Genomic DNA, 133,751 nt, shown 5'->3' on the forward strand with positions numbered 1-133,751 from the left:
AAGACAGAGGAAACATGTCTGGTTAATATCGTTTCCCACGGAATAATACAACGGCTGTGGGTGCCTTTCCGGATGAGGGTGCATTGGGTCCACTGCGCTCCCTTGAAAATGCAGTCGGATTTTGGCACATGCTACATTACCAGGTATAGACATGTAGGGATACAATGCAAAATGGAGCAATGTGAAACGCCGTATTGTTAACACTTTGAGCCTGTACCCAGAGTGTAGAGGCTCAGTAGAGGGGTCGAATATGGCTGCCCATCAGTGGAGACAGACAACCCTGTGGCACTGCAAAGGCATGCTGGGTAAAATCCTGTGCAGTCACTTTGATAGCCAGCCACTGTCAGGTTCAAAAGCAACGGCCACTCCTACAGTAGCTTTCATACATTCCACCGCATTAAAAACACTTATGGGGAACATAAATAGCCTTGTAAAGGAAGCCAGACAAAAACTCTAAAACATCAAGAAGGACAGTGAGAAAAAACATCAAATCAAAATGCACAAGACAATAAAGTCTCAGTCAAAAATGTGGGATAAATCCCTTCGTTCATACAGGCGATATTCTCAAGTGCTATAAGATGTCGCCTCCCCCACCTCAGCCCCAGCCCACTCTCCCTACCTCAGTCTTGTTAATTCTATAAGATACAGCATATTGCCACTTATCGGCTGGCAGCGTTGTAAAAGCACTGAGGTCACTGCATTACGGAGCTGCTGGGCTCAATACTTCCATTAGAGGGAGTGTTCAGGCTGCACTGGGCTTCACTCAATCAAATACAGCCTCCATACTGCTGTTCCAAGTGCAGGGGAGGGGTCACGCTCACAAATGGAAACTCCCTCACTGGTCTAGAACTAAGCACACATAAATCTAGTTATATACCCCCACTCACCCTCTACATTTTTATTTCTCTCTCTCTCTTTCTCTCCCTTTTTCTCTCATCTCCCTCTGTCACGCGCACACGCACACACACGCACACACACGCACACACACGCACACGCAAACACAAACACAAACACACACACTTCAATAGGGCTCCTATTCCAAATTCTAACTTAAACTTGAAGCCCTTAGTGGAAGTATGTCTATTTTCATCGTAAGAGTGTGAATACGAATGAAAATAAATGTAGTTCTTGAATTTGAATGTTTAATATAAATGACATTTTCCCCATAGAAGACATTTAACATGTAACTACATCTGTTTAATCCTGACATCCACTGAACTAAGAGCAAATGAGTTGCAGCTCCACAGAGCCTTAAGAATGAGAAGAGAAAACAGAAAGCAGAGAGGAGACTGCAGCTGCTCCATATGACACTCCACCAATGGAAAACCAACACTGAGTGTACAAAACATTAGGAACACCTGCTCTTTGCATGACATAGACTGACCAGGTGAATCCAGATGAAAGCTATGATCCCTTATTGATGTCACTTGTTAAATCCACTTCAGTCAGGGTAGATGAAGGGGAGGAGACAGGTTAAGGAAGGATTTTTAAGCCTTGAGACAATTGAGACATGGATTGTGTATGTGTGCCATTCAGAGGGTGAATGGGCAAGACAAAATATTTATGTGCCTTTGAACGGTGGATGGTAGTAGGTGCCAGGCGCACTGGTTTGAGTGTGTCAAGAACTGTAACGCTGCTGGTTGTGTATCAAGAATGGTCTACCACCCAAAGAACATCCGGTCAACTTGACACAACTGTGGGAAGCATTGGAGTCAAAATGGGCCGGCATCTCTATGGAACGCTATCGACACCTTGTAGAGTCCATGGCCGACGAATTGAGGCTGTTCTGATGGGAAAAGGGGTTGCAAATCAATATTAGGATTGAGGTTGTGAAGGTTTTGAACATTCAGAGTAATGAGGAAAACACCAATGTTTTTCCCTCCATATTTCTGATTGCGTAAAAAATGTAAAGTCACGTTTTTAATTCAGTATTGTGCATGAGATAAATAAATCAATGTTGGGAAAGAAAATAATGCTTTTATTATATCACAATAAAATGCAACAATTTCATGACGTTCAGATCATTGAGGCTACTGCAGGAGTTGAGGTTAACTCATGTCACTGCCTTTTCAAAAAGGAGGGGGAAAGAAAGCGATAAGAAAAGATGTTGGGGTGCATGGCTAGGGAATGAAGAGTTCAACACGTGCTTTAGCTGTGTGGCGGTGGTGTAAAGGAAACAGAATGAGTTGAAATGCATTCATTCCCACTCGTACATTTGCTGTTGATGGAGTAGCTTTGCATCTGATCTCACTTCCCTCCTCTCCCTTCCCTCCCAGTCTCTCTCCCTTCCCTCCAGTCTCTCTCTTTTCCCTCCCAGTCTCTCTCCCTTCCCTCCCAGTCTCTCTCCTTTCCCTCCCAGTCTCTCTCCTTTCCCTCCCAGTCTCTCTCCCTTCCCTCCCAGTCTCTCTCCCTTCTCTCCCAGTCTCTCTCCTTTCCCTCCCAGTCTCTCTCCTTTCCCTCCCAGTCTCTCTCCTTTCCCTCCCAGTCTCTCTCCCTTCCCTCCCAGTCTCTCTCTTCCCTCCCAGTCTCTCTCCTTTCCCTCCCAGTCTCTCTCCCTTCCCTCCCAGTCTCTCTCCTTTCCTGGCCAGTCTCTCTCCCTTCTCTTCCAGTCTCTCTCCCTTCCCTCCCAGTCTCTCTCCCTCTCTCCTTTCAGTCACTCTCCCCTCCAGACTCTACTCTACTATGAAATGTTGGTGCACCATTGTTTCCCCACATACCCGTGTCTCTGTTGACATGCCGTGGACACAGAGTATAGACAGAGGCGGACTCCTCAGCAATGTGTGGGGCTCTGCCCTGCCTACTGCATTAAGACGGGGCTAATTTTAAACAGCCATGTATTTTCCAAGGGGGATGGTCGGTGCGTCGGACAGACTTTGCATGAGAAAAGCCAGGGTCCTGTGAACCTTCTGCTCCCTGCGTCCACATTCAATAGCTTCATGGTTAGCATGACAAACTGCGCCTCCAAGTTCTCAGACTTTCCTGAACACACCCCCATCCCCCACTTCACACTCCTCGAGCCCCTCTTGTCCTTCTCCTGCACCCCACTTGCACCTCCTTGCACATCCTTGCAGCCTCTGGGCTGAGCTTGTTCTTTTCATTAGTTGTCTGGGCCACCAAGTCCATAGAGTTAGGGAGGTGACCCCTGAACTCAGAGCAGTCCCATAGATACAGTAGCTAGTACACAGAATTACCCCCCATGAAAATAGAAATAACAGCACAGGAAATGAAATGTATTCAGTACAACTTCACAATATAAGATTTGGGATTGTAAGAATTTAAACGTTTTCAAAATCATGAGCGATAAAATGTATTCAGTAGATTAACTTGTACTATAAAAACATGAAGGAAGGAAGGAACAGAATTGATTTAGATGGAAAGCTGTGTCCTGGTCTGGAAACAAAATAGACAGATTTTCTTGCAAATGACCACAAATTGATATCAGTGCAATTTACCCTGAAGCTGGCAGTGAGTTGCGCACCTTACCTCTATGGCCCTGTACAGTAGCACTGAGAACATTACTGACCCTACAAAACATTATGAACCCCGGCACTTTCCATTAAAGACTGACTAGGTGAATCCAGGTGAAAGCTATTATCCTTTTTGATATCACTTGTTAAATCCACTTCAAACAGTGTAGATAAAGGGGAGGTTAAAGAAGGATTTTTACGCCTTGAGACAATTGAGACATGGATTGTGTATGTGTGCCATTCAGAGGGTGAATGGGCAAGTGTTACGTTCCCCAGTTTCTGTGTTGTTGTGGGTTTGTATGTGTGTGCGTATTTCAGGAAATGGAATTCTGGATTCCTCAAGCAGCTGATTGGTCGGTCCCATCGATGATTGGAGCTCTGAACCCTCCCTCTCGTCAGGGGAAACAGCTGTCTTCAATTACCAACTCCTTCTACAGCTGGATAAAAGCCAGTGTTCCTTTGTCAGGAGGAGGGAGCGTCTTTGATATCCTGTGTTAGTTATTGGTCAGTGAAAGTTTTGTTGAAAGTATTTTGTAAGTGCTGTTTCTGAGGTATGTGTGTGCCAAAAGGACTTAGTGTTTTTGATTATTGAAATTGTAATTTTTTTTATTTTTGATGTATTTGTTCTGGGGGGGGAGTGTTTAGGCAAGAGGCCTGCGGCATACATAACCCGTAGTATTTACTCTGTCTATGCACACTAGGTAAGACCTGGGCGGACCACCCCATGTATTTTGGTTAGTGCACCAGGAGGTGGTAAAAGATTAGGGAATGAGTTGGTATGCAGGTAAATCTTTTACTTTTTTTGCTTTGGTTCCATCCAGCCCCTTTTCCCAACCTTACCGTGTTAAGGAATAATACATTCCCTGTAAACTGTATTTTTCTCTGTCCCTTGTCCTTTCCTCTGACCACGTACCTTTTTCACTCCATGGGGAGTTGAGTTGTAGCAGGGTGTTGCGTTCCCTCCGCCAAGAGACAAGACAAATGTAAGTGCTTTTGAACGGGGTATGGTAGTAGATGCCAGGCACACCGGTGTGTGTCAAGAACTACAACCCTGCTGGGATTTTCATGCTCAACAGTTTCCTGTGTGTATCAAGAATGGTCCACCAGCCAACTTGACACAACTGTGGGAGAAATTAGAGTGAAAATGGGCCAGCATCCCTGTGGAAGGATTTTGACAACTGTGGAGTCCATGCCCTGACGAATTGAGCCTGTTCTGAGGGCAAAATAGAGGGTGCAACTAAATATTAGGAAGGTATATGCAACTCAATATGTTTAGTATACACGGTAAATATATACAATTACTGTGCGAGGCACTTCATTTTGATCCATAATGAGTCCATTGTGTGGTGTTTTTTTTTAAATAGCCATTTTGATAAAGACTACAAAGGTTTGTACAGATGCCAGTCTGTTTGTCGTAAACATGGGACATTTTGCAGGGAAGGAAATCACTTTTCTGTGAGCACGTATTCACATGAGCATGTATCCTGCACTCAAAAGTTGCCATCTAGAACCAAAAAGGGTTCCTTGGCTGTCCACATAGAACCATTTGAAGAACACTTCTGGGTTCTGTGTAGAACCCTTTCTATAGATGGTTTTACATGGAACCCAAAGGGTTCTTCTACCTGGAACCAAAAATGGTTCTCCTATTGGGAAGGCCAAAAAACTATTTTGATTCTATCAGTGCACTAAACTAAACACATAAATAAAAATTCCCTGGCTGGGCAGAATGGGACAACGTCCCCTCTCCTCTAGTCTGTAATTATAAACATAACCGTGTCATTTTATCTGTGAAACCACAATACACTGTGGCTATTATGCCAATATCTCATGGCTTAAACAGCTACATGGTTGTATAATGTGTCAATTCAACTTGAAAATGATACAACACACAACACAATAGAATATTTATCAGTCAAAATTAAAGAAATGTTCTGTACCTGAGCATTTAACCTCCTTTTCCCTCCTTCAATAGTCTGAATATAGCATACATTATTCCTTTTAATACTCTGAATATAGCATACATTATTCCTTTTAATACTCTGAATATAGCATACATTATTCCTTTTACTACTCTGAATATAGCATACATTATTCCTTTTACTACTCTGAATATAGCATACATTATTCCTTTTAATACTCTGAACATAGCATACATTATTCCTTTTAATACTCTGAATATAGCATACATTATTCCAATAAAAAAAGAGGAATTGCCGTTCATGTTGAATAATATTTAATCTAATCATTGATAGGATCTTCTAAAAAAGAATTATGGAAATTGTTAAATAAAATTCCCTGTGTTATTCTTTTGACTCTTATATTTGCTGGAACTGGTAATGAATGACATAGGCATGCATTGTATACTGCTCTGTCATTGTAAAGGTCCTTTGTGTCAGTAATGTTTGGGGTTGTTAGGCACCACACTTTGCCTACAAACAAACTGCCACTACTAACTGACCAACAGTGCCTCAATTAAAGGACAATGGCCGACGTCTATCCCTTTGATTAGAGTCTATAGGACTCTACTTTTACTTTCCTACAGGGAGGAACTGATTTGCTGCCATAGAATGTCATTCTTGTGTCACTAGTGGCTATAGGATCAGTGCATATGATACACCATAGTAAATGGGGATATTAATTCAAATAGAATACAACATTTGGTTGAGGAGATTTCGCTCACAGGAGTTGTCTGGTCGCACATATTGCGGTCCAGGTAGTTGAAATTCATAGAAAAAATAGAGAATTATGGAATTTAGATTTGAGATTTTTCCACATTAGGTAGATATGACTCACAATAAATGTAAAAACAACTCAAACATACAGCAATTGTAATCCAGGGACAGACATCAACGTTGGGTCTTTGTGGTGTAAGTAATTTGCAGACTTTGCATGGCAAAAACCTCTGGAGTGTTTAGTGTAACTGTGGCATCACTGAAATGTACCGTTCATCTGAATATAACTGAACATATGAAATACATTTAAGCCATTTGCTGGTCGAACGCTCTTAACTGCTAGGCAACCTGCCATCCCTTACAATAAACAAATAGGCCTATAGGTATTCTAGAACCATAGTCAAAATATCTTGAATATACTTCAATAAAATAGCCGATTCCCCTTAAAGTTTGCCAACATCAACTTTATCACTAGATGGGAAATAAAACCTGTTGCCAAGAGACCTCAGAACTGTAGTGGATAGTGTTGACCTAGGGTTGAGTTTTAATTCCCTCACCATGTGACGCGATGCAGCAAATGCCAAAACAGTGCATTCGGAAAGTATTCAGAACCTTTGACTATTTCCACATTTTGTTACGTTACAGCCTTATTCTAAAATTGATTAAATAGTATTAGGTGCAGAGCCCCTACACACAATACCCCATAATGACAAAGCAAAAACTGTTTTTTATAAAACGGTATTCAGACCCTTTCCTCAGTACTTTGTTGACGCATCTTTGGCAGCGATTACAGCCTTGAATCTTCTTGGGTATGGCACTACAAAATTGGCACACCTGTATTTGGGGAGTTTCTCCCATTCTTCTCTGCAGATCCTCTCAAGCTCTGTCAGGTTGGATAAGGATCGTCGATGCACAGACATTTTCAGGTCTCTCCAGAGATGTTAGATCAGGTTCAAGTCTGGGCTCTGGCTGAGCCACTCAAAGACATTCAGAGACTTGTCCCAAAGGCACTCCTGTGTTGTCTTGCTTAGGGTTGATGTCCTGTTGGAAGGTGAACATTTGCCCAGTCTGAGGTCCTGAGCGTTCTGGAGCAAGTTTTCATCAAGGATCTCTCTGTACTTTGCTCCATTCATCTTTCCCTCAATCATGACTAGTCTCCCAGTCCCTGCCGCTGAAAAACATCCCCACAGCATGATGCTGCCACCACCATGCTTCACCGTAAGGATTGTGCCAGGTTGTGCCTAAACGATATCATAACCACCATAGATAAAAGACAGTACTGTGCAGCCATCTTCATCGACCTGGCCAAGGCTTTTGACTCTGTCAATCACCGTATTCTTATCGGCAGACTCAGCAGCCTTGGTTTCTCTAATGACTGCCTTGCCTGGTTCACTAACTACTTCTAAGATAGAGTTCAGTGTGTCAACTCAGAGGGCCTGTTGTCTGGACCACTGGCAATCTCGGGCCGACTCTTTTCTGTATATATCAATGATGTCGCTCTTGCTGCGGGTGATTCCTTGATCCATCTCTACGCAGACGACACTTTTCTGTATACATCTGGCCCTTCTCTGGACACTGTTTTAACAAACCTTCAAACGAGCTTCAACACCATACAACACTCCTTCCGTGGCCTCCAACTGCTCTTAAGTGCTAGTTAAACGAAATGCATGCTCTTCAACCTCTTTCAAAACAAAGCATCCTTCACTCATGCTGCCAAACATACCCTCGTAAAATGGATTATCCTACCGATCCTTGACTTGGGCAATGTCATTTACAAAATAGCCTCCAACACTCTACTCAGCAAATTGAATTCAGTCTATCACAGTGCCATCTCATTTTGTCACCAAAGCCCCATATACTACGCACCACTGCGACCTGTATGCTCTCGTTGGCTGGTCCTCGCTACATATTCGTCGCCAAACCCACTGGCTCCAGGTCATCTATAAGTCTTTGCTAGGTAAAGCTCTGCCTTATCTCAGCTCACTGGTCACCATAGCAACACCCACCCGTAGCACGTGCTCCAGAAGGTATATTTCACCGGTCATCCCCAAAGCCAACACCTCCTTTGGCCCCCTTTCCTTCCAGTTCTCTGCTGCCAATGACTGGAACCAATTGCAAAAATCACTGAAGTTGGACACATATCTCCCTCACTAACTTTAAGCGTCAGCTGTCAGAGCAGCTCAGTCAGATAGCTGCAGCTGTACACAGCCCATCTGTAAATAGCCCATCCAACCAACTACCTACCTCATCCCCATATTTGTTTTTATTTTTCTGCATAACAGTATTTCTACTTGCACATCCTCATCTGCACACATATCACTCCAGTGTTAATTTCTAAATTGTAATTACTTCACCACTATTGGCCTATTTATTGCCTTACCTCCTTACTTCATTTGCACACACTGTATACAGATTTTTCTATTGTGTTATTGACTGTACAGTACGTTTGTTTATCCCATTGGTAACTGTGTTGTTTTTGTCGCACTGCTTTGCTTTATCTTGGCCAGGTCGCAGTTGTAAATGAGAACTTGTTCTCAGCTGGCCTCCCTGGTTAAATAAAGGTGAAATAAAAAATAAAAAAGGTTTCCGCCAGATGTGACGCTTGGCATCCAGAGAATCTTGTTTCTCCTGGTCTGAGAGTCCTTTTGGTGCCTTTTGGCAAACTCCAAGCGTGCTGTTATGTGCCTTTTACTGAGGAGTGACTTCCGTCTGGCCACTCTAACATAAAGTCTAATTGGTGGAGTGCTGCAGAGATGGTTGTCCCTCTGGAAGGTTCTCCCATCTCCACAGATGAACTCTGGAGCTCTGTCAGAGTGGCCGTCAGTTCTTGGTCACCTTCCTGACCATGGCCCTTCTCCCCCGATTGCTCAGTTTTGCTGGGCAGCCAGCTCTAAGAAGAGTCTTTATGGTTCCAAACGTCTTCCATTTAAGAATGATGGAGGCCCCTGTGTTCTTGGGGACCTTCAGACATTTTTTTGGTACCCTTCCCCAGATCTGTGCCTCCACACAATTCTGTCTCAGAGCTCTATGGACAATTCCTTTGACCTGACAGCTTGGTTTTTGCTCTGACATGCACTGTCAACTGTGGGACCTTATATAGACAAGTGTGTGCCTTTCCAAATCATGTCAAATCAATTGAATTTACCAAGTTGTAGAAACAAGGATGATCAATGGAAACAGGATGGACCTGAGCTCAATTTCCAGTCTCATTTCAAAGGGTCTGAATTCTTGTGTAAATAAGGTATTTCTGCTTTTTCGTTTTTATACATTTGCAAAACATTCTAAAAACCTGTTTTCGCTTTGCCATTAATTATGGGGTATTGTGGGTAGATTGACGAGAAAAACATTAATTTGACCTATTTTAGAATAAGGCTGTAACGTAAAACAATTTGGAAAAAGGCAAGAGGTCTAAATACTTTCCTAGTGTTTTTCACATGTTTGGCCTGATGACCCCTTTTTGGCTCTCAGGACAGCGACATTGAGAAGCCTGGCCAAACTCCCAATGGTAGTCTGGACAGAGGATAGGGTGAGGTCTGCCCAGTTTGTGTGTGTTTCCACCCAGGGAGGGGGTCACTCCTATAATCTCCAGAGCAGTGTTTAAGAAATTGTCTTGTACGGTTGGGTTTATCCCTGGTGAGAGTGAGGGAATCTGTCCAGCTCAATAAGCATGTATATCAGGCCATCTCACAGCTCACTGGACTCTCCCTGGGTGGGCCCTGGTCAATACCACCACTGCTGACTGGCCGGGCAGAATGGGATAATCTCCTCCTTTCTTTCAGGCCAGGGCCCAGGGCCTCCCCTCCTGGCTTGGCCCTAATTTCAGGTCATTACCAGTCAGAGCGAGGCAGGGGCTAGGCGGGCAGCCCAGTGCAGGGAACAGAGAGCCCATTTCAGCCAGAGCACTGAAGCGCACTGGGGGTTTTGGGGCATCGCATGAACCGGCTGTTGTGGGAAAACAATAGGAGGCGTGATCACCAAAAAACAAGGCCTGTGTGTGGCTCCTTCTTCCGCTCCAGCAGCTTCCTTCCACACCCCCTTTGCTCTCATACACAGGGACCTAATTGGCACCAAAGACGTAGGCCACTTGGTTTAACTTTCTCCTTTCTGGTCCTTCAGGATAACTCTGAGATGATCTGAATAGCTGTTGCAAATGTTGGACCTCCTGTGTGAAATTACCCATGTTCATATTGTATACAGATGTAGGATCTTAATTTGATCACTCTTTTGTTGATGAGAATTTTCCTGCCCTGCTTCTAAAGTTTGTAGTTTCCACTTTGATTTGACCTAACATTACACGTATCAACCCCTACAAAAATGTTGTGTTCAATTATAATCCACATAATAATTTCCTGTTGCTGCAGCATTATTTTCTTGCTGTAGCAAACTGTCTCAAATTAAAATCCTACATCGGTACCTACAATATGCAGTGTATGGTCAATTTCATTTGATTAATTTAAATGGAAAAAATAAAATAAAACTACTGAGGCAGCTTTTCTTTTTTCAATTACGTTCACTTTATTTGTATTTTTTACCACAAGACACTGAAAACATGCAGCAGTCTTTAATTTTTTACATAAAAAATAGTTATTACGATCAATGATATGAAAATTGTAGGTAAGAGAATGAAGCTGCAGTGCAAACACATACAAAGACTTGAGCAAATCAAGGATTTTACATTTAAAAGCTTTACTCTGAAATAGAAACGGGCAAAGGATCCCTTGGGATCTCAACCAATATCCCCCTAAAATTGGTTTCAAAATCTTTCATTAAGACCTAATGAAACTATTCAAAAAAATGTATTACTTTTCAACCACCACTTATAAATGTACCTTTCCCTTGTTAAGACTCCTACTTACCTGACCACACAAACACTTGGTGATAATCAGTAGATTGGAGAACTGAATCCTCTTGACTGTGGTGGGGTATTTGTATTGACCTTTATTTCAGCGAACGGCTTTACATCTCTGTGTGTCTGGTTTGGTCTGCACGGGACATGATGCTTGATGCTTCCACTGCACCTCCATTGTAACCTCAGCATCTGAGAAGACACAAGACAACAGAAAAGGCTGATTAGGACAATGAAAGGATCTACAAGGTCTGACAGGTTAAAGATGAGGAAGCACTATCTGACCTTAGATCATGTACACGCGTGCAGTGTCAGCCTAGCCCTAGATGGCGCTGTCTTGTGTGGTGTATCTCTGTCTCCTTCCCTCCCCAGCCACGCTGTGTTGTTGTTTACTACCGGTTGGGGGGGATGTGTGCCTGTGTGTTTATTTGCCGTCTGTATCAGCGTTGAGGGTGACCCCTGAGCTTGCAGACAGTCAGGGGTCAGAGTAGGGCCTGTCTGGGCACACCGGCTGACCCCCAGCGCCTGCAGCCTATAGGGGGAGGGCCACCCCAACCCCCACCCCCCCCAGACCAATATTACCTCTGGGAATAGGATCCAGACACAAACACAAACACAATGACCCAAATCTCTGCTCCCAAACACACACACACTCGTCTTAGACATTGGTCCCTGCATGGTCATAACCTGATGTCACGATAGCTTACGCTGCATAGGAGGATGGAGGGAGGATGCTGAGTCTGGGACAGTCATCTAATTATCATTCTGCTCTATGACGAGACTGCATGTGGGGGTTCTATTTGGGCTCTTAACCTTTGGTATAAATTATCTGATGTAACGCTGATGTAACACCATTGAAACATACTGCCAGATATCTAGTTTCAGTATGAAAATAGTTTTTCAGCATAATGACAACAAGAGACCAGAGGACCAAACAGATACAGGACATCATATCACAAACTCACCAGACCCTGTCGGAGCATCTTTATAAAATAACCAAATAACCAATACGTTACCCGTAACGCGTAAAAGGTCAAGGCACTTACACGGAACTGAGCTGAGCTCAACCCAAAATAGTCCGATGGTGTTAATACCACAAAACCTCCTTTTATTAGCAGAACATCTGTGGGGGTCTGGAGAGGAGAAGAGGCTCTGCCGGTGATTAAAGCCCAACCAGGAGATCCTAGATCCCAGACAGACGTCAACAATAACCTAGCTGGTCTGGTCTGGTGGAGCAGAAGGCCTGGCTGATTTATCAGGGTATTATACAGTGGAGGCTATAGAGGAGACACTGGGGGTGGGGAGGAAGGGGAGATAGGGGGCAGGGGTGACATGGGAGGAAATATGTGGCAGGGGAGGCAGGGGTGTGGGGGTAGGGGAGAGAGGGAGAAGGAAGAGACAGGGGGGCAGGGGAGGGAGGAGAGGCAGTGTGGGGGTGTTGGAGGGACCAGCTTGGGAGACAGCCGGTGTGGCGCACCCCAACCTGCTGACTGCACGGAGACACCAGCCTAATTTATGCATAGTTTGGCTGAGGGGTGGAGGGTGTCTAGGACCCCCTCAATAGCCCTGGGTGGTGGCTGAGGCTGAGGGTGCATCTATGGAGCTAGAGGGGGTTGGGGTGGAGGTGTATTTTGGGGGGAGATGGGAGAGGGAGAAGGGGGGGGGGGCTTGCTCGGCTCTATGCTCAATGCAGCCTGTCTATCTGATGTCCCATTAAGGTTTGGGACAGGCCAGGGCTGAAGAGCTGGATGGGGGGGGGTTGCTGGGCTCCATGCTCAGTGCAGCCTGTCTGTCTGATGTCCCATTAAGGTTTGGGACAGGCCGGGGTTGAGGGGCTGGAGGGGGGAACGTATTGTTCAACCCCCCCGTTAGACTGCTGCTCTGCTCTGCCCCATTAGAACAGAAGGCCTGTCTGCTCTGTTGCATACTAATTCTGCATCCCCACAACAGCCATGAATACAAGCTAGTTGCGAGGCTCGCGTGAGAAGAAGGGTGCATTGAGAAAAAGGCAGCCGGCTCAGTGAAAAAGGCTCTGCAGATGGAGAGAGTGGCATATGCTGGATGTGTGTGAGTGCAGCTGGGCTGTTGGCCTTGGGCCTGTGGTGTGAGCCTGGTTGTTGCAGTGTGGACGAGGGCTAGATGATGGTTGAGTGTGGTGATGTGGTCAGACAGTTTAATGACTGTTCTCAGCCATGGACATGCCACACAGATAGGACTGACATATTGCTCCAGATGTACACACAGCATATGACATGTGAAATGTCCACCTAAGTGTGATACATGGTTGGATGCCTCTGAAAGAGAATGCATGGTCCTACAACAACAAAAAAACAAAACTGAAAATGAGACTGGAAAATACTCTGATATACTCTACAGTACACCAATACTATATACACTATATATGCAAAAGTATGTGGACACCCCTTCAAATGAGTGGATTCTGATATTTCAGACATACCAATTGCTGACAAGTGTATAAGATTTTCAACATGGCACCGTCATAGGATGCCACATTTCCAACAAGTCAGTTGGTCAAATTTCTGCCCTGCTATAGCTGTCCCGAGCCAACTGTAAGTGCTGTTATTGTGAAGTGGAAACGTCTAGGAGCAACAACGGCTCAGCCGCAAAGTGGTAGGTCACACAAGCTCACAGAACGGCACGGCCGAGTGCTGAAGCGTGTAATGTGTAAAAATCGTTGCAATCAGTTGCAACACTCACTACCAAGTTCCAAACTGCCTATGGAAGCAACGTCAGCACAATAACTGTTCATCGGGAGCATCATGAAATGGGTTTCCATGGACGAGCAGTCACACACAAGCCTTCGATCACCATGCGCAATGCCAAGCATCGGCTGGAGTGGTGTAAAGTTAGCCGCCATTGGACTCTGGAGCAGTGGAAATGTGTTCTCTGGAGAGATGAATCACGCTTCAGCACCTGGCAGTCCGACGGCTACCTGCCCGAATGCATAGTGCCAAGTGTAAAGTTTGGTGGATGAGAACTAATGGCCTGGGGCTGTTTTTCATGGTTCAGGTTGGTTCCAGTGAAGGGAAATCTTAACGCTACAGCAAACAATGACATTCTAGACGATTCTATGCTTCCAAATTTGTGGCAGCAGTTTGGGTAAGGCCCTTTCCTGTTTCAGCATGACAATGCCCGCGTTCACAAAGCGAGTTCCATACAGAAATGTTTGTCGAGATCGGTGTGGAAGAACTTGACTGGCCTGCACAGAGCCCTGACCTGAACCCTATCGAACACCTTTGGGATGAATTGGAACACCGACTGCGAGCCAGGCCTAATCCCCCAACATCAGTGCCAATCTCACTAAGGCTCTTGTGACTGAATGGAAGAAAGTCCCAGCAGAAATGTTCCAACATCTAGTGAAAAGCCTTTCCAGAAGAGTGGAGGCTGTTATAGCAGCAAAGGGGGGACAAACTCCATATTAATGACCATGACTTTGGAATGAGATGTTCGACGAGCAGGTGTCCACATACTTTTAGTCATGTAGTTTAAGTTGTCTCATTTCAAAATGTTGATTGGTAAATGTATTCAATCCCTCAAGTATCAAAATTCAATTTAGATCAAATCTTACTTTTTTTTCATGCATATCAATATTTTCATTGTTAAAACTGTTGTAGCAGCAGAAAGGGCTGTTGTCTGATGACATCATCATGGTAACTACCAGCAGTGGGTTTAGAGGAGCAACATAAAGCCTTTCACTGAGGCTATTCTGAGGCTGCTCCTGGGCTGTGGGAGCTTTGTCTCTGGCCCGGGTAGGCCACAGAGGGCCTGAGAGGAGAGAGGAAATATAGAGAGAGTGAACAAGAGAGTGAAGCAAGACGGGTAGAGAGAGTTTGGGCAGGCCTGACTGACAGAAACCTGGTGAAACCTGGAGTAGTGTGTCCGTCCAGTCCATCCCAACAAAGACGTAAGCCCTCATTAAAAATACATGTCATTGGATCACACTTCGCATGAATCGTGTGATTTTCCCTCCGCCATAAGGGACCATGACTGAGTGGTGAATGGGGGCCAGGGAGAGCTGGGCCAATAGAGCACCATGCTGAGTCCCCATGGGAACCAGCCCCTCACCGAGGGGGGCTCATTTAACCATTGTTCCTCTCTTTAACACAGCTTTTTAAAATGCCTCTTTATGGACTCAGCAAAGCAAACTTCAGCCCATGTCCCCGCAGCCATAGGGAGAAAGTGTCAGAAGGAGAGTGAGGGGGGGGGGGGACAGAGGAAAGAGGCAAAAGAGGAGCGTGAAAAAAGAAAGTAAAGTTGAAAGTTAGAAAGAAAGTATAAAATATGTTAAGATTATTCTCTTAACCACGATCAAAAACAAACTACTCTCAGTGGACTGCCTCATAGTACAACTTTAGGATTTCCGTTTTTCCCACATTCCTATTGAACATAATACAAATCATTTCAAATCGCCCAGCAGCCACATCGTATAGTACTGGTTCTTAGGTCACGTGGTTGTTTTTATTTAATATATTTGTAATTTTCATTTTTAATATATTGTATGCAGGGCTCCCTTGTGAATAGAGACATTGGTCTCAATGGGACTCCCTGTGAAAATAAAGGTAACCAAAATATATACAACAATGATCCTCTGATTACCGTGGGGATGAGGTTTACAGTATCTGTGATATCAAACCCAAGACATTCGCCAAGCAGCAGTCACGGTGACTGTCTGTGATACAGTCAGCACTGGCTCATGTCCTCTCAGGACTGTGGAACTCCTACAGTACAGCAGACATTATAGGAACACCAGCGTCAACCTGAGGTATGTCATCCTTCAGTGGAAACAACAGACCTGTCTCCTATACAATACGGCTGCTGAACGGAGTCTTAGTCAGTCTCACAGGGCAGCCAGGATAACAGTGAAATGAATAACAATGAACTGGCTCACAGTGAAGTTCACAACGGTAGAGATGATGGGGAGAACAGCAAGCATAGCAGAAAGGGAAAGTGTATGTGTACTGTATGTGAGATGTGTTGATGTACTCAGGAATATCTCAATATGAATACCAAACTGCACTCTAGAGAGGAGCCCCCACAAACATGTAAATGCTCACGCCTCCCTCCTCTCCCTCTCCCCGTCTCCCTACGCTCGCCGAGTGAGGACCCCCTGATTTTATCTGTAGCTGTCTGCTGTGTGCCTGATGAAAAAGCAAAGTGACACAGGGTTGCTACGCCAAAGGCCCATTTGCAAATCACAGTCCAATATAAACATAGTGTTTAACAGGGGTTTCTATGCCTTTTTGGCAGGGGTCCACCTCATAGCCGCTAGCATTAACAGCAATCTAACACAAGCCCAGCCAGCTTTACCCTAGTGTGGAAACACCTTCCTCCCAGCCTCAGCCTGGTCCATGCAGCCAGCCGAGCTGATGGTCTTTGGGCAACACATTAAGCTGAATACATTTACATAGAGATTGTGCTACGTTGGCAGAGGCTGGCCACTGCTGAGAATGCAGCATCCAAGTCCTCGTGCAAAAAATCACAATGATTGAAATAGAAAAAAAAGGTGAGGTGAGGTGAGGATGCAGGCTTTATATTGCAGTGAGGAAGAGGAGGCAGTTGCTGGGGATTGTCAAATAAGCCGGGCTCCCAATGTGCCCATGTTCCCTCTTCGCTAATGACATCAGTGGCAGATGGGGGAGACTGGGGCACAGGCAAACACAGCTCAGACACACGATAGCACAGAGACACAGACTGAACAAAGACACTTTTACTGCCTGCGAGGCTGACACCAGCTGGGCACTCTGCAGCAAGATATACTGAGGGACAACACTGGACAAGGAACACGCATCAATATGAACACACATGTACCCACAGACACAATCAGACCTTCATCAGCATACAGCATAAGCCCTAAAGAACTCACACACTATCCATCACCTAAAAGTTATATATATATATACACTGCTCAAAAAAATAAAGGGAACACTAAAATAACACATCCTAGATCTGAATGAATGAAATATTCTTATTAAATACTTTTTTCTTTACATAGTTGAATGTGCTGACAACAAAATCACACAAAAATTATCAATAGAAATCAAATTGATCAACTCATGGAGGTCTGGATTTGGAGTCACACTCAAAATTAAAGTGGAAAACCACACTACAGGCTGATCCAACTTTGATGTGATGTCCTTAAAACAAGTCAAAATGAAGTCAAAAGTCAAAATCAGTAGTGTTCGTGGCCTCCACATGCCTGTATGACCTCCCTACAACGCCTGGGCATGCTCCTGATGAGGTGGCGGATGGTCTCCTGAGGGATCTCCTCCCAGACCTGGACTAAAGCATCCGCCAACTCCTGGACAGTCTGTGGTGCAACGTGGCGATGGTGGATGGAGCGAGACATGATGTCCCAGATGTGTTCATTTGGATTCAGGCATGGGGAATGGGCGGGCCAGTCCATAGCATCAATGCCTTCCTCTTGCAGGAACATCTGACACACTCCAGCCACATGAGGTCTAGCATTGTCTTGCATTAGGAAGAACCCAGGGCCAACCGCACCAGCATATGGTCTCACAAGGGGTCTGAGGATCTCATCTCGGTACCTAATGGCAGTCAGGCTACCTCTGGCGAGCACATGGAGGGCTGTGCGGTCCCCCAAAGGAATGCCACACCACACCATGACTGACCCACCGCCAAACCGGTCATGCTGGAGGATGTTGTAGGCAGCAGAACGTTCTCCACGGTGTCTCCAGACTCTGTCACGTCTGTCACATGTGAATTTGCCAATCTTGGTGTTCTCTGGCAAATGCCAAACGTCCTGCACGGTGTTGGGCTGTAAGCACAACCCCCACCTGTGGACGTCAGGCCCTCATACCACCCTCGTGGAGTCTGTTTCTGACCGTTTGAGCAGACACATGCACATTTGTGGCCTGCTGGAGGTCATTTTGCAGGGCTCTGGCAGTGCTCCTCCTGCTCCTCCTTGCACAAAGGCGGAGGTAGCGGTCCTGCTGCTGGGTTGTTGCCCTCCTACGGCCTCCTCCACGTCTCCTGATGTACTGTCCTGTCTCCTGGTAGCGCCTCCATGCTCTGGACACTACACTGACAGACACAGCAAACCTTCTTGCCACAGCTCGCATTGATGTGCCATCATGGATGAGCTGCACTACCTGAGCCACTTGTGTGGATTGTAGACTCCGTCTCATGCTACCACTAGAGTGAAAGCACCGCCAGCATTCAAAAGTGACCAAAACATCAGCCAGGAAGCATAGGAACTGAGAAGTGGTCTGTGGTCACCACCTGCAGAACCACTCCTTTATTGGGGGTGTCTTGCTAATTGCCTATAATTTCCACCTGTTGTCTATTCCTTTTGCACAACAGCATGTGAAATGTATTGTCAATCAGTGTTGCTTCCTAAGTGGACAGTTTGATTTCACAGAAGTGTGATTGACTTGGAATTACATTGTGTTGTTTAAGTGTTCCCTTTATTTTTTTGAGCAGTGTATATATATATATATATATATATATATATATATATATATATACACACACACATCTGACGAGACACAACTGCTTTATCTCTCGCATCGTTGATAAATAAATATAGGCAGCCATCTAGCTTTGCCAGCCCAAAATGGCTGCTACCTCAAGAATAACAACAAGAAGCAACTTCATGTTAGCTGATATGACTGAATATACATCTTTGTGAACCAATGCCAATACAAGAGGGGCCTATAGGAGTAAATCAGTGGAGGTTGGTGGGAGTAGCTATAGGAGGACAGGCTCATTGTAATGGCTGGAATGGAATAAATGGAACGGAGTCCAACGTGGTTTCCATGCCATTCCATAGAGTCCATTCCAGCTATTACAATGAGCCCGTCCTCCAATAGCTCCTCCCACCAGCCTCCACTGGAGTAAACGGAAAAAACTAGTAGCATATTACCAACGTATCATGACGTCAAACAACCATTTCTTGTGATGTAGTAATCTTATGTTCAAATCTACTTCATTCCAAGTTATACATATTTTCCCCAGCAATTAAAAGGGTAAGTATGTTTCTAGAATGGATTAAATATACTTGGCAAGGAAAATAAGTCTCTATTAGAATCAGCAAATTGGACACTGAACTTTACCCAACTCACGTCAGAACATCAACGTAAAGCAATATTATTCACTAATAGTTCTGCTAAGCATTTACCATACAAGAAAACATGCAAACAACAAACGGGTTGCATCTTCGGTTTTGATATACAGCACAACTTGCCATGCTGGATAAGAAGGACTTGAGAGAGAGAGAGGGGGAACGAGGAGAGAGTGGGGAGAGGAAGGGTTCAACAGAGACGAAGCTCAATGTGTGAGACTGTGTGTGTGTCAACCCCAGCTGAGCAGACATTTTGTTGACATGCTGATAGGGATTTAAGCAGTGGGAGGGTGGGTGGGGGAGGGGTGTGGGGCGGGGGAGGGTGGGTGGCAGACCAAGGTGAGAGAATGACGGGAGAAAGGGAGCTTTGCATGGTGGGGGGGGGGGGGGGGGGGGGGCGAGAGAGAGGGGCTGACAAACGTGCCGTTACTAAGCTTGATTTCAGCGTGAGTTGAGACGATTAGGGCCGGGGAGAGGAGGAAAGGATAGGGGAGGAGAGGAGGGGGGGAGAGGATAGGGGAGGAGAGGAGGGGGTACGGTTCCTCCAGAGGAAAGAACAGGGGGACAGGTCTATTGATGAAGTGATGGGTGAGAAGTGGCTCTCTTTCAGTCCGGCTAATAAAGCAGAAACCTATGTGAATAATGGTATCTACCACAGGGTGGCTAGGCGCTCGTGTCTTCAGTTCCCCGTCAACCACTTTCTCTGACAAACATCTCATGAGATAAAGTCCCTCCTCTTAAAGGGATATAATTGTATATACTGCTGCAGGGTAGTGATACTATACTGTGTGTATGCACGGTGCTGCACACCTCGTGCACCATTATGCAAGGATAGGGTATCTGAACATTTCTAATAAATTTGTTTTTTATTTATTTATTTAACCCTTTCTCAGTGATTTACTGCTTCAAATGTCATTTCTCAAATTTCAAAGTGACATTAAAAGCAGATTGATTGTCTTACCAACATGGCATAATACAGTAAGTATGTGGTCATTAAGGATCATTACAAAAAAAGAAAAGGTCCCCAAAATAGATGCATACAACTGAATCAAAATTATTTTCACAATACCACCTATTTTCAGATTCAATTATCATATGCTAACCGATATCAGTGTGTGTCTGCTAATGCAGTGATACCGACTAAAACAGCCGCATCTTAATCTGTAGACAACCTCAGTTTGATTGTGGACCAGCCACGTACACCGAGACGGCAAGCCAAAAGGGACATGCTCTGTCTCTACCAGACTGGTGTAGGTGGAGATCTGGGGGAGGGGTTCCCCGGGAGACAATAAGTAGCAGCTTATAAAATAAGCAAACACATTTGATGCAGCCCCCAAACAGGCCAGTCTGCACAGCAGACGACATCCCTCCTCTGACCTTGACCCTTAGGGTCTTTCTTCACCTGCTCCTGAATGGAAGTCAGTGCAGCTGGGCAGTCTAGCCATTTGCCTGACTGGATTTACCATCCCCATTTTCACCCCGTTCCCACGCTTGGTTACCATCCCCCCTTTTTGGGGTTGCTCCGAGCCTAAATGGTCAAATATAATATTGATGTGGCGCATCGTGACTGGCCGTCAGTAGGCTGAGTGTCTTGGTGACCACCATCTCTGCTGCCTCCGAGAGTTTGGAGGTGTGGTGGCTCTATACGTTTCAGCGAAATCATCAAACAGGTTCTTTCTATTTACCAGCAAAAATAAAATCCTTTCTTTCACACTCTTCCCCTTGGCTTTAGGTTTCACCCTCCCAACACACCACCAGAAGTACCAGAAGTACCAGTTATTTCAGCTCATTCTCTTTCTCCACAACGCACTCCTCTCAACGTCCCCCTTATAGAGTATAGAGAGGGAAGTCTGTGGATACTGTTTGTTGAGTTGAGCTTTGTGTGTTCTACGGATGCTGGCTAGTGTTTCGAGGTGGCCTTTCCTGCAGTCAAATGACCTAGTGGCCTCATGGGTGGAATGTTATTCATATTTTTCATAATTTCATCATTAATAAACATTGTTTCAAAAAACCTGCCAAAAATCCATTGTTTCTATGTCAAACGGTTTTGTTATACTTCAGTCTTCTGTAATGTATATAAAGTGTAATATTGGGATGAAAGCTCAACATTGAACACATTTCAACTCTATATCTGACATTGTACAGGTGTCTTCTTTCTTTTAAGAACGTAACCATGTGTGTGAGGTGTATACTTTTGTTTCAAAGCAGATTGGTTTAAGACTACCGAGAAACACTCTGTATGACACTGATTTAGCCCACAGCAGTAAAAGGTTAAGCAACGGGTTGGGCTGTAAGGTGTGTTTGGTGCTGATCTGCGTGTGTTAAGCTGTGGTGTGTGTATGTTTGGTGCTGATCGGCGTGTGTTAAGCTGTGGTGTGTGTATGTTTGGTGCTGATCTGCGTGTGTTAAGCTGTGGTGTGTGTATGTTTGGTGCTGATCGGCGTGTGTTAAGCTGTGGTGTGTGTATGTTTGGTGCTGATCGGCGTGTGTTAAGCTGTGGTGTGTGTATGTTTGGTGCTGATCTGCGTGTGTTAAGCTGTGGTGTGTGTATGTTTGGTGCTGATCAGTGTGTGTTGTGTTGCGGGGTTTAGAACACCGCCTCAGCCCCTCACATTTTCATTATGGTCCAAATCGCAGGCCTGTACTTGAGCTTGGCCTCTGCCAGCCAAGCCACCAGTTTAATCACACATAGAGCACTCCATTTTAATTTCCCTCTCATACCCCCCCCCCACACACACATTCCACTCCCCACTGCTTCATAATTCTGCCCTCAGAGCTGTCTGTGTGGCTGAGTGTTTGGGCCCTTTGAAATGACATAATCAGTGACTTGGATAAATGCCTGTTTTCCCTGTGCTCCCTGTAATCAGAAGCCAGCCAGCTCTCCGTACCGGAGTGTTGAAGCAGTGCTGTGTTACTAAAGCAACTCTTGGAAGTTGTTCACTAGTTTCTCTGATGCCTGAGGAGTGATGTCTACAATGATACTGATTAAGAGACTGTTCTCACGGAAGTGCTCCTAGTCCTTCACTAATGGCTGAGGACTGGTCTCCACAATTACAAATGCGGGCCGTTTTGTTTGAGGTTAATAAATGTGCCAGCTCAATGATACAATAACTCCCTCAGGTACATAATCACAAAACACTCCAAAATATCAGATTATTATCATGAGGATACAGGCTAAGAATAAACATACACTAGAAGTAGAATTGTCAATTATATAGTAATAAAAATTAAGATATTCAGTAGGTCTCAAAAGGGGAAAATAAATCGCAAGTAAATCCTACATTTCATGGCAGCTTCTTAATAATATAATAATAATGATAATAAAATAAATGAAAATAACCTTGATAACTTGCTTTTATTTCTGCTTTAAAATTATAATTTTTTAAACAATCGCAAATCAGCACAGTTGTGTCTTTCCAAATGCCTGGGATGAAAGCATGAAAAAAAAACTCCTATTTATCCCATTTCGTCATTGATGTTTGAAAAGAACTATACACAGAATGTATGCAAATGAATTATTTTTCATTTGAATTCGAAAGTAGGGCAATGTACAAAAAAAAAAAAAAATGCTAAGCAGGTCTAGGAGAATTGAACAACGGCTATAAATGCTTTCAGCAACTATTACTTCTGTGGGTGGAAAACATTCAATCAATATCCAAGCAAATAAAAGCAGTGGGTACTCACAGTGAGGGAAGCTTCATGAGACGAGGCTGCATTGACACAAATGAATATGTGCCCACTAACACCACCACCACTAGCCCTACCAGTGAAATGGCCTACAGTTCAAATCCTACACAATAACTAAAACTAGGAATACCATTCTAGAAGCATAGAAAGAGAATGACTCTGGTTCTGTGGCTAGAACGGTTTGTCCTATAGATATTGTATATGGTTTATGTTTGAAGTGACAGTATGCTTCAATCAGCTAAATGTCTTCATACTTCTTCTGCTTGATATGCTGATTGAAATGAATACATCCAATCACCACTATTTCTAGCTATTAAAAAATAAATACATTTTTTACAAATGTATGGGTAGACATTTCTGTATTTAATGTATGCTTATTCTGGGAATTAGCAGCACCAAGATACAAAACTAGTATTATACCACCTCACTCAATTCATACCTTGATTAAATAAAACGTCTACAGCTGCCAGTCTCCTTTTGGGTTAGAATTACCATGTCATGCCTTGGTAATGGAAGAGGACAAAGCCAAATAAGAAGTGAAAGAGAGTGTGTGTGTGTGTGTGTGTGTGTGTGTGTGTGTGTGTGTGTGTGTGTGTGTGTGTGTGTGTGTGTGTGTGTGTGTGTGTGTGTGTGTGTGTGTGTGTGTGTGTGTGTGTGTGTGTGGTCTGCCCTCCTATCTGTAAGGATGGTAAGGAATGGAGGGGGTTAATGTCTGTATGTGTAATGATAGAGGTGTGTGCTCCTTCAACTTTGCCAACTAACGGTCTGCACACACACACACTGCATTGTTGAGAAGGAACCTGCAAGTAAGCATTTCGTTGGACGGTGTATACCATGTGTATCCCGTTCATACACCTAATACAACTTTAACCCCACCCCCCACCCACACAAACTGTATCCTCCCTCCCTCCTGTCTGTACCAGCTCACCAGCTCTAGCAGGATGTACTGTACCCAGCCTCCCTTCCTCCTTGTACTGCCTGCACCAGCTCCAGCTCTAGCAAGATGTACTGTACCCAGCCTCCGTCCCTCCTCTCTTTGTGCTGAATTATGCATAATTGCAGTGGTGTACTTACACACATGGCTATGGGCATCATTACCATAAAAGCTTTCTCTTTTGGGGGGCAGAGCTAGGGGGTACGGGTGTTTTTGTGTTTTCAAGTAAGAGCGTGAATGTCCAGATGCAATCCCAAATGGCAGTTGATTTGTGTGTGTGTGTGTTGAGAGGGGGTCTATGCCTTGGGGTTTGGTGGGCTTGCGTGTATGTCTGAATGTCATTTTTGTCTGGCGCTGCTGAAAACATATGGGCTCCCCAGCTGTTCTCAATATGCAAATGAGGGACCAGCACACACCCACTGACCCAGACACACTATTCTCTCTCTTACTCCCCTCTTTAAGGACCTACTGTCCCCCAATCCTGACACCACCCACCCCAAACAAATCCTACCCCCTCCTGTCAGACCCCCACCCCCATAGCCTGCCGTCTCAGCTGCACAGAACACCATTAACCTGGCTGCCATTTTACCCACAAAGGAGATGGGATACAGTAGCCTGGGTGTCGGGCTAGCGTTTGAGCTTTCTAACTAGCCTGGTCAAAGCTAAGTTAACCACTAAGCGCTCTCCTCCCCACAGAGTCTGAGCTGATTAGACAGGCAGCTTGATTAAACCGACCTGATAAAGAGGGAGATAGAGGGATGAGACTGCTTTGAATAAGTAAACGTGCATATAGCCTAGCGAGGCTAGCTTCTTATCCCTATGGTGTCACCCATATTTAATACACTGCCAGTGCAAGTCACTCTCCCTAGATGGGTACTACGTCCTTTATTAACTGTAATATGACAACTAGGCGACAAACCCTCAAAACACGTCAGAGGAAAACAACACAATACATTTTCAAGGTGCTGCCACAATGACATGGGAAATGTTAATGAACATGAATTTTCTGGGATTTCACACAATGAATTGCATCATCCATCTTGCTTGCCTTAGTTATACAGTATAGTAGTGTACAGTATCTAGTGTTATTCTATATGATTATGTACAACAATGGATCCTCTCTGCCCTCACTCTGGATTGTCAAACATATTTCACTCTCATACACTGCATTGTGGTCTGATCGTGAAATGGTCGTGAAATGGCCGAATGCTAACCAGTGTTTTCTGGAGTGATTCAATTGCTGTGAGTTATGAGAGCGAGAGTAAAAATGATTTGATTACTTTGGCTTCAGTTCCGTGTCGTGGTTCCCCCATGGAGACGAGCCTGTGTGTGTGTGTGTGTGTGTGCATGGTGGGGCTGCTGGTGTGTACTATGTTCCCCCCTCTGCTCAGCACACACACACACACACACACACACACACACACACACACACACAGAAACACATCAAAGGGCTTTAGAGCAGATGATAGCATATTTCCAGGACACAGATCATTCACAGAGGACTCAGTGCAGTAATTAGCTTTGACAGGTGAAAATGTCTGTGAAAGGCTGAGATTGTAACAGTGCAACCGTCCAGCGTAAAACACCAGGGCAACAGTACATCCATCCCGACTAACACCACATTAAGACCAAAAAGCACAAATATATTGCCTCATCCACGTTTAGCGTGCCGCCCGCTGTTTCCCTCCTGATACCCCTGATCCCCAGTGCTTTGACAAGGCATAATAAAAGGAGTATGAAGCGGCAGCATTGTGCGGGGGAACACAGTGCTGCATGCTGAGCGCTGTGTGAAGGGCGTACACTGCTGGGTCCCACGGTGCAGCAGCGCACCAGGCCCTATAGCGGGGAGTGCTGTGCATGCTAATGAGGCCATTATGTGGTGGAGATGGGCCGGCCGGGCGTGTACTCCCCTCCTCTTATTGCCTTTACAGTGGGGATTTAACAGTATGTTAGGAGGCTACCTAACGGCAGCCAGTCACCAATGTCACATATGGCACAATGTGCAGACCGACAGACAGACAGACAGACACCGACTGCCACCCCATATTTCACTCACACCAAAACCAGCCACAGTAACGTTATCAAGGCCTTGCATAAAGAAAGATGGGGTGAAAGAGAAACAAAGAGAGGAAGCTCAACCAACCAGCGACATTTGTTTTGTAATTCTCCTGAGCACCTTCATTAACGCAGCGGCTTGCGTTGTTTCTCTGAACACTCTGTGTTAGTTATTTAGGAGAACAAGTCAGAGGGGGTTAAGACTCAAGCGTATGCAAATGCAATTAGGGCCATTTGCATACCCGTTAAGCAGATGGCGGGCGTTAAAAGCAGTCCGCAGTCGCCATCTTGGCTGAGCAGACAGCTGGCAGACAACGGCAGCCATTTTGTAGGTGCGCGGCACGGCGTTGCCAGGCTGAGACACAGCGTGGCGCCTGTCTCTCTGTGCCAGCAGATTGACGCGGGATTCTTAATACTAATCTGTAAGCCACGCAACTACTCCACAATTCAATTACAGCATTATCACACCCTAGGGCATTATGTTTGCTGAAGGTAAGCAGCAAAAATAAAAGAGAATTGTCTGTGCTACATTGCTGTGTATACTGTATATTACTCAATAGCGATTATACAACGGGTGGTTTGGAATTCCCATTGCTAGAGCCTATCCTGCCCATGATATACTCGACAACATACACATGGCCAGTGCATTCATAAAAAGTTCCAACATTTATGTTGTTACCTAGCAACAAACTACTACTCCGACTACTACTTTTACCAATCCACTGTCTCATCTGCCCAGCCATGCAATTTATAAAACTTGATCTCCACTGTAAAAAGCATCTAGACATTATCTCAGGATTTGCAACATTGTTGTAATATTTAAAATTAGATATCTACTCTGTCCCATAGTATCCATTTCATGGATATATACAAAGAAATGTCAATACAAAAACAGGTCAAACTAAATGAAATGCAGCTAGTTTTCGGTCTTTCCAGCATCAGTCTGAAGTGATTGTGTTAGCTGTGTGGTTGGCTAGCTAGCAAGGGTGGAAGACAGACCCTCCATAGCAACCATTTTTGTATGCTACAATGTTCAACCAACACTTGGGTACAGGGCAGTCAATACTTTACAGGGCTCCCGAGTGGCGCAGCGGTCTAAGGCACTGCACCTCGGTGCTAGAGGCGTCACTACAGACACCCTGGGTGGATTCCTGGCTGAACCACAACCGGCTGTGATTGGGAGTCCCATAGGGTGGCGCACAATTGTCCGGGGTAGGCCTCTCATGTATTATTGCTTAACTGTAGCCTGTCTTTGACGGTTTTATTTTGTTTAAGACGATGAATAGTCCTCACACATTTCACACACCATTTTAATATACACCCAGCAATTGTCACATGACTTTGTCACGTCTGTGTAAAAGGCTCAAACAACAGAACAGCGAAGCTGGAGGCCTGCTTACCAAGTGAAGTCTGCAACATTGTGTTGTTTGTAGATCTCTCTGTGTAAAGGTGTTCCTGTTTCAGGTCCAAACTATCTCTGTCCCCTTTGTCCTCTCCAGCCCAGAAGTTTTCAATCCCTTTCTTCTCCAACGAAAAAAAAAAGCACTTAAAGTCATTCTTATTTAATCAAATGTTTCCTATTTCTATGTATCTAAAGATAGGGCTTCTTGTATAGACGGCCTTTTCAAAGCTCCTTGTGGGGAGAGAATTGTTCAAATATGGAGGAGAAAAGTCACATGAAATAGTGGATACTGTTCAGGCCACTGATCAGGCCCACTGTTCAGGCCACTGTTCAGGCAATATATGCTCACCGTCCTTTTCATCTCTCACTCAGGACTCGTTCACTCCTGAATATTGTTCCGCTGTACAGTGAATGGGTTATCAGACACTACTATATAACCATCAGACAGTGAACTGTACTGTATCAAAACCAGCACCTCTTCCATCTCCATACAGATCAATAACCTCTGCCACCTCCTCTGATAGTAACCTGAGGGGTGAGGAAGAAAACTGGAGGCGAAAAAAGATTTTCTCTGAATCTGCAGACGAGAGAAAAAAGTTCAAATTGTCCTTTTATCCTGGTTCATCAGATGTGGAGAGCATGGTGACTGTACAGTACATGCTTGGAGGGGGACTGACGAGAGAGCCCTGTTCAATTCAATATAAGAACTCTCGCTCAAACAGTCAGGTGGAATGAGTAAGAATGAGTAATCAGCGAAAAAATAAAATATGTTTAAAAAATGTTTTTTATTCTCTCTCTTTCTCGCTGGCAAAGTTTTATCAAATGGTCTTGGACCAGAAAAGCCCCTACGGCGGAACCACACATACAGACATGCTTACACACACACAGATAGAGAGAAAGCGGGTGGTTGAGGGTTAGGATCTGACTGATGTGCTCCATACAGTGGCTGGTTCTGGTCCTGCTACTAGAGGAGGAGGAGAGTGAGAGCTGGCAGCGCTGGGTCCCTGGGCTCTAGGGCCGGGGGCAGTGATGGGCGAACTCTGCTAGCCTCTCTCCTCCATATTGATTTGCTGCTCCGCTTTTCTGAGGAGCATCTTGCTAGCGGGGATGAGAGCCTGCCTCGCCTCCCCTTGCCTCGGCTCGCCTGCCCACTCTGCCGCTGCCTGGCTGGCCCCAGCCGGCTCCCTGAGAACCCGGCACGGAGCAGAGGGCCACGGGAAGAGAGGAGCCAGAGAGCCCATGGCCATCGACAGCTGGGTTCACCTGCTCCCTGGTTCATCATTCACTGCTTCCAAACAGGCATCAATCCTATCCTCTCGTTCTCTTCCTATTTTTCTCTCTGTTTCTCCTCCTCCTCCTGCAAACAACAAGAGACAGGGAGAAAGAGAAAGAGTTGAGCTTAACTTGCAGCATTTTGCCCACAGTATACAGATGTCAATCCTGTGCTTTGATCAGGGAGGTCGGGGGGGGGTTTGGCATCCTCTCAGTTTGTGATGTGAACTTCATCACCCCCTGAGTAAAGAAAAGCTGAAATGGGAGAATGTTGAGTTAAGTGTGTCAGGCAGGAAGAAACTGCCTGCCAAGTGTACTCTGAGCTATTACTCTGACGATTTCCCATTTCCCTCCACACAGTAGCCAGTGACAGCATTTGGCTGATGATGCCTCTCCACACAAGCAGCCAGTGACAGCATTTGGCTGATGATTCCCCTCCACACAGTAGCCAGTGACAGCATTTGGCTGATGATGCCTCTCCACACAGCAGCCAGTGACAGCATTTGGCTGATGATGCCCCTCCACACAGCAGCCAGTGACAGCATTTGGCTGATGATGCCCCTCCACACAGTAGCCAGTGACAGCATTTGGCTGATGATGCCCCTCCACACAGCAGCCAGTGACAGCATTTGGCTGATGATGCCTCTCCACACAGTAGCCAGTGACAGCATTTGGCTGATGATGCCCCTCCACACAGCAGCCAGTGACAGCATTTGGCTGATGATGCCCCTCCACACAGCAGCCAGTGACAGCATTTGGCTGATGATGCCTCTCCACACAGTAGCTAGTGACAGCATTTGGCTGATGATGCCCCTCCACTCAGTAGCCAGTGACAGCATTTGGCTGATGATGCCCCTCCACACAGCAGCCAGTGACAGCATTTGGCTGATGATGCCCCTCCACAGCAGCCAGACAGCATTTGGGCCTATTATAAAAATCACCATAGCACTGGTGGAATTCATAAAAATGATCCTCAACAAAATACAGTCTTTACCAATAACAACCTACAGTATATCCCCAACCACAAAGGTCCACCAAGTTTGGGGTATTTTGGTATTGCCCCCCCAAATAACAAAAACTGTGCAATAGAGACAGGAAAACTCTGCTTCACGGCCTTAGCTATTTGGCACATATTGAATATGGAAGAATGTGAGGGTGTTTGCCAGTGTCATTCTAAACTTTGTTAAAAAAACACGTGCTTTTTGTATTGTCTAAAATTATTCAAATGGTTTCAGCGCCCTCTTATTATGTTAATGGCAGTAGGGAACATTTCTTTATGGACTCTCGGCTCCATTGTGTCCTTCAACTGTGAAAGACCATGGTCAAACCGAACCCCCTCCACCCCATACCTCCATCACACCACTACCACGACACAACCTACAGGCCTCCTCTCTCCTCCTCACCCCACCTCTACTGTGACAAAAAATATATATTTTTAAAGTCCACAGGCTTAATTCCACACTGAGAAAATAAAGAAATACACTTTTGGAGACTCGCTGGGCGTTTGGAAGTTGGGAGTTGGCCGTTGAGGGGAGAGAAAGGGGGACATAGAGGGGACTGAGCTGTTGGGACAAGAAGGGGGGGGGGGTGTTAGGGATACGAATAGGGGGAGACCGGGGGAGAGGTGCATGTCTCAGACACAATAATACTATTCATTGGGCTCAGACATGGGTGTTAACTCCCCTCTGCCAGGACACAATGGGGCTCCCCGACATTCAGACAGCCTTGGTGATATTGTTAGTTCAGGGCTGCATTCCCCCGGCCGCGGGATGAAGCGGACGCATTGTGCCGGGCCGGCAGGATGGATGGAGGGAGGCTTGAGAGGCAAAGAAAGAAAGAACAGGGCGTTTGTCTATCTGTCAGCTCTGAAGGAGAGGGCAGAGGCAGAGGGGAGGGGTACATGGGGAATGGGGTGGTACGGGGGAGCTTTCGCCCCATGGCATTGGACTTGTGTTTAGAAATCATGCTATAAATATTATTGAAGCAGCCAAGTGCAGAACTAAAGACCCGTGGAAAGAAGGGGATGGGGAAACAGAAGGAACATAGCGATGAAGGCATGACGCTTTTTCCTAAGAAAGGGGGCTTTGACATGTGGTTTGCATATCGCTATAGTGTTGAGACACATTTTTGTTACCGCCTTGCCTTGGTAGAGGGAGACCGAATGAGAGAGAGGGAGTGAGACTAAGAAGGGGGTAGAGAGAGAGGGAGTGAGAGAAAGAAGGGGGTAGAGAGAGAGGGAGTGAGAGAGAGAAAGAAGGGGATAGAGAGAGAGGGAGTGAGAGAGAGAAAGAAGGGGATAGAGAGAGAGGGAGTGAGAGAGAGAAAGAAGGGGATAGAGAGAGAGGGAGTGAGAGAGAGAAAGAAGGGGATAGAGAGAGAGAGACGTGAAATGTAGCTGCAGCGGTTGCCGCGTGTTTTGACACAGGGCTGAAGTGACGATGTCCAACGTCCAACTACCGCGAGACATACTTTCCTCCAGCTCGGTAGATACCCAATGTTTCCTCCCCAATCCACGGCTACTATAGGAACCCAGAACTGAGACAATACCAAGAGAGTGGAGAGGAGTGATAGTGACAGGTGATAGTGACAGGAGGGACAGTGACAGGAGTGACAGTGACAGGTGTGTATGAGAGTGTGATAGCAGCACAGTGGGCATGGCAGAGAGAGCCCTGTGACTAGGAGATCCCGTTTAAAGAAACATGGAACAGATACACACTTTGCTAGCCTCGCTATGATAACACACACACACACACACACACAGAGAATATGAGAGTGAAAGCAGAAGAGGCTCAGGAGTGAATGATGAGATATGTCATGTGCATATGACACATCTTTCTGTCAATGCTCATGTTTTTTGAAGATACCATTGTGTTTGAGTAACCAAATCACTGAGGATTCAAATAGCAGGTAGGGAAACAATGACAATGCATTTATATGAGGTCAATCGGAAAGATCAAAAATCAACCTTTGATTCAAAACCTCAGAATTCCAAGAGACGGAATCACGAAGGATGGCAGTGTGTGAATGCGTGGTAGAAGTGATGTCACTATAAAAAGGGACATGGATCGTAATGCGCATGCGGACACACACACTGGATATCTGCACACTATATATATCCAGCTTTTATGAACAGTACTTTGTTTGTTTCCCCTCTGGTAAACTCTGACCAGTGGTTCCCATGGCAACCTTGCCTCCTCTCTCCCTGAGTGTGTGTGTGTGTGTGTGTGTGTGTGTGTGTGTGTGTGTGTGTGTGTGTGTGTGTGTGTGTGTGTGTGTGTGTGTGTGTGTGTGTGTGTGTGTGTGTGTGTGTGTGTGAGAGAGAGAGAGAGAGGGAGAGAGATGAACAGGGGATCGTGGAAGGCTAGCAGGGAGTGGAGGCTGTTCTGCAAGAGCTTAAGAGCTAAGTATCTCAGATGAACTGTGTAAATGTACATGTGTGTGTATTTACACACCTATGCACAGCCTACATCAAAATGAAGGTGAACATGTATAAATGTTTCTTCCTCATTACTACAGAACTGCTATTAATAATACTACTTGTGATCCAAGCTCACATGATTAGTAGATTATTTTAATAATATTTTTTTTATGTTGATATTTCAAACATGAATATATGCTTGAGCCTAAAGGATAATCCCTGGAAAGCTCCTTATTCCACCATCACTAGTGCCTGGAACTTACATCCAAACGCAGCCACACAATGTACAATGCCACCTCCATGGGTATCTCAGTCAGTGAGTATATAAACAGGCCTTTGATGAAACAGAGACCACTCTTAGGGTGTTATTTGTGGCTGGGGATCTCAAATAGAGCACTACTTTTGACCAGAGTCTAAACCCAGGCCTGGTCTGGGGGCCAGGGGGTTTGATGAGGAGGTGTTGGGCCAGGCCAGGCCAGGCCAGGCATTGCAGGGTTGGGCTCTTGTTAGGGGGGCCAATGCCCTTCAGTGGTGAAGGGGGACCAGGTCTTTGTCCCGGTGGAGGGGATTACACCGGCGGGACAGCCCAGACAATGTCTCCCCTCCTGGGAGGGCTGGGTCAACCCGCTCCCCACCAATGACGGGGGCAGTCAACTGCTCACTGACTCAATTAAACAGAGAGAGAGAGAGAGAGAGAGAGAGAGAGAGAGAGAGAGAGAGAGAGAGAGAGAGAGAGAGAGAGAGAGAGAGAGAGAGCGAGAGGAGGAAAGGGAAAGAAGGAGGATAAGAACGGAGGAGAGAGAATGAGAGAGAGGGATGAGCAGCATGGGGTGATACTTAACGAGGGGTAGAGGGTAACAGAGAGGGGAGAGGGGAGGAGAGGATGGAGGGGTTTTAGTCTGAGATTAGGGAGGAGTAGATGAAAGGATCAGGTGTGAGGGACAGCAGGAGGGAAAGGAGGAGCGAAGGGTGAGAGAGACCAGTGGCTCAAAGAACAAGAGGACAAATAAAGGAGTGGAGAGAGAAAAGAGGAGAATGGTGAGCTAGGTGAGGATGACCCTGAAGGTACTGGAGGTAAAGTGTGTGAGACGAAGGCCTTTTTTCATGCACTTCAAAATCAAAGTCCTCTCATTATGCCAACGCACACCCGCCCATTCAAATCCAATGACAAATGCACCAGATAATTCCATTAGGGGGTACTTTTATAGAGGATATTTAGGGGACAGTTAAGGAATCCAGGTAACATAGCACAACAAGGGCACAGACAGATATGGCTCTGCAACACTTAACAGGGATTTGGCAGCCCAGTTGATTGAACATGCCAAATCCCATTTGTCAGAGGGGTGCACGCGTTTGTATCGACACGCTGTAACCTTGTGGCTCCACAGAAAGAGACCTCAGGTGTGTGTGCTGCTAGCAGGCACACAGACAGGCAGGAGAGGATGGGTGGGTGTGGGTTCCTTCTCTCTCTCCTACCCTCTTTTTCTCTGCCGGCTGCAGTGGAGGGAGCCCCCCCTCCTCCCTCCATCCCCAGTGGTAGGGCTGCCAGACAGGAGTGCTCAGCAGCTCTCCGACCGTTATTGATCCTGAGAGCGAGCGGACCGGGGAGCTCCTCTCTCGCTCTCCACAACTTTTCCCTGCTCTCCCCTCACTTCATTTATCAAAGTTAAGGAACTCTTCTAAAAAAAGGAAGAGGTGGTCGCCAGGATCTTATCTGACTTCATGAAAGAAATCACCCCTGGGCACTCCAGAAAAAGAGGAGGATGCTCTTATCGGTAGAGAGTAGATACCCTCCATACAAGCACCATGCAATCACAGCCAGACAGCCAACCCACCAATCAGCTGACCAACCCACTCAGAGGCAGTAGAAATAGAAATAGCAGGTCCAGGAGCACCACATGAAGTGATGGAGTGACGGGGGGGAGAAGAATCATAGAACATGTATTACTGTACCTGTTCCTGCCAGTCCAAATCTGCAGTGAAATAACACTGTAGGGAAAATGAATGACCAGGATATCAGATGCGTGAGTTACCACAGGAAACCTTATTCACAGCCCCATGCTTTTAGGCTTCAGTTCGACATGCATTTCAACCAATAAGAGGCTAGAATGCGGTGTCCCTTCTCTGAAAGGACTGGAAGTGGTTCTACAGTGGAGTACATCTCTGGCTCCATTGTTGCTGCTTCTCTCTGCACATAAAAGGCCGGGGGAGCCCAGGCAACAGGAAACTGCACTCCTGGCTGAGTCCTGCCGCCTCTCGCCAAATGAACAGGCTAAACGTTCCTGCCTCTTTGTGCTGGGTAATTGCCACAATGCATTTTCTCGTCCTGCTAATTAAGTGAGTCCCTCCTATGTCTTGTTCCTCTCCAGCACCATTTGAGTGAGAGGATAGAGAGCTGGGAGAGGGTCGTCAGGACTGGTGTCTGTGTCCCTCTGGTTGTTTACAGGGACAATAGCAGCCTATTGTCTCAGCAATCAGGGGACATGTGGAAGAAAAAAAGAGGGTAAACAGGACAGGGTGGAGGGGGGAGCGGATTGACTGACACTAGGGAGTCTACTGGCACACTGCTACTAAAGGGACAATAAGGCAAAACAACATAGCTGTGGTCATTGTTTAATGTTGGAGGACTGAGATTTTAGAGAATGATAGGAGTCAGTATATACCTTGAAAACAGTCAAATCAGACCACTTTACAATCAGATCTGCGCAATATTGATTTTCATACCATTCAATTACAGCTTTTTGTTTAACTAGTCTAGTCAAGAAACTGACTTCACTAAATGTGCTCTTAACACAATACAGGCCTTTATTACAACACAGTTGCTCACACGATTCAATATCCTTGCTTGGTGATCAGTGAGTCTGTGAGTAACACAACTAGCCTAGGTTATTGGGGACATAGATCAGCAGTCTAATTTAAATTCCACTTTCTAGGAGAGTTGCTATGTGTGTTTCCCCATCGCCCCCTCTCTTTCCATTGTCTAAAGGGCTGCAGCAGTCTTTCACCCCTTAGACCAGGGCTGGACTGGCTGTCTGAGTCTCTACTCCACTCCAGGGCTAGCCGCTAGACACATGCACCCCTCGACCCCCCAGCCTCCCTAGGCCCCCAGCCCAATCTGAGCCCTTTTCCTTCCCACAGTCAAGTTCCTGCCAAGGCCTTGACAGACAGGGTGACATCACAACCGAGAGGCAGGCAGGGGGTCGCCTCAGCACCCTGGACAACACAATACAGGGCATCTGGCGGGGGGGGGGGGGGGGGGGGGCATTTACATCCCCCAGAATATGATTATAGTTTATATGGAGGTTAAGACATAAATGTGAGAGCTAAAGAAATAGGAGCAAAACAGATTAGGAATCAGAGAATGATTCAGTGGTGGTAACTGTAGGGGTATAGGAGAGGATGCCAGTCTGTCAAGACTACAGAGGATAAGCAAGGTTTTCAGTTTTGGTGAGGTTTAGTACTGATGCAAAATCAACAGAAAAATAACAACAGATGATTCTTATCAAAAGTTATGAAGAAACTGAGCAAATGTGTCTTCATTTTTTTGTTTCATATCCGATACGAATTGCATCTCTCACTTCTAACGTATTGACCAATTGATGGTCATCGGACGATGAGGAGAGCAGGTGTCTTGGTGTGTCCTATTTCAGGGCTGTATGCGTCTGTGTGTCTACTCACAGACAGCTTGTTAATTTGGAGAATCTAAGACTGTTGGTCTAGAACTAGACAATGGCTCCAATGTGATAGAAATTAGTGTCAGGGTGCACTCTGTACCCCCCTTCTCTGTCTGCTGGTGTCTGTGTGTGTGCGTACGAGTGTGTATCTGCTCTGTGTGCACACATAAACTAAATGAGCTGTGTGTATGCATTGTATAAGTACACAGGCCCAGTGTATATATTAGCAATGTGACTTGACCCTGGCTGCCTGAGCCAATGTTTTGCGATGCACTGGGCGTGGGAAAAAGGGGAGACCTCTTTTCACAGATGCTCTGGCCGTTGCATTGAACCAATGGAGGCCTGGACACCCTGCACCCCCCCCCCCCCCCCGCCCACCCCCCGCCCACCCACCCCTTTCCTATTCAGTCCGCAGCCTGCTGCCTTTTCAGAGAATAGGCAGCAGGCTCCCCCTCTTCCTAAACCCCCCTTAATAAATGCACCTCACCATTCAGCCCCACGGTTTGTATAGAAATGCTGCCAGAGGCCTACTCGGCTTGTAGAGCATGCCGTTTTCCAGCTGAGAGATAGAGAAAAAACAATCTTCTACATCTCCCTCAGCCACTGGGAAAGCTAGAGCTCCTTGACCCTGCCCAGCTCTTCACATCCACACCCACCGCCAGCCACTCAGTTTTGATACTTCTCCTTACTGTCATTAGCCATCATTTTCTTTGAAGAGAACAGAACTCTCTCTCTCTCCCATTCTCCCTCACTCTCTCCCTCCCTCAGCAGCAGCCAACCCTGCTGCAGATAGACTTTAATTTATGTTAACATACGCCACTACTCCCCATATAGTCGCCTGCTACCCCGCCCTCGCTTCACTCCATTCACTGAATTCATTTGAAGAGATTTATTTCCTATCAAGCCGTATAATGTGGAGGGTATAATTTAAATCAACTTTTAAGAACAGCCCAGCAGAGCAGTTTATGCAACAAATATGTAAAGCTTGGGAACATCTTCTGCAAACAGCGGGCTTTCAAGCGGATGTTAACTTTGAGAACCATGGGTATTTGAGATTAGCTGCTATTGCTAAAACTCAGCTCAATCTCCTTCTACCCATAACACATGCAATATTTGTTTTGGATACCATCATGAATGTACTTCTGAATAACAGTAACAAAATAGGACAAACTACTTTATCTTAAATAGTGTAATTGTGGCATTCCAGGTTAACAACATGTGAGTACTATTTCAGGTTGCAGTTAGAGATTGCCGGTGGGCATATCAGACTGTCTCTATACCTGCTGATGGTCTAACCGTGTTGAGGAAGTAAAATAAGTGCTCTGAGTGAGAAGGGCTTGTTCCACAGAACCAGAAAGGACTCCATCTCCTCTGTCCAACATGCCATGACGTTGTAGAGCATGGCTGAATTGGGTTGGAGGTGGAGGGATGGAGAGGAGGAGAGGGGGGCTGAAAGAGGAGATATGGTTCACTGGATCTGAGGCACTGTAAATGAGAGGATTACCGCTTCCCTCCTGGAGCTTATCCATAAACATAAGAGAGAGTGGTTGGGTGTGGAAACGCTGCTATGTGTAAAATCACAAATCCTTGGCCTACTCCTCTTCCTACGTACAATTGTAACAAAGACACATATGGAGACATGTGCCGTAAAGGCTATATAAGGCAAGTAGAGTGATGTGCACGTGTACTTGCACGGCTGTACCCTAGCTAGCTAATTGTAGCTATATCAATGCACATTGTCTCTACTTCAAATGTACTGAAGTTTTGCCTACGCTTTTAGCCCCCGAGCATCTTTTAAACCAAAGCAGGTCTTCATCGATCTATCTATTTTGCAAATATGATATTGACTCCATATGCTATGACACGGGCAGTTCCATTGAGTTGCGGAAGCGGAGCGAGGTTGAGAGGTGGTCGGATAGTATGGGTGATAGCCCACAGGCTCTGAAAACGTTCCTCTGATCTTCTGTGTCTGATTCTAAAATGCAAGTCTTCCTATGGGCAATGCTGATATAGAACCCAGACCCATGTCATAGAATGTGGCTAAGGGCCTGGAGGAAAAATGCATTTCTCTTTCCTCTGATGAAGAACTTCACTTCTCTATGGACGAGCTCCATCTCTCCTGCCTCTGTCTACTCTGTTCTCTCCAGGAGGGTTAGCTGTGCTCAGTGGCTCCCTGCCATTTACTGACCTGTTAGCTGTTAGCATGCTGTGGCAAATCTCAGGGCTATCACTCAAAACTAGGAAGTGAACAGGGGAAAGGTATATAGAGTGACTCACATAAGTAGCTGGTCCTATTTCTATCTATCCACTGGTGCATGGAGCGTAGTATAAAATATAATCTTTGTAGTACATTTCAAGGGCAAAGGTCAACATATTTTCCTCTAACAAAATGTGCCTCAAAAGGACTATCACTTCAAGTCAAGATATTAGCAATTATAAGTGTATATGACAGCTGAGCAGCCATGTCTCTAGGTAAAGTGTAAAATAATTAAGTGTTGTCTAATATGATACTGAATATTCAATACCACCACACAAAAGCCTCACAGAGGTCTGCTGAGGGAATTCATTACTTTCGTTTTCACCAATGAAACATCTCATGACTTTTACAATCACAGTGGAAAAACATACACACTACTCCATCCCATCCTGGAGCGACTCCAACGCTACTCACAGAGGCTGAGCCCAGCGTGGGAGAGACAGAGGCAGCCACAGAATTTGAAGACATGTGCTGAAAAAAGTACTCATTTCTTTTTCAATCTGTGTTTCACAATGCATGTGTGTCTGGAGAATTGCTGCTAAAGTTCACATGGGGAGGGAGGTGACTGAACCCCCGTCTTGCAAAAAAAACTCGCCAGAGTAAAAACAGAGAGAGAGAGAGGAGAGAAAGAAAAGAAAGAAGGAATAAAATAAGTGCCATTGAACTCTGACTTGAGATTGTGCTGTTAGGGACAGAGAGAGGGAGAGGGGGTGTGTGTTTGGGAGGGGGGGGGCAGAAGTGGGTTAGGGAGAGGGTTTTACGGGGAGGCATGGCTTGGGCTGAGGGGAGGAGGGAGGAGGGGGCAGTGGGGGAATTAGAGGGGTGAGGGACTTAGCCACACTCGCAGCCTTTTCCACATGAGCACACCTTGCACACACACTCTGCCAAGGTCCCCCAAGTATCTTAAAGGGATAAGGAGCATGGACAAAGGAATTAAAATATAGATTACACAACCAGGCCACCCTACGCCTCATCTGCCAAAACTCAAGAATCAAACAAATTGGATGAGACATTTTAAAGAAGGGGTAAAAGTGAGAGAGGGTGGAGGAATGAGAGTGTAAAAACCACACTCACAAGGTTGCCAGGGCTAAATGGATGAGGGCCTGGCATACAGTGCTTTCAGAAAGTATTCACACCATTTGACTTGTTCCACATTTTGTCATGTTACAGCCTGAATTCAAAAATGTCACTTTTTTTGTCACTGGCCTACACACACTACCCCAAGTAGAATTCTATTTTAGAAATGTTAATAAATGAATAACAAATGAAAAAATGAAATGTCTTGAGTCAATAAGTATTCAACACCTTAGCAAGCCTAAATATGTTCAGGAGTAAAAAAAAAGTGCTTAACAAGTCAGAAAATAAGTTGCATAGACTAACTATTTGTGCAATAATAGTGTTTAACATGATTTTTGAATGACTAATTCATCTCTGTACCCCACATATACAATTTTCTGTAAGGTCCCACAGTCAAGAAGTGAATTTCAAACACAGATTCAACCACAAAGACCAAGGAGATTTTCCAATGCCTCACAAAGAAGGGCACCTACTGGTAGATGGGTAAAAAAACAAAACAGACATCCATTATCCCTTTTAGCATGTTGAAGTTATTAATGACACTTTGGATGGTGTATCAATACATCCAGTCATTACAGAGATACAGGCGTCCTTCCTAACTCAGTTGCCGGAGAGGAAGGAAACCACTCAGGGATTTCACCATGAGGTCAATGGTAACTTTAAAACAGTTATAGTTTAGTGGCTGTGACAGGAGAAAACTGAGGATGGATCAACAACATTGTAGTTACTCCACAATATTAACCTAACTGACAGAGTGAAAAGAAAGAAGCCTGTACATAATAAAAAATATTCCAAAACATGCATCCTGTTAGTAACAAGGCACTAAAGTAATACTAGGAGATGATTTCACCTTTCAGCAGGTCAATAAACTAAAACACAAGATCAAATCTACACTGGAGTTGCTTACCGAGAAGACAGTGAATGTTCCTGAGCGGCCGAGTTGCAGTTTTGACTTAAATCTGCTTGAAAATATATGGCAAGACCTGAAAATGGTTGTTTAGCAATGATCAACAAACAATTTGACAGAGTTTGAAGAATTGTGAAAAGGACAATGGGCAAATGTTGCACAATCCAGGTGTGGAAAGCTCTTAAAGTCTTACCCAGAAAGACTCACTGCTGTAAACACTGTCAAAGGTGATTCTAACATGTATTGACTCAGGGAGTTGAATACTCATCTAATCAAGATAGAGTGTTTTATATTTCATTAATGTTTTACAAATATTATAATTTTTCTTCCACTTTGACATTACACAGTATTTTGTGTAGATCGTTGACTATTTTTATTAACAATTAAAGGGGTGTGAATATTTTCTGAAGGCAGTGTAAATATGGTTAATATGACTCAAATCATGGGAAATTGATGATGGCCAAACAAAAGTTATCCAAGACTAAATTAATCTGTAATCAGAAAACAAAAATCAAGATTTCTCTTTTATTGTGAAGTTCCCGAGCCGAGATCGACCTCAGACTCTGGCCTAACTTAAACAGTTGAATTTACGTCAGGAGTTAGCTGTTGGTCTACAGTCTTCAACATCTTCTGCCTCACTGGGTCTAATGAGCATAAGGTCTGGTGTGTTTCAACTCTGCTGGCATTACAATTTGGTAATTTTCCAAATCCTACATACTATTTTTTTTATGTGTCCATACAGTATTTGTTAAGACTAGCAAGTAAAAATGTTGTTATTGTTTCTAAGAGACATTTTCTGACACAGTGTGAAATGTTCCCACATGAATGAGAAGTACAGGGCCTCTTCAGAATATAAACTGTTCACCCCCCTCCCCCTCAAAAAAAAAAAAAACTCATTATGCATGCTAAGATAGCATTGTCGCTACTATTAGGACTCTCACCTGTTCTCCTTGTCCAGGCCCACACAGCTACTGATCTCTCTCACTCAAATGATTTCTCTGCGGGTTTTTTTTCGGGCTTCAGAAGATGGTATATCTGTCCAAGGTCCTGCATCCTGCAAACACAGAAAATTCCGTTGAGATGGTGACGCATGTAGTCAAATTTCTGCAGTAGTTGTTTTTGTATGACACAGCAGGCATATTTTCAGGTCTTGAGGTGTCTGAATAAGGGGTATATTGTTTAGCAGTACTGGAGAGAGACCTTAGGGATTACACACGTATAATAGAATGCCTCTGATGCCACACACACACACACTACAAAACAATAAATTGCTTAATGACACTGAGCCTTCAGTCATCAGATGACCTAGCTCTTGAACATGGACTCCATGAGTAGCTATAGAAGACATCTTGAATAAATCATGTTTAATTACAGATGTTTCCATGTCAATATAGCCTCAATTGTACATACAGGACCAGTAATTATCTCCACTGGGTTGGTATATAATGCAGCCTAGTTATTATCAAATGTGATATACTATTTGTTAATGTAATAATAATAATAATAATGTACATTATTCTCAGAACAAAATAATAAAACCTATTGAACGTTTAGAGAACAAGTCGCCTACTGAGATGTATGTGAAATTATAAATCAAATCAAATGTATTTATATAGCCCTTCGTACATCAGCTGATATTTCAAAGTGCTGTACAGAAACCCAGCCTAAAACCCCAAACAGCAAGCAATGCAGGTGTAGAAGCACACAAGATTGTCTTCCACTACAGACCAAGACACAATTATTCACTTGTTGGACCCTTTACACTTACAGGCCTCTGAAATATTAGACCAAATCAAATGTAGGCTACATCAAGTAACCAAATGCATATGCTATGGTTAGGTAACAACGAAAGTATCCGTTCGATGTAGTCCTACATTTCAGGGAAACAATGGTAACTTAGGCGATTTGTCGCAAAAATATCTACCTATCCTATATGCACATCGACTTTTCAAGTTAAAACATTACAATCGAACCATAATGTAGGCTACCGCAATATTGTAGTGGAGGAAACAAGAAATGCCACATCTTCGACAGAGATGGAAATAGCGTTGAAAGTATAACAAGCAAAAAAAGATTTAATGAGAATAATGCTGAAATATTGGCTATTTGCTTGAGTGAATTATAAACAATTTTCTCAGAACAACAGAATATTTGGGGAAATTTTAAAAGTAATCCACAACATTTGAACACGAAGCAACATCAAACGTAAACGGTATCAGGCATATTCAGTGTGTTCTTTATCATATAATGGATACCAGGATACTTCTCAATAGCCAATAGAAAAAGTATTCCCTTCAAACTAGCCATGATCAATTAAACTCTGAGAACTGATGCAACATAACGAGGAGTTTGTTCTGGTTTAAAATTGAAAATTGAATTCAAGCTGACTCGCGTGTTTCAAACTTTAGGCTACTTCAACCCCATCACAGTCACACGTTTAATTATGTCGAGAGCACGCTCGCTCACACTGTGCAACACACAACACATTCAATTTCGATGGGCATACTAAAATGGATGCTTACATTTACAGGTTCTTGTTTAATCAGAAAGATGCATGTTATAGTCTTCTATTGTTGTATGCTATTGCAGGTCAGGTGTTCTACACGTTTTCGTGATAACCCAGGCCTAAAATTGGCCGAAGTGACATCAATTGTTCCATACTAGTAAAAATATTCTAATAACCTTTTCGATTTTATACAGTAAAATAAAATGTAGTAACAGGTCTATGTAATGTGTGAAACATGGTTTAAGGGCCTCATGACAATTTGCATTTGAGTTGAGGCACTAGGCTTTCAAGTTGGCCCTGTCATAGATATTTAAAAAATGGTAATCTTCAACCTTTCCATTGGACACAAGGTCCGCACACAAGCTATGCACAGAGACACACACTGTTAGTTCCTATTGTTAATCCAACATAAAATGCTGAAAGATAACAATGCATCCAGCTTTCAAAAAATGTGGCACCATCCTTAGCATTGCCAGTGGAACAGCATATCAGCCTTTCATTTTTTCCATTTTGTTGCATGGGTCAGAGGCTGTTGCTAAGCTACCAAGCTCTGAATTCATAAGTTCATAGAGAAAAGTAATAGGTCATTTGCTTGCTTCTTGAGGTGAAAAGAAAAACAAACATCGACTTTGTAAATTCATGATGGCACCAATGTGAACCTGTGGCTGATGTCAATCAACAATGCAGACAATTAAAAAGGGGTATAATAATGATAATAATTAATAATAAAATAAAAAATAAAATAACTTCCTATGAGTAAACTTACAGTACAAGGGTTTGAGGATAAACAAAATATAATGGACTCATTTCAGGGAATTCAGTTATTAGACAATTTTACCGAGTTTTTGCTTACATTCATCCTCTGACAGCTCATCAGGGAGTTGGTGATTACAGACAATAGGTAGCGTTTAAAAACAATTCAACTATTGGTATATTGAATATGCACATTGGATCCTTTTTGTACACCATGGGGAGAGAATAAACCAGAACAATATAGGATTTATTTGCTACACAGAACTATGATCCGGACATTGTTATGCAAACAATTAGGCACTATGGGTACATCCACCAACCCTTGATCATCCACCATCCACCCACCCTCACCAGCTAAAGAGTCCAGTATAGTATCATGTATGATGACACTATAGGCCTACTGATAGTATCTACTGTATAGGTCTGTTTTTTCAAGATGGCGACATGGCTTTACATCCTAATGTAAACCTAAAACAATTGTCCCACACTGGAAATATGATATCTACCTTGTTCAAACACGCCAAACAATAAGAAAATAAAAGCTGGCGGAGCATACAATGTATTGAGCATACATTCAGACAGTCATCATATCTGCAAAAGGTAAACACACAGCAAGATACTGGACGTGGCCCCACCAAATGCATTGTGTTATCAGTGTCCTGTAAGGCTGCATACCAAACGTAGGCTAATAGACAAATTCCTCATCTACAACAGAGGTTAGAAACACACCTCATGTATACACAACCATCTTCCCCCTCCTTTCTGATTGGTCTCCAGCTATGTGTCTGGAACCCTCTCATCTACTCTCATATCTCTTTGTTTCTCCAGTGTAATCAAATGCAGCATGGATTTAGGGGAGAACAAATGTATTTTCATCTAGATTTCATCTCGGCTGCTTATGCCAGGTGCCGAGACAGAGACAAGCCTCCATCTGCTGGGGGCCCTGGTGGCAGCCACTCAGACATACAAGACCATACAGACACATATTCATGTGGGAAAACTTCTAGCCATGCTCTCAGGCACACCACACACTGCATTTCAATCTCAAAGGAGCCCTGCCTAGATCCCTCATTTATTAGGCCTCAGCACTACATGAATTTCACTATGATTTGTCTGTGGGTGGTGCGGTGTGGGTTGTTTAGGCCTTAAATCACAGACTACTAAGGTGTCTGGGCTGGAACCAGGAAGTAAGCCGCATTAAACTGATAAGATGTAAATATGGTATTAAATGTAGAGGTGATTCAACGTACATGAGTTGGGTTGCGTCCAGAGAGGTATGCCGCTGAATGATTTATCATAAACGTATAGACACTGGAATAGATGGTTTATCTTAGTACCATTGGTAATGTGTAAATAGTGACCTATTTTCAAATGTGTAATATTACAGGCAAAGAATAACTGAATTTTAACCGCCCAAATTGGCATGATGTCCCATCAGTCTGCAATTTCAAAAAATAGACCATTGCCTATATTTTGGGTGACTTTGCTCATACCTGAAACAGTGCACAACGAACATACCAAAGCAGAAAAATCCATAAATCAGTATCCTAGAGCTAAACATAGTGAACACAAGAGTAACCTGTATCACACAGCCACATGTCAGAGTTAAACTTGAAGAGTTCCATGTAGAAAATATCATTCAAATCTGGGCCTACATCCTCAATGAACAACCCACAGCCTAATAAACAAAGGCCTGTAAAAGAGCCTGGAGTATCCTAGGTTACTCCCCAGCTATAACCACTGGGCCAAGCCCTGGGTTTACTGCAGCAGGATGGGTCAGGCAGGTAGGCCTAGCTATAACCCTCTATTGTGGTGCAGTCTCCCCTCCTCTCCTCTCCACCCCTGTACATGGCGACTAGGAGTGAATGAACGGCAGCCAAGGTAGCTAGCTTGTTTCAAATTCAACGGGCCAATGTAAATCCCATCTCACGACCAGGGAGTGCATGGGACTGGACTGGAGCATCAGTGAGATCGATGACGGACACTTGTCCATCCAAAAGAGGTTGACATAAATACGCCCTGCAATCGGGTCATCTCTCACCACCCAGCCAACCCTGGCCCTGGCGGCATTATCTGGCATTCACAATCACCTCCGATTCACTCAGCGGTCAACGTTGGGAGTCCGGAGAGCACTCACAGCCTACCTGTCAATTATACACATTCCTCTGTGTATTTACTGCCATGCAAGCCTCACTGTTATGGCCATCCTTAATCAAATCAACAGCTGTCAGTGACAGTAACCAGCCTGTAAACAGTATATTGCCAAAGCAAAAGACACACAACTCAAAGTACAGTGAGTTACCCAATGATAAAGGTTGCTTTACCTTTATACGGTCATATTAACACATGTTTATGTGCCTCCCTTCCTCACCACACTTCCTAGAACATTCGGATTGGACCGCCCTGCATCTTGGTTTTAGTAGACCTACTTATGGGTCAGCATCATCATAATGTGTATTGTGTGTAGAAGAATGCATGTTTCCTTGTCTGTACCCATCTGTAGGCTACATGGAGGGCTAGATGTTATCTCTGGAAGCAGGGCACACAGAAAACTGACATTTTGTTTTCTCCTCTGAGGGTCTGAGAGCCTTTTCTAATGAGAGCATCATACACAAGGCCACGGTTATGATGGTACAAACATCTTCACATTGTTCCTTCAGCCCAAATGAACATAGGCCTACCAGTTATTAGACTATACAGAATAATGCTGGTGATGACAATGTTTGGCAAGATGCAAACCAGCAGCAACACTGCCTCAGTGACCTCATTCCTGTGGGTTGAAATTAGAAGCAACTCTTTAATATGTCTAGGCATTCCACTGTGGCCCCTTATCATCAACTTTAAGACAGAAAATAAAAAGGGCATGCAGTCAGATTGCTCTCTGATCTGAGAGGCACAGCTGCTTGCCAACATACTGTAGCTACAGGCCAGCCATATGTGCATTAGGTCCGATTGTTATATTCCGATTGTTATAGTCTACTGCTCAGCAGGGCACGTGACTCACTAGACAGGACCAATCGGTTGAAACTGTTCTCTTTTACCGTTTCTTCTCACCCCCGGGTCATACACCGAACCCCAATTACATAATTAATGAAGTACACATCATGCAAAATCACTTCAATTAATCATCATTAGGCAACAGTATCCGCATATATAGATTCCGGGTACCACTGTCGCGACCACCCCTCATCTCCGATACGATTATGCGATTCTGTCCAATGTCTCCCCATACATTTCCTGGGAATGCCATTCCAGGCTATTAATCCGATTTGAGGCAACATTTATTACATCTTTACCCCCCCTGGAACAGCGGCGTTTTCCGGTGCTTTCAGCGGGCACAGCCTGCTTTTAGTTCCAGGGCTCGGTGCCTTTCTCCGACATCCCCCGGTCCAGATTCGCTTCGCTCCATTGGTGGTTCCTGAAGTCTGCAGAATTAGTTTATACATTCGGTTCTCTAGCTTTATGATATCACATAAACTCATACAGCTAGATAACCAAAGAGAGAAACTAACCCACGTCTCTTAAAGGGACCGCCGCGTGCCCGATGCTGCTTCAGTGCTTCTGTTGTGGTCACATGGAGCCATTACATTCGCTTGTATGCAGACGCGAGCTCTCGCTATCAAACACGCTCTGTCGGACGCACGCACGCACACACACACACACACACACTTGCAATAATAGGTTACGCTATAAGGCCCGGTTTCAAGAGCTTGCTTATGTATACCCGAATTTATTATTTATGACTGTAATATTACAATGTTTTGAATAGGCTGAAATGAGCGTGGTGGACAGTGTACACAATATCATCATGCGTAAACTAGCAGTCATCAGAGAAAAAGCCATGCTTCCCTACATGCACATGCTCCCAAAACTACCATCCCAAATTCAATTAGTTGTTCTTAATCATCTAGGCCTAGTACAGTATAGCCCAGCCTACAAGTCCTTCACACAGCAAAGGCTTAACTTTGAACTCACAAATGCCAAGCCATATCAACACCGACCATTTCAACAGTACCAAGTCTGCAACAGAAACGTCATGGATAGGTAAGGCCAGAAAGGCTTCTACATTATCCCTTAAATATCACAATGCAAACCCAAACAACCACAGTCATTTTAAATGCCAGCTCCAATCGACCAGTTCATACCATAGACTAGCTTCGATGTTGAGTAAATGACTAGAGAAAAGGGTCTAACATGACAAACGATAAAAGCATGAGCTGCAGCTTGCTGTAAGGACTACAAGCAAATGTCAACAACATACTTGACAGAGAGCAGCTTCAGTTCACCTTTAAATGAACTGCATTAAAAGCACATGCTGTTGACAATTTGATCTTGAATGGATATTGAACGAAATGGAAAAGAGGACATGAATAATAGGCTATATTCAGGCATTGGCCCTGGATTCAATCAAATTAAAATAAATAAATGGAAACGTCTTGATAATATCTGAAAGTATCCACCGACTAATAGAAATACTTTGTTCTATATGATGAAAGAGAAAAAGTCTATTGATTTCTACACATAGCATCCCACTAGTCTTTATACTGTACAGACTGTCCTTCATTTCCAACACTGTTTTGCTGATGATTCGTTTAAGAACACAAGGCCACTTCTGACACCACAACAATATAGGCTAATAAACAAGGCATATGCATTATTAAAAAAAATGTAATACTCACATTCAAATAATGATACAACCCTCTGTTCTAGGGATTCATCTTTAGTAATCAAATGGCACACTAAAGGCTATAGGCCTGCATAAACATTCCATGATGGCTCACATTGGCAAACAAGCGAATTCTGAATTCCCATTCAACTCCTGATGCGAAGCCATTCTGTCAGTAGAGTGAGAGCCACGGATCCACAAATGCTCAAAAGATGTTCCATACATTTCCGGTACATTCATCAAACAAAGCTTGTACGCACACCGTCTCCGGGAGCACTATGGAAGTACACCGGTCATAACATGTTATCGAGAAATTCACCACAAAACCAGGAGAGGAGAAAGAGACGCAACTGTCATGGTCAGAGGCACCGGGAGCTTGGCTGGGGCAGGGAGAAACTCTCACAGGCCACGGGGGTCACACGGCCAATAGAAATGTGATGTCACCAGCATTAGGTATGCTTATTGACACACATGGTTGAGAAACCCTGGGACACTGTGGTGAACACGGCCGTGACCAAGCGCTCTGCAATAGCCTCAGATTCCAAAATAGCATAACACCAGAGCCTCCCTCTCTGGTTCACAGTGCATAGACATCAGTGAAAAAAGAACTACTCTCTCTTTTGATGTATTGCAGCTCACTGAATAAAGCCGGCTTAAAATCCATTCCACTATCAAAAGAACATTGGATATCATAATGCACAAAACTTAATTCCCCTCAACAACAACCCAAAAAATATTAATCTTATAAACTAGGCCAGTATGTAGCTCATTTTGTCATATAAAATGCCAATGCCATTATTGTACAATGCAGGGAGAGAATACTTAGGCCTATCTGATCGAGGTCAACACGCAATCTTACTTTCATCTGATTATTCGAGGTAGGAACAGGCCAGTCACTCCAATCTCAGATTATCATGAAAAGCCATTGACAACGAGTTGCCATTCAATAACATTATAGGCCTATATGACACTTTCCACTCTGGAGGTCACCATACTTCTTTGCCACACCCATTCTTGTTGAATATGAATACGAAATCAGTAGCATATATATATATATGTTGCTGGAGTTAGGCTATGCTCACCAGAAAGCATGTAATGTGCATTGTATTGCATCATGTTACAGAGTTGAAGACATATACCAGATAAAACAATGGATTAATAAGTGTAATAAAGATTGGAAAGATTAATCATTTCTTAATCATTCATCATCATTATTTGATCATGTGAAACATAATTTTACCAACTTTGGAGTATTTGGTGCCAAATTAACATAAATTCTCTTTTTGAATAATAACCTAATCACTAGTCCAGTTACTGCTCTTTTAGCCTAATGATTATGTGCTTTATATAAATCCTCAAATACAGTTTGCTCTTAAATCAGTTAAAAGAAATAGCTGTATTCATACTATCATTCCTATCATTGCAGTCAAAATGGTAGGCTAGTTATATGAAATAGTGTTTTTATCTGAATTCCTCAACTCATCAATTTAAGGACATGGCTAAGAATAAACTAAACCAATTAGACCTGGATACATTTTGAGAAGTCTGTCATTTCGTTTGTGAGGGATCATTTCATAGTAGGCCTAACTGAGCGTCTACATAACTAGATGTTAATATCTACAACACACAAATGACAGTCTCCACACACACACACAGACACAGACACAGACACACACACACACACACACACACACACACACACACACACACACACCTTAAAGTTATGAAATAAATATTGGTGTATCAATGACGTGAAAGTGCAATACTAAAACAGTAGGCTACAGGCAACCAATGGACGATGTTTGATTCTGCTGAGACATCCCCTATTCTTCATGAGAAAATGGAATCTCCCACATGCGAAATGTAAAACCGAGGCCAGACAATGGAATGAACCATTTCGCTGAATCAAAATTACAAAGCATTATAACGAGTCTCTCATACATGGCACATGTCTGACTCTACTGTAGGCCTACAACCATGTTTCATTCATGTGAATAATAGCGCGTATTTAAAAAGTATCAATCGGTTTTCATATTTTCAGGCTACCCATCATCCTATAGGCCAAATACCCACTATTGATATTAGGCTTACACATTATATTGAATTTCAAACCTCGAATCCGTTTCATGCATGACCGTAATGAAAACACAGACCGTACCTAGTTATGTATAGCCTAAAACTACAGTACAGTATGACAATGTGAATGTTGTGTGAAATTTCATCACGTACAGTTCGTTACAAAGCTTTATGCATTACTCTTAAACAAACCAAAATTCGATTCGTTGTTCACGCATTCGAAAAGGTATATGATCTATAATGTATCCTTCTTGGCTACTCCTTCAATAACACCCAAACTTGAATTATATTTTATACAAGGGTGAGAATGATTCATATGCTGTTACGAATATATAGGCTTTGAAGCTACTTTGTAGTTCAAATGAACTGTTTTCAGAAAGCTATCATTTCAATATTATAGGGGCACCAACAATGGAAGAAATGACTTGGTTTGCCAATATTATGATTATTATAATATAAACTTATTAGGCTAGTTGATTTTTACAGAAACAGACCAAACCAGTCTATGACAAAGTTATAACAATGTTTTCTTTCAAGGGATATAACCACTGTCATCAATCCATACTTAATCATTTATCTTCGTTTCATAATTGGAAGGTTAAAAGATCATTAGAGTCAACCTATCATATAGGCATTTCAAGTAATAGCCTTTAACATGATTTAGGGTAAAATTCTTGGATTTTTCACAAGGATTTGTTATTAGCCAAAGTATTTTCTCATAGGTCAAAATATAGCATATTTCTCCAGTCGTCATAATAGGCCCTACTGTTTTTTGATAGCCATTGGAAACAGTTAGCAATCTAGGCTACTATGGAGAACTTCAAGATAACAGTTAATAATTTAAATATTCACAAAAACATCAATAAATATATAAAAGACCTTTACATGTACTGCATGGTGTGAAATTAACTGAAGTTACTGCATTATTACCTATAAAAAACACCACACACAAGGTTAATAATTTACAGTAGAAATTGGTACTGAGATTTCTGTCAAACAAAAAAATATTGTATTTTGTGCATGGTCATTACGGGCTACAGTAGCATATAAACCCTTATCACTAGTTTATCAGAAGACCAATTCCCCGTTAACAGGAGCTGGGCTCAGCCCGCCCTAGACTTTACCGCGTCTCCTCATACAAAGCGAATATTCACGACATCTATTTATTCTGTTAATCTACCACCGCACAGATTAAAATGACTGACAGGTGCTGAGCTAGCCAATGAGAGCTCGCGCTCTTGGCCTATGATTATTTAGCGGTCTGGTTAAATTGGATTTGTGTAGGGGTAGATGTGTTGCTGTTCTGGGACTGCAATCAATATATGTACAATATTAACCAAAGAAACAAGGCAACCCAGCTATAGATGAGATCGTTGAAGACTTTGATTTTGTTGAAGACATAAGCAAGTAGATCGAAGCATGTTCAGCAGTGATGACAGGCCTATAAATTACTTTTCTACAACAACAATCATATTTAATTTGAGTAACATGTAAACCTCAATACCTGACATTATAGGTGAACTTATGGCCAATGGGAGACTACATTTACATAATTTAGCAGATGAAGAGCAAATAGGGTTAAGTGCCTTGCTCAAGGGCACACCGGAAGATTTTTCACCTAGTCGTCTCCGGGATTCGGTAGACCATAGCTGAGAAATTGACAAATGTATTTTCTTGAAATGTTTTGAGACGGTCATTTATGCATGGGGCCTGATTTAGGCATTCTAAACCAGTATAAAGCAACATTTGCACCTGTAAATGTCAGATATAGTATAAATTAGCATTATGACAATAGATTCATATTTCATCTTTGTTTTTGTCTTACCTTCCTAACATTGTACAGGTGACGGTCTGTAGGCCTATATCTGGTGCACAGTTAACAGTATATTTTTTTTAAGTACTGTTTTTGAATACTTCCAGGCCCTCCTCTTTCCTTGGTGCAAAACCACCTCATAATTCAGCCTTAGGTGAATTCATTATGGACCATCAAAGGACCAGGCACGCCCCCTTCCTGCGTCATGTCCTGTTTTATAGGCTTCCATGATAGGTGCACTGTCCACATGGCATAGCCTATACTGTATGGCTGGATGCAGGTTTCTGGTAGCCTGTACATTTATAGAGGAAAATATTTTCGTCAGTGCCTTACCTTTGAACTATTATTTGACTAATGTGTAATGTCTCCACATAGTAAGCCTAAATAATAGAAGTAGCCTAGGCTAAGTTGATAAAGGTTGCATACATTTTACAATGATTAATAGTACACCATATTGTTAAATCAATAATGTTATGATAACATCTATAAATGTACAATGTAAATAGTTATAATATTGTGTACTATTCATATTTCTCATTGGTCATGGCAAAGTATCCCATTTCCGATGTCTTTTTACCATCGAATAACCGGCTACTCCTAACAATAATTAAAATGTAGTTATAAAATAATAATATGGCTTTGATGGGCTAACTATAGAAACTATCAAATCAGCCGTTAGAATGAAAGCGTCTATAGGCCCTCAAACGAATCAGCCTCTGTTACTTGTAGGCTGCTGTTGCTGATAGCTGCTTTGACTTGAATGTACGAATAGTCCACTATCGTATAAATCCACCCCATACATCGTTGTAATTTATACAATGATAACACAGGTCTAGAGATAGATTGGGACTTTGCAAAGTTGTATATACCAATACTCGCATTGCTTCACAAGGATTTGTAGCCTAACATGAACTGAATAGGCTACCAAAAGGTATGGCCTACAACTGACTTTATGCCATACGGTAGCCTATATTGAGAACAAAATAACAATTTACTTAACATTATTCACACCCTTTAACTTTCACCCCACATCGATAAAATAACATAAGTATAGCTATGGCTAATGCCAATATTGCCATTTACCATAGGTGCAGAAAATCCAACATGACTTATGTTTCTTCTATTCTTCTGAAATGAATGAACGCTACAGATCACAGCTAAAGCAATGTTAGCCTACTAGTTTAAAACGGACACATTTACCGCAAAGAAATTGCATAGAAATAATTTACCTTGCTTGTATGAGTCTTTCTCAGATTTCAGCACCTGTTGCCTGTTGAATATATGCATAAAATATAATGTCAACTATATATATATAAATACCTCCCTAACTTTCCTATATATATATATAAAGTTGATGTTACACATAAACAGGTGTACTTATGCAAGAAAACATTGTTAATATCAGAACTAAATCTATTCAGATGGTGCACAGTCCAAAATGCACCGAAGATGACATATAGGTAGGCCTATTTCAGCAGCTGATTTTAAACGACAAGAGCACAACTATTTTGTGATGGAAAATTGGCAGCATTGTACATGCTTAGTCTACTTATAAATATTTTCGGGCTTTGGATATGAAAATGACAGTAACATGCATCCCTTTACCCAGTGGGTGAAGGGAGAGAGAGGGGAGAGGAGAGAGTACACACACACGCAAAACCTGCTACCACTCAATTGCAAAAACCTTTGCACATTTATAACGCAATTAAGCTTTTTGATACACCAATAAAGTTCAGAAAAAAAACAAGTCCAGGCAGCTAGACTAAGATAAATAATATAGGCCTACCATCACTTAACAAAAAATGTAAGCTGAACTCTATTTCAACTGGTCACAATGTCATAAAAAAAATATAAACCGAGAATATCTATAGATAGTATTTTTCTCGGTTCTCTTGAGGCGTGGAAAAATAAAGTTTATCTAAAATAATACAAGTATTTTGTGTGTTGCCAAGATTCTCTTGGCTCTATTGTTGTCCGCTGCAAAGGCTGATTAATTAATTTCACACTGTAGCTCCAGAGAAGATTTTCCCACAAACAAGTGACCGAGAAAAATGTAGCCCCAAAGAAAGTCAACATCAAGTTCAACAACGTGCTGGCGCTCATTAGCATGACAATGGTGTCTGGGAGCACAGAAGTCTTCTTAACAAGAGGGTCTGGCGTCAAGACACTCCACCTCCCAGACCCCAGAACATTTTCCCAGGCTCTCCTAACAATCGCACAACTGTTTGCTTTAAACGCCAGCGCTGGGGCCACTCGGTTCACCCCATCATTACTCCGCGGACTGCACAATGGACGATTCCGTTAAGACATGACATATTAACGCCGACATACTGCTAATGTTTTCTTACTTTTCAATGGAAGTAAAAATGTGTAGGCTATATCATTTCAAACCACTTCAATAAATAATTTTAAAAAACTAACAATAAATGCAAGTGGATTATAATGCTGTTATTCCGCTATTAGGACAAATATTATTATTATAGACTACTTTTGTAATAAGTAAAACAATAAAACAATAAACAATAAAAAGCAGTAGGCCTACCTAAGCAATTCCAAAGTACCACCAAAATTGACATTTTTTAAGATCTTATAACCAACTCAAGTAGGCTTGACACCCGTTGCTATAATAATAATGGTCATGCATACTTACATACCGTAAATCCAATAAAATAGGCGTTACTGATGTCCACATTGAATTTCAGTTAGGCTATAGAATTTTTGATGATAGAAAAACTCGAGTTCTGCAGTAGCAGTGTAGAGTTTGCTACAGCTATACGAGTTTGAACTGAGCCAGCGAGAAATAAACCCGGAGCTATCTTGCATAGATACACTTTGAAAGAGACCAAATGTATGTACTGAGTCAATCCAATCCGGAGCAGTTTACTACAAACACTGGCATTAGTCTACTTTTGCTTGAGTGGCCTGAGACAAGAAAACTGGCCAAACGACTCTCTAATTTGTGCAAGTGTCCAGACTGCCAGTCAGTCCCGCACCACATGTCGTTGGCCTCGTCACGAGCCCGCCTGGCGTGGACGTGTCCAGAAACCCAAACAGTTCTGCTCCTCTATTCATTGTCCATTGTGAATTGATGTCTATTGTTCCAAATCTGTGTGAATTCTCCTTTACCCTTTTTAGTTACGCCCATAATCTTTTTCTGAATCACTCGCTAGACAAGAGACAGAGATATATGTAGGCTAGTGTGGAGGCAGAAGTAGATAGATCTATAGAAGGGATCCAACACGACTTAGATCCATGAGCAGAGAAATAGAACGCTTGAATGCCTTTTCCCATCACTCGCCAAGACGCAATACACCCAAATGCCAGCCAGCTACATCTCCAAGTGAATCTTAACTTTTACCCATCAAATGTTTCCTTTTTTTCCACTTAACATTGGCTACAATTACAACTCCATCATCCAACTCCACATTATTTTAAGCCGACTCTCTTGCAATCCTCGCAGAAAGGCTGGATGGCACAGTTCTAAAAATTGCTGGCCTACATTTCGGCACCATCGCATCAGCGGAGAGGGACCCGTCACTGCAACCACGGGTCCCCGTGCTGCGCCTTGTTGCTTGAAGTAACACTTGCGTCAACTGCTTGCCTAGTCACTGAGTCAAAACGCGAGAGAGTGAATACGCGCCAAGCCTTTAGTCCCGTTCAGAAATAACAAGGAACATGCATGCGCAATTATTAGAGGTGGATAAGACACCGTTTCAGCCGAGCAAATGAGCGAAGCACTGACTACAGCCTCCTCTTGTCGAGGACCACTATGAGAAAGGATGATTTCCTCTGGGTTCTGTATAGGTTCTGGGTCACGTTGCCTTACGTGGGTCTCGGTGGCTACGTCTCCATCCTCAGACCGCGCACAACCGTGTGCTGTTGAATAGTGTTTTCTCATGCGACCACAGAGTTAACGCTTGTAACAAATGAGCAGGTACTTCATTCGAAAACACGACGGATAGCCTGATTGCAGGTGGATTCCGCGTTGAGTTGAAAGATACGTGCAAGTCCAAGCGCCTCGTATTTCACTACGTGAGTGAATACGTGCTTACGTCAGGAACCGGGATCGTTACCCTCCTTAGACGATTCAATGGTATCGTGAGAGGTTTCAGTAGGTTATTAGCAAAAACAACGTTTTGTGCATTTTAGTGTATAGCTATGGTTGATATTTTGGCAAATAACGTGTCTTAGTTGGAAGAGCATGGCACTTGCAACGTCTAGATTGTGGGTTCGATTCCCACGGGGGACCAGTACGAAAACACATGAAGATGTATGTAACTCACTACTGTAAGTCGCTCTGGATCAGAGCGTCTGCTAAACTGCAAATGTAAAACATTTTGAGAGGGAGATATCTGTTTCACTTAATGTGCCCCTACATTTATTTACACTACAAACTATGATAGGCTTATACACATGTAGCATGTTCTTTTTTCAGTTGTGTGTGTGTGTGTGTGTGTGTGTGTGTGTGTGTGTGTGTGTGTGTGTGTGTGTGTGTGTGTGTGTGTGTGTGTGTGTGTGTGTGTGTGTGTGTGTGTGTGTGTGTGTGTGTGTGTGTGTGTGCAACAAGTTGATCAGCTTTCCTCAACATATTTGTTTGGGTTCTCCTCATATTTGATCATGATTTAAATTGTTGTACGAAGACTACATCCTATTGTGGTTCTGAAATTTCTCTTAATTTATGTCTGTTGAATATCTGAATATAATAGGCATCACATTGATCAATTAGGCCATGGTAATAACAAATGACAACCTTTGCAAGTTTTGAAGGCATCAGACAAAAAAGCTTCTGGTTAAATGAATTACGGAATAGGCCTATAGACACCTGCACGAGAGTAGTTTAGCATTGCCTATGTTTAGCATGAATTTATTTAGATAATATAAAAATGAATATCAAAGCGTTTCGTTTGATTGACTGTCTTTACAGTCTTTTTCGCAGCTCATCTGACCAGATATAGTTTTAACGACGCAAAGAAAAGTGGTAAAAGTATAATAATAATAATGTCATAGCCTACATCTTTCGATTAAATCTGAAGTAAAAACGTACATCTTTGCTGCAACTCAATGTCCCTTTGAGAAACAATTTGATTTTGATAATAACCATAATCTTTAACGATCAATGTCAAGGGCAGCAGAACTCGTTTGAATGAGCTGGCCCCTAACTTGGGCCTCTACATTTTGTAACGGTTCTCAGTGTATACAAGGAACCAATTGGACAAAGAATATAGGATACTTTTATTAACAGACGTAAATCCACAGATTAATTTAGCTAAATATCAGCAAGCTATAACTTGGAGGTAAATGGAACTCATTCATGTAATCTATAGTTTATCCATGAAAGATAATGAATAACTCGTTTTTTTGTTGGTCAGGAATGCCAGACAGCCTACACTTCACACAACCGCAACGCTTGAAATAACCTAAATAGCCTACATATCAAACATATTAGGATCTATTATTACTATTATAATTTTAACTACGTATTTTTATTGAATAGGTGTAATATTTAGTATAAACCTGATTTGAACTGTAAATTTATACAAACTGAAAATGAGGCATTTCACCTAATTCATGGCATCGCGTGGTAGCAGACTTAATTTATCTCACTGTAAAAATCAGTTATAAGCCTATATATGCCTTGCAAAGGCAGCTTTTTTGGCGTTAATGGCTCCTATTGACTACTAGACATTGTTAAAGGAGTGTGAATACAATCCTATAAAATAAGCCTACATGACCGTTTTTGAGACTCACGAATTTCATCATGTATCTGAGTAGACTATCTCGAAACTGGCAATTTTGTTTAAATCCTAAACCACCCCAAGATAAAGGATTCAAGCAAGGACTGAAGCAACTGCAGAAACAGCGACGCCCATCGGACGAAAGTACTAGTCCATGGAATGCACGAAATCTGATTAATATTTATGAATAACCTATTATACAAAATGAAATGGCTATTGGTCACACTTTCATTACATTGTAAGGAAAGTATCATTATTAGTCGTAGCAATTAGTAGTATATTTGTAGCCGTCTATAAACAGACGAGACACATCATTTTGAATATTTTTATGAGATATAGACCTAATCACATTTGGTAATGTATTTAATTGCACTCAATTAAACGTTTTCTTAAATAATAATGTGGATGACATAAAATACTATGCTGGAAGAAGACTCCAGGTGACATGATGTTAATAACCCAAGAGAACAATTCAAACGTCATTTGATTATCCTCGGTATTTTAAATATAAAGAAAATAAATCTCGAGTCATGCTGTGTTATTGAAAAATCCCCATAAGAACATATACAGCTAGAAGATCACAACGCCTGAAAAATCTGTAGCCTACTGGACCCGACCACAATCAAATTCTATCAAGACAGTTGGTGACGAGATCTATGCATTTATCGAAAGTGAATCAAACAAAGCTAACAACCGATAATTTAATGTCAATCTTGGAAATTGGAAATTGTGGTTGCCTAACATTAACTATATGATTCTGCATTGACTTTTATTTAACATAGTGAAGAATAATTTGAACTATATTATCAATTTTATGCTAACATATATTTAAAATCTGAGGGGTTTATTATTAATATGCTTATAAAGCGTTGTTGTTTTCATGTTTCAACCTGGGCATAAGAGCAGAGCAATATTACTTTTCGCTGAAAAAGGGTGTGGTAAAACCTATGAGAGCCACATACATTAGACACGTGCTGCCCAACTACAGAAAAAAACAGGTTCACTATTGCCATTCAAATTAAAGGTGCATTTAGAGTGAGACTCCGTTTTAAATGTGATCTGTGTGGAACACCTTATCCAGTAATTGCATTTCTATTTATCAAAGAACACTCTCATGTTTTCCAATTAAGTGAAACATACAGGAGTATATGATCAATCTAATATAATATATTTATAATTATCTGAACTATCAATAATCTATCAATAATCTATCAATGAGACATATAATCTCACAGGAAAAGTTACTTCATGACCGTTTGGAGTTTTGAAATATATGACGTATTGTACAGTATTAAACTCATATATCTGTAATATATCTGTAATATATCTGTAATATATCTGCAACTGCAGCAATTCCTTTGGAGTAACTGGATTTCTGTTGGATGATTCTATTGGTGGAATACCTCTGGTGTACCTTAACCCACTGCACATGAATGGTCTGTATATGGTTTGCTATAAATATCCCAAATGTACACTAGGTGTATTTCAGCATATTATTATGACAGAGAGTCCTTTAATTAATTTGCAGTGGGTTAATTCAGGGTCATGCACAGTGTTTCTCGGTAGTCTTAAACAAATCTACTTTGAAACAAAAGTATACACCTCACACACATGGCTATGGGCTTTTAAAAAAGGAAGACACCTGTACCATGTCAGATATAGAGTTGAAATGTATTCAATTTTAAGTTTGCATCCCAATATTAGACTTTATATATATTACAGAAGACTGAAATATAACAAAACCGTTTGGCATAGAAACAATGGATTTTTATTTTATTTTTTAAGGTTGATATTTATGAAATTATGAAAAATATGAATAACGTTCCACCCATTAGGCCACTAGGTCATTTGACTGCAGGAAAGGGCTACTTGGAGTTGAATTTAATAAACAATGATTTTATCTTGTCTCCCTCTGATGAGGAGAAAGAGAACGACAAACATAATTTAACTGCCACACTGCAGTATTAGACTATAAATTACTATTATCATATAATTTCCTTCCATCATATATGCATGTTTTAATTATCTTATAATTTGAGCATATAAACTGCTATATGTAAATGTAATAATTGAATGCATAATAGTAGAATCGAAGGCAATATCGTCCAACCTGACACAGTGAGTTATACAAACACAAACATCCCATTTTAAATTATGCAAAAGCATGCACAACGATTAGTCCCATACATTTGTGTCTATCAATCCCCTCTCAGCGGTGAGTTGATCAGTCATTGATAGACAGAATTTCAAATCAACCCTCAAATCAATAGACACAGAATTACTTAATTATAGACACAGAATTACAAAATTGCCATAATATTCTGCATGTAACATAATCCATAAATCACGTTTTTTTTATGTACACTACCAGATATAACCGCATAACACCACTGAATCGCTAGAGTCAGGTTCAATGGTTTACAAGTGACCAAATCAAGGGTCTCACTTTTGAGAATTACAATAGCCATACTTCAAAGGGCTTGACCTCACATCAGGGCATTAAGGAGTCTCATGGGTCATGCATCAAGTCAAAGAGAGACCAAATATTTGAGGGCACCCTAGCCCGCTAACCCTACACCAATTAGTACTAACTGCCTATAGCCTATAAAGAGCTATTTTGATGACAGGGCTCAGTTTAAAATCTAAATTAGCTTCAGAATATTATCAAAAGATTAACTGCTGGGTGAAATGAGTCTAGGAAACCGCCTCATAGCTATGCTCACAAATGCATGACCTATAGAATCAGCCATTATCAACTGAAAATATCCCTGCATGCTATTCAGGGAGAAGAAATTTGGAAGGTACTCCCAGAGAAATGCCAGAGTTGAAGAGTGTAACATCAGTCAAACAATCTACAGAGCATGGCATGCAGAGGGAACAGCACGTGCCCCTTCAATCCACTTAAGATTCATACACATATGAGATGTAGCTAAGTTTGATTTACACCATATTCATTGTTATGCAACGTCCTATAAACCAGAAAACAAAACCTGCATAGATAGCACCCATGACTACTACTGCCAGGGTCTAGGTCTAGTAACCTTTACTATTCACCCTTCTCTACCCTGATGCAGCTACCACCACCCTTCACCTAAACAGTTGAGTAAGGAGAACCTGAGCCAAATCTAACATCAACACTCATTATGCCAGCAACACAAGTGAGTCAGGGTAGCAGTTATTGCACCGACGCCATGCCCTGTGACCTGCAATGTACATTATACTATCAGCAGACATTTCCAATTGACTTAACGCAGAGGCTCTCGGAGGGATAACGCCCACCTGTATCATCAATAAATATATAATCAACATCATCAATGGAGGGAGGTCTAGAGGCAAGTTTGATACGGGAGCAAGCACATTCACTTTGGGCAAATTCTGGATTCTGTCTACACAATTCTGACATCAGAAACAAGAAATCATGAGATGAAAATACATGGCATATGTCAACGCGAATATATCCATGACACATCAATAAATACGTGTAATGTAATAAACAGCCTCAACTTGCGCAGCTCTGAACTTGAGCTGGCCTATCATTTCACAAGAATTCCATGTGAATGATAACAAATGGAAATAGGCTAATAATCTTAACTTGATAAGATTAAGGTAAGGTAGAACCTCTACGTTTGTCTCCCCACAGCAATGATACATATCAAATATGTCATTCCTTTTATATGCATAACATAACATGTGTGAAGGAAATGTACATTCAGAATAATTACATTATCTAGCTAGTAGCATTACGCACGACTCAACATTATACCCATGGAATGTAGTTCATGTAGCGTACATTGTTAAATTGCAAAATGTTTACTCTGAAATTATAAGCAATAATCCACAGATGGTAGTCGATGCATAATGAATAATACAAAAACAATTCTGTGAAATGAAGGTTGTAAAGTAGCCTGCTTTGAGGCCTAAATCAGCAAGAAAAATAATACAGTTGATAAACTTACAGTGTGCGTCCTGGAGAGTTCTTGCAGAGAGGGAGATGCTTATTCGTTCCCTGCCATGAGAAAAAAGACTGGGTTCTATCTGCCTCCCCTCTTTAATTACAAGCGGGATGAATTTTATGCTAATGAGAACAACTCGCGCAGCATAAAGGAAGGGAGCAAGGGCCAAATTCGCCTCTCCTTTCCCATGCAATTCCGACGGTCAAGTTCAAGCGCAGAGACTTGTGCAGACAATTATCATTCAAAACACGTATGTGTATAGGAACATAGCCTATGTGCAAAATTCGTTGGGGGAGGTAGTCCTCAAAATGTTTCTTTACCATTTAGGCATTTTGGTAGAGCCAGCCATTTTGCTATAATTACCTACCCCCCTTGTGGAATATGAAGATGAAATCAAGGTATCTCGAAAATAATCAATAGCCAGATTTAAAACCATAAAGTCAATGAAATAGCTTAAACATGACATTGAACAGATTTGGCTCAGTGAACATTTGAATTCAGAGGGAGGCCTACATTCTGGTAACATGTCGCAAATATATAGAGTAGGTAAGTGTTAGGAATTGCAATTAAATTGAACTGCTTCACTTTCTCAATGTATTATTTATTCTCATCTCATCTCATCTCATCTCATCACATCATTCAAAGTTCATACATCTGGCCAATCCAGCTCCATTTCATGTTTTGTCGAGGTACAGTAACACAACCACCATATGGTACCTCTAAAATTCCCATTTAGTTTCCCTGTCTCAACATACAGTAGGCATATAATATGGTCAGTAAAGGGAACGGTAGGGTAACAGTAGAGAAGAGTATCAGAGATGTATGAAGCACAAGAAGATTTAGGATATATACCCGGACAGAAAATGGCTTGGAAATAACATTTAAACAAATAACTTTTAAAAAACGAATAATGTCTAAATGGTCATTTAGTTAAAACTATTTTAAAAACTATGTATATAAATGTATCTCCTGATAAAATATCATAGTCCTATGTACAGTAGTTCCAATTACTCAGAACACAGCCGTCCATGTTGAGACACACACAAACACAAACACGCGTGCGCTACAAAAGATTACCTGCCAGATGCGATGAACACCGAGAAGCACTCAGCACAACATAATTACCGCTGTACATTTAAGTAATTATGCGTGTACATGTGCACTCATTCATGTAGTCAAAATCCTGAATCAGTATGAGGACAAGCTATAGCAAACGTGCCTCAGAGTCATGCCAATCCAATTTGGCTTGGTTCAGCCGAATTAGCTGCATTTATGTAGCCTAAATCCCTAATCAGGAACACTATGGGAAGATGTGAATGTGAATATACGTGGTCATTTGATGGTTTAATTTAATTTCTCACTGTTCGGGATTATGAAATACTTGCATCCTATTGCAGATGTGGCCCTTTGGACCTCGTTGTTGTGTAATAAAGAAGGGAGAAAGAGCAGGATAACACTCACATGTACACAGCGCTGATGCTATCCCTTTCTTCCAACCAGTCTGAATCAAATGAAGTGGATGGATGGCCATCCAGGATGACCAAAGCTATATACCTCCATTTGAATATGAATAATTGCCTGAACATGCAGAAATGTCAATACATTCCAATGTTATTAGGCCTAGTTAGACTGAAGGTGGCCCACATCAGTTAGACACAAAATGCTATCATAACTGAGACTGTAGCTTGACTTCCTCTCTTCAATTGCATGTTGAGCAGAATTATACATTTGTATTTTGCTATTGACTAAATGACTGAAGACACCAGTCTGCCAATGAGTGAAGAAGGCACCAACAGGAAAGAGAGAATCTATGATCTGTTAAAGTGTGATATGATAGGACAGGCTTGATTTGGAGGCAAACACTTTCATGTGCTGCTTGCCACATGTCACCCTCGCTGTGCTAGTCAGATGCCAACTAGTTAATCAATCCTCTTTGAAAAGCCATATATTGTGGCACCACCATATCTGGCACCTCAGAGCATTTTGATTCTGTTCAATTCAGTACAGTATAGACGATGAATGTTATAGGGATGGGCTGTGCACTGTGCGCAGTGTCTCTACTTTTTCTGCATTGTAGCCTACTCCCTGTCCCTCCCTCCCTCCCTCCCTGCCCAAGACTCCCCCCTGAGATATGGCAGTGTCTGAAATGTCATAGTCATGAATCTCACACCTCTTTTAAATACCTCTGACAAATCAGTCCCAGTCTCCTCAGTTTCCATAGCTATCCCTGCGCCATGCACATGCAGAGTGGATGAGGCAGCCTGTGAGTGGAGAGAAAGGTGCTGGAGGTGGGAGGGTCCACTGACAGGGCCACCGCTGCCACATTTGCATGTATTCAAATAAAGCATGAATAACATGCATGCAGCAAACAAAGACGGGCCAATGAGAAGGCCTCTTTCCCGCCAGCCCACAAGCCCACTGTATTCACAGCAGCACCCTGCGACGGAGACAGGGAAGTGGTGTGAGAGCAGAGCGGCCCCTGAGTGATGCAGGAGGGAGACACTTGTGGCCCCCAGAATATTAGCATTCAATTTGTGCCCATTTCCCAGTAATGTCTGGACAGAGATGGTTAATATGTCTGAGGAGTTACAATTTGTATCAAAGATGATAGTGAAGGTGTTTTTCAAGGTGCCATTTTTCTTGCATACTGAAATGTGTCTATTAGAAAGATGTTCAACATCCAACCATAGAAGACATTGGGACACAATTCAAAGACACATCAACCTCCTTCTCAAATCTTTGAAACACATAGGCCTACATTGCAGATTAAGATTTTACTTACACAGTATGGACAATGCAGTTCTTTATACAGCAGCACACGTGTACAGGTCTGTAGACCAGATACCCACTTTCTCCACTGATTGTACAACACTACAGTCAACTGTCACATGCAATTTTGCACCACATTTTCAAGAGGAAATTGTTTGCATTTTCACTGGGTAGCCCTTTCGTCTTGATTTACAGGCAAAGACGTAGGCCCGTTGGTGCATACTTGCTTAAGCGAGATGTTACCATCTTCCACAATGCTTCTTTTGTTGTCGTTCACCATTCTGATAGAAATCACATGCTCTTGTGCACAAGCTCTGTGGGCAAAACATCCCACACAAATTCAGCAAGACGGGTGCTGCCAATTAGCAAAAAGTGGAAATTGTATCAGCTTTTTAAAAGATCCTCACAAACAAGTGGACACACATGCTAAACTCAGATTTGAATGCAATGAATGGCTCTTTAGCAAAAGATCTGAGAGGTTCTGCTCTGTATGCTCCAGTGGAGGAATACAGGAGACTGCTTTATAGAGGATGATCTGTCATTTCTATGCATGGCCTGGACCTGTGTGTGTGTGTGCGTGTGTGTGTGTGTGTGTGTGGTGGGCCATGCTTTATCAGCCGATCAAGCAAACCACACTGCGGAAGGTTAGAGGCACGTACAAACGTCCTTGTTGCCAAACTATTCCCCCAGCAGTGGCTTAGCTAGACAAGCTCAGGCTCAGACATTATCTTTAAAATCTGTAACATCTGATCAAATCACGCATTCTATACCACTATATTTCTATATAAAATAAAATAAAAACATAAATGAAATGAATTAAGGTTTGTCTGAAACAGGCTACAGTAAAACACATTCAGCCTTTTTACACTGCATTGTTCTTAGCTCCAGACTGGCCCTGGGCTAGCTTAGCTTGTGTTCACACAAGCATTTGTTAACCCATGGCTAATGGACAAGCCCAATACGTAGAGTCCTGCATGGGCATTGGATTTAAGCCCTACCCATACAAATGACGTTCAGGCCCTGCTCGAACTGAAATCCGTTAGTTAGAAAATGGGTTTGTGCAATCCCCAGATACTTGGGATGTCCCTACCCTAAATCCTAACCGGTAACCTTACCCTAACCTGTTTAGAGCGTTGGGCTAGTAACCGAAAGGTTGCTGGTTCGAATAACCTAGCCGACAAGGTATAAAAACTGTTCACGTGCCGTTGAGCAAGTCACTTAACCCTAATTTGTGCAAGGGGTGTATGTGTTGTCTGTGACAAATATAAATAAACATATTCTACCCTAACTGTAACCCTAACCTTAACCCTTACCTTAACCATTTTACGTTTCAACTTCAATGTGGTGACGTCAAAGTTGGACATCCCAAGGATCCCGAATCTCTGTCTGCCCCCCACTCCGGAGCAGGGCCAGCTAGCCCTGGAGGTGTTAGGTGTTTGCCCACTTTAGAATGTGCAAGTGTGAACACTTGCTTTTCCCAGGGCTAAAATCTCCCTTAGCCCAGGGCTTAGAAGGCTCTTCGCCCTGGGATAAGGTGTGAATGCAAATGCTGCGATGACACATTATTTGTCACAGGATGGCTCCAGGGCTACAGTGCTTTCACAGAGACCTAACTTTATTGACTGAGTCCACAAAAACGACCAAAACCAGTGACAGACAAAAAATTCTGATTGAAAGAAAGAACAGTTAGCAACTGCAATCAAACATGAATTTCGGGGGGGGGGGGGGGGTAGTTACTAATGCATATCCCCCATGAGACACCATTGGAACAAAGTTAGTATAACTTCCTCAAAATAGTCAGAATTAATCTAAGATAACTCAAGAAATCTGTAATTTAGAGGAGATTTTAGTCGCGCAATTCTAGCTAAGGTGCATTATTTCGCATGTAAAATAATGTATGATGTGTTGTCGTATGTAAACAATCCCATGGTCAGATAACATGAAAATAGAGCTCTTTGGTCACATACCAGTGGTGAGTTTGGCATCGAAAAACAGAAGTATATGCAGAAAAATACCTCATACCTACGGTAAAATATGGCGGTGCATTTTTTATGTTATGGGGCCATTTTGCTTTCACTGGTCTTGTAAACCTTGTTAAGGTCAACGGCATCATGAACTTTACCAAGTACTATGACATTTTAGCCAAAAACCTGCTTGCCTCTGCCAGGAGGCTGACACTTGGCCACAAGTGGATCTTCCAGCAAGACGATAACCCCAAGCACACATTAAAATCCACAAAGAAATGGTTAATTGACCACAAAAATCTATATTTTGCAATGGCCATCTCAGTCTCCAGACTTGAACCCCATTGAAAACCTGTGGTTTGAATTGAAGAGGTCCGTCCATAAGAGCAGACGAAGGATATCAAGGATCTGGACAGATTCTGTATGGAGGAATGATCTAAGATCTCTCCCAATGTGTTCTCCAATCTCATAAAACCTTTTAGAAAAGGCTCAGTGTCGTTATGAAAGGTAGGGTGCTGTGGTACTGGAGTACTAAAAATTTGCCTGACGACTCAAACTGAATTATTCCACTGCTCTAATTTGCTACAAACTTCAGTCTAAGACTGCCATTGTTGAAGTTGTTTGTGGTGACTTCAAAATGAGGGGTGTTGTACAAAACAAAGTAATCAGTAATTGGCTCATCTCTAACCAATCAGAGTATCAAAGCCAATGCTCAAAACGCCACTTTACCCACGTGTGTTCTGGCTCTGGCCCAACCCATCGGTTTCTGGGGCCAATCAGAACGGTTAGAATGTGTTTGCGTTTAAAAACTCTTTGGGTAGGGTACTCAGATCCAGACTCATTGTGCAGAAGAAACTAACGTCCGTTGGCGTGATGTAGCGTTTGGTCGGAGCAAAGAGTTCGGGTAGCCAGGCAAACTGAAAACATGGGTGCTAATCATTTTAATTACTTGTTGAACAAAATCTATTTCTCTGAGCAATTGTATTATTATACATTTTTTAGCATGGAATCCAGCTCAGTATTTGTATGATTTATTTTATAAAGTATTTTTTGTTCGTCTTTATCAAGGGTTCCAATCATTGCGGACCTGACTGTATCATTTCTCTCCCTCATGAGGAGGGAGGATAATGTTCACAGAAGTAACAAGTAACTGTAGACCAGCCAATTAGTGAGTGTCTTCAATGATAACAATTTGGTTTATGATTTATTAAGTGATTAAAACATGTAATTCTGTTACCAAATCGGTAACAGAACAAACAAAAAATCTAAAACCAAAAACAGAATGACTGCAACTGAACGGGCTACAATGGGAATTCATTCTAATCACAAACCAGAGTTGGGTCACCTGCTACTGTCCTTCCTTCCACTGGGATACTGGTACTGTATGTTCAGCTCATAACTGTTTTCTTTCTCTTTCTGTAGTGTGGTGGTCAAAACAAAAGGTATGAAAACATTCTTTCTCTCTCCCCGTCTCTCTTCTCTCTCTCTCCTTTTAATGTCACCGCTCCCGGCTCTTACTTACACCTACCCATGAGCCCCCTCTCTTTCCATTTACTGTAATCAGCCCTCTCACCCACTGAACACCGACCGACACCGGACGTCCATGGATGTTGAAAGTAGTTTAAATTTGGTCAGTCCAAATCTGAACCAATCATAGATGTCTGTTTCAAAAGCTTGGACAGCGCAGTGCAATATAGTATAGGAGTATAGGTCAATACAATACAGAACTGCACAGTAGAGTTGAAATAAAATAAAATAAATTCAAATTTGATTTGTCACATGCGCCGAATTGTCACGAGTCCGACCGAGGGTGTTTCCCCTTCCCGGGCGGGGGGCGCTCGGCGGTCGTCGTCACCGGCCTATTAGCTGCCACTGATTGTTTTTCCTCCCCCTCCTTATATGTTTAGTCGTAGCACCTGTGTATGGTTAATTAGTTTGTCTTTATTAGACAGCCGGCCCGCCTGGTTGTTGTGCGGGATTATTTCAGTGTAACCTTCGGCTCTGTTGTAGAGGTACGTGTTTGTGCCTGGTCGTGATTTGTTCCATTGTACATTTTGATTCCCTGTTTTTGGGAACGTAACTTTTGTGAGCACCCTGTGGTGCATTGGTGCTATTAAAAGACGCACAGCATTGAACTCTCTGTCTCCTGCATTTGACTCCACACCCACGACACCCGGAGCATTACAGAATCCCGCACCTATCAAATTGAATGGAGTCAGCAGGAGCAGCAGCCAACCCTCTCCCATCGATGGAGGAACGGGTTCTCCACCACACCACCGTCCTCCATCGGATCGGATCCGCGATGGATCAAGTGATGGAGAGAATGGACAAATGGGAGAGGAGTGGTCTCCTCTCTCCACCTTCGGCACCCACGGTTCCGGACTCCCCATCTCCCGACTCCAGCACCCTCCGTCTGACGCTACCGAAGGCTTATGATGGAGCGGCGGCGGGTTGCCAGGGGTTTCTGCTTTAGCTGGAGCTATACCTGGCCACCATCAGACCCACTCCCTCAGGAGCAGAGAGGGTGAGTGTCCTCATCTCCTGCCTCACGGGTCGTGCTCTGGAGTGGGCGAACGCAGTCTGGAATGGCTCAGACTCAGCGCGGGAGCACTACCCAGAGTTTTCCCGCCGCTTCCGTGCCGTGTTTGATCACCCTCTAGACGGCCGAGCGGTGGGAGAACGACTATTTCATCTCAGGCAGGAGAGGAGGAGCGCCCAGGATTACGCGCTGGAGTTCCGGACCTTGGCAGCCAGATCTGGGTGGAACGACAGGGCCCTTATGGACCACTACAGGTGTAGTCTCCGAGAGGACGTCCGCCGGGAGTTAGCGTGTCTGGACACCACTCTGTCACTGGATCAGCTGATTGACATGTCCATTCGACTGGATAATCTGCTGGCTTCCCGCGGGCATTCAGAGAGGGTCCTGTGCGTTCCACCACCCAGCCCCTCCGCTCCCATTCCGATGGAGTTGGGAGGGGCTGCGCCGAGGGGTACCGGAGGAGGAGGCCTTCCCTGCACCAACTGTGGTCGGAGAGGACACACGTCTGATCGGTGCTGAGGGGGTCCGTCTGGGAGTAGAGATGGCAGGCGGAACGCTTCTCGGTCACCCCAGGTGAGTCAGCATCAAACTCACCCAGAACCCCCTGTTGGCCACATGTTTGTCTTAACCTTTTTCCTTCACTTTTTTCCCTCTTCCCAGCATAGGGCGCTAGTCGATTCAGGCACAGCTGGGAACTTTATGGATTGCGGACTCGCCCTTAAGTTAGGGGTTCCGCTGATGCCGATAGATTCTCCTTTCCCCGTGCACTCCCTAGATAGCCGGCCATTAGGGTCAGGGATGGTCAGGGAGACCACGGTCCCACTGGACATGGTGACGCAGGGGAATCATAGGGAGCGTATCAGTTTCTTTATTATTGATTCGCCAGTTTCCAGTGGTGCTGGGGACTCCCTGGCTGGCCCGGCACAATCCTAAAATTTCGTGGAGACAGGGGGTTCTCCAGGGGTGATCAGAGGAGTGTTCTGGAAGGTGTTTGGGAGTTTCCATCGGTGCCACGTCGGTGGAGAGTCCAGACCAGGGTTCCACGGTGTGCATTCCCCCCGAGTATGCCGATTTGGCAATCGCTTTCAGTAAAGTGAAAGCGACTAAATGACCACCTTATCGACCGGGAAGGGATTGTACGATAGATCTCCAAGTAGACGCTGCACTTCCCAAGAGTCACGTGTACCCGCTGTCCCAGGAGGAGACGTTGGCAATGGACACATATGTCACGGAGTCACTGGGACAGGGGTACATTCGGCCCTCCATTTCACCCGTCTCCTCGAGTTTCTTTTTTGTGAGGAAAAAGGAGGGAGGTTTGCGTCCGTGTATCGATTATAGAGGTCTAAACGCCATCACAGTGGGGTATAGTTACCCTCTACCTCTCATCGCTAAGGCGGTGGAATCGTTCCACGGAGCACAGTTCTTCACAAAACTGGATCTCAGGAGCGCGTATAGTCTGGTGCGTATTCGGAAGGGAGACGAGTGGAAAACCGCATTTAGTACTACATCAGGCCACTATGAGTACCTCGTCATGCCGTATGGGTTAAAAAATGCTCCAGCCGTTTTTCAATCCTTTGTAGACGAGATTCTCAGGGACCTGTGCGGGCAGGGAGTGGTTGTTTATATCGATGACATTCTGATCTACTCGGCCACTCACACCGCGCATGTGTCTCTGGTGCGCAAGGTGCTTGGTAGACTGCTGGAGCATGACCTATACGTCAAGGCTGAGAAATGCGTGTTCTCTAACGAGCCGTCTCTTTTCTGGGATATCGCATTTCCACCTCGGGGGTAGTGATGGAGGGTGACCGCATTAGGGCCGTGCGTAATTGGCCGACTCCGACCACGGTAAAGGAGGTGCAGCGGTTTTTGGGTTTTGCCAACTACTACCGGAGGTTTATCCGGGGTTTTGGCCAGATAGCGGCTCCCATCACCTCACTGCTGAAGGGGGGCCCGGTGCGGTTGCAGTGGTCAGCAGAGGCGGACGGAGCATTCAACAAGTTGAAGGCGCTGTTCACTGATGCGCCCGTGTTGGCGCATCCGGACCCCTCTCTAGCATTCATAGTGGAGGTGGACGCTTCCGAGGCTGGGGTGGGTGCCGTGCTATCACAGCGCTCGGGTACGCCACCAAAACTCCGCCCCTGCGCTTTCTTCTCAAGGAAGCTCAGCCCAGCGGAGCGTAACTATGATGTGGGGGACCGGGAGTTGCTAGCGGTGGTTAGAGCTCTGAAGGTGTGGAGACACTGGCTTGAGGGGGCTAAGCACCCCTTTCTCATCTGGACCGACCACCAGAATCTGGAGTATATTCGGGCAGCTAGGAGACTTACCCCACGTCAGGCAAGGTGGGCCATCTTCTTCACCCGGTTCCGGTTTACTTTGTCTTATAGACCGGGCTCCCAGAACGTAAAGGCTGACGCACTGTCCCGCCTTTACGACACGGAGGATGGGTCAACCGAACCTACTCCCATCCTTCCCGCCTCAAAGCTGGTAGCCCCAGTGGTATGGGAGGTGGACTCGGACATCGAGCGGGCGTTACGGGCTGAACCCGCGCCTCCTCAGTGTCCAGCGGGGCGAAGGTACGTGCCGCTTGGTGTTCGGGACAAACTGATTCGGTAGGCTCACGTCCTACCCTCCTCGGGTCACCCTGGGGTGACGAGGACAGTGGGGAGCCTTCAGGGGAGGTATTGGTGGCCTACGTTGGCTAAGGACGTTAAGGGTTATGTCTCCTCCTGTTCAGTGAGCGCTCAGAGTAAGGCTCCTAGGCACCTTCCTAGAGGGAAGCTACAACCCCTCCCCGTTCCACAGCGGCCATGGTCACATCTGTCCATAGATTTCCTGACCGATCTTCCGCCGTCTCAGGGGAACACCACGGTTCTAGTGATTGTGGATCGGTTCTCTAAGTCCTGCCGTCTCCTCCCGTTGCCCGGTATCCCTACAGCCCTACAGACTGCGGAGGCGTTATTTACCCATGTCTTTCGGCACTATGGGGTGCCGGAGGACATCGTTTCTGATCGGGGCCCCCAATTCACGTCTCGGGTATGGAGAGCGTTCATGGAACGCTTGGGGGTCTCTGTCAGCCTGACCTCCGGTTATCACCCGAGAGTAATGGGCAGGTGGAGAGAGTGAACCAGGAGGTGGGTAGGTTTCTGCGGTCGTATTGCCAGGATCGGCCAGGGGAGTGGGCACGATACATTCCCTGGGCTGAAATGGCTCAGAACTCACTACGCCACTCCTCTACTAACGTGTCCCCTTTTCAGTGTGTGTTGGGGTACCAGCCGGTCCTGGCACCATGGCATCCGAGCCAGACCGAGGCTCCTGCGGTGGAGGAATGGGTACAGCGCTCCAAGGAGACCTGGAGGGCCGTCCAGGACTCTCTACGACAAGCGAGTGGATGGCAGAAGAGGAGTGCTGACCGCCACCGCAGTGAGGCCCCCGTGTTTGTACCGGGGGACAGGGTCTGGCTCTCGACCCGAAACCTACCTCTCCGCTTGCCCTGCCGGAAGCTGGGTCCGCAGTGTGTAGGGCCCTTTAAAGTCCTGAGGAGAATAAACGAGGTGTGTTATCGATTACAACTCCCTTCCTATTATCGTATTAACCACTCGTTTCATGTGTCTCTCCTCAGGCCGGTGGTAGCTGGTCCCCTGCAGGACAGTGAGGTACCGGAGGTCCCCCCCCCCCCCTGCCACTGATTGTTTTGCCTCCCCCTCCTTGTATGTTTAGTGGTAGCACCTGTGTATGGTTAATTAGTTTGTCTTTATTAGACAGCCGGCCCGCCTGGTTGTTGTGCGGGATTATTTCAATGTAACCTTCGGCTCTGTTGTAGAGGTACGTGTTTGTGCCTGGTCGTGATTTGTTCCATTGTACATTTTGATTCCCTGTGTTTGGGAACGTAACTTTTGTGAGCACCCTGTGGTGCTATTAAAAGACGCACAGCATTGAACTCTCTGTCTCCTGCATTTGACTCCACACCCACGACACCCGGAGCATTACACGAATACAACAGTGAAATGCTTACTTACAAGCCCTTAACAATTCTTTAAGAAGTTAAGAAAAAAATACAATTCAGTGTTAAGTAAAAAAAATGGAAAAGTAAAAAATAGAAAATAACAGGGGGTACCGGTACAGAGGCTATGTGCGGGGCAAGGTAATTGAGGTAATTGAGGTAATATGTACATGTAGGTAGAGTTAAGGTGACTATGCATAGATTATAAACAGAGAGCAGCAGCAGCGTAAAAGAGGGGTCTGGGTAATCCTTTGATTAGCTATTCAGGAGTCTTATGGCTTGGAGGTAGAAGCTGTTAAGAAGTCTTTTGGACCTCGACTTGGCGCTCCGGGTACAGTTGCCGTGCGGTAGCAGAGAGAACAGTGTATGGTTCCTCTGAAACCGCCAGGTAAAGAGGTCCTGGATGGCAGGAAGCTTGGCCCCAGTGATGGACTGGGCCGTACACACTACCCTCTGTAGTGCCTTGTGCTCGGAGCAGTTGCCATACCATGCAGTGATGCAACCAGTCAGGATGGCATTTAACATGCTGATGGAAATGAGTTAAAACTGATTTGAGTTTCAGTGCATTAAAGTCCCCAGCCACTAGGAGCGCCGCCTCTGGATGAGCGTTTTCCTGTTTGCTTATGGCTGTATACTGCTCATCGAGTGTGGTCTTAGTGCCAGCGTTGGTCTGCGGTGGTATATTGACAGCTACAAAAAATATAGATGTAAACTCTCTTGGTAAATAGTGTGGTCTACAGCTTATCATGAGATACTCTACCTCAGGCGAGAAAAATCTCCAGACTTCCTTAGATTTTATGCACCAGCTGTTGCATAGGCCGCCGCTCCTTGTCTTACCAGAGGCCACTGTTCTATCCTGCCGTTAAAGCTTAATATCCACCAGCTGTATGTTAATCATGATGTCCAAACTGCGCAGTTCAACCACGACTCTGTGAAACATAAGATATTACAGTTTTTAAATCAAATCAAATCAAATTTTATTTGTCACATACACATGGTTAGCAGATGTTAATGCGAGTGTAGCGAAATGCTTGTGCTTCTAGTTCCGACAATGCAGTAATAACCAACAAGTAATCTAGCTAACAATTCCAAAACTACTACCTTATAGACACAAGTGTAAGGGGATAAAGAATATGTACATAAAGATATATGAATGAGTGATGGTACAGAGCGGCATAGGCAAGATACAGTAGATGGTATTGAGTACAGTATATACATATGAGATGAGTATGTAAACAAAGTGGCATAGTTAAAGTGGCTAGTGATACATGTATTACATAAAGATGCAGTAGATGATATAGAGTACAGTATATACATATACATATGAGATGAATAATGTAAGGTATGTAAACATTATATTAGGTAGCATTGTTTAAAGTGGCTAGTGATATATTTTACATAATTTCCCATCAATTCCCATTATTAAAGTGGCTGGAGTTGAGTCAGTGTGTTGGCAGCAGCCACTCAATGTTAGTGGTGGCTGTTTAACAGTCTGATGGCCTTGAGATAGAAGCTGTTTTTCAGTCTCTCGGTCCCAGCTTTGATGCACCTGTACTGACCTCGCCTTCTGGATGATAGCGGGGTGAACAGGCAGTGGCTCGGGTGGTTGTTGTCCTTGATGATCTTTTTTGCCTTCCTGTGACATCAGGTGTTGTAGGTGTCCTGGAGGGCAGGTAGTTTGCCCCCGGTGATGCGTTGTGCAGACCTCACTACCCTCTGGAGAGCCTTACGGTTGTGGGCGGAGCAGTTCCCGTACCAGGCGGTGATAATGTCCCGTTGGTAGGACATACGTGCTTGTAGTTAGTCTATTTTTGTTATCGATTGATTGTATGTTTGCTAACAGGACCGATGGTAAAGGTAGATTACCTTCTCGGCGATGGATCCTTACAAGGCACCCAGACCGTCGTCCACGATACATCCGTCTTTTCCTCCTGCGAATGATGAGGATGAGGGCCTTGTGTCTGGAGTAAATCCTTCCCATCCAACTCGTTGAAGAAGAAGAATTCCTCCAGTATGGGGTGAGTAATCGCTGCTCTGATATCAAGAAGCTCTTTTCGGTAATAAGACATGGTGACAGAAACAATAAGTTACAAACAATGCAAAAAAACATACACAATAGCACAATTGGTAATCTCCTTCGGCGCCATTATCATCTGATTAGTTTAGTACAGTAAAGTACAATAGAGCACACTAGAGTATATTATAATTTACTGCACTCTACTGAACTATACTCTACTCAACTGAACTATACTCTACTTTATTGAACTGAACTATACTCTACTCGATTGAACTGTTCTCTATTTGACTGAACTATACTGAATTGAACTATACTCTACTCTACTGAACTCCACTCTACTGAATTCTGCTCTACTCTACGGTGCTGTACTGTGATGTCCAAACTTATGAAACATAGACATCTATGATTGGTACAGACATGATGCGGTCCGGACCAACCAAATGTGGTCTTGTTTGTACAGATCAGGGATCCATGATCATGTTACCATCACTTTGTTTCCGGGTGTTAATCCACTTTACTTACTTTAGTTCAATAACAGAAATAGAAGAGAAAAAAATCTAACTCAAGGTGACATATTGTATCATAGTTGACAGTCCATTCTTTCTGCAGACATATTTGAATCTTAATTCGGAGTGTATATTTAAGAATATTTAAGATATTGGAAAACGTGGTCACATAAAAGACTGAGGGCGATTTTTTACCTCATTCTGTTATTAAATCTGCATTGTTCTTCAAGTAAATGTGTTTTTGTCAAATTTTCTGTGGAAATTGTTAGAGGTTCATGGTTTGTTTAACTTTGCAATGAACAGTCTTTATTTGGCATAAAAAAAATCGTAGTCTCAGCATCTTCATGTTACCATGGAATTGCCCATAATATTTATCTCCAGACGTAGGACCCACCGTGTTCAAAGCATGCAACAGGGAGATTATCATTAGGGAGATCCTATAAGCGAGGCATTCAGGGTTTTAAGGAGACATGGGGTGGAACTAAGTCAGGGATAAAACTGCACAGACAAAGAACGTGATAATTAGCCATGAACAGAGAGATAGAAAGACACATAGGCAGAAAGACAGACAGACTGACAGAACTTAAGAATCAGACAGTTATTATTCAACATGATTTACCACCCATCATCCAAATGTAACATCTAATAAAACTACAGGTTCTAGGCCCATTGATAGGCAAACAGTCGGGAGGCAGATATAAAAATAACTGTTAAAATTTATTAAAATATATAATAGTTTTGGTTTCCTTGTAAATCTGTAAATCTGCAAGAACAGGTTAGTTGAAAATGTCCTTGAAACACTTTACAGTAGCTAAGGAACAGATGGAACAATGAGACAGATATTTCACCATAAGTATAAATGTGAAGCATACGGTTGGCGTTTCCACTCACTACCAAATATGGTAATGAGAGAAAGCCCAGTGGCCGGCAGTGGGAGAAGATAGAAGGAGATGGATTTTGGCTGACATTCTGCACATTTACTCATCAATTAAACATTTGATCTCAATGCAGTTTTCGGATCCCAAATCTATAATCTGTTACAAACAGAGTGGACTAAGTTTTGTAGTCTTTACCCCTTGCTAAAGTGTCTTAATATTGCCTTGTTTAGCAGGACTGAAAAGGCGAATTTAGCTATTGCATACGCGCACTTCACAGAGTAGGCGTTCCCCAACGGAAATATGCACCGTACATGATTCAGACAACATCTTGGTGTCATTATACTCCTTATACTGTGCTCTAACTTCTTTAACCAAGAAGGAGAGTGATGGAGTGCTGCATCAGATGACCTGGCCTCCACAATCCCCCAACCTCAACCAATTTGAGATGGTTTGGGATGAGTCGGACTGCAGAGTGAAGGAAAAGCAGCCAACAAGTGCTCAACATAGCATTCTAGGTGAAGCTGGTTGAGAGAATGCCAAGAGTGTGCAAAGTTGTCATCAAGGCAAAGGTTGGCTACTTTGAAGAATATAAAATCTCAAATATATTTAGATTTATTTATTTTGGTTACTACATGATTCCATATGTGTTATTTCATAGTTTTGACTTCTTCACTATTATTCTACAATGTAGAAAATAGTAAAAAATAAAGAAAAACCCTTGAATGAGTAGGTGTTCTAAAACTTTTGACCGGTAATGTATGGAGTATGTCTAGATTCTGAAATACAAAATTTTCCATTATTTTATTCAACATTAAAACATGTGTATATGTATATATCAAAACTACCCTTTCTGATTTTGCTTATTTTTAGACTAATTGTTTGTAACAATATAGTCTTCAAACACATCACATTTCCAGAGTGGGCTCTCTGGTACTTTTAATGATATGACACATTTTATACATGGAAATGGACATTATTGGCAATGAATCACAGTCCTCCTTTAGGATTGCGCATCCAGCAAATCACGAGCAGAGGGAGTTCCCTTTGAATCCATGTACCAGTCACTGTTGGCGGTGCTCTTAAAATGTATCATAACCTTAGAATTAGCATAAAGCCAACTCTGGAAATGTAATGTACTTGTAGAGTATATTGTTCCAAACAATATGTCTTAAAATAAACAAACTCAAAAAGGGTATTTCTGAGATATTCATTATTAATATTTTTTAAATTTTTAATAAATGAATTTGAAAATGTGTATTTCAGAATATAGACAAACTCCATATGTTGGAGCACACTATGACACCAAGATTTTTAGATTCTCCCACAATAATAAGCCCAGTGTGATTGGCTGTTCATGTATGCTACAAGTACTTAGCTTTATGATACAGTATCTCCCCCAAAATATTTTTATCAGTGGTGTAAATTATTTAAGTAAAAATAGTTTAAAGTACTACTTATGTAGTCTTTTAGGGTATCTGTACTTTACTATTTATATTTTTGGACAACTTTTAGTTTTACTCCACTACATTTCTAAAGAAAATGATCTACTTTTTACTCAAAACATTTTCCCTGACACCCAAAAGTCCACATTACATTTTGAATGCTTAGCAGGACAGGAAAATGGTCCAATTCAAGCACTTATCAAGAGAACATCCCTGGTCACCCGTACTGCCTCTGATCTGACGGACTCATTAAACAGAGAACATCCCTGGTCACCCGTACTGCCTCTGATCTGACGGACTCATTAAACAGAGAACATCCCTGGTCACCCGTACTGCCTCTGATCTGACGGACTCACTAAACAGAGAACATCCCTGGTCACCCGTACTGCCTCTGATCTGACGGACTCATTAAACAGAGAACATCCCTGGTCACCCGTACTGCCTCTGATCTGACGGACTCATTAAACAGAGAACATCCCTGGTCACCCGTACTGCCTCTGATCTGACGGACTCACTAAACAGAGAACATCCCTGGTCACCCGTACTGCCTCTGATCTGACGGACTCATCAAACAGAGAACATCCCTGGTCACCCGTACTGCCTCTGATCTGACGGACTCACTAAACAGAGAACATCCCTGGTCACCCGTACTGCCTCTGATCTGACGGACTCACTAAACAGAGAACATCCCTGGTCACCCGTACTGCCTCTGATCTGACGGACTCATTAAACAGAGAACATCCCTGGTCACCCGTACTGCCTCTGATCTGACGGACTCATTAAACAGAGAACATCCCTGGTCACCCGTACTGCCTCTGATCTGACGGACTCACTAAACAGAGAACATCCCTGGTCACCCGTACTGCCTCTGATCTGACGGACTCATCAAACAGAGAACATCCCTGGTCACCCGTACTGCCTCTGATCTGACGGACTCACTAAACAGAGAACATCCCTGGTCACCCGTACTGCCTCTGATCTGACGGACTCACTAAACAGAGAACATCCCTGGTCACCCGTACTGCCTCTGATCTGACGGACTCACTAAACAGAGAACATCCCTGGTCACCCGTACTGCCTCTGATCTGACGGACTCACTAAACAGAGAACATCCCTGGTCACCCGTACTGCCTCTGATCTGACGGACTCATTAAACAGAGAACATCCCTGGTCACCCGTACTGCCTCTGATCTGACGGACTCACTAAACAGAGAACATCCCTGGTAATCCGTACTGCCTCTGATCTGACGGACTCACTAAACAGAGAACATCCCTGGTCACCCGTACTGCCTCTGATCTGACGGACTCACTAAACAGAGAACATCCCTGGTCACCCGTACAGCCTCTGATCTGACGGAGTCACTAAACACACATGCTCCGTTTGAAAATGATGTCTGAGTGTTAGTGTCCCCCTGGCTATATGTAAATAAAAATAAGAAAAGGGTGCCGTCTGGTTTATAATTTATACTTTGATACTTAAGTATATTTTAGCAACTTTTGATATTGAAGTATATCTGAAACCAAATACTTTGGACTTTTACTCAAGTAATAATTTACTGTGTGACTTTCACTTTTACTTGAGTCATTTTCTATTAAGGTATCTTTACTTTTACTCAAGTATGACTATTGGGTACTTTTCCCACCACTGCTTTTTATTGCTAAGCAGGTGAAACAATTGATTTTCTCCATGAGAAAATACATGATTATTCTTATTGGGTGCGTTCGACCTTGTAGCCGATTTGAAATGAGAGTCGAGACTGACTGATCTACAAATCACCTTGCAGTCTAAATAACTACTCCATATTATTTGAAGATCAGTCAGTCACAATTTACCCAAGATACATCACCGTTTTGATGCTCTCGAACACAGCCATTGTGACCGAGGAATATTTTTACTGGAAATCTTCCAACATTTTTTGAATATTTTACAAGGGTATCCAATTAAATCGTCAACAGGCTTCTCGATCCAATGAAAACGCTTGTCTTTCTGAGGATCGTGGAACCCAAATCCGGGGGTGCGTTCAATTAGCATGACCGCTTGCTACGTTGCGGAACAGTTTGTATTGAACACACGCTTTCCCAAAACGTTCTTTTACGTTCCTGAACAGACTTTGAGATACGTACGCGCTCCTGGTGTACAGCCCCTTTTTGGTTCAAATGAAACGTTCTATTACGTTTTTATGTACTGAATGCAGCCCGAGTTTCACATGTCATCAGCTGTCAAGACACTGAAAGCTACCTACACGCGTGTGTAGCTAACACTACGAAAAAAACTTCGGATAATTGAAGAGATGGTGAGTAGCTAAATCTTTTGCTGTAGCCACTTGCACCCAGCATGTAAAGCTTCGCTAGATAATGCTTGTAGCTAGCTTTTAGCCACTGTTACACGTATTTGACTACAAAATAGTTAGCCTAGCTAGCTAGCTTAGCATGATCAACTACCTGTAAAGTAACGAAGTTAGCTAGCTATAGGTTCCCTGCAAGTTGATAGCTGGCTGGGTGTCAGTTTGAAGTTAGCTAGCAGCATAAATTTCTCTTTCCATTCATTTGACTAGTTATGTACACGTTGCACAATAAGTTAGCTAGCTTGCTTGGGCTGCTATCATGGATGGTTAACTTAAACCTTCACAGCCACTATACCTCCTGTCGTGGCTATCTTGGGCAATTTATTTCATTAGCTGTAGAGGATTTGGTTTCTTCGTTGAAAAGTTGAATGATTGACACGGTAGGGAGTGCGCCCCCCACCCTTTTGCAGATGTAACGTTAGTAGCGACTCCTTTGAAATGCATAGCAGCTGATGTGTCAGATGAAAAATGTATCTGGAAATTCCATGTTGGCTGTCTATAAAAGTTGGGTTAACACATTTTTGTACTTTAGTTTGATTAACCAAGTGTGTGTGTGTGTGTGTGTGTCTTCTCTCTCACTGACCAGGCGCTGATTGGAGTGCAGCTGGTGGTCAGCTTGCTGGCTGCTAGCATCATGCAGAGAATGGCTCCACACTGTTCATTTGCCCGCTGGCTCCTGTGCAATGGCAGGTAAAGTCATGTACACAAATGTCATATACAGATGTGGCTTTGGAGATGGGGTGTAGCTATGTCTTGGTAATGTTGACTTCATGGTAAGGGTCTGACATTCCTGGTATGATCATAAGGCCATGATAAACTCTTAGACCTTATCAGGGGCCATTTATTTGAAAGAACAACTGTGACCCTACTACTAGCTAATAACTTACTTGGGGTGTGTATATATTTTTTTAACAAATCTAACTTTATCCTTTCAGTCTTTTCCGGTTCAAACACCCCTCTGAGGGAGAGCTGTGTGCCCTAGCTGGAAAACAGATGCCCAGCAAGCCCAGCAAGAGAGACAGGTGTGAGCTGGGGACAGGTGGGAGGGGGCATGATGATACAGTACAACTGGTGTCTGCTGCCTTTGTATCACTCTTATGGTGGTAGACTGGCTGTTAAAGGAAATGTTTGCTGACTACTTCTGTTTTGTAGGAGACAGAATGGGGACAGCAAGCCTCTCACAGTTCCCAAGGACATTGACCTTCACTTAGAAAAAGCTCCAGTCAGCGTCCTTGATGCCCTTGGTAAATAAACAAAAGCACCACTTGTTAAAAAGGCCATGCCTGTGCACTGGACTTTCCCCACAATCCTTTTAGGGTGGCTATCTCTCCATCTTAGCTGTCAATCATAGCCCATCATTTTCGGACAATCAAAGATCAAATCAAATTGTATTTGTCACATGCGCCGAATATATATTGTGTATATATATACTGTGAAATGCTTACTTACATGCCCTTAACCAACAATTCAAGAAATAGAGTTAAGAAAATATTTACTAAATACACTTAAGTAATAAAATAAAAAGTAACACAATAAAATAACAATAAGGCTATATACAGAGGGTACCGGTACTGAGACAGTGTACGGGGGTACAGGTTAGTCGAGGTAGTTTGCACATGTAGGTTGGGGTCAAGTGTCTATGCATAGATAATAAACAGCGAGTAGCAGCAGTGTAAAAAGAAAGGGGGGGGGTGTCAATATAAATTGTCTGGGTGGCCAATTGATTAATTGTTCAGCAGTCTTAGGGGGTAGAAGCTGTTAAGGAGTCTTCTGGTACCCCTTGCCGTGCCGAGAGAACAGTCTATGACTTTGGTGTCTGGAGTCTTTGATGCAGTGATGCAACTGGTCTTCTTCACGACTGCCATGGTGTGTTTGGACCATTATAGTTTGTTGGTGATGTGGACACCAAGTTATCTGAAACTCTAGACCCTCTCCACTACAGCCCCGTCGATGTGAATGGGGGTGTGGTAGACCCTCCTTTTCCTGTAGTCTACAATGAGCTCCTTTTGTCTTGCTCACGTTGAGGGAGAGGTTGTTGTCCTGGCACCACACTGCCAGGTCTCTGACCTCCTTCCGATAGGCTGTCTCATTGTTGTCTGTGATCAGACCTTCCAGTCGTGGGTGAACAGGGAGTACAGGAGGGGACTAAGCACGCACCCCTGAGGGGCCCCCGTGTTGACGATCAGCATTTCAGATGTGTTGTTGCCTACCCTTACCACCAGTGGAGGCCGTCAGAAAGTCCAGGATCCAGTTGTGACCAAGCTTTAACTTCCTGACTGATGTCTTGAGATGTTGCTTCAATATATCCACATAATGTTCTTTCCTCATGATGCCATCTATTTTGTGAAGTGCACCAGTCCCTCCTGCAGCAAAGCACCCCCACAACATGATGCTGCCACCCCCGTTCTTCACGATTGGGATGGTATTCTTCGGCTTGCAAGCCTCCCCCTTTTTCCTCCTAACATAACGATGGTCATTATGGCCAAACAATTCTATTTTCGTTTCATCAGACCTAGGGACATTTCTCCATAAAGTACCATCTTTGTCCCCATGTGTCTTTTTTTATGGCGGTTTTGGAGCAGTGGCTTCTTCCTTGCTGAGTGGCCTTCAGGTTATGTCGATATAGGATTTGTTTTACTGTGGATATAGATACTTTTGTACCCGTTTCCTCCAGCATCTTCACAGGGTCCTTTGCTGTTGTTCTGGGATTGATTTGCATTTTTCACACAAAAGTACGTTCATCTCTAGGAGACAGAGCGTTTCTCCTTCCTGAGAGGTATGATGGCTGCGTGGTTCCATGGTGTTTATACTTGCATACTATTGTTTGTACAGATGGATGTGGTACCTTCAAGTGTTAGGAAATTGCTCCCAAGGATGAACCAGACTTGTGGAGGTCTACAATTTTTTTCGAAGGTCTTGGCTGATTTCTTTTGATTTTATTATGATGTCAAGGAAAGAGGCACTGAGTTTGACGGTAGGCCTTGAAATACATCCACAAGTACACCTCCAATTGACTCAAATGATGTAAATTAGCCTATCAGAAGCTTCTAAAGCCATGACATTCTTTTCTGGAATTTTCCAAGCTGTTTAAAGGCACAATCAACTTAGTGTTGTATGTTCTGACCCACTGGAATTGTGATACAGTGAAATAATCTGTTTGTAAACAATTGTTGGAACAATTACTTGTGTCATGCACAAAGTAGATGTCCAAACTGACTTGCCAAGACTATATTTGTTAATAAGACATTTGTGGAGTGGTTGAAAAACGAGTTTTAATGACTCCAACTTAAGTGTATGTAAACTTCCGACTTCAACTGTATATATGAGATGAGTAATGTAGGATATGTAAACATTATATAAAGTAGCATTGTTTAAAGTGACTAGTGATACATTTATTAGATCCAATTTTTAATTATTAAAGTGGCTGGAGTTGAGTCAGTATGTTGGCAGCAGCCACTCGATGTTAGTGGTGGCTGTTTAACAGTCTGATGGCCTTGAGATAGAAGCTGTTTTTCAGTCTATCGGTCCCTGCTTTGATGCACCTGTACTGACCTTGCCTTCTGGATGATAGCAGGGTGAACAGGCAGTGGCTCGGGTGTTGTCCTTGATGATCTTTATGGCCTTCCTGTGACATCGGGTGGTGTAGGTGTCCTGGAGGGCAGGTAGTTTTCCCCCGGTGATGCGTTGTGCAGACCTCACTAGCCTCTGGAGAGCCTTACGGTTGTGGGCGATGCAGTTGCCGTACCAGCCGGTGATACAGCCCGACAGGATGCTCTCGATTGTACATCTGTAAAAGTTTGTTTTTTGGTGACAAGCCACATTTCTTCAGCCTCCTGAGGTTGAAGAGGTGCTGTTGCGCCTTCTTCACCACGCTGTCTGTGTGGGTGGACCATTTCAGTTTGTCCATGATGTGTACGCTGAGGAACTTAACTTTCCACCTTCTCCACTACTGTACCGTCGACGTGGATAGGGGGGTGCGCCCTCTGCTGTTTCCTGAAGTCCATTATCATCTCCTTTGTTTTGTTGACGTTGAGTGTGAGGTTATTTTCCTGACACCACACTCAGAGGGCCCTCACCTGCTCCCTGTGGGCCGTCTCGTCGTTGTTGGTAATCAAGCCTACCACTAGTGTCGTCTGCAAACTTGATGATTGAGTTGGAGGCGTGCATGGCCACGCAGTCATGGGTGAACAGGGAGCAGGAGAGGGTTGAGAATGCACCCTTGTGGGGCAACAGTGTTGAGGATCAGTGGGATGGAGATGTTGTTTCCTACCCTCACCACCTGGAGGCTGCCCGTCGAAGCTCAGGACCCTGTTGCACAGGGCGGGGTTGAGATCCAGGGTCTCGAGCTTAATGACGAGTTTGGAGGGTACTATGGTGTTAAATGCTGAGCTGTAATCGATGAACAGCATTCTTACATAGCTATTCCTCTTGTCCAGATGGGTTAGGGCAGTGTGATTGCGACTGTGTCTTCTGTGGACCTATTGGGGTGGTAAGCACATTGGAGTGGGTCTAGGGTCAGGTAGGGTGGAGGTGATATGATCCTTGACTGGTCTCTCAAAGCACTTCATGATGACGGAAGTGAGTGCTACGGGGCGGTAGTCGTTTAGCTCAGTTACCTTAGCTCTCTTGGGAACAGGAACAATGGTGGCCCTCTTGAAGCATGTGGGAATAGCAGACTGGGATAGGGATTGATTGAATATGTCCGTAAACACACCAGCCAGCTGGTCTGCGCATGCTCTGCGGACGTGGCTAGGGACGCCGTCTGGGTCGGCAACCTTGCGAGGGTTAACACTTTTAAATATTTTACTCACGTTGGCTGCGGTGAAGGAGGGCCCGCAGATTTTGGTAGCGGGCCGTGTCCGTGGCACTGTATTGTCCTCAAAGCGAGCAAAGAAGTTGTTTAGTTTGTCTGGGAGCAAGACATCGGTGTCTGCGACGGGGCTGGTTTTCTTTTTGTAATTCGTGATTGACTGTAGAACCTGCCACATATGTCTCATGTCTGAGCCGTTGAATTGCGACTCTACTTTGTCTTTATATAGACGCTTAGCTTGTTTGATTGCCTTGCGGATGGAATAGCTACACTGTTTGTCTTCGGTCATGTTTCTGGTCGCCTTGCCATGATTAAAAGCAGTGGTTCGCGCTTTCAGTTTTGCGCGAATGCTGCTATCAATCCACGGTTTCTGGTTGGGGAAGGTTTTAATTGTCACCGTGGGTACAACATCACTGGTGCACTTGCTAATAAACTTGCTCACCGAATCAGCGTGTACTGTGCTAGCAAAACATTCCTGTAGCGTAGCTTCCGCGTCATCTGACCACTTCTGTATTGAGCAAGTTACTGGTACTTCTTGATTTAGTTTTTGCTTGTGACCAGGAATCAGGAGTGTTATGGTCAGATTTGCCAAATGGAGGGTGAGGGAGAGAGCTTTGTATGCATCTCTGTGTGGAGTAAAGGTGAACAATAGTTTTTTTCCCTCTCTGGTTGCCCATGTGACATACATGTAGAAATGAAGTAAAACGGACACAAGTTTGCCGGCATTAAAGTCCCCGGCCACTAGGTGCGTCGCTTCTGAATAGCATTTTCCTGTTTGCTTATGGCCTTTGCACTCAACAAGCTGTACGTCTTAGTGCCAGCACCAGTGGTGGTAAATAGTGATGGTAAATAGACAGCTACGAAATATATAATGTGAACTCTTGGTAGATAGTGTGGTCTACAGCTTATCATGAGGTACTCTACCTCAGGCGAGCAATACCTCGAGACTACCTTGATATTAGACATTGCGCACTAGCTGTTATTGACAAATAGACACACTCCCCCACCACTCGTCTTACCAGACGTAGCTGTTCTGTCCTGCCGATGCACAGATAACCCAGCCAGCAGTATATTTTGCGTATCGTCGTTCAGTCACGACTCGTTGATACGTAAGATATTACCATTTTTTATGTCCTGTTGGTAAGATGGTCTCGAACGAAGATCATTCAGTTTATTTTCCAGTGATTGCACGTTGGCTAATTGAACTCATGGTAGAGGTGGGTTACCCACTCACCGACAAATTCTCACAAGGCTCCCTGATCTCCGCCCCCTGTATTTCCATCTGTTCTTCACGCGAATGACAGAGATTTGGGCCTGGTCTCAGAGAAGCAGTATATCCTTCGCGTCGGACTGATTAAAGAAAAAAAAATCTTTGTCCAGTTCGAGGTGAGTGATCGCTGTTCTGATATCCAGAAGCTCTTTTTGGCTATAAGAGAAGGTAGCAGCAACATTATGTACAAAATAAGTTACAAACAATGCGAAAAAAACACACAAAATAGCACAGTTGGTTAGGAGCCCATAAAACGGCAGCCATCCCCTACGGCGTCATTACATTAATATTTTAAATCAGTGGGCTTGGACACGCATGTGGACCCCGCACCTGCCCGTTGTAGCTCAGAGTTTTATCGATGCACAAGAAGTACACAAGTTTTGGCTGGTGACCTAGTTTACTCAAGGAACATTGTGTGTGCATCCAGGAAAGTAAGTTGTGGGGTCTACGACTGGGGATTTTATGCTGTTTGGTAATGCTTAGCTGTTTAGTTTATAGGTCTGTATTGTAGCTCTATTGTTATCCTGCACCTAATTCCCTTGAATATTTCAAATGGCCTACTGCTGGTGCATATTGTGTACAGTGGCAAGAAAAAGTATGAACCATTTGGAATTACCTGGAGTTTTGCATAAATTTGTCATAAAATTTGATCTGCTCTTCATCACAACAATAGACAAACAGTGTGCATAAACTAATAAACAACTTATTGTGTTTTTCTTGTCTATATTGAATACATCATTTAAATATTCACAGAGTAGGTTGGAAAACACATGTGAACCCCCTAGGCTAATGATTTCTCCAAAAGCTAATTGGAGTCAGGAGTCAGCTAACCTGGAGTCCAATCAATGAGATGAGATTGGAGATGTTGGTTAGAGCTTCCCTGCCCTATAAAAAACACACACAACATTTGAGTTTGCTATTCACAAGAACCATTTTCATCAGTCCACGGTAAGACAAATTGTCTATAAATGGAGAAAGTTCAGCACTGTTGCTACTCTCCTGGCTGTTCTGCAAAGATGACTGCAAGAGCACAGTGCAGAATGCTCAATGAGGTTCAGAATCCTAGAGTGTCAGCTAAAGACTTACAGAAATCTCTGGAACATGATAACATCTCTGTTGATGAGTACGATACGTAAAACAGTAAACAAGAATGGTGTTCATTAGAGGACACCAAGGATGAAGCCACTACTGTCCAAAAGAAACATTGCTGCACGTCTGAAGTTCGCAAAAGAGCACCTGGATGTTCCATAGCCCTTCTGGAAAAATATCTGTGGACAGATTAAACTGAAGTTTAGTTTGGAAGGAACACACAACACTGTGTGGAGAAAAAAAGGCACAGCACACCAACATCAAAACCTCATTCCAACTGTAAAGTATGGTGGAGTGAGCATCATGGTTTGGGGCTGCTTTGCTGCCTCAGGGCCTGGACAGTTTGCTATCATCAGCGGAAAAATGAATTCCCAAGTTTAAGACATTTTGCAGGAGAATGTAAGGCTGTCTGTCCACCAATTGAAGCTCAACAGAAGTTGGTTGACGCAACAAGACAACGACCCAAAACACAGAAGTAAATCAAACAACAGAATGGCTTCAACAGAAGAAAATACGCCTTCTGGAGTGGCCCATTTGGAGTCCTGACCTCAACCCGATTTAAAATGCTGTGGCATTACCTCGAGCGGTTCATACCAGACATCCTAAGAATATTGCTGAACTGAAACAGTTTGGTAAAGATGACTGGTCCAAAATTCCTCCTGACTGTTGTGCAGGTCTGGTCCGCAACTACAGAAAACGTTTGGTTGAGTTTATTGCTGCCAATTGAGGGTCAACCAGTTATTAAATCCAAGGGTTCACATACTTTTTCCCACCTACACTGTGAATGTTTACACGGTGTGTTCAATCAAGACATGAAAACATATCATTGTTTGTGTGATATTAGTATAAGCAGACTGTTTGTCTATTGTTGTGACTTAGATGAAGATCGGATCAAGTTTTATGACCAATTTATGCAGAAATTCCAAATGGTTCACATACTTTTTCTTGCCACTGTATATCATTATTACATCACTTGCATAATTATTTACGCACAATATGTTTGTTTAGAAATTATTATAGTATAGCTTGTAGTGTATGCACATTCTACCACTGCGCATTCATAGTTTGCGTTAGTCTTATGCCATGGCAGGTTTCTAGAACCTGATTAGAAGTTTCAGAGACGGTCCTCGAAGCTCACACTTGCACAGTCTGATGTACGACTCTGTGGGACCAGAGACAGACCAGATACGATCTACTATAATAATGTAGCAATACAACAGGATCTTTACATAATGGCATTACATACACACATAGCAGAGAGAGAACTAGTAACTCGGACAGGCACGATTTATAGCCCTCTCTCTCTGGCCTGATGTAGATATTATCTGGTCTGTCTCTGGTCCTACAGAGTCGTACATCAGACTCTGCACGCGCGACTTTGGGGACCGCCTGAAACTTCTAGAAACTCGCCATGGCATAGCACTAGTGAGAACTATGAATGCGCAGTGGTAGAATGTGCAAACATTACAAGCTATAAAATAACAATTTCTAAACTAACATATTGTGCATAAATACTAATGCAAGCAATGCAATAATGATATACACAATTTCCACCAGCTGTAGGCCATCCTAAATGTACAAGGGAATTAGGTGCATAATTACAGCAGTACTACAAATGTAGTAAAGTAACTTGGTCACCAAAACCTGTGTCCTCTTCTTGTGTCAGCTAGAATGGGCAGGTGCAGTGTCGACATGCGTGTCCAAGCCCACTGATTGGCTGAAAACGAAGGGCTGTGATGGACAGCTGTGATGGAGAGTGATCCACCCTTAAGGGACTGTGGGGAAAGTCCCGTGCACAGGCATGGCCTTTTTTACAGCTGCCCTTGGATTTCTTATATAAATCCAAACAACTTGAAAAAGGTTGTACTGGGGGACTTAGTCTCTAACCTGTCAGAGTCTAAGCCCTGTCTAATCCACGGGAGGGGTGGTTCTACTAAGCTATATGGAATTGTTTTAAGAAGGTCATATCAAGGATCATTTAGCTTTTTGATTTTGAGTTTAAAACTCCTTGAAAAAAATATATATATTAAACATTTAGAAATTATTTAGGGTCTTACTGCTATTAGCACATTGAATAAGATAGTCCCCAAAATATATCAAAAAGAAGTTTGTTCTGAAGTGTCTCTCCTATATCTGAGACAGATAAGAAAGATCAGGAAACATTATTATTTTTTACATGTATTTAACCCCATATTTTTGGCATTAAACAGTCTCCATATATAGTACCAGTCAAAAGTTTGGACACCTACTCATTCAAGGATTTTTCCTTTTACTATTTTCTACGTTGTATAATAATGGTAAAGACCTCAAAACTATGAAATAACACATGGAATCATGTAGCAACCAAAAAAGTGTTAAACAAATCAAAATATGTTTTAGATTCTTCAAAGAACCCACCCTTTGCCTTGTTGACAGCTTTGCACACTCTTGGTATTCTCTCAATCAGCTTCATGATGAATGATTTTCCAGCGGTCTTGGTGAGCACTTGTTAGCTGCTTTTCCTTCACTCTTTTGTCCAACTCATCCCAAACTATCTCAATTGGGTTGAGGTCAGGTGATTGTGTAGGCCAGGTCATCTGATGCAGCACTACATCACTCTCCTTGGTCAAATAGCCCTTACACAGCCTGGAGGTGTGTTGGGTCATTGTCCTGTTGAAAAACAAATTATAGTCCAACTAAGCGCAAACCAGATGGGATGGAGTATCGCTGCAGAATGCTGTGGTAGCCATGCTGATTGTGTGCCTTGAATTCTAAATAAATCACAGACCGTGTCACCAGCAAAGCACACCACCTCCTCCATGCTTCACGGTGGGAACTGCACATGCGGAGATCATCTGTTTACCTACTCTGCGTCTCACAAAGACACAGCGGTTTAATCCAAAAATCTCAATTTTGGACTCATCAAACCAAAGGACAGATTTCCACTGGTCTAATGTCCATTTCTCGTGCTTCTTGGCCCAAGCAAGTCTCTTTTTCTTATTGGTGTCCTTTAGTAGTGGTTTATTTGTAGCAATTCGACCATGTTGGCCTGATTCACGCAGTCTGCTTTGAACAGTTGATGTTGATGTGTCTGTTACTAGAACTCTAAAGCTTTATTTGGGCTGCAATTTCTGAGGCTGGTAACTCTAATGAACTTACCCTCTGCAGCAGAGGTAACTCTGGGTCTTCCTTTCCTGTGGCGGTCCTCATGAGAGCCAGTTTCATCATAGCGCTTGATGGTTTTTGCGACTGAACTTGAAGAAACGTTCAAAGTTCTTGAAATTTTACGGATTAACTAACCTTTTATGTCCTAAAGTAATGATGGACTGTATATGACGTTTGTGTACGTTTCTCTTTGCTTGTTTGAGCTGATCTTGCCATAATATGGACTTAGCCCACTTTAGCCCCTTGTCACAAAACAACTGATTGGCTCAAACACATTAAGAAGGAAAGAGGTTCCACAAATTAACTTTTAACAAGGCACACCTGTTAATTGAAATGCATTCCAGGTGACTACCTCATGAAGCTGGTTGAGAGAATGCCAAGAGTGTGAAAAGCTGTCATCAAGGTAAAGGGTGGCAACTTGGAAGAATCTCACCTCAAAAGTATTTAGATTTAACACTTTTTTTGGTTACTACTTGATTCCATATGTCTTCACTATTATTCTAAAATGTAGAAAATAGTAAAAAATTAAGAAAAACCCTTCAATGAGTGTGTCCAAACTTTTGACTAGCACTGTAAATTAGTGTGTAGCCCAAATGGTTCAGACGTTACAGACCGAAGTTAGATGATCCGGAGGCAGGTGCAGGCTAGGCCTCGGAGACTGTCAGGTGGTCTCCGAGTTGCGACTGAACGGAGGGTCAACCAGTGCAGGAGGCCGGCGGCCCTCCAGAACAGGAGACAATAGCCACCCTGGGTCAGGGGGCTGAGGGCCTAGCAGTGCAGGGGACTTGAAACCAATACTAAGACTGAGGACTGCAAGCCAGATATAGCGGGAGGCTACAAAACTAGCTGAGCAGGGAACTTGTAGCCTCGCGCTAGGACAGGCTGCGAACTGGCTAGAGGCAGGGACTACACACCTAGAGGAGCAGATAACCCGGATCCTAAGGGGACAGAAGACCAAGGGCCTTGGGGGGGGGGGGGGGGGTCCTTGAGGGCCAGCTAGCCGCCACCAGCCATGGACTGATCCCACCTGGCCATGGTGGGGGAGGCCCCAACATCTGAACTGCAGGCTGTTCCTCCATCCTAGGCATGGGTGAATAATCCACCGCTAGTTTGGGCTCCAGGCCAGGAGCAGGAGGGGGTTGGAGACTTTATGGCTGAAGGTTTCAGGGCAGCAGACAGTCGAACCTTGGACACCCAAGCATCCGCCTCGACCACCAGGGAGTCCCCACTGCGAGTAGAGGACTACCCTGAAGGCCTCCTTGCTTGCACATGCTTTTTCAGTTCTGCCCACAGATTTTCTATAGGATTGAGGTCAGGGCTTTGTGATGGCCACTCCAATACCTTCACTTTCTTGTCCTTAAGCCATTTTGAAACAACTTTGTAAGTATGCTTGTGGTCATTGTCAATTTGGAAGACCCATTTGCGACCAAGCTTTATCTTGAGATGTCTTGAGATGTTGCTTCAATATATCCACGTAATTTTCCATCTTCATGATGCCATCTATTTTGTGAAGTGCACCAGTCCCTCCTGCAGCAATGTACCCCCACAACATGATGCTGCCACCCCCGTGCTTCGCGGTTGGGATGGTGTTCTTCGGCTTGCCAGCCTCCCCCTTTTTCCTCCTAGCATAACCATGGTCATTATGGCCAAACAGTTCTATTTTTGTTTCATCAGACCAAAGGACATTTCTCTGGGATTGATTTGCGCTTTTCACACCAAAGTACGTTCATCTCTAGGAGACAGAACGCTTCTCCTTCCTGCGTTGTATGACTGCTGCGTGGTCCCATGGTTTTTATACTTGCTTACTATTGTTTGTACAGATGAACGTGGTACCTTCAGGCGTTTGGAAATTGCTCCGAAGGATGAACCAGATTTGTGGAGGTCTACATTTTTTTTCCTGAGGTCTTTGCTGATTCCTTTAGATTTTCCCATTATGTGAAGTGAAGAGGCACTGAGTTTGAAGGTAGGCCTTGAAATACATCCACAGGTACACCTCCAATTGACTCAAATTATGTCAATTCGCCTAATCACGAGCCATGGAATGGAATTTTCCAAGCTGTTTAAAGGCACAGTCTACTTAGTGCATGTACATTTTTGACCCACTGGAATTGTGTAATAATTTGTCTGTAAACAATTGACTTGTGTGATGCACAAAGAAACTGACTTGCCAAAATTATAGTTTGTTAACAAGAAATTTGAGGAGTGGTTGAAAAATGAGTTATAATGACTCCAACTTAAGTGTATGTAAACTTCCGACTTCAACTGTATATACGCCTCCAGCCAGGGGGGCCTGAGTGACGACGATCTGGTAAATAACTGGGTCACCTCTGGCCATAGTGGAATTCCCAACGGTCCCATGGAGGTGGCAAGTGCTCTGGCTGGAGAGGCCTGGAGTAGTGTCTCTCGTGGAGTAGTGTCTCTCGTGGAGTAGTGTCTCTCGTGGAGTAGTGTCTCTCGTGGAGTAGTGTCTCTCGTGGAGTAGGGAGCCTGGCTGACTCGGGGAGTATAGGCTGTGTTGGCACTCCCAAGGTGGGGACGATGGCTCTAACCAGGGGGCCTAGAGTGGTGACGGTCAGGAGAGTAGCGGCAGAAATGGTGCTCCAGCGGTGGTGAGTACGCCCTCCTGATCTCTTCCTGCACATGACGCAGGTCCTCGTAAAAATCTGGTTATCACCCAACCCTAGTGTGGTCACTCCCTGACCGCTGGGTTGGACGACTGTAGGATGTGAGAGGTGCGTAAGGCCTCGCAGCTCACTGGTACGCACGCCATCACTGTAGCCAGGTCAGAATCCCAACGATTCGAAGAACCTTGAAAAAACAGCTAGCTGGAGCTCGTCTGAGCGGTCGGCTGGGAATTCCCTCCGCTAGTACGTAATGCTGATTGTTAAGGTTCTGACTCGCTACAGGCTGTCAGGTTAGAACAAGGCAGATGTGTCCATATCCAGAGTTGTTGTCTCTTGATCCCCACCACACAGTTGTGCGCGCACGCACACACACATCGTAGGTGTAATCTTTGTGTTACAATTAGGAATGGACTTGTATAGGGGAAAGGATGTGGCCGACCGCTCAGACGAGCTCCAGCTAGCTGTTTTTTCACCACTACTGCAAACTGAAATGCCCTCCAAGCCTTAGCTGGCTTTGTATTTTAGGCCTTATCTTTTCCTTACAATGTTTCTGCTTTGCCTCTCCTTTCCCCTTCTCAGTACTGCGATTCTTCCTGGAGTACCAGTGGTTGATTGACTTTGCAGTGTATGCCATGGGCATCTACCTTTTCACTGAGGGCTACTTTTGTGTAGTGGACCCTGCCAAGGAGGTCCACATTGGGGCCATCTGGTGTGTGCTGACCGTTCTCTGCTGCCTGTATCCTTCAGTTCACCCTCGCTCTGGAAGCCCACAATTGTATTACAATTTTGAAAAAGTATTATTATGAACTATTCGTAAGAAAACAGCTGTAAGTACTATGTTACTATGTCAACTTAGACTAACTGAAGTTGTACTCACTGTACTTGCCAATGTTATTATGTAAGAACTGTGTTTGTCACTTTCTACAAAGTGGGACCCTGGTAAATGAATAACCCAAACATGTACTGTGCCAGAAAAATACTTGGATGCATCAATATTGTGCTGCTCCTTGATTGGAGCTGTTTTGTTTCCAAAGGACTGTCCGGTTGTCCCTGTGTTTCCCTTAACTCTCACAGGAAAACCCTCCACTCCCTGATGGGCCACTACTTCAGGTCTGACGAGGGAGGCGAGCGCTCGGTGTGCCTGGCCTTTGGCTTCCTGTCTCTGCTGGTGGCCATGCTGGTGCTGGTGGTCAGAGAGGACTACCTGGAGTTTGGCCTGGAGCCTGGTATGTGCACTACATTAACCCCTACTATGTCATGCCCCATTAGGCTATGTATAACACATTTATTTAGTTAATTTTATCATTTCAGTTTGTGCTTTTTCATCATTTGTATTGCAGGTTTTAACAGTCTTTTTGACAACCTTGAGGTTTTCGCAAAACATCAAGGCTTTGCAGAGTGGTCGTAAGTATCTTTTAGTTGGACAGTTGAATTTGTTTAAAAAAAATAAAAAAATCACAACTTGGGTCCATAGAATAGTTGCCAGTCATTCATTGACCGACAATATGCTTTTAGTGATCTGTGTTGGCAAATGTGCCCCTTTAATGTTTGCTATTATATTTGGACTCCCATCAGAGTCCCTGTGACCAAGCTGACTGTGAAGTTGGGTCTGGCTGCCATCTGTGCTTTTATTGGTGCTTTGCTGGCCTTCCCTGGCCTCCGCCTAGCCCAGACCCACCTGGACGCAGTTCAGATGAACTCAGACCGCCCATTCATCCAGTAAGAACACATAAACACTTATTTAACTGTGAAACCAAATAACCAACTGGTTCCACTGACTAGTAATGTCTTACTGTTTGGGTGTTGTGCTGTTTTCTGCTTCCCATAGAATGTTGTTGCACATGAGCTTCCTGGCCCCAGTGGTGGTGATCGTGTTGTGGATCAAACCCATTGCTAGGGATTTCCTGGGGAACGCTCCAATGGGGAAAACCTCAGTCACCCTGTAAGTGTGTGTTTGTTTCCTGGACTCCAATATTACAAATGTGACCATTTGGCACCCTTGTGCTGATTCCTTCTCAAGGTGTTAACAGATCTCGTGTGTGTGATATATTCCCAGTATGTCAAGTGCGGTATTTGACAGTGTTCGTCTGTGGACAGTGGTGGTTCTGTGCTGCCTGAGGCTGGCCCTCACCCGCTACCACATGCAAGCCTACCTCAACCTTTCCCAGAAGTGGGTGGACCAGATGAAGAAGGAGGCGGGGCGCATTGCCGCCATCGACATCCAGAGGAAGGTCCGACAACACATCTAAATGGCAACGTTTTCATGTGAAAGCAATTATTTTGAGTTGTTTGGAGAACCAGATGAGACCTTAAACCCATGAGTCTTTTGACGTTGTTGTCCTTCCAGGTGACCCGTGTGTTCTGCTACCTGACCATAGTCACCCTGCAGTACATGGTCCCTGTTCTACTCATCCTCTTCTCTACTCTGGCTCTGAAGGCCCTTGGTAAGACATGTACAGTACCTAACATGGCAACAACTAGCTTTGAGGGGGAAAAAAATGATTCCTTGCTTTTTCTTATATTCTAATAATACTTTATTTATACACACTGCATATTTATTGATATACTGGATTCTTCACATACAGTGCCTTGCGAAAGTATTCGGCCCCCTTGAACTTTGCGACCTTTTGCCACATTTCAGGCTTCAAACATAAAGATATAAAACTGTATTTTTTTGTGAAGAATCAACAACAAGTGGGACACAATCATGAAGTGGAACGACATTTATTGGATATTTCAAACTTTTTTAACAAATCAAAAACTGAAAAATTGGGCGTGCAAAATTATTCAGCCCCCTTAAGCTAATACTTTGTAGCGCCACCTTTTGCTGCGATTACAGCTGTAAGTCGCTTGGGGTATGTCTCTATCAGTTTTGCACATCGAGAGACTGACATTTTTTCCCATTCCTCCTTGCAAAACAGCTCGAGCTCAGTGAGGTTGGATGGAGAGCATTTGTGAACAGCAGTTTTCAGTTCTTTCCACAGATTCTCGATTGGATTCAGGTCTGGACTTTGACTTGGCCATTCTAACACCTGGATATGTTTATTTTTGAACCATTCCATTGTAGATTTTGCTTTATGTTTTGGATCATTGTCTTGTTGGAAGACAAATCTCCGTCCCAGTCTCAGGTCTTTTGCAGACTCCATCAGGTTTTCTTCCAGAATGGTCCTGTATTTGGCTCCATCCATCTTCCCATCAATTTAAACCATCTTCCCTGTCCCTGCTGAAGAAAAGCAGGCCCAAACCATGATGCTGCCACCACCATGTTTGACAGTGGGGATGGTGTGTTCAGGGTGATGAGCTGTGTTGCTTTTACGCCAAACATAAAGTTTTGCATTGTTGCCAAAAAGTTCAATTTTGGTTTCATCTGACCAGAGCACCTTCTTCCACATGTTTGGTGTGTCTCCCAGGTGGCTTGTGGCAAACTTTAAACGACACTTTTTATGGATATCTTTAAGAAATGGCTTTCTTCTTGCCACTCTTCCATAAAGGCCAGATTTGTGCAATATACGACTGATTGTTGTCCTATGGACAGAGTCTCCCACCTCAGCTGTAGATCTCTGCAGTTCATCCACAGTGATCATGGGCCTCTTGGCTGCATCTCTGATCAGTCTTCTCCTTGTATGAGCTGAAAGTTTAGAGGGACGGTCAGGTCTTGGTAGATTTGCAGTGGTCTGATACTCCTTCCATTTCTATATTATCGCTTGCACAGTGCTCCTTGGGATGTTTAAAGCTTGGGAAATCTTTTTGTATCCAAATCCGGCTTTAAACTTCTTCACAACAGTATCTCGGACCTGCCTGGTGTGTTCCTTGTTCTTCATGATGCTCTCTGCACTTTTAACGGGCCTCTGAGACTATCACAGTGCAGGTGCATTTATACGGAGACTTGATTACACACAGGTGGATTGTATTTATCATCATTAGTCATTTAGGTCAACATTGGATCATTCAGAGATCCTCACTGAACTTCTGGAGAGAGTTTGCTGCACTGAAAGTAAAGGGGCTGAATAATTTTGCACGCCCAATTTTTAAGTTTTTGATTTGTAAAAAAAGTTTGAAATATCCAATAAATGTCGTTCCACTTCATGTGTCCCACTTGTTGTTGATTCTTCACAAAAAAAGACAGTTTTATATCTTTGTTTGAAGCCTGAAATGTGGCAAAAGGTCGCAAAGTTCAAGGGGGCCGAATACTTTCGCAAGGCACTGTATCTCACTGTTATATATCTACTGCTGTGCATGTCATTCTTAGCTGTTGTGTAAATTCCGCTGATGTACATTTGCATAGATTGCATTTTGATACTGCTTCAGTGCTATTTGGGTTGTTAATTGGATTCATCCTGCCGTTCTTGATTTCTTGCCTTTTTTGTTGTATTTTTCTTTACATGTTAGCTGTTTGACATTTGACTGCGTTGCGAGGAGCTAGTAGCATAATAATTTTGGTACACTGCTATAACAGCTGCTAAACTGTACGCGAACCACACATTCTCATCAGATTTTTAGTGAGGCCTTAGGTGGCCCTACGTAAAATGCTGAGAATCTGCATTCTATAATTTAACAATATGGAGTTATGATAATATACCAACAGTTTCATCACAATGCTTGATCCATGGAAATGTAAAGTATTTCAGTTGTGCCTTTCAAATGTCTCGTTGTAACACCCATTTGTTCCTACTGACTTCTTTGTATCTCAGGTGACTTCTCATGGAGTGGCGCAGAGCAGGCTCCGGGGGTGACCCCTGCCCTGGTAATGCCCACGGTCTCTCCCGTCCTGCCAGGGCTGGAGGAGGACGAAGAGGGGGTGGAGGACATGGAGGAGGACATCCAGGCCACGGTGGCCCGTCTAACCGAGGGCTTCTCGGCCCTGCGCTCCGTCCTCACCCCCCTCTTCTTCAGAGGCCTCTTTGCCTTCCTCACCTGGTGGGTGGCCGCCTGCCAAGTCATCAGCAGCCTGTTTGGCATTTACTTCCACCAGTACCTCATGCAGAACTGAAGAGGACTACACTACCCTTAATCTCTAGCTAACACCGTGCCAGTGTTCCAGGCAGGTCAAACTCAATACAACAAATGGACAGGATGTGTGTGCTCCTGTCTGTTACTGTAACAAAGGTGTCACCGATATCAAAAGGGATGTGATGGTTTCTGACATGCTGACACCTTACTACTACTACCTTGTTGTCCTGTGGGCCCAGTCAGACCCTTAGACCTTGACCAGGACTATGATGAAATGCTGTATAATGTGGACTGGATTCTGTCCAACTGCTATGTATCACATTTCTCTGTTTTAACAAATGCATTTGAAGCCAGTGTTACTTATTTTTTATTTTATCATATTGTATCAGGAAATGTTGCAAATGAGCTGTTTCTAGTAGGAAAAGGTACCAATACTTCCAGCCAAGTTTGCTAGTAGAGGCTGATTTCAGAAATGCTTGATGCTTTATTTATTTTCGTCCTTTAGTTCTGCTGTACCGTACTGATTGTAATGAAGCCGTGGAGTTCAGTCTATTCAGCAGTCATCACCACTCGACCGTCCATTCTCCTTAATCATTAGTTACCCCCCTTTTAAAACAAAGCACTGAGGATATTTTACTGTGTTTTAATGGAGGTATTCAGTGAAGAATTCTAAGTGCCTGGAAACTCAGGGATTTTGAGTCAATGATAAGATATCTCTTTTTTTCTGCAAAATAGTAGACGGGTGATAACAGCTATCTATCTGTATCATTCAATAACACTCCAGCCCAGCCTGGATTTGGCAAATCTTACCTGTATTAGCAACCATCTTTCAGTCCCAACAAAGTTTGTCAGTTGAATTTGTTTGAACAAAGTATTTCCTGCGTTTTTGTTTTGCTGCCAAACAACCATTTACACTTAAAGCGTCAATCAGCAGTTGAAACAATAACGAAGCGCCTTCCCCGCCCCTGTTTCGGTAAAAGCTGAGGGATGGGGAGGGAAAATGTAACCACTCTTGAATGTATAGACAGAGCTATGGATGCAAGGACTGACCATCCATGATATCAAAATGATAGTTTTAACCGTGTTTTGAGGCTATATAGTTTTACAAACATTGGAGTAAAACAAGCTTATTTTGGTTCTGATTGGGTAGAACAGTTGAACTGAGCTCATGAGCTCATGAGGCATTAATAAGTTATATTCTTCAAGAATCAATGGGTACAATTTATAAGTGAAACATTTTATGCAGATTGCCCGTTTTTAAGATGATGTAGGATGATGTAGAACAAATCTTGCCTAAAACTTAAACCTAGGTCTGAAATGTGTTGCTGATTTTGTAGTGTCAACGGTTTAAAAAAAAAAATAATAATAACTTATTTATACTCCATTGCCACTGATCATGTTGGAAAGGTACAGGTGTCATGCTGTTGGACTTTTGGGTCGTTTTGTTTTTGGAAAGTGTGATTTCTGTGTTTAAAAAAAATAATCAGATTGATTGAATGTTTGGTATTCATTTTACGTTGTGTGGTCTGTATGAAAATGTTTTTTTCAACTAAAGACTTCTGAATGCATGGTTTGAACTTTTAGTTGTATACCAAATGTTTTATTCTGTTGTCTGTGTGGCAAATGTTACTGGCTTATGAAATTATTAAACTCTTGTTTTAAATCTTGTCTTTTTATTATCGGTGATTAATCACACCTTAGCCAATACCACATGTTTTAATTATCCCAGCTAAATGTTTTAATCAAAATTAAATAATTTTGCTTTTCATTTCTCCCACTGACTTGTCTTGTATTTCATATAGTGTGGGAGAAAAGAAAGGGTTTTTTCAAAGTTAATTTACCATTTGACAAAATACATCATCCATGACAATGGTGTCTAGCTGCTGAATTGACCCTCACCTCTGACCTTAACCTCCAGAGTGGATAATATTTTAATCGTTGATCATTTCACTGCACTTATTCCTCCAACAATCTAATATATTTGTGTTAAATATATTAGGTTTTTGTGTGATCAATTTCATTTAGCTTTTTAGCAATGTGATGCAGTATCACAATTTTAACATTGTTCCGCCTCAAATTGTATATATTTTTTCTGGATATCACTCCTACTGTGGAATGATATGGTTAAAAACAGCTGGATATTGTACAGCAAACTTCTGTCAGATATCGCTGGCAACAAGTAACAAAGCCTTCCCTCAGATGTGTCACAGCCAGACTGCGGCCCGCAGGGTGTTATTCAGAGCTGACATGATTTATTGGAGATATTATTTGACTTCCACATCCAGTCAAAACCCACAAAGATGCCCAATTTAGAGAGGGACGGCCCCTTGTCTGAGCCTTTATGTGCCGGTGAGTTGGGATATGCTTCAATGGAGGAAATCGTGCTCAAACACTGAGAAAACTGCTCCCCTCTCTGGTAAGTTAACACCTAGGAACCGTGTGTATTATGGATGGCTCAGATTCTGATCCTAAATATCTCTTGCAGTAACAGAATGCTTTGACAGTTTAACAACAGATTTTTATATGATGTGCAGGAAAACTTTGAGTGAAATGTTTAAGAAATATTTCCCCCCCTGTTTAATCTCATCATTCATTTGCCTTTGTGATGCTTTTGAAATCATGGAGCCTTTTACAATGATGGCAAAACTGCTAATCTGAGTACTTTGACTTCATTGGGAGAATTTTCTCCCTAACATTCACACCAAACCCTCCATTTCCGGATTAAGAAATCATAGGCCCTGGGTATTTGTTGTTATAGCCCCCCCTTCCGAGTACACCATCATGATCTGTAAACAAATCTGTGCACCAAGATGCAATTTGATGCTGGGGTAAATTTACTGTTGAAGAAAAAGCCCCTTTATAATAAAGCCATAATAATGCTTGCCATGTGGCATAGGCTACAGTTGAGCCTATGGCTTCATCTTCATCATTAGGTAAGTCAGTGTGCCAATGGAAATTTGATTTAGTAGCCTACTGTAGCCATTGTTTTATATATATATATATATATATATATATATATATATATATATATATATATATATATATATATATATATATATATATATACTGTATATATTTCCTCCTAATATTGTACAATCTGTGTGTTGCTTCATTGACCTGGCTATTGTATGTTTGAATTGAAGACCAGATTGAGCTCAGCTTGTCAGTGTCAGAGCCACTCATTTTGGTCATTTGTGTGAAATTAAAAAGATTCAATTAATGTCTTCTGTCATGTAAATGACGTAGAATTGCATGAAATGCATTTTTAAAAAGCTGCTAAAAATGTTCTCCATGTGTGGAAATCCTAAAAATGCATGTACTAAACTGTAGCCTATGCCACATGGCAAATGTTTTTATGGCTTTATTATAAAGGGGCTTTTTGTTAAACAATAAATTGACCACAAATCGAAAAGAACCTAAAGCCCCGGGGCCTATGATTTCTTAATCTGGCCCTATAGGCTACTCACGGTGATGTCCGATGCGCTCGTCGTGGCAATAGCCTATCTCAAGATGAGCTACTTTGAAAAACAATGCTTCTGGTTAGCTACAAATTGGAAGTTGCTGAGAAAACATTGTTTCTATTGGTTCTACAGACTTCTCTTTTCAGTGGTAGGCATTTGCTTCCAAACTGTGTGCTTTTCCTAGGATTGTATTTTTAAATCTGCAAAAGGCAACCAACCATAGAAATATAATACATTCAGTACTGTGAAAAAGTATTTGCCTCTTTCAAAGTTTATCTATTTTTGCATATTTTTTTTACACAAAATGTTATCAGATCTTCAACCAAAACCTAATATTAGATAAAGGGAACCTGAGTGAACAAATAACACAACAATTACATACTTTCTTTCATTAATATTATAAACAAAGTTATGTAACACCCAATGCCCCTGTGTGAAAGAGTAATTGCCCCCTTACACTCAATAACTGGTTGTGCCACATTTAGCTGCAATGACTCCTACCAAACACTTTGTGCATTCATTGATCAGCCTCTCACATCACTGTGGAGGATTTCTGTCCCACTCTTCCATGCAGAACTGCTTTAACTCAGCGATATTTGTGGATTTTCAAGCATGAACTGCTAATTTCAATCCTGCCACAACAATTGGGATTGGCCTGTCAAAAACTTGTTGCTTTTTAGTCATTTTCATGTACACTTGATTGTGTGTTTGAGATCATTGTCTTGCTGCATGACCCAGCTGCGCAAGAGTGGGACAAAATTCATCCACAGCAATGTGAGACTGAACAAAAACTACAGGAAGCGTTTGGTTGCAGGAATTGCAGCTAAAGGTGGCACAACCAGTTATTGAGTGTAAGAGGGAAATTACTTTTTCACACAGGAATATTGAATTGAATAACTTTGTTAATTAAATAAATAAATACAGTATAAATTTTTTTGTTATTTGTAAACTCGGGTTCCCTTGATCTAATATTAGGTTTTCGTTGAAGCTCTGATAACATTCAGTATCAAAAATATGAAAATCGGGCAAATACTTTTCCTTCATTTTGGCGTATGTTGCTTGTGATAAAACTTATTCCACAGTTATTTTTATGAACTATTGATACTCAGTGGATAAATTATGCTCTCTGGTTTATTTTGAACATCGAGAGATTGTGTGGCAGGGGCTAGGCTCAATTTTTTATCCAACCACAGAAAATTGAACCTAGCCCCCCTGACTCACACAATTGACCAGTCACATTTATTTATTATGCAATTTATTATAAAAAAATATATATATTAAAAAATCAGTTACCCAATCAAGGTAGGGCCCCCCAGTTACCCACATGCGCCCCCTACCTTCTCTCCTCCTCCCATCTGATGATTAGCAGTGCAGCAGCAGGCTATTTATTTTTTACTATTTGCTGCCTCTTGGGCCCCCCACGGGCAGGGGCCCAGGGGCTTCAGCCCCAGTAAGCCCCTGCATTAAGCTGGCTCTGATTGTCCCTCCAGGTAAAAGGCAAATGCAAAGCGCTGTATATGGCCAGGCAGGCCCAGGCCTCTACTAGCCTCTGACAGGTCTGGGAGAGTGTCCAGCTTAATGAACTGGAAGGTGACAGGGTTGACATATCTATATAATCACATTAATTATGTGCATGTGTTTGGAGGCCCCATGTCTGCCGTCTGCAGCCGCCAGGGCTGTTGCTATAGGGACCAGGCAGCAACCAGGCAGAGGAGACTTCAGACATGGCCTGCAGACTGGCCCTATCCTCAAGGGAGCTGCCCAGACACGACCCCTGTGACACTCTTTTCATTTGGGGAGCAGAGAGGGTGTGCTGACACAGTGTGGGAAAGGGATCATTCTAGCCAATTTCCTCCCAGTCAGTCTAAATTGCAGGGAAATGCTCTATAGGGAGGCATAGAGAAGTGTATTCACTGTATGTGATGTCCAGCTGTGACTGTAAGGCATCGTGTACTGTATGTGATGTCCAGCTGTGACTGTAAGGCATCGTGTACTGTATGTGATGTCCAGCTGTGACTGTAAGGCATCGTGTACTGTATGTGATGTCCAGCTGTGATTGTAAGGCATCGTGTACTGTATGTGATGTCCAGCTGTGACTGTAAGGCATCGTGTACTGTATGCACACTGTCTTTTAATGTTGAAAGCTTTTGGCCTTTTTAAGTGTTCCTCCATTCTTGTTCTCCCCTCAGCTGGAACCTGGTGGCTTGACAGAGTGGTCTGACATTATAATGAGTTCATTGTCCATAGCTTATGCCTGCCCATACCATAACCCCACTGCCACCATGGGGCGCTCTGTTCCCAACGTTGACATCAGCAAACCGCTTGCCCACACGACGTCATACACGCTGCCTGCCATCTGCCCGGTGCAGTTGAAACCGTGAAGAGCACACTTCTCCAGCATGCCAATGGCATTCTAAGGTGAGCATTTGCCCTTTGAAGTCAGTTAAGATGCCGAACTGCAGTCAGGTCAAGACCCTAGTGAGGACGACGAGTATAATCTAAAATGACGTTGGAGGCGGCAGAGAAATTAACATAAAATTCTCTGCCAACAGCCCTGCTGGACACTCCTGCAGTCAGCATGCCAATTGCACACTCCCTCAAAACTTGATACATCTGTGGCATTGCGTTCCTATAATGGTCTTTTATTGTCCCCCAGCACAAGGTGCACCTGTGTAATGATCAGCTTCGTGATATGCCACACCTGTCGTATGGATGGTTTACCTTGGCGAAAGGAGAAATGCTCACGAATAAGCTTTGTGTGTGTATGAGACATTTCTGGGATCTTTTATTTCAGTTCACGAAACATGGGACCAACACTTTACATGTTGTGTTTATATTTTTGTTCAGTGTAATTTGTGTCAATATGGACACATATATACAAATTAATTTCATGTTGTCAACCATAACTTGAAGTGCTCTATGTGTATGTCTTCAATACAGTAATGATGCAGTTTTATCTTAATACCATCACAGTCCACTGCTTCAACCTGTCATTTTTGTCAGATGAATTAACAACCACTAGTAATGGCTGATTCTGTCCTGCATTCTGTCTTGCCTCCAGAGTGATAGTGTGAAATATGTTGCCCTCTTGTGGACAAAATAGTTAACTTCAATGTACACACAAACCCACAATGAGAAACAAAATGGATACAAGGTCATTTTACATTATACATTTTGCAGACCTTTTAAACACAAAATGGATAAATGAAACAATAACACACCAAAAATCCAGTGCATACCACACAAACATCATTAAAAAAAGAATAATCAAAAACACAAACTCACACAAGCAATAAAAAGTGTCTTGTTTTTTTCATAGACAAGAGTTAACTTACTTTACTTTCTTTGATAGGTGTCTGATTCTCAACATACCTTATTCCCATTGCCCCGCTGACAATTAATCAAATGCTTCCCTTTCCACACATGAATAAATTGCTTTTGCAGGGCTGGATTACCAAACGGGCACACAGGGGTTGGGGGCCACCTGGAGGTCGGGATCCCCCCCAGATATCATATGATACCAAAATGTGTCGAATTGCAGGAAATTTGCTTTACAACTGCAAAAATTTCTCTCAACCTCTTGGCAAAATGTGAACCATAGCATGAGATGAGCTACAAAACGGTACATGTTTCTCTATGGACCATACCAAAAAGTGTAGAATTGCAGAAAATGTGCTTTAAAAATGTAACATTTTCTCTTCGCCTCATGACAAAATGTAGAATTGTAATATAAGATTTGGTATGGGACCTCATATCCTCAAAAGGTTTTTGCTCAGCCTCCGATCGCAAGGCACTACACAGGGTAATGTGTACGGCCCAGAACATCACTGGGACCAAGCTTCCTGCCATCCAGGACCTCTATACCACGTGGTGCAGAGGAAGGCCCAAAAAATTGTCAAAGACTCCAGCCACCCTAGTCATAGACTGTTCCCTCTGCTACCGCATGGCAAGCGGTACCGGAGCGCCAAGTCTAGGTCCAAGTGGTACCGGAGCGCCAAGTCTAGGTCCAAGTGGTACCGGAGCGCCAAGTCTAGGTCCAAGTGGCTCCGAAATAGCTTCTACCCCCAAGCCATAAGACTCCTGAACAGCTAATCCAATGGCTACCCAGACTATTTGCACTGCCCCTGCCCCCCCCCCCCCCCCCCCCAGAACGCTGCTGCTACTCTCTGTTATTATCTATGCATAGTCACTTTAATAACTCTACCTACATGTACATATTACCTCTATTACCTCGACACCGGGGTAACTCTATTACCTCGACACCGGGGTAACTCTATTACCTCGACACCGGGGTAACTCTATTACCTCGACACCGGGGTAACTCTATTACCTCGACACCGGGGTAACTCTATTACCTCGACACCGGGGTAACTCTATTACCTCGACACCGGGGTAACTCTATTACCTCGACACCGGGGTAACTATATTACCTCGACACCGGGGTAACTCTATTACCTCGACACCGGGGTAACTATATTACCTCGACACCGAGGTAACTATATTACCTGTATGTGCTCCACTATTGTTATTTACTGCTGCTCTTTAATAATTTGTTATTCTTATCTCTTACTTTAAAAAAAAATCTCTTACTTAAAACTGCATTGTTGGTTAAGGGCTTGTAAGTAAGCATTTCACTGTAAGGTCTACTACACCATTTGATTTGATTTGATATAAAACTGCACATTTTTCCAATACAAAATATGTTGAAAAGCAGGGTACCTGGAGGTCGGTTCCCCAGTGACCCCAAATGCGGTAGTCCAGCCCTGAGCTTTTTAATTTATTTAAACAAAAAAAAGCTCAACTTTATAAAATGGTTATACTGAATATGGACCTTAATTGTTCACAAGGGGGAATAGATTGAAGATGTATAATGATTACTATTGATGGATAATTCTTACATGCCTTTAGATATTTTTAGAAATACATTAGATGCTTAACTTTGGTTTATATTGAATATTCATATTTAAGAAAATAAACACATTACATATCCTTTGGTCTTAAATTGATGTCATAATTTTTAATGATTAAGGCCAGTGTCCCAAAATAAATAATTAAACTATGCAGGATACAGTGTAAAAACAAACAGCTTTGCTCAGTATTATTAAAAGCAACACTAAACCTTTGTAATGGAACCAATGATCTAAATCCCTGAGAGATTTAAAAATGCACAGATTTTCAATACAAAAATCCATAAGTGCAGATTACATTTTTGTTTTTCTGTGATCAATTCCTATCCAGACCAACTTCCCACTCACTATCACGAGGCCATGCCCATTGAGACCATGATAGATGAATAGAACCTTGCTGCTCCCTAATTGGTCTCCTGTGAGCTGACCACTTCATTGATTTTGGGCTGAAGGATAAACTAAGCATTAAAGTTATATATATGTACATTAAATGGGGACCTGAATGTGAAGCATTAATCTGAAACACTGTGCTCTAAGTTACGTGGCTAAATGACTGATGCTCTCACCCCTGCTCTGCTCTGTGCTGTAGCCCAAGCAGGAGGAGAGAACCACATTGATGTGTGGTTTGACACCCCTTTGAACCAACACGCAGACAAACCAACCAAACCCAACAACAACACACCCACGGTATCTCCTCACTGTATCAAAATCAGAGAGGCATTGCCACATGTTCATTGCCTACAATGGAGAGTCCAGCCCAGCTCTAAGGGGGGTCTTTCTTTCCTCTGGGATGATGTGAACGAGTGAACCCCATCTCCCCATTCACCTCTCTCTGTGTGTTGGAAACCATGTGGCAGGATTTTTGTGTGTGGTAGTCGCTGCCAGCTATCTTTGCCACCCATCGCTGATTTCTAATTGCCTCAGGGGCAGCCCTCCTTTCTCCTCTGCCCCGTGCTGAGCCGGGTAGGGAACACCTCCTTTGGGGAAATCCTCTCTCTCATCGGCTGGGTAGGGCTCCTGGGGGGTGTGGTGAGCGGAATTGGAGGTGCTCATTGGAGAGTGCTGCCTCAAGTGGCGCACGGGCGGAGAGGTTGGGGAGCAGATGTGCTCCGGGGAGCAGCGCTCCGATTTGATGCTGAGGTTGAGGGAGGGGTGAGGAGGAGGGGTGGGGGTTGAGGACTGAGAAGGAAAAGAGCACCCTCCACTGGACATCCTGGTACACAGCAAGCGGACAGAGAAAAGAGAATAGTATATGCATGCATGATATAGTAGGAAATGAATCCTCACTTGCTATTTTTCCTATAGAGGCCACTAGTGGACACACAACACTATCAGGTCCATCACTGTGCGAACACTGAGTAATTGAGTAAGGTGTATATGGGGCGGCAGGTAGCCTAGTGGTTAGAGCGTTGGGCCAGTAACTGAAAGGTTGCTAGATTGAACCCCCGAGCTGACAAGGTAAAAATCTGTCATTCTGCCCCTGAACAAGGCAGTTAACCCACTGTTCCTAGGCCATCATTGAAAATAAGAATTTGTTCTTAACTGACTTGCCTCGTTAAATAAAAAATCAGTGGTCTTACGCTGGGCTGAGGTGAGGTACATGCTGCTCCTGTGGTTGTGCTGTCTGCCATGGGTTCACAGTCCCACGATGTAGACTCACAGCATGGGAGAAACCTGGGTGACTGTAGTCTGGGAGGGAAGAGGAGAATTATTGTAAATCACTAACTAAGAAGCATGTGAAGATTTAAGAGGAGCAGAGCTGCAGCCTTACCAGATGGTCCAGCAGAGGAGAGGCTGTAGCCCCCCAGACCATGAGTCAGCAGACCTGTCTTCCCCATTGCCAGCATGTGGTTCCCTGGGTGCATGCCCGGGTACAGTAGGCCTCTCTGAACATCACATGGAGAGAGATATTTTTTCTTTGTCTTAGCAGGGAGTCCCATTGAGACTAAGGTCTCTTTTACAAGGGAGCCCTGCAAATACACACTTTACAAATACCACATGATACAAATATACAAGATTACCACAAAAAAACACACTCAAGAAAAAACAATCACATTCCTCAGCAAAGAGGTCCCCAATTAACAATTTGAACTGCCAAAGAGACTGAAGGGATCTCCAGAGTTAGCCATCCCTGAGACCGGGTATGGTAACTCATACGTCTTAAAGTTAGTAATGATGTTAGGTACGGGGGATGTTTTTGCAAGAGAGCTTTATAAATAAAAAGAGAGCAATAAATCGACCTCCACAACTTCAAAGAGGGCCGGCCTACTTTTTGTTAAAGAATGCGTTGATGTGTACTGAACCTGTCGCCCATAATAAAGCACAATGTGCAAAGAAAAACTGCATCTAACGGCTTTAATGTAGTGGCAGCTGCATTCATATAGACGATGTCGCCATAGTCTAAAATCGGTGGGAATGTTGACTGAATAATCTGCTTTCTGCTATTTAACGAGATGCATGACCTATATCTATAGAAGAAGCCCATTTTAATTCTCAACTTCTTAACTAACTCCTCAATATGCTTTTTAAAAGATAGCTTTTCATCAATCCAATTGCCCAGATATTTATAAGCGTGGACATGGTCAATGTGGGCACCATCCAAAGTAAATATGCCTAATATATTCATTAATTACTTTTAAAAAGCTATCTACAAAACAATACAGGCCATGTGAGTGTGGTTGGTACTCTGATTGTCCTTTCGTAATGGCATCGTCATAACCCTGCTCTCCGATTAGTCCTTCATAAGGATATCGTCATAACCCTGTGCTCTGATTGATCCCTTCATAATGAGATCATCATAACCCTGTCCTCTGATTGGTCCTTCATAATTACATCATCATAATGACATTGTTATGACCCTGCTCTCTGATTGACACATCATAATGACATCGTCATAGCCCTTCTCTCTATTTGGGCACTTCATAATAACATTGTCCTAACCCTAATCTCTGATTGGTCCCTTTGTAATATCATCGTCATAACCATGCTCTCTGATTGGTTCTTCATAATGACATCATCATAACTCTGCTCTCTTATCGGTCGATTCCTAATTACATAATCTTAAACCTGCTCTCTGATTGGTCCTTTCATAATGACATTGTCATAACCCTGCTCTCTGATTGCTCCTTCATAATCACCATGAGTGGTAGTGGAACTATGTAGCCTGCAGTACTGCAGTACCTCGCGTTATGACTGACAAGTAGGATTTAAGAGATCCTTACAGAACTGCTAAAGTTGGCGCGTGTGCCACCCATGCCTGGGTGGCTCTCTGTCCGCCGGTTCTCACTGCCCAGATTCAAAGGGGGAGGAGTCTTCATCTCCAAGGCCCGGGTCAGGTTGCCGTGGGAGAACATGGAGTTGCCAATACCTGAACAGAGAGAACACAAATAGGAAGTGAGAACAAGATGTTTCACTCACCGACAGAACACTCAATCACTCTCTCTCAATCTCTCTCACTCGCTCTGCCTGTAAAAGTTCATTTTGGATCTCTAATAGACGTCTGCCACTTCAGATTACCAAAATGTACATTATTAATGTCAACCTGATAACAAAAAATGTATTCACACATTAACTTAGTAAGCATAATACGTATTTTTACCATACATTTAGCTCTGATCTGTATTGATAAAAAGGGCATATTACAAGCATCGTACAGTAGTGTATAGTCTTTCAAAATGCTGATTTAATTGACTACAAAGCTTGGTTGCGATCACACACCACTGAGTGGCATCTCTACACATGTCTACTAATAACTATATGGTGTGAAGAGAGAGGGGTTGAGCTGAGCTGAGATGACCAGCAGGTGCAACACACTCACTGCTCAGAAACCACAGATCAGCCTCCAGACGCTGTTTCACTTGTGGGGACTGTTTCAGACAGCACACACACACACTCACTTCCTGTGTGCACAGCTGGCTGCACAGAACTGAGATGGACTTACACTCATGGACACTCATTCACGCCAGCCATTCTGTAGACAAATCATGTAAAGAATGGTACCTCTAACACTCTAGGAATGTTTGCAAAGAGGAACTAGGGGGCCAGGTCACCTGAGTGTGGGGACATGAAGGCAGCATGGCAGTGGGGCCCTGCAGGGCTGGCTGAGCCTGGTCTGGGGCCCAGGGGCTTGAAGGTCGGGGCTCTGTGGGAGCTCGGGCTGGAGGAGTTGGGGTATCCATTCTCACAGCCAGTAGACACCAGGAACTGGGCCTCTGGTGAGTGCAAGGAGGGGGCCTGAGGAGAAATATGAGAGAGTGTCTGTTTGAGTTAAGATTTGAAAGTTAGGTTTATTGCAGCTGCATTGCAGAGCTAAAGTGCTCACTGAGTCACATGAATGGTTTGACTGTTCAATGGAATAATTTTCTCAAATGTAGCCATTATTCACAGAATAAAAGATAGCAATGAAACAACTTTAATTAATGTACAGCCTTTGGCTCAGACAGCACCTGTCTGATAAGACCTGTGTGAGTACTAACGTAGTAGCGCTGGCGGGCCAGGGAGAGGTCCATGCCCTCGCTGTGTGGGCCATACTTCTCTGCTGCCACCTGCATGGGTTCCTCCGTGTCCAGCAGCTCTGTCCCGTCCAGGCCCAGGCCTTTCCTCCGCAGAGTCTACAGTAGCAGGACAGAGGAAAGAGCAGCACACAGACATTACCTCAAGGATACGACAGCACTATTTATACTATTGATTCTTGGGGATGTCCTAACAATACCGAAGTGGAATGTACCAACATTGTTTTTTCAATGCTTTGTGGGGGAGCCCAAGTAAGCATTTCATAAACGTTTGCATTCCAACGTCAAAGCACTCTCAACAGTGTGTCTTTATTGGGAATGAATGTAATTGTAACCTTGCATATAGTTATGCAACAGGTTACTACACGTACAGGAGAACATGTTGAGTAATGTGTGGAGCTGTATTTATACCTCCAGTATGTCTGTGTTGGTCCTGCTCTCGTGAGGCTCGCTGTACTCTGTGTACTTGAGCAGGACCTTGTCCATGTCAGTGCTGGCGTACTGGAACAGACGGTTGGTGCTGTTGAAGATGATGAGGGCGATCTCACAGTCACACAGTACACTCAGCTCATACGCTTTCTTCATCAGGCCAAACTTACGCTTGGTGAATGTCACCTGGGAACAGAAATATATTGGTACATGTATTATTTGGTGTGTGACTGTTTAACTATACCATGTCAAATGTAGTAATCAATCAAAAGTGATAGAATAATTAAGGAGTTGTACCTGTCGATTCCGCTGGTCTAGGATACGAGAGATTTGTATTTTTTTCCTTCCCATTGTGTTTACGGTCTGCGTGTCTGACAGATGGCTTAACACTGTGAAAATAGATATAAATATATATATAAAAATCTAAACTCAGTCATTTGAACTCATCCCCTTTTCAGCACAGCATGTAAATGTCATCCTAGTAATGAAAACATTTAATTAAGTTAACTTTATTTCATCAGGATAGCCCATTGAGATATATAGTCTTTTGTAGATCTCAAGGCAACATCAACAGCCAAACCTACACACAATCAACACAATCAAACCTAGCTAACTTTCAAAAAGCAAACCATATGGTTGAGACCTCTGGCCACTTCATAAAGGGTTACGGGTAGGCCCATACACAGTGGTGCCACTCAACCTTATGAAAATAAGAGCACCAACCACCGTACAGTATGGGTCTTAACCTTCAGACAATTCTGATGGGAAAATGTCATGTGTTTTGTTTAAGCGACCTAAGTCCCACCCTTCCCCCTTGTCATGGCAGCCTGTTTATTTATACTCTGATGAGGCGATGGGGGATAAAGTTAGAGCAGTCTGACACCCCTCAGTCTGGGTTAACCTGGGACCAGAGCTAGCAGGGTTACAAATATAAACCAGTCAGCCTGTAAGGTACAACAGGCCCTGGTGAAACCAGCGGAAGTTAAACAGTGTATTTTCCAGAAGGGAGAGTTCTACACCACCCCCTCTTCTCCCATGTTCAGGTTCAGAAAAAAAAGATGGTAGCGACATACGGGCCTGGTCATGTGGATGTAATAACTAAGGGCAGCCCACTGAGTGGTAGGGCTGAAAATGACAGTTGGGATTGAGAAGATTATAGTGAAAATAAGTGAATGTTTGTACATGTCACGATCGTCGTAAGAAGCGGACCAAAATGCAGCGTGGTATGTGTTCATGATGATGGTTTAATTAAAGAAAGCACTGAACACAAAACGAATGTGAAGCTATAATAAGAACTGTGCTGACACAAGCAACTGACATTGTCTATGTCTATCACCCACAGAATATGGCTGCCTAAATATGGTTCCCAATTAGAGACAACGATAGACAGCTGCCTCTAATTGAGAACCAATCTAGGCAACCATAGACATACAATTTACCTAGAAAGAACTCAGCCCCATAAACGTACAAAACCCCTAGACAAGACCAAAACACATACATCACCCATGTCACACCCTGAACTAACCAAAATAACAAGGAAAACAAAGAATATTAAGGTCAGGGTGTGACAGTACAGGGCATTCAGAAAGTATTCACACCCCTTGACTTTTTCCACATTTTGTTGTGTTACAAATTGATTTAATTGTAATTTTTGTCAACGATCTACACAAAATACATTACAAAACGTAATGTCGAACTGTAAGATAAATTCTAGCATTTGTAAAAAAATAAAAATAAAATATATATATATATACATACAGTTGAAGTCAGAAGTTTACATGCACTCAATTTGTATTTGGTAGCATTGCCTTTAAATTGTTTAACTTGGGTCAAACGTTTCGGGTAGCCTTCCACAAGCTTCCCACAATAAGTTGGGTGAATTTTGGTCCATTCCTCCTGACAGAGCTGGTGTAACTGAGTCAGGTTTGTAGGCCTCCTTGCTCGCACACGTTTTTTCAGTTCTGCACACAAATTTTCTATGGGGTTGAGGTCAGAGCTTTGTGATGGCCACTCCAATACCTTGACTTCGTTGTTCTTAAGCCCCTTTACCACAACTTTGGAAGTATGCTTGAGGTCATTGTCCATTTGGAAGACCCATTTGCAACCAAGCTTTAACTTTCTGACTGATGTCTTGAGATGTTGCTTCAATATATCCACATAAATTTCCGTCCTCATGATGCCATCTATTTTGTGAAGTGCACCAGTCCCTCCTGCAGCAAAGCACCCCCGTGCTTCACGGTTGGGATGGTGTTCTTCGGCTTGCAAGCATCCCCCTTTTTCCTCCAAAAATAACAATGGTCATTATGGCCAAACAGTTCTATTTTTGTTTCATCAGACCAGAGGACATTTCTCCAAAATGTACAATCTTTGTCCCCATGTGCAGTTGCAAACCGTAGTCTGACTTTTTTTATACGGTTTTGGAGCAGTAACTTCTTCCTTGCTTAGCGGCCTTTCAGGTTATGTCGATATAGGACTCGTTTTACTGTGGATATAAATACTTTTGTACCTGTTTCCTCCAGCATCTTCACAAGGTCCTTTGCTATTGTTCTTGGATTGATTTGCACTTTTCGCACTAAAGTACGTTCATCTCTAGGAGACAGAACGCTTCTCCTTCCTGAGCGGTATGACGGCTGCGTGGTCCCATGGTGTTTATACTTGCGTACTATTGTTTGTACAGATGATTGTGGTACCTTCAGGCATTTGGAAATTGCTCCCAAGGATGAACCAGACTTGTGGAAGTCTACAAAAAAAAATCTGAGGTCTTGGCTGATTTCTTTTGATTTTCCCATGATGTCAAGCAAAGAGGCACTGCGTTTGAAGGTAGGCCTCGAAATACATCCACAGGTATACCTCCAATTGACTCAAAGTATGTCAATTAGCCTAATCAGAAGCTTCTAAAGCCATGATGTCCTTTTCTGGAATATTCCAAGCTGTTTAAAGGCACAATCAACTTAGTGTATGTAAACTTCTGATTCACTGGAATTGTGATACAGTGAATTATAAGTGAAATAATCTGTCTGTAAACAATTGTTGGAAAAATTACTTGTGTCATGCACAAAGTAGATGTCCTAACCAACTTGCCAAAACTATAGTTTGATGACAAGAAATTTGTGGAGTGGTTGAAAAATGAGTTTTAAATGACTCCAACCTAAGTGTATGTAAACTTCCGACTTCAACTGTATATATATATATATATATATATATATATCTTAGAATCACACATGGCAGCGATTACAGCTGTGAATCTTTCTGGGTAAGTCTCTAAGACCATTACACACCTGGATTGCACAATATCTGCTATTATTTTTGTAATTCTTCAAGCTATGTCAAGTTGGTTGTTGAGCATTGCTAGACAGACATTTTCAAGTCTTGCCATAGATTTTTAAAGCAGATTTAAGTCAAAACTCTAGCTAGGCCACTCAGGAACATTCTGTGTTGTCTTGGTGAGCAACTCCAGTGTTAATTCGACATTTTGTTTTTGGTTATTGTTCTGCTGAAAGGGGAATTTGTCTCCCAGTGTCTGTTTGAAAGCAGACTGAATCAGGTTTTCCTATTGGATTTTGCCTGTGCTGAGCTCTATTCTGTTTCTTTTTATCCTGAAAAACTCCCTAGTCCTTGTCCGATAACAAGCACCCATAGCATAATGCAGCCACCACCATGCTTGAAAATATGAAGAGTGGTACTCAAAGATGTGTTTTGTTGGATTTGCCCCAAGCATAACGCTTTGTATTCAGGACATAAAGATATTTTCTTTGCCACATGTTTTGTAGTTTTACCTTCGTGCCTTATTGGAAACAGGATGCATGCTTTGGAATATTTTGTATTCTGTACAAGCTTCTTTTCATTTAGGTTAAATCTAATCAAATTGTATTAGTCACATGCGCAGAATACAACAGGTGTAGACCTTACAGTGAAATAGTAACCTACGAACCCCTAACCGACAGTGCAGTTCCAAAACATATGGATAAGAAAAAGAGATAAAAGTAACAAGAAATTAAAGAGGAGCAGTAAAAAATAACAATATATACAGGGGGGTGCCGGTACAGAGTCAATGTGTGGGGCCACCGGTTAGTTGAGGTAGTATGTACATGTAGGTAGAGTTAATTAAAGTGACTATGCATAGATGACAAGAGAGTGGCAGTGGTGTGGAGAGGGGACGTCGGGGGCAAGGTGAATAGTTTGGGTAGCCATTTGACTAGATGTTCAGGAGACTTATGGCTTGGGGGTAGAAGCTGTTTAGAAGCCTCTTGGACCTAGACTTGGCACTCCGGTACAGCTTGCCGTGTGGTAGTAGAGAGAACAGTATATGACTAGGTGGCTGGAGTCCTTGACAATTTTCAGGGCCTTCCTCTGACACCGCCTGGTATAGAGGTCCTGGATGGCAGGAAGCTTGGCCCCCAGTGATGTACTAGGCCATACGCACTACCGTCTGTAGTGCCTTGCTGTCGGAGGCCGAGCAGTTGCCATATCAGGCAGTGATGCAACCAGTCAGGATGCTCTTGATAGTGCAGCTGTAGAACCTTTTGAGGATCTGAGGACCCATGCCAAATCTTTTCAGTCTCCTGAGGGGGAAAAGGTTTGTTGTGCCTGCTTCACGACTGTCATGGTTTGCTTGGACCATGTTAGTTTGTTGGTGATGTGAACACCAAGGAACTTGAAGCTCTCAACCTGCTCCACTGCAGCCCCGTCGATGAGAATGGGGGCGTGCTTGGTCCTCTATTTCCTGTAGTCCACAATCATCTCCTTTGTCTTGATCACGTTGAGGGAGAGGTTGTTGTCCTGGCACCACACGGCCAGGTCTCTGACCTCCTCCCTATAGGCTGCCTCGTTGTTGTCGGTGATCAGGCCTAACTACCACTGTTGTATCATCGGCAAATTTGATGGCGTTGGAGTCGTGCCTGGCCATGCAGTCATGAGTGAACAGGGAGAACAGGAGGGGGCTGAGCACACACCCTTGAGGTGCCCCTGTGTTGAGGATCAGCGTGGCGAATGTGTTGTTACCTACCCTGACCAACTGGGGGCGGCCCGCCAGGAAGTCCAGGAACCAGTTGCAGAGGGAGGTGTTTAGTCCCAGAGTCCTTAGCTTTATGATGGGCACTATGGTGTTGTAACTACAATTGTGAAGTAACTACAATGTTATTGATCCATCCTCAGTTTTCTCCTCTCACAGCCATTAAACTCTGTAACTATTTCAAAATCACCATTGGCCTGTATATAATTGTGTTGTAAACACAGCAATATACAAGATCAGGAACGTCACATTTATAAATGACATTGAGCATAACAATGGTATCCACAATATATCATAAAAAAACTTTGAACATCAGATAAGTACACTGTTGAGATTAGAAAGTTAGGTCTAGTACAACTCTCTGCGTCCCTGTCCTCAGCTGGCAGTAACTGACTGTACTGTACTGTCTCTACGGATGCAAAGCCCAGAGGAGTTTCCCTTCTCATGTTGGACACGTATGGCATCTATATTTAGAAGCCACATCCAAATGGTGAGTGAGCGGATATGGTGCCGGTGTTCCCACGACCCCCAGAGTGCCCGCTGCCCCCTTGCCCACGCTTGGCACACAGGCATTCAGGGCATTTCTGAGGAATCCACCTCTGTGCCCCCCGTCATTACCTTATAAAGTATCCACTGGAGTCAGCCTCTTAGACAAGACACTTACACCTCAAACTGTAAAATAGAACAGAATCAATCAATGTGTGGAAAAATATCCATCGTTGGTACTCCATTTTCGATTACTGAAACTTCTCTGAATAATACCACTTTATTAAGACTGACAGAATTAGAAAGTAGACAAGTCTCCTAAATCTTTAGTACAGCAAACTAGTAACAGATACTGGGGCAAAATAGTTGTAACTGCTCAGCTATTGGATTGCACAAACAAGAGGTCCACCAAGAACACACCAAATGACTGCACCAATTAGGATTGCACCAACTTGCATTGTACTGAATAAAAAAAGACAATAGTTTTCTGCAACTGAGAGGAGAACTCTACATGACTAGCATGTACAGTTCTGCAGAAGAGAGCATCTCGCCTCTGATGTAAATGAAGACAGTAGAGGGAAGTGGAAGATCTGAGCTACAGAGAGGCCAGAGAGATCTTTATCACATTGGGGTTTACAGAAAGTTCCTTTCTCTCAGAATTACACACCACACATCCGGGCAAATATAGCATTTACCTCCCCTCTAAACAGTGAGGACTTGGCCCTCACCGTTGTTTTGAGGGTTTCTCAAACCCCCAGCGACGAAGCCAGTAAACCTGTACACGCCTAATGTCAGCTAATTCTGGATAACGTAGTCCGTATGACAACCGCCACTTGAGGTCTCAAACAGGCTCATAAAAGGCAAGTTAGAGAGAAATGTACCTGAGTTTCACTCTCTTTAAAAACCATTGGAGTGTTGTTGAGAATGTACATTTGGCTGCCTTGGGGGGTAGAGCAAATGTTACGGTTTTAATTTCCAATGATCTTGTTCACACACTATAGGATGGAATCCTTTTACTTTTTGCCACTCAAGAGACCATGGTATTCAAGACCAGGAAAATGCCTGTGGTAATCTATAGATGATATACTGTATACAGTAAGTGGAGTAGAAAATAACATTTTGTGTCCTGTAATAGTGCAATAATTGCACTCACACACAGTTGCCCCAGGGTCTCGAGCTCCTAGGGACAGAGTGCAGCTTCCTCTGACACCTTCCCAGAGGCCAGACAGTGGAAAAGAGACCATACACACTAACAGAGCAGGCCTCTAGCACAGTCAGGCCCTCTCTCCAAAAGACACCCTGGCTGTCCCCAGAGAAATTGCTGAGTGTCTCACTGGGACACCACAGGGTGAAGAACACCGACAACAAACAGTTGTCATTACCAGTCAACACTGTAGCACTACTTCAATATGACTGAGTGGAGGACTTGATACAGAGGTGTGGTACTTCTCACTAACACACTGGCTTTAATTATAGCAATACCGGTGAACGTTAAATGGGAACTTACTCATGAACACGGATCATTGCTGTATATGTACATGACAATAACAACTGTGTCATTCCACATTCCATTAAATACATGAAATGGAAACTTGCTATTGTTCACCCCTTGCAGAAGGAGAAAGCATACATTTCCCCTTTAAGGCCAATAACAGTGAACAGATAACCACTCTTAGATGAACGCTACCATACAATATTAGCTGGGAAAATGCATAAAAGCAGAGTGTTTTCAGTATTAGTTGTTGATGCTCCAGTCATTTCAGTTCAATGGCAAGATGAGAAACCAGGCCCAAAATAGAAAGCAGGAGTCATATTTGCATAACCCAATACATAAAGCCTCCACAAACCTTGACATAAAATGCAAATTATTATAAAAAAGTTAACACTTCATTCATCGCTGAATTTATCACAGATTAAGGTTTTTGTGAAATCTTCTAAAAGCAATGCAGTATCAATTTGCAAGACTAATTTATGGTTAAGAAATCTATATTTCACCCCATGTTTATTTAAAACTTGAATGTGACACAGCATGGTCAGACAGTTAATGCGCTTTGTTATTTGCAATGACTCCCTGGCTGGACATTTGCAAAGCAGAGGTGAGGAAATATCTGGCTAATTTTAACAGGAGATAATTAAATTGCCTGTATATTTTGGATTGAGTCAGAATAGACACATACTATGGACAGGACACCTGATCTTTCTGGAAGAGCTTTTTGTGAACCACAGAGACATGTCAAGACCATAGTGTCGTGTCTCAGCTTAGAGACAGAGAGAGACAGAGAGCGACAGAGAGAGAGCAACAGAGAGAGAGCAACAGAGAGAGAGCAACAGAGAGAGAGCAACAGAGAGAGACAGAGAGAGACAGAGAGAGAGCGACAGAGAGAGAGCGACAGAGAGAGAGCGACAGAGAGAGAGCGACAGAGAGAGAGAGACAGAGACAGAGAGCGACAGAGACAGAGAGAGACAGAGAGAGAGACAGAGAGAGACAGAGACAGAGAGAGACAGAGAGAGAGACAGACAGAGACAGAGAGAGAGACAGACAGAGAAAGAGAGAGACAGACAGAGAAAGAGAGAGACAGAGAGAGAAAGAGAGAGACAGAGATAGACAGAGAGAGACAGAGAGAGACAGAGATGTAGTCATGACTGCACCAGGGGCAACAGGTTCAATACTGAGTGCCCAAGTTTTCTGGTTTTATTAAAAAACCAAAAAGGTCAAAGATGCTCTCTTTCAGAAACAAACATATTGCTGTCCATGGAAAAGCAACTAGAGAACAAGAATAACAAACACAGATGTTGTCAAGTCATGCAAAGAATTCAACCTTTCAGTTCACGATTAACAAATATTTGTTGTAAGCATTGGAAATACTGTATTTCAGTGTTTTACTGGAAACTGTGGTAAATATACTACTTTGAAAAGATTTTTTTTAATGTATCCTAACCATATAATTTGTGCCTTTCTGTTGATGCTTGCACATTTTCTGGTGGCTGTGCTTTGCTCCAAGTTAAGATTTTTGCAGAGCTGAATGAAAGGATAATAATGTAAGCAAGAAATAAAATGCATTTAAAACAGCCGCTGGACCAGATTCCACTTTACATATTTGCTCCACGGCAAATCTTTCCTTCATGATAGAAAATCCTGCATCCCTATTGTGACAGTATAATGTACACCCTCTAAGCCACTGGCATCATCTAAAATGAATTTAGTCCATAATTCTCCATAAAAATATGCATCATTTAAAAAGGAATTGTACATGCAATGGGAATGAACTACTGTACCTGTATATAGGCCTGAAGGACACACACAATACACCCCCTCAAATGTACATTATTTATGCACCGTATAAAGGCTATACAGTGCCTATCATAAGTATTCACCCCCTTGGATTTCTTCAAATGTTGGTGCGTAAGAAATTGAGTTTTAAATTAATTTCATTGTGATTTTTACTTGTCATTTATCTACACAAAATATTCCATAATATCAAAGAGAATATATATATATATATTTAAAAATAATACATTTAAAAAAAACTAGAATCTCTTGGTTATATAACTATTCACCCTCTTTGTTATGGCAAGCCTAAATAAGTTCCTGGGTAAAGATTTGCTAAACAAATCACATAATAAGTGTGTCTCTGTGTTCAATAATAGAGGTTAACAAGATTGTTTTATGACTACCCTATCTCTGAGCCCCACACACACACAATGATATGTAAGGTCCCTCAGTCCAGTAGTACATTTCTAGCACAGATTCAATCACAAAAACAGGGAGCTTTTCAATGTCTTGAAAAGAAGGGCACCAATTGGTAGACACAACACATTTGGAAAGTATTCAGACCCCTTCCTTTTTTCCACATTTTGTTACGTTATAGCCTTATTCTAAAAACGATTAATTTCATATTTTTCCTCATCAATCTACACAATACCCCATAATGACAAATCAAAATCTGTACATTTTTTATTGCTAATATTATTATTTTTTTTTTTTTATGATTTACATAAATATTCAGAGTCTTTGCTATGAGACTAGAAATTGAGCTCAGGTGCATCCTGTTTCCATTGATCATCCTTGGGATGTTTCGACAACTTGATTGAAGTCCACTGTGGTAAATCAAATGATTGGACATGATTTGGAAAGGCACACACCTGTCTATATAAGGTCCCACAGTTAACAGTGCATGTCAGAGCAAAAACCAAGCCATGAGGTTGAAGGAATTGTCTGTGGTGCTCTGAAACAGAATTGTGCCGAGGCACAGATCTGGGGAAGGGTACCAAAAAATGTCTGCAGCATTGAAGGTCCCAAATTAAGAAATTGGGGGAGAAGGGCCTTGGTCAGGGAGGTGACCAAGAACCTGATGGTCATTCTGAGAGAGCTCCAGAGATCCTCTGTGGAGATGGGAGAACCTTCCAGAAGGACATCCATTTCTGCAGCACTCCACCAATCAGGTCTTTATGATAGAGTGGCCAGACAGAAGCCACTCGTCAGTAAAAGGCACATGACAGCCCTCTTGGAGTTTGCCAAAAGTCACCTAGAGAACTCTCAGACTATGAGAAACAAGATTCTCTGGTCTAACGAAACCAAGATTGAACTATTTGGCCTGAATGCCAAGCGTCACATCTGGATGAAACCTGGCACCATCCTTAAGGTGAAGCACGGTGGTGGCAGAATCATGCTGTGGGGATGTTTTTCAGCGGCAGGAACTGGGAGACTAGTCAGGATTGAGGGAAAGATGAACTGAGCAAAGTACAGAGAGATCCTTGATGAAAACCTGCTCCAGAGTACTCAGGACCTCAGACTGGGGCGAAGGTTCACCTTCCAACAGGACAACGACCCTAAGCACACAGCCAAGATGTCACGACTTCCGCCGAGGTTGGCTCCCCTGCCTGTTCAGGCGGTGCTTGGCGGAAGTCGTCACAGGCCTACTAGCCGCCACCGATCCCTTTTCCATTTTCTGTTTGTTTTGTCTTATTAGTTGCACCTGTATCTAATTGTGTTTGCTTGATGGGCTTCCTTCTTTAAGGCTAGTAAACCCGCTTTGTTTTGTGCAGGATTGTTCTTGTGTTATGTGTTGTGTTCTTGGGTGTGTTCGTGCTCCGGACCTGGTACACTGTGTTTTGGGTTGGTCCATATTTTTTGTGCCCTGTGTTTTGGGCATTGCTTTTGGTGCCATATTAAAGTACACTTCTCCCTTTGGAACTCTCTGCGACTGATTCTTACCTCACACACCTAGTCCCGTGTGACACAAAACAATGCAGGAGTGGCTTCGGGACAAGTCTCTGTATGTCCTTGAGTGGCCCAGCCAGAACCTGGACTTGAACCCGATCGAACATCTCTGGAGAGACCTGAAAATAGCTGTGCAGCAATGCTCCTCATCCAACCTGACCAAGTTTGAGAGGATCTGCAGAGCAGAATGGGAGAAACTCCCCAAATACAGGTGTCCCAAGCTTGTAGCGTCATACCCAAGAAGACTCAAGGCTGTAATCGCTGCCAAAGGTGCTTCAACAAAGTACTGAGTAAAAGGTCTGAATACTTATGTAAATATTATATTTCAGTTTTTAATTTGTAATATATTTGCAAAAATGTCAAAACCAGTTTTTGCTTTGTCATTATGGAGTATTGTGTGTAGATTGACCAGGATTTTTTATTTTTTATTTTAGAACAAGGCTGTAACGTAATAAAATGTGGAAAAAGTCAAGAGGTCTGAATACTATCAGAATGCACTGTAGGTCATTTAATTTTGTTAAAGCAGACACTGAATATCCCTTTGAGCATGGTGAAGAAATTAACTAGGCTTTGGATGTTGAATCAATAGACCCAGTCACCACAAAGATATAAATGTCCTTCCTAACTGAGTTGCCAGAGAAGAAGGAAACCACTCAGGGATTTCAGCATAAGGCCAATGGTGATTTTAAAACAGTCATGAGGTTTTATTGCTGTGATAGGAGAGAACTGAGGATGGTTCTACAATACTAACATAAATGGCAGAGTGAAAAGAAGGGAGCCTGTACAGAATAAAAAATATTCCAAAACATGCATCCTGTTTGCAACAAGGCAGTAAAGTAATACTCCAAAAAGGTAGCAAATAAATCTACTTTTTGTCCTGAATAAAAATGGTTATGTTTGGGGCAAATCCAACACAACACAACACTGAGTACCACTCTTTATATTTTTCAGCATGGTGGTGGCTGCATCAATATGGGTATGCTTGTCATCGGCAAGGAATGGTGAGCTTTTCAGGATAAAAACAAACGTAATGGAGCTAAGCACAGGCAAAATCCTAGAGGAAAACCTGATTCAGTCTGTTTTCCACCAGACTCCGGGAGGGAGACCAATCTTTCAACAAGACAATAACCTAAAACACAAGGCCAAAGGTACACTGGAGTTGCTTACCAAGAAGGCAGTGAATGTTCCTGAGTGGCCTACTTACAGTCTGCTTGAAAATATATGGCAAGACTTGAAAATGTCTGTCTAGCAATGATCAACAACCAACTTGATAGAGCTTGAAGAATTTTGAAAATAATAATGGGCAAATATTGCACAGTCTAGATGTGCAAACTCTTAGAGACTTGCTCAAAAAGACTCACAGCTGTAATCACTGCCAAATGGTGATTCTAACATGACTCCGGGGGGTGAATACTTGTCTAATCAAGATATATTAGTGTTTTCTTTTTTACAACATTTACATGTTTTATTTTATTTCATTAATTCCACGTTGGCATTACAGAATAGTATGTGTACACTGTTGACAGAAATGACAATGAAACACATTTTAATCCCACATTGTAACACAATGAACTGTGAAGAACTCCAAGGGGGTGAATACTTATGATAGGCACAGTATTACTAGTCATTACTATGATGTGTAGATGCATAAATGAGTTGAAAGTGTTGTGTCTTGATAGGTACACTTGTGGCATTATTGTTCCACTACTGTAAATGTGTAAGAATCTCGTCATCAATTACCTTTCATCTTCAATTGTGACACAAATATGATCTGATTTAGGGATGACTCATAGTGGGATTAGAGCCAAAGAATGCAAATGTATTATTTGTCATGCAAGGGTTAGGCTTACTTTCCCCACTACTTTCTCTATTGGATGAAATCTCACGTTTCATCTGCCTGAACAATACAACTAACTTCTTGCTAACGTTAGGATCAATCAAAGATGTTTCTATCTCTTTTGACCAAGAGGAACCCATCAATAAAAACAGGCCTCCCGATGATTGGCCCTTTAAATGTAGCCTATCAAGTGGAATACTGTGTCAAATATAGCATAACCAGGCAGTATTTAGTAAATTATACAACTGGGCAACAGCACTATAAATACAGCTGTGAGGCCTGCATGTGTCGTTGTTAATAATACATACGACTCCCAAATAATTACTGCATTTCTGATGCAAAAATACTCGGTTTATAATCGTATCGATGTCCCAGAGTTACGCATTCCGAAGTATCTACTATAAATGAGTTAAACAGTAATAGCATGTTACTAGCCTATGCCATCATTTACAGTTTTCTCAGAATAGCAAAGATCATTTTAAGGAAACTCTGAGTGGAGGCTAAATGTATATGGTTTTGATAAGAAGAAAACAATGACCGCTCCCAGCTCACCTGTTCTTTGATATTTCTCCGGTGTCACGTTCTGCCCTGTTCTTAACTGTAGGTTACTCTGTGTTTGAGCCGGTATTGACGGATAAATATGACAGCAGTGTCTATTTTACAATTTTTTGCAATGTCTTAAAAAAATTCAAGAACTATTCGTTGTCGTTGAAGTGAATACGCGGTGCCGTGGCTAGAAATGTCCACCTGATTCTAGATGATAATGATTCAGGAGCGCTCCTTTCAACCGCGCGTACATTTCCAGCAGCAACAGCTGGCTGCAGCCCATTTGTAAATGACCATATACCGCCCTTTCGGCTGTGCCCGTTGGCTCCGCCTCCCTGATGGCAATCATTTCAGTTGACGAGAGACTAGAAGGGCCGTTCAATGAAGGCTGTCACAATTGACTACCCAAATACCAGTGGTGGGAAAAGTACCCGAATGTCATACTTGAGTAAAAGATACCTTCGTAGAAAATGACTCAAGTAAGTTACCCAGTAAAATACTACTTGAGTATAAGTCTAAAAGTATTTGGTTTTAAATATATTGAAAATATATTGAAAATAAATATACTTGATATATATCAAAATATACTTTTGATATATATCAAACGTAAATCTAATTGCTAAAATATACTTAAGTATCAAAGTAAAACTAAAAGTATAAGTAATTTCAAATTCCTTATATTAAGCAAACCAGATGGCACAATGTTCTTGTTTTTTAAATTTACGGATAGCTAGGGGCACTCTCCAAAACTCCGACATAATTTACTAATTTAGCGAGTCCGCCAGATGAGAGGCAGTAGGGATGACCTGGGATGTTCTCTTGATAAATTGCGTGAATTTGGACAATTTTCCTGTCCTGCTAAGCATTCAAAATGTAACGAGTATTTTTGGATGTCAGGAAAAAGTATGGAGGAAAAAGTACATTATTTTCTTTTACGAATGTTGTGAAGTAAAAGTAAAAGTAGTCAAAAATATAAATAGTAAAGTACAGATACCCCCCAAAACTACTTAAGTAATCCTTTAAAATATGTTTTTACTTAAGTACTTTACACCACTGCCAAATTGCATTTATATGTGACATGCTTGCTTCTTAGTTTTTATGTTTTGTTAAATGTGATAGTTTCATTATACACATTACTGTACATGACATGACAGGACATTGATATTATGACATTATTAATACATTATTATTATTAATAATAATACATTATGACAAAGTATTAGCAGATTAAAATAGTCAATTATGAAATAATATTTCTATAACCTTATTTTAGGATTTCACTCACGTGTAAAAAGGCTTTATTCCGTTTTTCACTGGCTATTGAAGAACATACCAAATGATGCAATGACATGAAGCCATATCTCTGCCAAAAGTTTGGTGATGGAAGGGTGAACTGCAGTTAGTTTCAGAGTGGGTGGCAAGGAATAAGTTAAACCTAAATATTTCTGAAACTTAAAGCATTGTATTTGGGACAAATCATTCACTAAACCCTAAACCTCAACTAAATATTGTAATAAATAATGTGGAAATTGAGCAAGTGGAGGTGACTAAACTGCTTGGAGTAACCCTGGATTGTAAACTGCCATGGTCAAAACATATTGATACAACAGTAGCTAAAATAAGGAGAAGTCTGTCCATAACAAAGCACTGCTCTACCTTCTTAACAGCACTATCAACAAGGCAGGTCCTACAGGCCCTAGTTTTGTCGCACCTGGACTACTGTTCAGTCATGTGGTCAGGTGCCACAAAAAGGGGCTTACTAAAATTGCAATTGGTTCAGAACAGGGCAGCACGGCTGGCCCTTGGATGTACACAGAGCTAATAATAATAATATACATGTCAATCTCTTCTGGCTCAAGGTGGAGAAGAGATTGACTTCCTCACTACTTGTATTTATGAGAGGTATTGACTTGTTGAATGCACAGAGCTGTGCGTTTTAATTACTGGCGCACAGCTCGGACCCCCATGCATACCCCACAAGACATGCCAAAACAGACTATGGGAGGCGCACAGTACTACATAGAGCCATGACTACATGGAACTCTATTCCACATTAAGTAACTAATGCAAGCAGTAGAATTTGATTAAAAGAAACAGATAAAAATACACCTTATGGAACAGCGGGGTCTGTGAAGCAACACAAACATAGACACAGACACATGCATACACACACATGACAACGTACGCACTATATACACAAGTACACATGGATTTTGTGCTGTAGATATGTGGTAGTGGTTCACCTTCCAACAGGACAACAACCCTAAGCACACAGCCAAGACAATGCAGGAGTGGCATCGGGACAAGTCTCTGAATGTCCTTGAGTGGCCCAGCCAGAGCCCGGACTTGAACCTGATCGAACATCTCCGGAGAGACCTGAAAATAGCTGTGCAGCGATGCTCCCCATCCAACCTGATATAGCTTGAGAGGATCTGCAGAGAAGAATGGGAGAAAGTCAGGTGTGCCAAGCTTGTAGTGTCATACCCAAGAAGACTCAAGACTGTAAAGGGTCTGAATACTTATGTAAATATGATATGTCAGTTAAACAAAATATATAATAATAATTATGGGTTATTGTGTGTAGATTGATTAGGATTTAAAAAATAATTACACTACCGTTCAAAAGCTTGGGGTCACTTGGAAATGTCATAATTCGTTTTTTTAAAAGCAAATTTTTTGTCCATTAAAATAACATAAAATTGATAAAAAATACAGTGTAGACATTGTTAATGTTGTAAATGACTATTGTAGCTGGAAACAGCAGAATCTTTATGGAATATCTATGTAGGCGTTCAGAGTCAACCATCAGAGTCAACCATCACTACTGTGTTCAAATGGCACGTTGTGTTATTAGCTAATCCAAGTTTACCATTTTAAAAGGCTAATTGATCATTAGAAAATCCTTTTGAAATGATGTTAGCACAGCTGGAAACAGTTGTCCTGATTAAAGAAGCAATAAAACTTTAGACTAGTTGAGTATCTGGGGCATCAGCATTTGTGGGTTCGATTACAGGCTCAAAATGGCCAGAAACAAAGACCTTTCTTCTGAAACTCGTCAGTCTATTCTTGTTCTGAGAAATGAAGGCTTTTCCATGCGAGAAATTGCCAAGAAACTGAAGGCCAGCATCCCGGAGTCGCCTCTTTACTGTTGACGTTGAGGCTGGTGTTTTGTCGGTACTGTTTAATGAAGCTGCCAGTTAAGGACTTGTGAGGCGTCTGTTTCTCAAACTAGACACACTAATGTACTTTTTGCTCAGTTTTGTACCGGAGCCTCCCACTCCTCTTTCTATTCTGGTTAGAGCCAGTTTGCGCTGTTCTGTGGGAGTAGTACAGCCGTAGTACATAGCGTTGTATGAGATCTTCAGTAATTTTTTTCATTTTTTTCATTTAGAACATTAACAATGTCTACACTGTATTTCTGATCAATTTGATGTTATTTTAACTGACAAAAAATGTGCCTTTCTTTCAAAAACAAGGACATTTCTAAGTGTCCCCAAACTTTTGTTTGGTAGTGTAGTCACAGGAATAATGGTGGTCAATTTTTAATTTTTAATATATTTTTTTATTTCACCTTTATTTAACCAGGTAGGCAAGTTGAGAACAAGTTCTCATTTACAATTGCGACCTGGCCAAGATAAAGCAAAGCAGTTCGACACATACAACGACACAGAGTTACACATGGCGTAAAACAAACATACAGTCAATAATACAATAGAAACAAGTCTATATACGATGTGAGCAAATGAGGTGAGATAAGGGTGGTAAAGGCAAAAAAAGGCCATGGTGGCAAAGTAAATACAATATCGCAAGTAAAACACTGGAATGGTAGATTTGCAGTGGAAGAATGTGCAAAGTAGAAATAAAAATAATGGGGTGCAAAGGAGCAAAATAAATAAATAAATAAAATAAATACAGTAGGGAAAGAGGTAGTTGTTTGGGCTAAATTATAGGTGGGCTATGTACAGGTGCAGTAATCTGTGAGCTGCTCTGACAGCTGGTGCTTAAAGCTAGTGAGGGAGATAAGTGTTTCCAGTTTCAGAGATTTTTGTAGTTCGTTCCAGTCATTGGCAGCAGAGAAATGGAAGGAGAGGCGGCCAAAGAAATAATTGGTTTTGGGGGTGACCAGAGAGATAATTCCTGCTGGAGCGAGTGCTACAGGTGGGTGATGCTATGGTGACCAGCGAGCTGAGATAAGGGGGGACTTTACCTAGCAGGGTCTTGTAGATGACATGGAGCCAGTGGGTTTGGCGACGAGTATGAAGCGAGGCCTAGCCAACGAGAGCGTGCAGGTTGCAATGGTGGGTAGTATATGGGGCTTTGGTGACAAAACGGATGGCTCTGTGATAGACTGCATCCAATTAGTTGAGTAGGGTATTGGAGGCTATTTTGTAATAGCCAAGGATTGGTAGGATGGTCAGTTTTACAAGGGTATGTTTGGCAGCATGAGTGAAGGATGCTTTGTTGTGAAATAGGAAGCCAATTCTAGATTTAACTTTGGATTGGAGATGTTTGATGTGGGTCTGGAAGGAGAGTTTACAGTCTAACCAGACACCTAGGTATTTGTAGTTGTCCACGTATTCTAAGTCAGAGCCGTCCAGAGTAGTGATGTTGGACAGGTGGGCAGGTGCAGGCAGCGATCGGTTGAAGAGCATGCATTTAGTTTTACTTGTATTTAAGAGCAATTGGAGGCCACGGAAGGAGAGTTGTATGGCATTGTATGGCATTGAAGCTTGCCTGGAGGGTTGTTAACACAGTGTCCAAAGAAGGGATAGAAGTACACAGAATGGTGTCGTCTGCGTAGAGGTGGATCAGAGACTCACTCCAGCAGCAAGAGTGACATCATTGATGTATACAGAGAAGAGAGTCGGTCCAAGAATTTAACCCTGTGGTACCCCCATAGAGACTGCCAAAGGTCCGGACAACAGACCCTCCGATTTGACACATTGAACTCTATCAGAGAAGTAGTTGGTGAACCAAGCGAGGCAATCATTTGAGAAACCAAGTCTGTCGAGTCTGCCGATGAGGATGTGGTGATTGACAGAGTCGAAAGCCTTGGCCAGATCAATGAATACGGCTGCACAGTAATGTTTCTTATCGATGGCGGTTAAGATATCATTTAGGACCTTGACCGTGGCTGAGGTGCACCCATGACCAGCTCTGAAACCAGATTGCATAGCAGAGAGGGTATGGTGAGATTCAAAATGGTTGGTAATCTGTTTGTTGACTTGGCTTTCGAAGACCTTAGAAAGGCAGGGTAGGATAGATATACAGTGCCTTGCGAAAGTATTCGGCCCCCTTGAACTTTGCGACCTTTTGCCACATTTCAGGCTTCAAACATAAAGATATAAAACTGTATTTTTTTGTGAAGAATCAACAACAAGTGGGACACAATCATGAAGTGGAACGACATTTATTGGATATTTAAAACTTTTTTAACAAATCAAAAACTGAAAAATTGGGCGTGCAAAATTATTCAGCCCCCTTAAGTTAATACTTTGTAGCGCCACCTTTTGCTGCGATTACAGCTGTAAGTCGCTTGGGGTATGTCTCTATCAGTTTTGCACATCGAGAGACTGAAATTTTTTCCCATTCCTCCTTGCAAAACAGCTCGAGCTCAGTGAGGTTGGATGGAGAGCATTTGTGAACAGCAGTTTTCAGTTCTTTCCACAGATTCTCGATTGGATTCAGGTCTGGACTTTGACTTGGCCATTCTAACACCTGGATATGTTTATTTTTGAACCATTCCATTGTAGATTTTGCTTTATGTTTTGGATCATTGTCTTGTTGGAAGACAAATCTCCGTCCCAGTCTCAGGTCTTTTGCAGACTCCATCAGGTTTTCTTCCAGAATGGTCCTGTATTTGGCTCCATCCATCTTCCCATCAATTTTAACCATCTTCCCTGTCCCTGCTGAAGAAAAGCAGGCCCAAACCATGATGCTGCCACCACCATGTTTGACAGTGGGGATGGTGCGTTCAGGGTGATGAGCTGTGCTGCTTTTACGCCAAACATAACGTTTTGCATTGTTGACAAAAAGTTCAATTTTGGTTTCATCTGACCAGAGCACCTTCTTCCACATGTTTGGTGTGTCTCCCAGGTGGCTTGTGGCAAACTTTAAACAACACTTTTTATGGATATCTTTAAGAAATGGCTTTCTTCTTGCCACTCTTCCATAAAGGCCAGATTTGTGCAATATACGACTGATTGTTGTCCTATGGACAGAGTCTCCCACCTCAGCTGTAGATCTCTGCAGTTCATCCAGAGTGATCATGGGCCTCTTGGCTGCATCTCTGATCAGTCTTCTCCTTGTATGAGCTGAAAGTTTAGAGGGACGGCCAGGTCTTGGTAGATTTGCAGTGGTCTGATACTCCTTCCATTTCAATATTATCGCTTGCACAGTGCTCCTTGGGATGTTTAAAGCTTGGGAAATCTTTTTGTATCCAAATACGGCTTTAAACTTCTTCACAACAGTATCTTGGACCTGCCTGGTGTGTTCCTTGTTCTTCATGATGCTCTCTGCGCTTTTAACGGACCTCTGAGACTATCACAGTGCAGGTGCATTTATACGGAGACTTGATTACACACAGGTGGATTGTATTTATCATCATTAGTCATTTAGGTCAACATTGGATCATTCAGAGATCCTCACTGAACTTCTGGAGAGAGTTTGCAGCACTGAAAGTAAAGGGGCTGAATATTTTTGCACGCCCAATTTTTCAGTTTTTGATTTGTTAAAAAAGTTTGAAATATCCAATAAATGCCGTTCCACTTCATGATTGTGTCCCACTTGTTGTTGATTCTTCACAAAAAAATACAGTTTTATATCTTTATGTTTGAAGCCTGAAATGTGGCAAAAGGTCGCAAAGTTCAAAGGGGCCGAATACTTTCGCAAGGCACTGTAGGTCTGTAGCAGTTTGGGTCAAGAGTGTCCCCCCCTTTGAAGAGGGGGATGACCGCGGCAGCTTTCCAATCTTTAGGGATCTTGGACAATATGAAAGAGAGGTTGAACAGACTGGTAATAGGGGTTGCAAAAATGGCGGCAGATCATTTTAGAAAGAGAGCTGATTTGTAGGTGTCCAGGTTTTGCAGCTCTTTCAGAACATCTGCTATCTGGATTTGGGTGAAGGAGAAGCTGGGGAGGCTTGGGCAAGCAGCTGCGGGGGGGCGGAGCTGTTGGCCGGGGTTGGGGTAGCCAGGAGGAAAGCATAACCAGCCGTAGAGAAATGCTTGTTGAAATTCTCGATTATCGTAGATTTATCGGTGGTGACAGTGTTACCTAGCCTCAGTGCAGTGGGCAGCTGGGAGGAGGTGCTCTTATTCTCCATGGACTTCACAGTGTCCCAAAACCGACTGACTGCGTGTATTGGTTCCTGACTTCCGTGAAGAGTTGCATCATTTCAGGGACTATTCGATGCTAGTGCAGTCCGCCACAGGATGTTTTTGTGCTGGTTGAGGTCAGTCACGTCTGGAGTAAACCAAGGACTATATCTATTCTTGGTTCTACATTTTTTGAAAATGGCATGCTTATTTAAAATGGTGATAAAATTACTTTTAAAGAACGACCAGGCATCCTCTACTGACGGGGTGAGGTCAATATCCTTCCAGGACACCCGGGCCAGGTCAATTAGAAAGGCCTGTTCGCAGAAGTGTTTTAGGGAGCGTTTGACAATGATGAGGGGTGGTCGTTTGACCGCGGACCCATAGCGGATGCAGGCAATGAGGCAGTGATCGCTGAGATCCTGATTGAAAACAGCAGAGTTGTATTTGGAGGGCAAGTTGGTCAAGATAATATCTATGAGGGTGCCCATGTTTGCGGATTTAGGGTTGTACCTGGTGGGTTCCTTCATAATTTGTGTGAGATTAAGGGAATCTAGCTTAGATTGTGGGACTGCCGTTGGTGTTAAGCATATCCCAGTTTAGGTCACCTAACAGAACGAACTCTGAAGATAGATGGGGGGCACCGATTCACATACGGCGTCCAGGGTACAGCTGGGAGCTGAGGGAGGTCTATAACAGGCGGCAACAGTGAGAGACTTATTTATGGAGAGATTAATTTTTAAAATTAGAAGCTCGAACTGTTTGGGCATAGACCTGGAAAGTATGACAGAACTGGAGTAGATTGCAACTCCTCCCCCTTTAGCAGGTCTATCTTGATGGAAAATGTTGTAGTTGGGTATGGAAATCTCAGAATTTTTGGTGGCCTTCATAAGCCAGGATTCAGACACGGCAAGGACATCAGGGTTGGCGGAGTGTGCTAATGCAGTGAGTAAAACAAATTTAGGGAGGAGGCTGCTAATGTTAATGCATGAAACCAAGGCTTTTTTGGTTACAGAAGTCAACAAATGAGAGTGCCTGGGGACACGCAGGGCCTGGGTTAACCTCCACATCACCCGAGGAACAGAGGAGGAGTATGATGAGGATACGGCTAAAGGCTATCAAAACTGGTTGTCTAGTGTGTTGGGGACAGAGAATAAAAGGAGCAGATTTCTGGGCGTGGTAGAATAGATTCAGGGCATAATGTACAGACAAGGGGTATGGTGGGGTGCAGGTACAGTGGAGGTAAGCCCAGGCACCGAGTGATGAGAAGAGAGGTTGCATCTCTGGATGGGCTAGTTATTCTGGTTGAGGTCACCGCATGTGTGGGAGGTGGGACAAAGGAGGTATCTGAGGCATGTTGAGTGGGTCTAGGGGCTCCACAGTAAACTAAAACAATGATAACTATCCTAAACAACAGTGTACAAGGCATATTGACATTTGAGAGAGACATAAAGCGAGGCATAAAGCAATCACAGGTGTTGATTGGGAGAGCTAGCTAAGACAACAACGGGTAAGACAACAACAGCTAAGACAACAGCCACAGGTAAAATGGCGATGAATGGGCAGAGAGGGTCGGTTAACTACACACAGGGCCTGCGTTTGAGGCTGGGGCCGACAGATAAACAATAAATAAACAAAATGGAGTACCGTGATTAATGAACAGTCCAGCAGGCATCAGCTATGTAGCCAAGTGATCACAGGGTCCAGTGAACAGCAATAGATGAAACAGGGAAGCCGCGGGGTAGTCGTTTATATGCTAGCACACGGGAGACACGGCGTTTAACGTTAGCAGGCCGGGGTAAGTAGAATCGTCTGCTTCGACGTCCGGCAAAGGCCGGTTGAGGGCACAGCGGATGGAGTTACGTCTGCAGACCAGTCGTGGTGGTGCTGTGTCGACAAAGGGTCCGGGCCAGATGGCGAAAGAGGTATTGTAGTTGTAGTAATTTCGTTTGCTACTCGGGAGATGCGCCTGGCTCGCGGCTAACTGGTGATAGCTTCGGGGCAGGGGCGTTAGCCATTCGGTAGCAGCTTGCTAGCGGCGATGATCCGATGCAAAGGTTCAGAGCTTACAGCAAGTATCCTGTTGAGTAGTGGATTCTAGTCGTGTTGGGGGTAAAGTCCCGGGAGGCATCGGCTGAGTAACCGAGTGATCACAAAGAGGGCCGGGAGGTGGGCTTGCCTCAGGGCTAGCTTTCGGGGCTGGGTCATTCGGTGGCAGCTAGCTAGCTGTGATGTTCAGGAGTAATGGTCCAGGGTTTACGGCAGGAATCTGGAGTTGTAGTGGAGAAAAACATTCCGATACTGGCAGACTGGCAGGTATTATCCAGGCTAAAAAAACGGCTGGTGCCTGTGCAGAAGGTAAAGGCCGCTAGCAGTGGCTAACAATGACTAAATAGCTAGTAACTAAT

The 133,751-nt window shown here is 43.1% G+C and overlaps 2 protein-coding genes and 1 long non-coding RNA gene across 6 annotated transcripts; 1 reads left to right on the plus strand and 2 right to left on the minus strand.

Annotated features, from left to right (window-relative positions):
- Nucleotides 1–10,629: 10,629 nt before the first annotated feature.
- LOC109901546 (uncharacterized) lies at nt 10,630–61,455 on the minus strand. 4 transcript variants are annotated; one of them, XR_002256753.2, is made up of 5 exons: nt 54,238–55,375; nt 52,813–52,853; nt 40,711–40,823; nt 27,163–28,521; nt 10,630–11,177 (listed from the first exon to the last, which is right to left on the minus strand). It is a non-coding gene; the product is annotated as an uncharacterized LOC109901546 (long non-coding RNA). The 4 variants fall into 4 exon arrangements; XR_004202390.1 differs by lacking the exons at nt 52,813–52,853; nt 54,238–55,375 and adding an exon at nt 61,275–61,455; XR_002256752.2 differs by lacking the exons at nt 52,813–52,853; nt 54,238–55,375 and adding an exon at nt 55,410–55,615.
- Nucleotides 61,456–79,442: 17,987 nt separating this feature from the next.
- LOC109902468 (transmembrane protein 161A) lies at nt 79,443–99,281 on the plus strand. The gene is made up of 12 exons (XM_020498839.2): nt 79,443–79,680; nt 80,318–80,421; nt 80,667–80,753; nt 80,884–80,975; nt 93,248–93,404; nt 93,743–93,894; nt 94,009–94,072; nt 94,244–94,387; nt 94,497–94,610; nt 94,725–94,899; nt 95,016–95,112; nt 97,360–99,281. Exons 1-12 carry the CDS (start codon nt 79,678–79,680, stop codon nt 97,656–97,658), a joined length of 1,488 nt encoding a protein of 495 aa, XP_020354428.1. The 5' UTR covers nt 79,443–79,677; the 3' UTR covers nt 97,659–99,281.
- A 6,164-nt stretch (nt 99,282–105,445) lies between these two features.
- LOC109902466 (myocyte-specific enhancer factor 2B) lies at nt 105,446–124,294 on the minus strand. Its single transcript, XM_020498837.2, has 9 exons — nt 124,034–124,294; nt 111,224–111,315; nt 110,909–111,112; nt 110,462–110,596; nt 110,036–110,219; nt 109,208–109,353; nt 107,758–107,872; nt 107,567–107,675; nt 105,446–107,199 (listed from the first exon to the last, which is right to left on the minus strand). Exons 2-9 carry the CDS (start codon nt 111,275–111,277, stop codon nt 106,872–106,874), a joined length of 1,275 nt encoding a protein of 424 aa, XP_020354426.1. The 5' UTR covers nt 111,278–111,315; nt 124,034–124,294; the 3' UTR covers nt 105,446–106,871.
- Between the last annotated feature and the right edge of the window lie 9,457 nt (nt 124,295–133,751).

The sequence above is a fragment of the Oncorhynchus kisutch genome, linkage group LG13, assembly GCF_002021735.2.
Source record: "Oncorhynchus kisutch isolate 150728-3 linkage group LG13, Okis_V2, whole genome shotgun sequence".
Taxonomy (NCBI): domain Eukaryota; kingdom Metazoa; phylum Chordata; class Actinopteri; order Salmoniformes; family Salmonidae; genus Oncorhynchus; species Oncorhynchus kisutch.

Bases quoted from the DNA above. Each gene is read 5' to 3' on its own strand.
- LOC109902468 (XM_020498839.2), top strand. The intron at 80,422-80,666 runs GTAAAGTCATGT...TTATCCTTTCAG, and splicing joins TGGCTCCTGTGCAATGGCAG to TCTTTTCCGGTTCAAACACC. The intron at 94,388-94,496 runs GTAAGAACACAT...TGCTTCCCATAG, and splicing joins TCAGACCGCCCATTCATCCA to AATGTTGTTGCACATGAGCT.
- LOC109902466 (XM_020498837.2), bottom strand. From the start codon at position 111,277: ATGGGAAGGAAAAAAATACAAATCTCTCGTATCCTAGACCAGCGGAAT. The intron at 111,113-111,223 runs GTACAACTCCTT...TTCTGTTCCCAG, and splicing joins TAGACCAGCGGAATCGACAG to GTGACATTCACCAAGCGTAA. The intron at 107,873-109,207 runs GTAAGGATCTCT...TGTGATGTTCAG, and splicing joins GCGCCAACTTTAGCAGTTCT to AGAGGCCTACTGTACCCGGG.